Source organism: Pan paniscus, chromosome 8 (genome assembly GCF_029289425.2).
Source record: "Pan paniscus chromosome 8, NHGRI_mPanPan1-v2.0_pri, whole genome shotgun sequence".
In the NCBI taxonomy this organism is placed as follows: Eukaryota; Metazoa; Chordata; class Mammalia; order Primates; family Hominidae; genus Pan; species Pan paniscus.
Window position 1 is genome coordinate 9,531,366 of NC_073257.2, and position 144,179 is coordinate 9,675,544.

Consider the following 144,179-nt stretch of genomic DNA (forward strand, 5'->3'; position numbering starts at 1 on the left):
CTGAATAAACATTGAAATATCTACACAGACATCTGTATAAACATGGAAATATCTCCACTGCCATCTGTATAAACTTGGAAATATCTACACTGACATCTGTAGAAAAATGGAAATGTCTACAAAGCGATCTGTAAAAACATGGGAATTTCTACACCGCTACCTGTATAAACATGGAAATATCTACACCGCTATCTCTATCAACATGGAAATACCTACACCACAATCTGTATAAACACGGAAATATCTAAAATGCTATCTCTGTAAACATGGAAATATCTACACAGCTATCTGTGAAAACTTGGATATATCTACACCGCTATCTGTGTAAATTTGGCAATACCTACACTGCAATCTGTGCAAAGATGGAAATACCTACACCGCTATCTCTCTAAACATGGAAATATCTACACCGATATTTGTATAAACATGGAAATATCAACACTGATATCTGTATAAACATGGAAATATCTATAGCGCCATCTGTATAAACATGGAAATATCTACACCGCCATCTGTACACACATGGAAATATCTACACAGCCATCTGTATAAGCGTGGAAATATCTACACTGCTATCTCTATAACCATGGAAATATCTACACCGCCATCTCTATAAACATGGAAATATCTACACCGCTATCTCTGTAAACACGAAAATACTTACACCAGCATCTCTACAAACATGGAAATATTTTCACCGCTATCTCTATAAACATAGAAATAACTACACCGCCATCACTATAAACATGGAAATATCTACACCGCCATCTGCATAAACATGGAAATATATACACAGACATCTGTATAAGCTTGGAAATATCTACACTGACATCTGTAGAAAGATGGAAATATCTGCAAAGCGATCTGTATAAACATGGGAATTTCTACACCGCTACCTGTATAAACATGGAAATATCTACACTGCTATCTGTATAAATATGGAAATATCTACACCGCTATCTGTATAAGCATGGAAATTTTTACTCCGCTATCTGTATAAACATGGAAATATCTCCACCGCTATCTTTATAAACACGGAAATACCAACACCGGTGTCTTTAAAACCATGGAAATAACTACACCGCTATCTCTATAAACAATGAAATATGTACAACGCTATCTGTGTAAACATGGAAATATCTACACAGCTATCTGTGTATACTTGGAAATATCTACACCGAAATCTGTGTAAGCATGGAGATATCTACAACGCTATCTTTGTAAACTTGGAAATATTTACAACGCTATCTGTGTAAACCGGGAAATATCTACACAGCTATCTGTAAAACGTGGAAATATCTACACCTCTATCTGTATAACGCTGAAAATATCTACACCGCTATCTGTATCAACATGTAAATAACTACACCACTAACTGTATAAACATGGAAATATCTACAATGATATCTCTGTAAACATGGAAATATCGACACAGGTATCTGTGTAAACTTGGAAATATCTACACCGCTATCTGTGTAAAGTTTGCAATGCCTACACCGCAATCTGTGCAAAGATGGAAATATCTTTACCGCTATATCTGTAAACATGGAAATATCTACACTGCTATATGTATAAACATGGCAATATCTACACTGCCATCTGTATACACATGGAAATATTTACACTGCCATCTGTATAAACATGGAAATATCTACACAGTCATCTGTAGAAACATGGAAATATCTACACCGCTATCTCTATAAACATGGAAATAACTACACCGCTATCTCTATAAACATGGGAATATCCACACCGCTATCTCCATCAACATGGAAATATACACACCGCCATCTCTTTAAACATGGAGGTATCTACAACGCCATCTACATAAACAAGAAAATATCTACACTGCCATCTATATAAACATGGAAATATCTACACTGCCATTTGTAGAAAGAAGGAAATATCTACACCGCCATCTGTATTAATGTGGAAATATCTACACCGCAAACTCTGTAAACATGGAAATATCTACACCGCCATCTATGTAAACATGGAAATATCTACACTGCCATACTCAGAAACATGGCTGTATCTACACTGCCATCTGTATAAACATGGAAATATCTACACCACTCTCTTTATAAAGATGGAAATATTTAAACCGCTATCTCTATAAACATGGAAATATCTACACCGCTATCTCTATAAACATGGAAATATCTACACCGCCATCTGTATTAACATGGAAATATCTACACAGTCATCTGTATAAATCTGGAAATATCTAAACCGCTATCTCTATAAAACTGGAAACATCTACACTGCTATCTGTATAAACATGGAAATATATACACAGACATCTATTTATACATGGAAATATCTACACCGCTATCTGTATAAACATGCTAATAACTACAACGCTATCTGTATAAATGTGGAAATATTTGCACCGCTATCCCTATAAACATGGTAATATCAACACCGCGATCTGTATAAACATGGAAATATCTACACCATGATCTATATAAACATGGAAATATCCACACAGCTATCTCTATAAACATGGAAAATTCAACACCGCTATCCCTATGAACATGGAAATATTTACACCGCCATCTCTATGAACATGGAAATATCTACACCGCGATCAGTATAAACATTGAAATATCTACACCACTATCTGTATAAACATGGAAATATCTCCACTGCTATCTCTATATACATCGAAAAATCTACACAGCCATCTGTATATACGTGGAAATATCTAACCGCTATCTGTATAAACATGGAAATAACTACACCGCTATTTGTTTAAACAAGGAAATATCTACACCGCCATCTGTTTAAACATGGAAATATATACACAGACATCTGTTTATACATGGAAATATCTGCACCGCTATCTGTATAAACATGCAAATAAATACACCGCTATCTGTATAAATGTGGAAATATTTGCACCGCTATCCCTATAAACGTGGTAATACCAACACCACGATCTGTATAAACATGGAAATATCTACCCCATGATGTGTATAAACATGGAAATACCTGCACCGCGATTTGTATAAACATGGAAAGATCTACACCGTGATCTGTATAAACATGGAAATATCCACACCGCCATCTGTATAAACATGGAAATATCTACACAGCCATCTGTATAAACATGGAAATATCTACACAGCCATCTGTATATACGTGGAAATATCTACACCGCTATCTGTATAAACATGGAAATAACTACACCGCTAATTCTACAAACAAGGAAACATCTACACCGCCATCTGTTTAAACATGGAAATATATACACCGCGGTCTGTATAAACATGGAAATATCTACACCGCTATCTCTATAAACATGGAAATATCTACACCGTGATCTGTATAAACATAGAAATATTTACACCGCTATCTGTATAAACATGGAAATTTCTACACCGTTATCTGTGTAAATATGCAAATATCTTCACCGCTATCTCTATAAAGATGGAAATGTCTACACCGCCATCTGTATAAAGATGGAAATACCTATAGAGTCACTTGTGTAAACATGGAAATATCTACACCACCATCTGTATAAACATGGAAATATCTACAATGCCATCTGTATACACATGGAAATACCTACACGGCAATCTGTGTGTAGATGGAAACATCAACACCGCCATGTGTACAAACATGGAAATATCTACACTGCGGTCTGTATAAACATGGAAATATCTACACCGGGATCTGTATAAACATGGAAATATCTGCACCATGATCTGTATAAATATGGAAATATATACACCGCTATCTGTATAAACATGGAATAATCTGCACCACTATCTCTATAAACATGGAAATATCTACAAAGACATCTGTATAAACATGGAAATACCTACAGAGTCATGTGTAGGAACATTTAAATATCTACACTGCCATCTGTATAAACATAGAAATATCTACACAGCCCTCTGTATAAATATGGAAATATCTGCATAGGCATCTGTGTAAACCTGGAAATATCTGCACCGCTATCTGTATAAACATGGAAATACCTACACCGCTGTCTCTATAAACATGGAAATATGTACACCTCTATGTGTATAAACATGGAAATATCTCCACTGCTCTCTGTATAAACATGGAAATATCTCCACCGTTATCTGTATAAACATGGAAATATCTACAGCGCCATCTCTATAAACATTGACAAATCTACACTGCCATCTGTAAAAACATGGAAATATCTACACAGTCATCTGAATAAACATGGAAATATCTACACCACCATCTTTATAAACATGGAAATACCTACAATACCATCTGTATACACATGGAAATATCTACACTGCCATCTGTAGAAAGATGGAAATATCTACACCGCTATCTCTATAAATATGGAAATATCTACACCGCCATCTCTATAAACATGAAAATATCTACACTGACATCTCCATAAAGTTGGAAATATCTACTCCGCCATGTGTATAAACACAGAAATACCTACAACACCATCTGTGTAAACATGGAAATATCTACACCGCTATCTGTATAAACATGGAAATATCTACACTGCCATCTGCATGTCCATGGAAATATCTACGCCGCCATCTGTATAAACATGGAAATATCTACAAGCCCATCTGTGTATAGATGGAAATATCAACAAGGCCATCTGTACAAACATGGAAATATCTACACCGCTATCTCTATAAACATGGAAATATCTCCACTGCCATCTGTAAAAACATGGAAATACCTATACATTCATCTGTACAAACATGGAAATATCTACACCACGATCTGTATAAACATGGAAATATCTACACCGCGATCTGTATAAACATGGAAATATCTACACCGCCATCTGTATAAACATGGAAATATCTACACTGCTATCTCTATAAACATGGAAATATCTACACCGCTATCTGTAGAAAAATGGAAATATCTACATCGCTATCTGTATAAACAGGGAAATATCTTCACCGCTATCTGTATAAACATGGAAATATCTACACCGCTATCTGTATAAACATGGAAATATCTACACGGCTATCTATATAAACATGGAAATATCTACAACACTATCTGTGTAAACATGGAAATATCTACACAGCTATCTGTGTAAACTTGGAAATATCTACACAGGTATCTGTGTAAAAATGTAAATATCTACACGGCAATCTGTGCAAAGAGGGAAATATCTACACCGCTATCTCTGAAAACATGGAAATTTCTACACCGCTATCTGTATAAACATGGAAATATCTACACCGCTATCTGTATAAACAAGGAAATATCTACACCGCCTTCAACATATCCATGGAAATATCTGCGCCGCAATCTGTATAAACATGGAAATATCTACACGGTCATCAGTGTATAGATGGAAATATCAACACCGCCATCTGTACAAACTTGGAAATATCTGCACCGCTATGTGTATAAACATGGATATATCTACAACGCGGTCTGTATAAACATGGAAATAGCTATACCGCTATCTGTATAAACATGGAAATATCTACACCGCTATCTCTATAAACGTGGAAATATCTACAATGCCATGTGTAAAAACATGGAAATACCTATACAGTCATCTGTATAAACATGGAAATATCTACACCACCATCTGTATAAACATGGAAATATCTACAATGCCATCTGTATACACATGGAAATACCTACACGGCAATCTGTGTATAGATGGAAACATCAGCACCCCATCTGTACAAACATGGAAATATCTACACTGCTCTCTCTATAAACATGGAAATATCAACACTGCGCTCTGTATAAACATGGAAATACCTACACCGGTATCTGTATAAACATGGAAATATCTACACCACGATCTGTATAAACATGGAAATATATACACCGATAAATGTATAAACATGGAAATATCTGCACCGCTATCTCTATAAACATGGAAATATCTACAACGCTATCTCTATAAACATGGAAATATCTACTTTGTGATCTGTATAAACATGGATATATTTACACCGATATCTGTATAAACATGGAAATTACTGCACCGTTATCTGTATAAATATGGAAATATCTACACCGCTATCTCTATAAACATGGAAATATGTACAACGCCATCTGCATAAACATGGAAATAAATATACAGTCCTCTGTGTAAACATGGAAATATCTACACCACTATCTGTATAAACATGGAAATATCTAAAATGCCATCTGTTTACACATGGAAATACCTACACGGCAATCTGTGTATAGATGGAGACATCATCACCGCCATCTGTACAAACATGGAAATATGTATATTGCTATCTCTATAAACATGGAAATATCTTCACCGCTATCTGTATAAACATGGAAATACCTACCCCGCTATCTGTATAAACATGGAAATGTCTACAACGCTATCTGTATAAACATGGAAATATCTACAACGCCATCTGTATATACATGTTAATATCTACAACGCTATCTGTATAAACATGGAAATAACTACGCTGCTATTTGTATAAACAAGGAAATATCTACACCGCTATCTGTATAAACATGGAAATAACTACACCGCTATTTGTATAAACAAGGAAATATGTACAAGGTGATCTGTATAAACATGGAAATATCTACACCGCCATCTCTATAAACATAGAAATATCTACACCCCTATCTGTATAAACATGGAAATATCCACACCGCTATCTCTATAAACATGGAAAAAACTACACTGCAATCAGTATAAACGTGGAAATATCTACACTGTTATCTCTATAAACATGGAAATATCTCTACCACTATCTCTATAAACATCGAAATATCTACAACGCCATCTGTATAAACATGGAAATACTTACAAAGTTATCGGTATAAACATGGAAATATCTACACTGTCATCTGTATAAACATGGAAATATCTACAGAGCCTTGTGTATATTCATGGAAATATCTACACCGCTATCTATATAAACATGGAAAAAACTACACCGTTATCTGTATAAACATGGAAATATCTACACCGCCTTCTACATCTCCATGGAAATATCTGCGCCGCCATCTGTATAAACATGGAAATATCTACACGGTCATCAGTGTATAGAAGGAAATATCAACACCGCCATCTGTACAAACATGGAAATATCTGCACCGCTATGTGTATAAACATGGATATATCTACACCGCGGTATGTATAAACATGGAAATAGCTATACCGCTATCTGTATAAACATGGAAATATCTACACCGCTATCTCTATAAACATGGAAATATCTACAATGCCATGTGTAAAAACATGGAAATACCTATACAGTCATCTGTATAAACATGGAAATATCTACACCACCATCTGTATAAACATGGAAATATCTACAATGCCATCTGTATACACATGGAAATACCTACACGGCAATCTGTGTATAGATGGAAACATCAGCACCCCATCTGTACAAACATGGAAATATCTGCACCGCTATCTGTATAAAGATGGCAATATCTACACCACTATCTGTAAAACTTGGAAATATCTACACCACTCTCTGTATATACCTGGAAATATCTACACCGATATCCCTATAAACAAAGAAATATCTACACCGCCATCTGTATAACATGGAAATACCTACACCGCTATCTGTATAAATATGGAAATATCCACACCGCTATCTCCATAAACATGGAAATAGCTACACCGATTTCTCTATATACATGGAAATATCTACACTGCAATCTCTATATACATGGAAATATCTACACCGCCATCTCTATGAACATGAAAATATCTAGATCGCCATCTTCAGAAACATGGATGTATCTACACCGCCATCTGTATACACATGGAAATAACTACCCCACTATCTGTATAAACATGGAAATATCTTCACTGCCATCTGTATAAACATGGAAATATCTACACCGCCATCTGTATAAAGATGGAAATATCTACACCGCAATCTGTATAAATATGGAAACAGCTACACCACTACCTCTATAGACATGTAAATATCTAAACCGCTATCTGTATAAACATGGAAATATCTACAATGCCATCTGTATAAAGATGGAAATATCTACACCGCGAGCTGTATAAACATGGAAATATCTACACCGCTATCTGTATAAACATGGAAATACCAACACCGTTATCTGTATAAACATGGAAATATCTACACCGTTATCTCTATAAACATGAAAATACTTACACGACCATCTCTATAAGCATGGAAATACCGACACCGCCATCTCTATACACATAGAAATAACTACACCGCCAACCCTATAAACATGGAAATATCTACACCGCCATCTGCATAAACATGGAAATATCTACACAGACATCTGTATAAACATGGAAATATCTACACTGCCATCTGTATAAACTTGGAAATATCTACACTGACATCTGTAGAAAGATGGAAATGTCTACAAAGCGATCTGTATTAACATGGGAATTTCTACACCGCTTCCTGTATAAAAATGGATATATCTACACCGCTATCTGTATCAACATGGAAATAACTTCACCGCAATCTGTATAAACATGGAAACATCTACAATGCTATCTCTGTAAACATGGAAATATCTACACCGCTATCTGTGTAAATTTGGCAATAATTACACCGCAATCTGTGCAAAGATGGAAATATCTACACCGCTATCTCTGTAAACATGGAAATATCTAAACCGCTATCTGTATAAACATGGAAATATCTACACTGCCATCTGTATAAACATGGAAATATCTACAGCGCCAACTGTATAAACATGGAAATACCTACACTGCCATCAGTACACACATGGAAATATCTACACAGCCATCTGTATAAACATGGAAATATCTACACCGCTATCTCTATAAACATGGAAATATCTACACCGCTATCTGTATAAACATGGAAATATCTACACCGCTATCAGTATAAACATGGAAATATATACAATGCTATCTGTGTAAACTTGGAAATCTCTACACAGCTATCTGTGTAAACTTGGAAATATCTACCCAGCTATCTGTGTAAAAATGGAAATATCTACACAGCAATCTGTGCAAAGATGGAAATATCTACACCGCTATCTCCGTAAACATGGAAATATCTACACCGCTATCTTTAGAAACATGGAAATATCCATACCACAGTCTCTATAAACATGGAAATATCTCCACTGCTATCTGTATAAACATTAAAATATCTACACCGCTATCTGTATAATCATGGATATATCTACACCGCAATCTGTATAAACATGGAAATATCTATCATGCTATGTGTGTAAACATGGAAATATCTACTTCGCCGTCAGTATAAACATGGAAATATGTACACTGCCAACTCTATAAAGATGGAAATATCTACACTGCGAGCTGTATAAACATGTAAATACCTACAATGCTAGTTGTATAAATATGGAAATACCAACACCACTATCTGTATAAACATGGAAATACCTACACCGCCAACTGTATAATCATGGAAATATCTACATAACTATCTCTATAAACATGGAAATACCGACACCGCCATCTCTATACACATAGAAATATCTACACCGCTATCTCTATGAACATAGAAATATCTACACCGCCATCTCTATAAACATGGAAATATCTACACTGCCATCTGCATGAACATGGAAATATCTACACCGCTATCTGTATATACATGGAAATATCTACACTGTCATCTGTATAAACATGGAAATATCTAAACTGCCATCTGTGGAAAGATGGAAATATCTACACCACGATCTGTATAAATATGAAAATATCTACACCGCTATCTGTGTAAAGATGGAAATATCTACACCGCAATCTGTGCAAAGATGGAAATATCTACACCGCTATCTCTTTAAACATGGAAATATCTACCCCACTATCTGCATAAACATGGAAATAACTACATCGCCATCTTTATAAACATGGATATATCTACACCGTTATCTGTATAAACATGGAAAATCTACACCGCTATCTGTATAAATATGGAAATATCTGCACCGCCATTTGTGTAAACATACAAATATCTACAGAGTCATCTGTATACACATGGAAATATCTACACAGCCATCTGTATAAACATGGATGTGTCTACCCAACTATCTGTATAAACAAGGATATACCTACAGCGTTATCTCTATAAACATGGAAATATCAACACCACAATCTCTACAAACATGGAAATATCTACACCGCCATCTATATAAACATGAAAATATCTACACCGCCATCTCCATAAACATGGAACTATCTACATCGCCATCTGTATAAACATGGAGATATCTACACCACTATCTGTATAAAGATGGAAATATCTACACCGCTATCTCTATAAACATGGAAATATCTACACAGCCATCTGTATAAACATGGAAATATCTACACTGCCATCGGTATACACATGGAAGTACCTACACGGCAATCTGTGTATAGATGGAAACATCAACACCGCCATCTGTACAAACATGGAAATATCTACACGGCTATCTCTATAAACATGGAAATATCTACACCGCGCTCTGTATAAACATGGAAATATCTTCACCACGATCTGTATAAACATGGAAATATCTACAAAGCTATCTGTATAAACATGGTAATATCTACACCACCATCTATATAAACATGGAAATATCTACAACGCCATCTGTATAAACATGGAAATATCTACAATGCCATCTGTAGAAAGATGGAAATACCTACACCGCAATCTGTGTAAACATGGAAATATCTACAACAATATCTGTAAAAACATGGAAGTATCTACAGCGCTATCTGTATAAACATGGAAATAGCTACACCGCGATCTGCATAAACATGGAAATATCTATACCGCGATCTATATAAACATGGAAGTATCTATACCGCAATCTGTATAAACATGGAAATATCTACACAGCTATCTCTATAAACTTGGAAATAACTTCACCGCCATCTGTATAAACATGGAAATACCTACAAGTCATCAGTATAAACATGGAAATATCTACACAGCCATCTGTATAAACATGGAAATATCTACACAGCCATCTGTATATACATGGAAATATCTACACCGCTATCTGTATAAACATGGAAATAACTACACGGCTATTTGTATAAACAAGGAAATATCTACACCGTGATCAGTATAAACATGGAAATATCTACAGTGATATTTGTATAAACAAGGAAATATCTACACCCCTATCTGTATAAACATGGAAATATCCACACTGCTATCTCTATAAACATGGAAAAATCTACACCGCGATCAGTATAAACGTGCAAATATCTACACCGCCATCTCTATAAACATGGAAATATTTCCACTGCTATCTCTATGAACATCGAAATATCTACACCGCCATCTGTATAAACATGGAAATACTTACAAAGTTATCGGTATAAACATGGAAATATTTACACTGCCATCTGTATAAACATGGAAATATCTACAGGGTCATCTGCTTATAGATGGAGTTATCAACACCGCCATCTGTACAAACATGGAAATATCTGCACCGCTATCTGTATAAACCTGGAAATATCTACACCGCGGTCTGTATGAACATGGAAATATCTACACCGCTATCTGTATCAACATGGAAATATATACACCGCTATCTCTATAAACATGGAAATACCTACACCGTGATCTGTATAAACATGGAAATATTTACACCGCTATCTGTATAAACATGGAAATTTCTACACCGTTATCAGTATAAATATGGAAATATCTACACCGCTATCTCTATAAACATGGAAATAACTATACCGCCATCTGTATAAACATGGAAATACCTATACAGTCATCTGTGTAAACATGGAAATATCTACACCACTATCTGTATAAACATGGAAATATCTACAATGCCATCTGTATACACATGGAAATATCTACAACGCAATCTGTGTATAGATGGAAACATCAACACTGCCATCTGTACAAACATGGAAATATCTACACTGCTATCTCTATAAACATGGAAATATCTACACTGCGCTCAGTATAAACATGGAAATATCTACACCGGTATCTGTATAAACATGGAAATATCTACACCACGATCTGTATAAACATGGAAATATATACACCGCTATCTGTATAAACATGGAAATATCTGCACCGCTATCTCTATAAACATGGAAATATCTACAAAGCCATCTGTATAAACATGGAAATGCCTACAAAGTCATGTGTAGGAACATGGAAATATCTATACTGCCATCTGTATTAACATAGAAATATCTACACAGCCCTCTGTATAAATATGGAAATATCTGCATAGGAATCCGTATAAACATGGAAATATCTGCACCGCTATCTGTATAAACATGGAAATACCTACACCGCTGTCTCTATAAAGAGGGAAATATGTACACCGCCATCTCTTTAAACATGGAGATATCTACAACGCCATCTACATAAACAAGAAAATATCTACATTGCCATCTATATAAACATGGAAATATCTACACCACCATCTTTATAAACATGGAAATATCTACACTGCCATTTGTAGAAAGATGGTAATATCTACACCGCCATCTGTTTAAACGTGGAAATATCTACACCGCTAACTGTATAAACATGGAAATATCTACACCGCTATCTGTATAAATATGAAATATCAAAACAGCTATCTCTATAAAAATGGAAATATCTACACTGCTATCTGTACAAACATGGAAATATCCTCACTGCTATCTCTATGAACATGGATATATCTACACCGTTATCACAATGAACATGTAAATATCTACACCAACATCTCTATAAACATGGAAATATCTTCACCGCCATCTGTAAACATGGAAATATCTACACCGCTATCTGTATAAACATGGAAATATCTACACCACTATCTGTATAAACATGGAAATATCTACACCGCGATCTGTATAAACATGGAAATATCTACACCGCGATCTGTATAAACATGGAAATAGCTTCACCACGATCCGTATAAACATGGAAATATCTACAAAGATATCAGTATAAACATGGTAATATATTCACCACCATCTATATAAACATGGAAATATCTACGCCGCCATCTGTATAAACATTGAAATATCTACAATGCCATCTGTAGAAAGATGGAAATACCTACACCGCAATATGTGTAAACATGGAAATATCTACAACAATATCTGTAAAAACATGGAAATATCTACACCGCTATCTGTATAAACATGGAAATATCTACACCGCGATCTGCATAAACATGGAAATAACTACACCGCGATCTGTGTAAACATGGAAATATCTACACCGCTATCTGTATAAACATGGAAATATCTACACAGCTATCTCTATAAACATGAAAATACTTACACGACCATCTCTATAAGCATGGAAATATTTACACCGCTATCTCTATAAACATAGAAATAACTACACCGCCAACCCTATAAACATGGAAATATCTACACCGCCATCTGCATAAACATGGAAATATCTAAACAGACATCTGTATAAACATGGAAATATCTACACTGCCATCTGTATAAACTTGGAAATATCTACACTGACATCTGTAGAAAGGTGGAAATGTCTACAAAGCGATCTGTGTTAACATGTGAATTTCTACACCGCTACCTGTATAAACATGGAAATATCTACACCGCTATCTGTATCAACATGGAAATAACTACACCGCAATCTGTATAAACATGGAAACATCTACAATGCTATCTCTGTAAACATGGAAATATCTACACAGCTATCTGTGTAAACTTTTAAATATCTACACCGCTATCTGTGTAAATTTGGCAATAATTACACCGCAATCTGTGCAAAGATGGAAATATCTACACCGCTATCTCTGTAAACATGGAAATATCTAAACCGCTATCTGTATAAACATGGAAATATCTACACTGCCATCTGTATGAACTTGGAAATATCTACAGCGCCATCTCTATAAACATGGAAATATCTACACTGCCATCAGTACACACATGGAAATATCTACACAGCCCTCTGTATAAACGTGGAAATATCTACACCGCTATCTGTATAAACATGGAAATATCTACACCGCTATCTGTATAAACATGGAAATATCTACACCGCGATCTGTATAAACATGGAAATATCTACACCGCGATCTGTATAAACATGGAAGTATCTTCACCACGACCCGTATAAACATGGAAATATCTACAAAGCTATCTGTATAAACATGGTAATATCTACACCACCATCTATATAAACATGGAAATATCTACACCGCCATCTGTATAAACATGGAAATATCTACAATGCCATCTGTAGAAAGATGGAGATAGCTACACCACAATATGTGTAAACATGGAAATATCTACAACAATATCTGTGAAAACATGGAAATATCTACACCGCTATCTGTATAAACATGGAAATATCTACACCGCGATCTGCATAAACATGGAAATATCTACACCGCGATCTGTGTAAACATGGAAATATCTTCACCGCTATCTGTATAAACATGGAAATACCCACAAGTCTTCTGTATAAACATGGAAATATCTACACAGCCATCTGTATAAACATGGAAATATCTACACAGCCGTCTGTATATACATGTTAATATCTACACCGCTATCTGTATAAACATGGAAATAACTACACTGCTATTTGTATAAACAAGGAAATATCTACACCGTGATCTGTATAAATATGGACATATCTAGAGTGTTATTTGTATAAACAAGGAAATATCTACACCGCTATCTGTATAAACATGGAAATAACTACACCGCTATTTGTATAAACAAGGAAATATCTACAAGGTGATCTGTATAAACATGGAAATATCTACACCGCCATCTCTATAAACATAGAAATATCTACACCCCTATCTGTATAAACATGGAAATATCCACACCGCTATCTCTATAAACATGGAAAAATCTACACTGCAATCAGTATAAACGTGGAAATATCTACACTGTTATCTCTATAAACATGGAAATATCTCTACCACTATCTCTATAAACATCGAAATATCTACAACGCCATCTGTATAAACATGGAAATACTTACAAAGTTATCGGTATAAACATGGAAATATCTACACTGTCATCCGTATAAACATGGAAATATCTACACAGCCTTGTGTATATACATGGAAATATCTACACCGCTATCTATATAAACATGGAAAAATCTACACCGTTATCTGTATAAACATGGAAATATCTACACCGCCTTCTACATATCCATGGAAATATCTGCGCCGCAATCTGTATAAACATGGAAATATCTACACGGTCATCAGTGTATAGATGGAAATATCAACACCGCCATCTGTACAAACATGGAAATATCTGCACCGCTATGTGTATAAACATGGATATATCTACAACGCGGTCTGTATAAACATGGAAATAGCAATACCGCTATCTGTATAAACATGGAAATATCTACACCGCTATCTCTATAAACGTGGAAATATCTACAATGCCATGTGTAAAAACATGGAAATACCTATACAGTCATCTGTATAAACATGGAAATATCTACACCACCATCTGTATAAACATGGAAATATCTACAATGCCATCTGTATACACATGGAAATACCTACACGGCAATCTGTGTATAGATGGAAACATCAGCACCCCATCTGTACAAACATGGAAATATCTACACTGCTCTCTCTATAAACATGGAAATATCAACACTGCGCTCTGTATAAACATGGAAATACCTACACTGGTATCTGTATAAACATGGAAATATCTACACCACGATCTGTATAAACATGGAAATATATACACCGATAAATGTATAAACATGGAAATATCTGCACCGCTATCTCTATAAACATGGAAATATCTACAACGCTATCTCTATAAACATGGAAATATCTACTTTGTGATCTGTATAAACATGGATATATTTACACCGATATCTGTATAAACATGGAAATTACTGCACCGTTATCTGTATAAATATGGAAATATCTACACCGCTATCTCTATAAACATGGAAATATGTACAACGCCATCTGCATAAACATGGAAATAAATATACAGTCCTCTGTGTAAACATGGAAATATCTACACCACTATCTGTATAAACATGGAAATATCTACAATGCCATCTGTTTACACATGGAAATACCTACACGGCAATCTGTGTATAGATGGAGACATCATCACCGCCATCTGTACAAACATGGAAATATGTACATTGCTATCTCTATAAACATGGAAATATCTTCACCGCTATGTGTAAAAACATGGAAATACCTACACCGCTATCTGTATATACATGGAAATATCTACAACGCTATCTGTATAAACATGGAAATATCTACAACGCCATCTGTATATACATGTTAATATCTACAACGCTATCTGTATAAACATGGAAATAACTACGCTGCTATTTGTATAAACAAGGAAATATCTACACCGTGATCTGTATAAACATGGACATATCTAGAGTGTTATTTTATAAACAAGGAAATATCTACACCGCTATCTGTATAAACATGGAAATAACTACACCACTATTTGTATAAACAAGGAAATATGTACAAGGTGATCTGTATAAACATGGAAATATCTACACCGCCATCTCTATAAACATAGAAATATCTACACCCCTATCTGTATAAACATGGAAATATCCACACCGCTATCTCTATAAACATGGAAAAAACTACACTGCAATCAGTATAAACGTGGAAATATCTACACTGTTATCTCTATAAACATGGAAATATCTCTACCACTATCTCTATAAACATCGAAATATCTACAACGCCATCAGTATAAACATGGAAATACTTACAAAGTTATCGGTATAAACATGGAAATATCTACACTGTCATCTGTATAAACATGGAAATATCTACAGAGCCTTGTGTATATTCATGGAAATATCTACACCGCTATCTATATAAACATGGAAAAAACTACACCGTTATCTGTATAAACATGGAAATATCTTCACCGCCTTCTACATCTCCATGGAAATATCTGCGCCGCCATCTGTATAAACATGGAAATATCTACACGGTCATCAGTGTATAGAAGGAAATATCAACACCGCCATCTGTACAAACATGGAAATATCTGCACCGCTATGTGTATAAACATGGATATATCTACACCGCGGTCTGTATAAACATGGAAATAGCTATACCGCTATCTGTATAAACATGGAAATATCTACACCGCTATCCCTATAAACATGGAAATATCTACAATGCCATGTGTAAAAACATGGAAATACCTATACAGTCATCTGTATAAACATGGAAATATCTACACCACCATCTGTATAAACATGGAAATATCTACAATGCCATCTGTATACACATGGAAATACCTACACGGCAATCTGTGTATAGATGGAAACATCAGCACCCCATCTGTACAAACATGGAAATATCTACACTGCTCTCTCTATAAACATGGAAATATCAACACTGCGCTCTGTATAAACATGGAAATATCTACACCGGTATCTGTATAAACATGGAAATATCTACACCACGATCTGTATAAACATGGAAATATATACACCGATAAATGTATAAACATGGAAATATCTGCACCGCTATCTCTATAAACATGGAAATATCTACAACGCTATCTCTATAAACATGGAAATATCTACATTGTGATCTGTATAAACATGGATATATTTACACTGATATCTGTATAAACATGGAAATTTCTGCACCGTTATCTCTATAAATATGGAAATATCTACACCGCTATCTCTATAAACATGGAAATATGTACAACGCCATCTGTATAAACATGGAAATACCTATACAGTCATCTGTGTAAACATGGAAATATCTACACCACTATCTGTATAAACATGGAAATATCTACAATGCCATCTGTTTACACATGGAAATACCTACACGGCAATCTGTGTATAGATGGAGACATCATCACCGCCATCTGTACAAACATGGAAATATGTACATTGCTATCTCTATAAACATGGAAATATCTACACCGCTATCTGTATAAACATGGAAATACCTACACCGCTATCTGTATAAACATGGAAATATCTACAACGCTATCTGTGTATACATGGAAATATCTACAACGCCATCTGTGTAAACATGGAAATATCTACACAGCTATCTTTGTAAACTCGGAAATATCTACACCACTATCTGTGTAAAGATGGAAATACCTACACCGCAATCTGTGCAAAGATGGAAATATCTACACCGCTATCTCTGTAAACACGGAAATATCAACACCACCATCTGCATAAACATGGAAATATCTACACTGCCATCTGTATAAACATGGAAATATCTACACAACCATCTGTATAAACATGGAAATATCTACACCGCTATCTGTATTAGCATGGAAATACCTACACCGCTATCTGTATAAACATGAAAATATCAACACCGCTATCCATATAAACAAGGAAATATCTACACCGCTATCCATATAAACATGGAAATATCAACACCGCTATCACTATAAACATGGAAATTCCTACACCGCTATCACTATAAACATGGAATATCTACACCGCTATATGTATAAATATGGAAATATCTACACCGCTATCTCTATAAACATGGAAATATCTACACCACCATCTGTATAAACATGGAAATATCTACACCGCTATCTGTATAAACATGGAAATATCTACACCGCTATCTGTATAAACATGGAAATATCTACACCGCGATCTGTATAAACATGGAAATATCTGCACCGCGATCTTTATAAACATGGAAATATCTTCACCACGATCCGTATAAACATGGAAATATCTACAAAGCTATCTGTATAAACATGGTAATATTTACACCACCATCTATATAAACATGGAAATATCTACACCGCCATCTGTATAAACATGGAAATATCTACAATGCCATCTGTAGAAAGATGGAAATACCTACACCGCAATATATGTAAACATGGAAATATCTACAACAATATCTGTAAAAACATGGAAATATCTACACCTCTATCTGTATAAACATGGAAATATCTACACCGCGATCTGCATGAACATGGAAATATCTACACCGCGATCTGTGTAAACATGGAAATATCTTCACCGCTATCTGTATAAACATGGAAATACCTACAAGTCTTCTGTATAAACATGGAAATATCTACACCGCCATCTCTATAAACATAGAAATATCTACACCCCTATCTGTATAAACATGGAAATATCCACACCGCTATCTCTATAAACATGGAAAAATCTACACTGCGATCAGTATAAACGTGGAAATATCTACACTGTTATCTCTATAAACATGGAAATATCTCTACCACTATCTCTATAAACATCGAAATATCTACACCGCCATCTGTATAAACATGGAAATACTTACAAAGTTATCGGTATAAACATGGAAATATCTACACTGCCATCTGTATAAACATGGAAATAACTACACAGCCTTGTGTATATACATGGAAATATCTACACCGCTATCTATATAAACATGGAAAAAACTACACCGTTATCTGTATAAACATGGAAATATCTACACCGCCTTCTACATATCCATGGAAATATCTGCACCGCCATCTGTATAAACACGGAAATATCTACACGGTCATCAGTGTATAGATGGAAATATCAACACCGCCATCTGTACAAACATGGAAATATCTGCACCGCTGTGTGTATAAACATGGATATATCTACACCGCGGTCTGTATAAACATGGAAATAGCTAAACCGCTATCTGTATAAACATGGAAATATCTACACCGCTATCTCTATAAACATGGAAATATCTACAGTGCCATGTGTAAAAACATGGAAATACCTATACAGTCATCTGTATAAACATGGAAATATCTACACCACCATCTGTGTAAACATGGAAATATCTACAATGCCATCTGTATACACATGGAAATACCTACACGGCAATCTGTGCATAGATGGAAACATCAACACTGCATCTGTACAAACATGGAAATATCTACACTGCTATCTCTATAAACATGGAAATATCTACACCGCCATCTTTAAAAACATGGAAATATCTACACACTCATCTGTATAAACATGGAAATATCTACACCATCATCTGTATAAACAGGGAAATATCTACACTGCCAGGAGCTCAAGAGCAGCCTGGGCAATACAGCAAGACCTCATCTCTACAAAAAAAATAGAAATATTAGCTGGCCATGGTCGTGTGCACCTGTAGTCCCAGCTTCTTGGGAGTCTGAGGTGGGAGGATCTATGGAGCCCAGGGTTTTAAGGCTGCAGTGAGCTTGGATAACGACTGCACTCCAACCTGGATGACAGAACAAGAACCTGTTTCAAAAAAGAAAAAAGAAAAAAAAACCTAAAAACTAAAAACTGGATGTAGTTTGCTAGTAACTAAACAGCAAATTAATTGTAACATGCTTACATATCAATGATGTCTTTCTTCTTTGATCATAAACCTGCTCAGTAAGAAGCTGCTGAAGTCCATGGTAGTGACAGGTACATATCTGCATCCTTGTCCTGACCTGCATCTTCTTTGATTGTCCCCATCTGTGTCTCCGACTGGCTCTGCCGAACCGTCTTGCTACCTTATCAATGTTGTACTGAACCGGACTGGTAACTGATCAATGTTGTCGAGCTCACTGCACAAAGCTGTTCTTACAAGGTAGATTTCTGCCTGGAATAGCCATACTTACACTGTTTATATTCCTTACTCCTGACCCATCCAACGCAGCACAAGTTCTATTTATTGCCATAGAAACATAGGTCATTTGGAAACACCTCCTTCATTTCTATGGAATGTTCAAACATTTCTGACATTTTGGACTCTGTTCTAGCCTCTTGTTAAATATATCCAGAAAAGAGACAAAGCTTTATGGGTGGGCTATATGCACACATATGCTATAGAATAAGCTATCTAAATGCTTAAAAATACTTTCCATCTGTCACCGCACCTTAATAGGTACACAGAAATTAAGTATGTGTATATCTCTCTGTATAGATACGTATAAATATATATCCCCAAACAAAAACTCATTCTCTTACTTATACATAGGTAGAATATAGGTGAATATACATATACATTTATATTTAGAACAAAAAAACCCTCAGCCTCTTTAGGGCCATGTGTTTTCTCTGAGTAATTGTCACAATTAATTAAAATACATGCGTATGCCTTTTTAGATAAATTTCATCAGACCAGTTTCTGTCTGGTTGGAAAATAATAACTGCCTATTTGCTAAGTGCCCCTGCCCCCATACTATGTTCCAGTGAACTAAAGACCTCTGGCAATCATAGATTTACAACTCAGCAAGATTAAACAATTTATTGTTATTTATGACATCCAAGCTGTATCTTCTGTATTATATTCCACATTAGCATCTATCACCTTACATTTGGGAGATCCTGTCCAAAAAATGATTATGCCTCCTAACCAAACATTCAGCAGGGCTGCAGGAACAGGCCCCCTGAACAAACATCCTGCCAAAGTACTTTAAAGCACCGTGAGCTGCCACAGCTGTGCATTTTCAGATGACTCAGCAGATTAGCGTGGAGTCTCTTAGCCTCTGCTTGGTCTGTTCCTTTCAGTGATCTCTCACATGGCCCAGTCCATTCGGTTTGAAAATCCTCATGAAATGAGCAGATTATGATCTGGCTTCAGTAGAGGGCCATGGGGTGGGCATGGAGGGGAGAGGGTTTGCTCTTAACTCAGCCTGAGCCTCAGAAAGGTTTCAGATGGAAAAGCATGGCACTGACTCAGCTCATGCTTAACAGGAAATAATGCAAAGACCACACCAAAAAAGCCCTTTATGTTGTGTGAAAGTCTATGCCGGAGCAGCTGCTGCCACCTCATGTACTGTGATAGAGTGTGCATGTGTGTGTTTGTGTGTGCATGAGTGTGAGTATGCACACAAATGTGTGCTGGGAGGGGGAGGAGATCACACCTTCCACAGTCGCCACCTCAGCCTTAGCTAGCAGCGTGGAGAATTGCCAAAAGTCAAGAGGAAGCTGCACCAAAGCAACTGTGATCACCACATCAGCAGGCGCTTTCTGGTTAGTAAAGCTACTGGGACTGAAAAACACACACGATCTCGTCCTTCTTTTATTTTAATCAGAGCAAAATATTTTTATAATAATTGTGTTATATGAATAAATAATTCATAACGCTGTAACCCATTATCACATTCAATCCTACCAACAACCCTAGAAGATATGTAGACAAGTATTATTACTTTCCCTATTTTTATAAATGAGGAAATAAACCCCAGGATGCTAGGCGACTTCCCCACGGTCATAGAAGTTGCAAACAGTAGTATCATGATTCAAATCCAAAGCTTCTCCTTTTGTCTTTATCATTTTAATTTTGAAGGTAATGCATATGCATGTATGATCTTTTAAATCCAGAGATGTATATGGAATAGATAGGAAAAGGGACTCTCCTTCCCCATTATACACCCCCTCCACCCAAGCTATATACACTGTTGACTAGAGTATGTCCTTTCAATCCTATTTTCTATGCCTACATTATATACAGAAAAGCAGGATTACGTTACACACAATATTCCAGTCATTGCTGTTTTTTACCAACAAGCTATCATTCACATCTTTTTCATACTACATATAAATTTATATCCTTTATTTTAGTGGTGTATATTGTGCAGTTGTGTCATAAATTATGTACCTGTTCACTGTTGAACATATAAATTTTTTCTGAGTTTTTCCTTAGCAAAATGCTGCAGTGAGTACCCTTGTACACAGATGTTTGTACATTTGTTCTAGAAAAATCTACAGTAAAGATTCTTAGATTAAGAGATTCCCAGGTTATTAGAAAACTACTCTATTAATTTAGATATATACTTCCAAATTGCCTGACCAAAAAGTTATGTCAATTTAACTTCTATGAACAGTATACAAACATGACAATTTTCCATCACCTACACCAACTCTGGGTAATTTCATCTTTTTTACAAGTTGATGGATTGTTTTAATTCATATTTCTCTGGTTATTAATAAGGTTGGCCACCTGTTCATGTGTTATTATTGATGATATTTGTATTGAATTGTTTGAATTTTCTTGATTTCAAAAAACGTTTTACATGTCATAGATATTAAATATTTGTTGTAAAACTCTCCTTCCAGTATTGTGTATGTGTTTGGTCAAGTAGAATAAACTCTCGTCCTCTGATTTCAGATTCCTTTCTCTTTCCATTAGAAATCCCTAAATGTAAAACTACATATTGATAGCTAAAAACCAGGATGTTTACTAGAGAAAAAGAATACAAAGGCAATAATTAAATATTAGATTTATACAAAATACCTACTAGTACAAACTTAAAAAGAGAAAGTAAAAGTCAAATGCTTCTACGACTTCAGACTAAGAAAAAGAACTTTTGAGATTGAATGTTCCTGAAATTTTTCTTTTCATACAACTACGGACATGACTTCAAAAGTTGATGTGACTAAAAAATGTAAGATATGAAAGATATTTGAAGACTCAGAGAAGGTGGATTTTCATTTTAACAAGTCACATATATATTCTAGATATCCTCTTATTCGTAACTAAGAGAGTCAAATCAGATGAAAGACTCTAAAAATTTCCCTTTGACTGTGTTAAGTAGAAGTAGTAGAGGCATATTGGCCAAATCTTGAGTGTTTGCAAATTGACTCTTAAGGCTATAGGCTGGCACAGGTCATTGAAGCCCTAGCTTTTTATCTTTAATTTTAAAATCCCCAAACAATTTATACTAATTTTTCTTGTCCATTATTTCCAAATAATCTTGTTTAAAGGTTATTACAGTGCTTGCTCATGTTACTGTTGTCTAACAGAAGGGTATCCGGGGCCTTAAAACTGAGAGGGTTAGGATTAATGATTCCAATACCTATGCTTGGACATCTCCAAAAGTGGGTTCCAACTTCTTGTCCTCAAGTCTGTATAGAAACTAGCAAACTTCCAGAGTTCACAAAAGGCTCAAAGAGAACAGATGTTTTATAGAAAATTCTTAGAGCAAGTTTCACGCATAATGTTGCTGATGCGTGTCTGCCTTTTCAATAAACATCACTATGCTTTATCACAAGATTTAATAAAGCAGCTTAGTTAAAAATGCCATCTGGGTCTCTGGACACATTAAACAAAGCTTAAAATAACCACCCCAGCAACTGGGAGGACCCAGCTGTTCTCATAATCTGTCCCACTCCTTTTACTTCCCCATAAAAAGAGTGAATGAAGACCACAGACTAAAAGCATCCAGAAGGAACTGACACAAACAGGGAGATAGATGGAGCCAAGGGCTCCTGTAAGTTTGCTATTGCTCACATAATAGATTTGCTAATTCCACAACCTGCGGATGGTGATTAAGAACGGGAAGCAGAAAGAGGGAAGAGAGAATCATAGAAGGGCTCATTCAAGTTTTCTAATGTATCACAAACCTGTCCTCCCTAATGTCTGGATCATAGCAGCCCATTCCATTCACCTATTCTCTAGTGAACTCCAATAGAAAATACAAAGCCATCACCACCCAGTTCTTTCTCCCTTCTAGAGATGAGCTATTAGCCACCCAATCCCAGATTCTCAGATCCATTCCAGGAAAGAAGCCCTAGGTATTGAAGCACAGCTTTCCCTCCCTCCCTTCTTTCTTCCACCCCAAGATTTGTTCCCCAGATAGTTCTAGTAAATGCAAAACCAAGTATATTCTCATTCTTTAGAGCAACCAGCTTTTCATGGCCAACTGGAATCAAACACAACCTGCACAAACATCTATCTGGAGGACACTCCCAAGGCTCCTACTGAGCCAGCCTTCTGCATACCACTGCATTTCAGCTTCCTAGTTCACAAGACACTGAGACATTCTTGAATTCTGCAAGGTGCACTGTGTGTTAATATCTTGGCTGCTCATCATATGGCCAATGAAGGGCATGACTAGTCAACAAATAAATTTTCTCTTGGCTAAAACTTGCAACAAAACTGTAAGCTGTTTACCAAGGGGCCCACTACAGGTTATATTCAATATATACAGTCAAATCCTAACTATCTGAGATATATTCAGTTGACCATACACCTTTATATTTCAGTAAAAGGTCTTTACATTTCCCAGTGCTATCGATGTTACAAAGTGCTTTCATATGCAGTGCTTCATCTGATTTCCAGGATAATTAAATGATCCTGTCATACCTGATTTTTAGATGAGGAAACAAGTGGTTTCTGGGTATTTCAAGAGGCTAACGCATCTGCCCTCCAACTTGTATGTGAAAACCAAAAACAAAATTCCAAGGCCCCTCAACCATCTGAATGGACTTTGACTCTTTTGGTCAATATATGGCAGAGCTAGGAAAAGAAGGTGAGTCTTCCAGCTGCTGATACAGGGTTTTCTCTGCCATACTCCATTACCTCCAAGGCTAAACTCAAAAGAGGGTGTGGTTATCACATGAAAAAAATCTGGTTTGGATTTCCCAAATGTGTATGTAGTATTTGGGGATTTACCTTAATTTAACCTACAGTTCTTTTGGGTTGTAACAGTCTGACTCCATTTTTGAAAACAAAACAAAATCGATTTTAAATGCTGAATTATAGATCTTTGCTGTCCAGTATGGCAGCTACTAACCACTTATGGTTATTTGCATTTCTATTTTAATTAATTAAAATTCAGTAAAATGCAAAATTCAGTTCTTCAGTTGCTCTAGCCACATTTCAAGTGTTACAGTAGTCACATATGGCTAGTGGCTGGGACAATGCAGATTATAGAACAGTTCCATCATCAAAGAAACTTCTATTGAACAGTGCTATTATATAATGTCATCTCCAGAGAAAGAAGACTTTAGAAAAACTCAGAAATGGCCGGGTGCAGTGGCTCACACGTGTAATCCCAGCACTTTGGGAGGCCAAGGCAGGCAGATCCCTTGAGGTCAGGAGTTCAAGACCAGCCTGGCCGACATGGTGAAACCCCGTCTCTGGTAAAAATACAAAAAATTAGCTAGGCGTGGTGGTGCATGCCTGTAACCCCAGCTACTCAGGAGGCTGAGTTGGGAGAATCACTGGAACCCAGGAGACAGAAGTTGTAGTGAGCCAAGATTGTGCCACTGCACTCTAGCCTGGGTGACAGAGCAAGACTCCATCTCAAAAAAAAAAAAAAAAGAAAAAGAAAAAGTCAGAAACATCTTGAGGCAGGCATAGTGCTGTCATCTGTCCAATATTGAAGATGATTTAAGAATAAGAAAGAAGAAGAGAACAAAGAAGAGAAAAAGAAGTTGCCTTAGGTGTACCTATCCAGAAAAGGACAAGGGCATTCCTGTAGTCATTGTGTTGTATTTTAGCTCTTAAACTTTTTAAGAGATTAGAATAATTTGACACGTAGAAGATCTAAACCACTGAAGAGGCTCTGAAGCAGATAAAAGTAGAAAGAAAATAAAAAACTAATTAGTTACAAACTAAGCTTAACCACAATTCGTTTAAACGATACTATTTACTCTTCACATGATTGGTTTTTCTTTTGCTTTATAGTATGACATAGTTTATATCTTTAAAGGGGAATTAAAATATTTCTGGGAATTTTTAAAAGTAAGTTCACACAGCCACATAAAAACTACAGAAACAGATAAAACCTATCTTCTCATTTATTCCCTAATCCATTCAAATTAAATATAAAAATCCAAGCAGCCACAGTGATATTCAAAAAAGCAAAAGTGAGACAAAACAAAATTCATTTGTCACCTGTGGAGGTAGTTAGCTCACCTAATCTTCACTCCAAACACCAGTAATTTTTAAAAGACAGAAATAAACATGTGTTCTGCCTTCCCGGAAGGAACTATGTTTCAGGGTAGCCAAATAACCCAGTGGTGAAGAAAATGGTCTGCTTATAGAAAAATGCCAGCTAAAACATGTAGATAGAATTAGAGAATTAGAAATTCACCATTTTGAAACCCCTAATGAAATAATCAACTCAAGCAAGGATCATTAATAAATGCTAAAACAATCAAGTAACTATTGATACAGAATATAACTGAATATACACATGGTACAAAGTTCACGTCGCAGACTACTGGCTTGACCCAAGGGGGAATATAGCAGAGGAGATAGGCAGTGATCACCCTAACCTTGCGATCATCTCACCATCACTAATGATGGGATGTGAATACACATTATTGCCTATGAAATAGTCTTTAAAAAAAGAAGTTGAACCTGAATCTAACTAAACCTTGCAATGGGCTGAACGTGTATGTCTTCCCAAAATTAATATGTTGACATCCTAACCCCAAAGGTGCTGGTATTAAAAGGTGGGGCCTTTAGGGGGTCATTAGATCATAAGGACAGAGGCTTCATGATTGGAATTAGTGCCCTTATAAAAGAGGCCCCAGAGACCTAGCTAGTCTCTCCCACTATGTGAGGGCCCAGCAAGAAGGCCAATCTATGAACCAGAAAGTTGGTCCTAACCAGATATCAAAACCACATGCTCCTTGATTTTAAACTTGCTAGCCTCTAGGACTGTGAGAAATAAATTTCTGTTCTTTATAAGTCATCCAGTTTTTGGTATTTTGTTATAGCAGGCCTAAAAGCCTTTAGAACTAACTTCCAGTTAACCAGGAAAAAACAGAGTGAAAAGTTAAATGACACCATAAAAAGCAACCAGAAAATTCCAGAAGGGGAAATATTCTACAGGACAACTGACTAGTTTTTCAACAAGTCAATTTCACTAAATAAATACATAAACAAAGAGTATGGGTATTTTCCAGGTTAAAAAAGTCTTGAGCTAAATAATCAAATGCAATGTGTATCCCTTGATTAGAAGAAACTAATTTGAACAAACCAGCCACAAAAGATATTTCAGGGAGACCAAGCTGGAAGGATCACTTGAGGCCAGGAGTTTGAGACCAGCCTGGGCAACGTAGTAAGACCTCCATCTCTACAAAAACAATAAATTAGCTGGGCATGGTGGTGTGCACCTCTAGTCCTAGCTACTCAGGAAGCTGAGGCAGGAAGATCACTTGAGCCCAGGAGTTTGAGGCTGCAATGAGCTATGATTGTTTCACTGAACTTCAGGCTGTGTGAAAGAGCAAGACTTTGTCTCAAAAAATAAAAGGACATTTCATAATAATTGAGGAAATCTGAATGTGGACTGGGTAATAAATGATATAAAAAAGCCATTTTTTATTTTGTTTGAAAAGATGAGTTTGTAACTATACAGGAAAATGTTCTTTTTTTTTTAGAAATCTGTACTAAAGAATTTAGGGGTAAAATATCATTTTCTTTAATATACTTTCAAACACAAGCAAAAAATAGTCATGACACAAATATAGCAAAATGTTTACAATCTATGTTCTATGCTTGCCTGTGAGTGCCATTAATCTCATCTCTCTGCTTTTCTGAAAGTTTGAAAATTTCAAAGTTTTATAATAAATTTTTTTACATCCCATAATTTTATAATAATTTTTTTAAAGTTTGAAGCAAATCAACAACTATAGCTTCAAAAATATCCTGACCCACAATAAACATTGAACAGGGTATATTTCTCCCATTTCCTAAAAAAGTTGGCCCAGGAAGGAGTATGAGAGCTGCCATAGCTCTCCCAAGGCTCATTATTCTCCATCACTCCATGGGAAATCCCAAAATAAATTTTTAAAAAAGTTGTTTAAATTTATAATGTTTTTGATTCTATAATAATTTTATAATAAAATAATTGTAAAATGTTTTTGATTTTATAATTTATAAAAATTTTTATACATGTTTATGTTTGAAATGTCTATTTCAAACTTTATGAGATATTAAAATATAAGTAATATAGTTCATCATTTTAGAAATGCCATGCTTTTCTTCTCCAGCAATTACATAATCAAAGAGTAACTGTAGTTTTTCCTAGAACATTGCTTTGTAGGCTGGGCATGGTGGTTCATGACACTTTAGGAGGCCAAGGCAGGCAGATCTCTTGAGATCAGGAGTTTGAGACTAGACTGGGCAACAGAGAAACCCTATGAGTAGTAAAAACACAAAAATCAGCTGTGCATAGTGGCGTGCACCTATAGCCCCAGCTACTCAGGAGGCTGAGGTGGGAAGATCACCTGAATCTGGGGAGGTCAAGGCTACAGTGAGCCAAGACTGTACCATTGCACTCCAGCCTGGGCAACAAAGTGAGACCCTGTGTCAAAAAAAATGAAATTTAATTGAAAAAAAAGAAAATTGCTTTGTAAAATTAATTTTTCAATCAAAACCAAGATTTTTCAGATATAGAGAATGCAGCCCACTGGCCAGATTTGTCAGTTCAAAGAGAATAAATTCTAGTTTCCTATTTTTCTAGCCTGCTTATGATTATCCAATAGGATATCAAAAAAGACCAAAGCCTTTGGGATCCATGTTCAGTATTCCTGAGTCTAACTCAGGATGCCAAATCAGGAGACAAGCACATTCTCATCAATTTTCAATCATTCGAGACCAATTTTGCTTATAATTATCCAGTTCTTTTAGACCACCTTTCTCCTGAAGCCAGCCTTATGGCTATTCACTTCACTTTAGCATAAGCCCCCAAGAAGGTGAACAAAATGAGGAAACGATTGGTTAAAGTTGGCATTTGAAATTCTGAAACATGTCCACCATTCCCTTCACCCATGCCCGCCCCTCTTAGAAGTAGTACTTTCAGATTATTTAAGAATCGATGCTTCTATGTGGATTTTGTCATCTGTCCTTTATAACAGCTAGTAGGTTTAATTTGACTCTATTTTCAGCATATATTGACCTATGCTAATTATCTGTTAAAATAAATTCCACTCTTAGAGTTAATAAAGTGTGTGTGTCATGGAAGACCCATTGAAGTAAGAAGCTGAGGAGCCCTTATGGTAAAGTGGGACAAGAAATAATAAGACATAATAATTTTCCCATGCAAATCAACAACCGTAGCTTCAAAAATATCTTGACCCACAACAAGTATTGGACAGGCCATGTTTCTCTCACTCCCTAAAAAATTGGCTCGGGAAGGAGTATGAGAGCTCCCATAGCTCTCCCAAGGCTCATTATTCTCCATCACTCCACAGGAACAGCCTGTCAGAGAAGAGTGAAAGACCATTTGTCAACCTCTCTTCAACTCCCTGATTCTAGCCAAACTTCATCAATCTCAAGTGAGGAGCCAGAGAGAAATCAAACCCCATATATCCAGCATCATTGTCTACTGGAGTCAAAAATCACAATTCCACTACCCACCCCAACACCATTGGCCCTGTTTCTCCCAATTGCTTTTTATTGTGTTTTTTAAAAAATCCTCTTTCCCCATCCCTGCAACACCGAGAAGGAGGAATTATAGTAGATAAATATGAAGCATGGAGATCCTTTAAAAATGTTTTTAATAATACATGAGAAAATGAAAAGGAGAGGGTTGGGAAGGAAGGAGGGAATTCAAATGCCAGGGAATTGTGCAGTTTCCCTTTTAAAGATGTTAACACTCATTTATACATCTGCAAGACACTCCCCTTAAAGAAAAGTTCTATGAGTGTGGGTCTGGTTGCATGAATAAGGATAAAATTACTTTTTTAGACGATGTTTCCCACATATCATTCAGAGACCCCTGAAGTTAGGTATCCCTCTTGTAGATGTCCTTGAGATGCTGCTGGACCTGGGAAAGAGGAAACTGGGATACGGGTCTATGCCAAAAGGTGCTTCTAGTTATAGGACAGAGAGGAAAGGGGCAGAGGGAGAAAAACCCGAAGTCTGAGAATCTGGATTGCAGAAGACTACCGAGGTCGTGGGAGAAGGGAGAGAAAACAAGGATGAAAAGCGAAAGGGGAAGAGGCATGAAATGTTGTCAAATGTCAAAAGGCATTTGGAGAGAAGTTGGGAATTGCATTAAGAAAACCACTGCAAATCTCATTTCAGACCATTTAGAGATATGCCCCCTGGGAACTGCGAGCTCAGGCTGTTTAGCATCAAACAAATGGATCCACTCCATCCCTACCCTAATTAAATAAATCATTCAGTAATTCCACTGGGTTAAAAAACCAAAATATTAAAAACCTTCAGGGCCTACTCTTGCCAAATATGTCAGGGATCGTGTGTGTGTGTGTGTGTGTGTGTGTGTTCTGAGACACCACTACTGTTAAATAGGCAGAGCTAAGACTTAGGGGACTGGCAGATTATTGCAAAAAGGGCACGGGGCAGAGGGACTATGTTGTGAGCCTGGGAAAGAAGTTTGTGTGGGGACTGTGGGCAGTGAACGCATTGGGAACAATATGGAAAACTGGGAGCTGCCTTGGAATCTACAGGGCCGGGTAAGAGAATGTCCGAAAGAAAAATGAGCAGGTGCGGGATGTGTGCAGAGTCGGAGAAGAGTCCAGGGCGCCCGGAGTGGCTCCAGGAACGACGGACACCCCTCAAGGCTTTTGGGGGCGGTGGGTACTAATAGAACCCAGTGTCCGGGGTGCGCCGGGGAGGCTGCAAGCACGGTGGGAGTGGGGCGCTGGAGGGTGAGGACGCGGGAGTGAGGAAGCAAAGCCTGGGCCGGGCAGGGGCCTCCCAGCTGGGCCTGGAGGCAGCAGGTGGACAAGGGCTAGGAGAGGGCATGGCGGCAGCGCGGCGGGAAGCGAGGGGCATCTGGACACTCACCCCGTTGGCCGCGGCCATCTGCCCCACGATCTTGATGGCCGTCCTGCTTAAGTACCTGCCGTCGCTGCCCACCACCGTGGTGCAGCCCCGACGGTCGCGCTGGTCAATGGACGATAGCACGCTCTGGATGAATTTGGGCAGGTAGTTGCACTGGCCCTCGAAGAGGCCGGTAGGTCGCCGCAGAACCCCGCCGCCGGCCCGCCGCGAGTCCTCGTAGGACACGGTGGGCACTGTCAGCACCGGGATGGGGCTCCCCTCCGTGGTGCCTCCTGGCCGGTCCTGCTGTGGCTCCCGGGGCCGGAGGGAATCTGCAGCCTGCCGTGGGCCTCCACCAGCCTGGCCGCGTGCCGGGACTCCGCCTCGCGCCCGGGCCCCCTCTCCGGCAGGTTGGCACCCTGCGCCCTGCGCCCGCCCGCGTGGGGACCGCCCGCCCCTCCTCTCCACGCGGCCGCTCGCTGACTCCCTCGGCGGAGATTGCTTCTGCCTTCCTGTAAAGTTTTCTCCCGCCCACCTTCTCCGCTGCCAGACCGCCCGAGGTGTCCTCAGTTTCTCCCCAAGTTGGACTCACTTTTGGGGTGTCCCAAAAGCCTGATTCCAGGGCCTGCTAGCCCGACCCCGGTGACGCCTGCACCCGCGCCTGGCCCCAGCCTTCACGCGCGATCGCCGCCCTCCGGGGCACACCCTCCGCCAGAAAACAGCCGGCGGGCGGCGAGACTTTCGGCAGAGTCCGGGTTCCTCTCCGGCGCCAGGCCCGTCTCCCTGTCTCCCTGGGAGTGCGCAGCCTACACGCACCAGTTTCTCTTTAGAACAAGCATGGGGAGGGATTTGGGAGGGGGCTGAAACCTTTTGCCATCAGCGAACAGCCTCAGCCAAAAATAACCCTGGAAAGGCGAGCTAAGAATGGTTATCTCCTGCCAGCGCTGAAATCGGAGGCTTGGTGCTGCGTGTGGGGTGTGTGTGTGTGTGCATGTGTGTGTGTACCCTCCCACCCCGACCATTTGTTGAAGGGAATCACCACTGTCAGACTTCAATCCAACAGGACCCACTCGAGCCATCCACACTTTCCCCAGCCTCCTCCAAAACAGCACACTTTCCGGTATGGAGAATTCTTTTTTTTTTTTTTTTTCACTTGTTTGTTTGTTTTGGTGGTTGCAACAGCAGCAACACAGACGACACATATTTCCCTATTCTTCTCGCCCTTCTCACCCTCTCTACCCAGCTCCTGCCTTAGAAACAGGCTTGGCCTACACTGTATCTGTCCACACTGCCTGAACTCTTCCCTGAATTAATCGTTTTCAATAGGAGGGGGCTAAATCCCTTATTAATGCCCTACCAGGAGTGAATGAATAAAGCCAAGTTAAAGGGGAACTGGGTACCACATACTGTGCTAGGTTCCTTTGCATGTATCCTTTCATTCTGCTGGAGCTAAAGATGTTCTGCCTCCTCTCCATAAAACGCACCCAAACTCCAAAACCAGGAAATTCTCCATAGAAAATAGGAGTGAAGAGAGAAAAGACTAACAGGATAAACCCCAAAGCAGGAAGAAAGTTTTGTCTCCCATTTCGCTCAAGGAATTTTTGGACCCACCAAGGCTACTGTCCTGAAAGATCCTGCTGCTTCTCCTTCCCCAAATATTGTCCACTTCCTCAGAGTAAGGCTGACTTGCCACAGGCTCATAAAGTGTTTGGTCACAGTAAGACAACTGTGAGTAATAACACACATTGTATACTGTTTTGCAATTGATAAAAGGCTCTGCATCTGTTTTTTCTTTGGAGGCTGAAGAAAAGAAGAATGGTATTCACGCAGTTCCCATTTTACAGATGAAAACAAGAGGACTTTTTCTGTGAAGTCAGGAAAATGGTTACAGTGGTACTTTCCGCCTGTCCAAATTATGTATTGCCCCTCCCCTTTCTATTAATAACATTGAAGTGTGATGGGACAACCACTGAAGCTGTCAGTTGAAACCTGCTGGGACTTTTTAGCCATTCTCTTCAACATAAAGAATGGGTGTTTTTGGAGGGGGTGAGAGGAATGGGGAAATGTTGTCAAAGAGTACAATGTTTTAGTTGAGACAGGAAGAATACATTTTGTTGAGATCTACAGCACAGCATGGTGACTGTAGTTTACAATGAAGTATTGTGTATTTCAAAATTGCTAAGTCAATAAATTTCAAATGTTCTCACCACAAAAAAGATAGGTTTTGAGGTGATGAATCTATTAATTCTCTGGATTTAATTATTCCACAATGTATACATATATCATAACATCACATTATACCTCCGTAAATACATACAATTTTAATTTGTCAATTAACATTTTTTAAAAGAATAGTGTGGCCAGTTGGGGAGGTAGTTTTTTTTTTTTTTTCCTCTAGTCTCTACTCAGTCTCCAAGATCCCATTCCCCATAAAGTTCCTGTCACCCAGGCGGAGTGCAGTGGCACAATCATGGCTCACTGCACCCTCTCCCTCTTGGGCTCAAGCGATCCTCCCGCCTACAGGTACATGCCACCACGCCCAGCTAATTTTTGTAGTTTTTGTAGACATGGGGTTTCACCATGTTGCCTAGGCTGGTCTCGAACTCCTCAGCTCAATCAATCTGCCCACTTTAGCCTCCCACAGTGCTGGGATTACAGGTGGGAGCCACCAAGCCCAACCCATAAAGTTCCTAACTTTTTATCTCCCTGGGAGTGCACAGCCTACACACACCAGTTTCTCTTTAGAACATACTTAAGAGTCTTGGCTTAGCATCCAACAGACAGAACTTTAACACTTCTACGGATCTGTGCACCTGTCTAAGGTGTGGGGTTTTTAAGATCTCTTTCTAATGACACTTTATTTTGCAAAGCAGGACAGTTTCATTCCCAGAAGAGCAGGTATGGTAAATCCTTTGTTCCAGTAACGAAGACAATGATCCAAACCCTAAGCCTCAGAGAAGCCCAGAAACCCTCCAGGCCTCCATTTCTCTGCTCCTAGCACCTGCCTCTCTCTTGACATCAACATCATTCTCCCCTCTCACAGCCCAGCTCCTTCCACAGACCCAGGGATTAGGCACCAGCACCTCAGACTAGATTTTAGAGAATTACCATTCAAGAGGCAATCCTCTTCCCTTGGTTCCAATTTCAAGGTTCTCAAAGACTGGAACAGGGCTAGTTTGAGGCAATGTGCCCCATCGCATAGCCAGAAAGAACCTTACAGTGAAAAGGAAAACAATTCTTCCAAAGTAAGGGGGTGCTGATCCCAGAGGGAGGACAGATGGGCAACCAAACAGTAACCGGGCCACCACATGCTTCACACTCACTGATCAAGGATTTGTAAAACCACTTTTCTTTTCTCTGAATTTACATAGGACTTTGTATCACTCATAAAGGAATGTCTTATAAGCTAATAACACCTTTCTATTCATGCTTATACTTAACATTTAGGCTAGGATAATTTCCTAACCTCAGTGTCCTCACTATAAGATGGGAATTATTATAATCCCTACCTCATAAATTGTTGGGAGGATTAAAATACTTAGTAAAGTGCCTGACTAATAGAAAGGCATTCAATAAATGTTAGCTATTCATGGTGTCATCATCATTATATTTACCATTATTACTAATCTCCTGTATTGCAAGAATTACAGTTTATATTTTTGTAGACCATCACTGTAGCTAAAGTGTCTTTGGGCCATAGGTGATATTCCATAAAGGTTGGTTAAATTGATCTGTGGTTTTTGACTATGGAAACTCAGAACTCCCTCAAAATGTACAAAACAGATTTACCTGCTAAATAAATCTCTTCAAAGCTGACCCCAGGTTTAATTGAATTAATTCCAATGAATTTGTCACAATGATGGAGAAAGGAAACTTAGAGGGCCCCACAGTTGTTTGCTGGTAAAATGAGAAGTTTGGATTAGATCAATGTTGCCAAAAATATTTTCCTCAGAATGTTAGTGCCCCTCGAATCCTGCACAAAGCAAGAGTTTCATGACCAAGTAGCTTTTAAAACTCCTGTACACTCTACTCCCATTCTTCACAATGCACACTTTCATATTAAAAGTTCTGAGAGGTCCTCAACAGAAGACATCACTTAACTTTTTTTTTTTTTTTAAGACAGATTCTCACTCTGTCACCCAGGCTGGAGTACAGTGGCCACCACCCCTGGCCTAAATTTTTTTTAACCTTGTGCTTCCCAATCTAAACTCACAGGGAACAGTTTTCTTAAGGAAAGAGAATCAGACTAGCTTGTAACCATAGCTGGTGACACTCCCCTGCCCCATTCCTTGTATGTCCTCAGTGGACTAGGTCAGGAATAAATAAATTTTCCTGATTCTCAAGGGCTGGTCACTCCTTTGCACTGAGCTCAAAGCTTCTCTGTAGCATGGGTCACAATGAATGGTAGCCCTGATAGCCTAGAGTAGCCTTTCAGCCTTCTCTGAGCCTCTAAAGACTGAGGATCCTTGGCATGAAATGGAGCAACTGATATACCCTTGCTTCCCCTGGGGACTCTCTTGCTCTCAAAAAGGAATCAGCCATCATCTCCATCTAGAGAATATACTATCTGACTCAGCTTGACCAGCCTGTCCCAAAATGAGAATCTGGGTAAAATAAGCATTGAAACACTTCATTCCTTGTAGATTCACAAAACATATTAGCATATTAAAGACTATGAAGTTCTGCAGGAAAAAAAAAACCTATTTAACTTTAATCCAACATTGCCAAGTTTTATTTGACCATGGAAGATTTTTCCAAAACACTTACAAGCAGATCAAGGACATTAATCTTTCATGAAACACTAGATCCCCAGGGTCCTCTCCAGCTACATCATTCTGTGATTTTCTTTTTTATTTATGATGCATTAAAAGATTAATCTCTATCAGACTTCCATTTAGAAATTCACCAGAATGTGCAAAGGCAGCAGGTAAAATTGCTGAAGGGTATTATAAAAATACCCTCCAGTGATTTTTGAAACTTAAACTGAAATATTTATATAACTATATATTTCAGTTTGTATATTATATATATATGTATATACACACATATATATGTATGTATATACACACATATATATGTGTGTATATATGTATACACACATATATATGTGTGTATATATATTGGTGTATGTATATCTATATCTATGTATATATGGCATTATATCCATTTTACAGATGCAGAAACTGAGCTTTAGAGGGGGTGAGCAATTGGTCCGAAGCCACACAGCACACAGGTAGTCATTGATAAAGGTAAAAACAAGAGTTGAAGCCTGAGGTGTAAGGACACAGAGACAAGTACACAAATGTTTACAAGTTACACATATGACACGTGCCTTTAACATGAATTTCTTGAACATTCATTTTGAGGCCTTACAATGAAGACATCAGAGTGGCAGCAAGTTCTGTTGGAATCAGGGGAGCGTGTCCTTCTATAATCCCCTGGCTAACAGGAAAGCACACTGATTTGGCCCATGGTAGTTATACACTCACATTGAGTCAGGGGCCACTTCTATGCACACAGGAGGTGCTAAAAATATGCTGTTGACTCATTGCCTCTAAGAGCAGAAGAAATGCCAAAAGTATAGAACAAGAGGCAGAAAAGCACACGGAAAAATGTCGTAGGGCAGTCCTCTGAGGAAGTGTTAGATCCCTTTGAAATCTGTCCAAACACTTTCTTGTGCTGGGGAAAGTCAATTACATATTTCAAGCAACCCCACATGTCATACGAGTATCTTGTACGTGTTTGTGTACTCGTGTCTGTGAAGTTACATCTCAGACTTCAACTTCTCGCTCCCCACCCTTATCAATGACTGCCTGCATGGCCTTGGGCAAGTTGTTTCCCTCTTCAAAGCTCAGTTTCTGCATCTATAAAATGGACATAATGCTACCTACCTCATGGGGTTAGTGATCACATTTAAGGAGCTAATATGTGGAAATTGCTTACACACTACCTATCACATAATAAGGGTTTAATAAGTGTTTGATGTAATTGTTTTGATTATTACTACTATTACTAAAATAATAATTACTACAATAATAATGATTCTTATTCTCTATATTAGTATTATCTTTGAAAATGGGCATGGATTATGTCTATGTAACACTTTTGGCACAATATCTAGCATTATATCACACACAAATTAGAGAATTCATGTTATTAAGGATGAAAAAATATTTTAACTGACCCTTCAATTCTTCGTAAGTAACTGCAAAAGAAGCCATTATCCCAACACATGAAATAAAAAAAAAAAATTCAGTTCCTCTGGAGTTTGTTTTTGGAGGTAGCCACAGGATACCTAATTTTTTTTTCTTTTCAGAGAGACCGAGGGGCTCACTAGGTTGACCAGGCTGGTCTTGAACTCCTGGTCTCAAGCCATCCTCCCACCTCAGCCTCCCAAAGTGCTGGGATTACATGCATGAGCCATCACATCCAGCCTACCTAAAATATTGAATGCTGTTAATAAATCTCCTGAGGCCAGAATAAGAAGGTGATGGGCAAAATTAATGCAGGTATGTTTTTCTGGCTTTTTCATGTATTGGGCCAAACTTTGAAAAGCACTTATTATTAATGGCTAACTTGCAAAATTTGTGATTTATTAAAAGCAGATTTTAATTGTTTTACCTAAAAATAATAGGCCTCTGATCTGCCAAGATGAAGATTTAATTTCTAGGTGTTCCCCACAATACCTAGAAACATCAGTGGAATCGAGTATTAAACACTTTAGAACTATTCTCATCAAAATTCTTTAATATATAATACAGCAAAAGAAAAGTTTCTTTTCTAAAGGCTTCTCTATACTTTTTTTAATAGTTGAATTTCATTTCTGAAGGCTCCTAAAAAGAATAGAATTTAGATCTTTATTAAAGAGGAAATATATTTTCCATGTTTAATTTAAATTACATTCCATCAGTCATTTGCAATCTTAGCCTACACGGAATTTCTTTTTTTGGTAGTTTTTATGTTTGGGCTTTAGGAGGGGATTCCCAATAATCTCTATATAAATATTTCTAATCTCTATATAAATATTTTAACATTTCAATGTAGAGGGTAAAATAATGTGTTACCAGGACCCCTCAGTTTTGGGGGTTGTGAGTAGATCCCATCTTCATGTTCCTCCAGCCCAGCCCAAGCCTGGCTCAGGTCCTCCTCCCCCATTTGCCAGGAACCACCATCCCCAGGGATTCTATGTGCCCTGCCTGACCAGTGTTCTCCATCAGAGTTTACCAATCTTTTGTTCATTCCCTCAGAGCACAGCTAAGCAAGAGTACACTAATTTGAAAATTAACTCAAGCAAATAGAGGAACAATATCCCCAACACATTGCATTTTAACATAGGGTTTCCTGGACACACTGTTTCAACCCAAGAGTTGGGCTAATAGTAGGAGTTCCATCTGCTAAAATACGGCTGTCAGCTTCAGAGGGAAATTCATGAACGTCTTCGTAGTTTGTTTTTACGTTTCACTTGGCACTGTTTCTAAAATTTCCTCTGAAGCCAAAAATTAAGTTATTTCCCAGCACACTGGGCACTTTTCATTTATCATTGGATTGATTTTTGTAACTTGCAGTAGGAGCTGAAATCGACCAGGGGGTTCTTATCCAACAGACAGCAGCAAAACTCTTTGTGTATCTGCGTTCTTTTCAACAAGCGTGACTTCCTCAATGGCATCATTCGTGAGCGTAACACAGAGCTCAGCAATAACGTTTCTTCACTAACCCTACCAGGTATCCAACATAGGATGTTACTTCCTTTCACTGTTTTCCGACTCCTGGCAGATATTAATCATAGGGATTTGGGAACAAGGAAATAGAATTTCTGAGAATGCTTGGGAATTCCCAAATTCATATGATTTTCATAACACTTCACTTACAAGTTTTGAAAAATAATAAGTGACTATAATAACAAGCAAATAGTCGTTTTTTTCTGTAACAGGATTATATGAAAAGTTTTAGTAGTCTTCTGTTTTTAAAAGATATGAAAACAAATGATGATTTCTTATTATTAGGAGCCAACATATTGTAACAAGATTATAAAATCCAATAGCATTAATAGAGAAAACATTAAAAAGAAATGAATATTATCACAAAATAAATGCTAAAGAAAAGTCCTTTAAAGATTGAAAGGTAACACCACAAATACTTAATGCTTTAATCGTTGTTTACATGACATTGTTAAACAAGGCATCAATCATCCCCTCCAATACCATTTAAATAACATAACATTCTGATCTCCTGGCAAGATGAATAGCACTAGAAAGAAGCAACTGTCAAAATTGCCGATTTAAGGGCATATTTTGTTTCTAAAACTTGGCATTTCTTAGAAAACCTCTCATAGGATTTGTAAAACATATACTATGCCTATGAACACATTAATATTTATTTGCAGAAATGGTTCACTGTTAGCAGTGGACAAGGCCATGAACACACACTTGTAACACAGCAACAGATACAAGAAAGTCTGACTGAGGCCCCTTTACTGCTCCTGTCCTGTTCACCTTAACTTTCATCTCCACATGTCAGTGCTTCCTCATCTTGCTTGACTTGAAGTCAGTGCATTTCTTCAAGCCAGTAAGTTCTCTATACTGACTATTAAGCTGTAATTTTCACAGGAAAATTAGAATGTTCCTTCCCATTTTCCTAATTTCTCAACTGATTTTTCTCAGAATTCAGAATCCATAAATATTGTAATGCCAGGAGAGAATTTCCAAATGGAAATGCTGTTCCCTTAGTCCATTTTCAGAAGAAACCGTAGGATAGTGTTATCCTTCTCTTCTCCAATTTTTTTTTCCTGCAAACTTATGGTTATCACCTCTTTAAGTGAGTAGCTCATAATTTTGCCTCCCCTGCAAATGGTCCCAAAACAGTGAAGTGGGTCCTCTTTAGCTGTGTCTTTAGTACATAATCCTGCATTTCTGACCATATGCAGGGAGTGTGACCCAGGGAAGGATCCCTGACTCAATGGGATTTCTCTTGCTGTCTCTAGAATTTGAACACTGGAACCCAGACGTACAGAGGCTGGGAGCCATCGTGGTGTGCTATATTGATGACGGCAGCAGTGGGTGGTGTGGGGGCAGTTAATTGACAGCTACCTGTTGCTGACATCCCAGGAACTGCCTGTACCTCCTCTTTCCCAGTCATAAGATATCTAAGATTCTGCAGTATTCTTCATTAAATCCTAGCATGGTTTAAGCTAGCCAGAATTAGGTTCTGTTGCTTTCAATCAACAGAACCTTAGCTAATACGTTGTTATTTCCTGGTCTTTGTTCCTTTAATTTTCCAGGAAAAGAAGGGAAAATGGCTTATTGGTTTTAAAAAGAGACAAGGGACAACATACCATTTATGCAAAATTTAGAAGCACTCAAAGGAAACTCTGGAAAGTTCCTGAGACATACCTAGGTAGGATCAGCATAAAACTTTAACAGTGTATCTAGATCATGCTTGCCATGGTTGCCTTGACACAATGAACATCTGTATCAAGATCATATTTTCTTGGTGGGACAGAGAGAAGCACAAGGCGGGACTCACATTTACAGTAATCCTTGTTTTCCAGGGACCATACAACCCAGTTTGTCCAGAGCTGTTCATCTTAAGTTTGTTATCCCACCATAATTATAAATAGAACCTCCTTTTTCTCTCAAGAATATCCCACTTTGGATGATAATTTCTGTGACTACCCATTAAGAATATTTAATAACTATAGAAAACTGCTTCTCTATATTTTTTGTATGTTTGAAACATTTTATAACAAAAATATCTTTAAAGTTATCACCTACACAGAATATAGCTGCCAAATGTTCCTACTCTGCTATTCTAACCATGAATCCCTCTGGGGCCCCTTCCTCCTACGGCGCTTGTGAGGATGAAATGAAATAAGCTCTATGAAGTGCCCAACAGTGACCAACACTGAATAAAATACAGCCACCATAGGTGGCCTTCCCTTATGTTCACCAAACTCCTGATAAGTTATTCGGTGATGTTTTAATCTTAATATTTTATGTAGATTATACATACATCTGATTCAAAATGCAAAAGGTACAAAAGCGTATACAGTTAAAAGTTTCCCAACCCACTACCATTTATCTCCCTGGAGGCAACTGTTTCCAGATTTTTGAATATCCTTAAAGAATATCATATGTATGGAAAAGAAAGATTATATATTTATATGCATCTGTGTATGCATTTTCCTATGAGAGGCTCACAAAGTCTCCTTGAAGAGATATCATTATTACAAATACCCCTCAATTTACAATAGGGTTATATTCCAATAAACTTATGAAAATATTGTAAGCTGAAAATGCATTTAATACACTTAACCTACTAAACATCATAGCTTAGCTCGGCCTACCTTTAACACTCACATTAACCTACAGTTAGGCAAAATCATCTAACAGAAAGCCCATTTTATAATAAAGTGGGCTTTGAATATCTCATGTAATATGATGAATACTGTACTGAAAGTGGAAAACAGAATGGTTGTATGAGTACTCAAAGTACAGCTTCTGCTGAATGTGTATTGCTTTCAAACTATCTTAAAGTTGAAAAATCATAAGTCAAAATATTCTAAGTCAGGGATTGTTTGTACTTCTACTTTACATGATGAAATTGAACCTTGAAAAGATTAAGTGACTCGCCCAAGGTCACACTGGCAGTTAAATAGTGAAACTTGGATCCAAATTGTTCAGTCACTACATGTATTGTCTTGAAATTTGAAAAAGTGGAAGAGGAATTAAACTACTAAATTGAAGGACTATTTTAGGCATAGAAGAAGCAGATGCCTTCATGTCCAAGTGATTGTGAAAAGCCCACTTGCCCCAAAATATGTCTCCTGGTCAAATGAAATTCCACCATTTCAGATTTTTACCTGGGGATTTAGAGTAATCTGCTGTTTTCCTAGAGCTCCCCTAAAATAGAAATAGAAAATTTTGGAAGGCTAAATATATGCTAACATTGGAAAACTCATTTTCTCCCCTTCGTAAGGCAAGGTACTGAAGGAGGGGGCCCTACGAGCTGTGCAGGGACATCCTGGAGGCATGGGGAGAAGAAACTGAAAGGCAAGTTTGTATGGAACAAAGAATACCGATCTCAGGATTCTCCCTTGAACCTGCCCTAACTTTGTTCAAATAGACTTAGCCACTGACCTGCTGTCAAAAGACCACAGCCAATCTGACTTGTTTTCAATATAATGATGAATATTGATTTGGTCCCTTCATCCAACATTCTCAGCTGGATCTTTTTTGACCAAGGATATACATTACTAGGTGAGTACAGGCAGTTAATTCTTCCACACGGGACTTCGGAGTTTCTGAGTTAACCAGAATCACCCACCTTAACATCTGCCAGTTTATACCCCAAGTCCTGACCAGTGCCCCCTACCTGCTATGCCTCATGTTTTCAATAGAGCATAAAATCAGAAATGAAAGATGAAACATCGTAGCCAATATCACAGAAATACAAAGGATCCTAAGAAACTGCTAGGTATAATTACACACTAACTAACTGGATCATCTAGAAGAAATGGATAAATTCCCAGGCACATAAAACCTACCAAGATTGACTCACTAAAAAAAGGTTAGAACTCAACACAAAGAAGGGAACAATAGACACTGGGGGACTCCAAAGGTGGGAGGGAAGGATGGTGGGAGCAAGGGTTGAAAAACTACGTATCGATTACTATGCTCACTGCTTGGGTGGTGGGATCATTAGAAGCCCAAACCTCAGCACCATGCAATATACCTGTTTAAGAAACCTGTACATCTACGCTCCTGACTCTAAAATGAAACATGCAATATTTAAAAAACAAAAACAAATAAATAAAATTTGAAAACTGTTAGAACTGAACTGATAGGTGATATCAGTAAAGTTGTAGGATACAAAATCAACATATAGAGCCTTGAACACAGCAACATCCAGCTGTCTGACACGAAAGTCTCAGGGGCAAGAAAACCTCTATATGAACTCAGAAAAAATGAGCTAAGGTGTGTTTATGTCTGAAAGGATGTTAAGAACTTCATTCATGTTACATCAGAGCCAACAGAAAGAACCAACAGGAAACCTGTACCCAACAAACAGAAATGACAAGATGAAGGGAAAGCAGAGGTAAGGGCTTACCTTAGAAAGGGCAAGTGATTAGCTCAATATGCAATACAATGTTTGCTCCTGAGCCAAAAATTTGTACAATAATTTGGATATTACTTGCACAACCAGAAAAATCAGCCACTCATTAGGAAAATGTGTTTCTGTAGAAGTCTTAGGACTCAGCTATCTATAATAACATGAAAAGACAATATTTTCATCCAAAATGAGTATTTTTGTTTGTCTTGGCTTGTTATTCTAACGTCAACAGCCTCTAAATAAACTGTTGAAGTACATGATATAACCACCTCTTTCTCCATCTTTCCCATTGCTCCCATAGGGTTTCAGTTGTGCAATTTCACCATTAGCAAAGCTTTTTGCTGAAATCTGGCTTTTCAAAGGGAGAGTATCCAGAAACAGAAGATGCTGATCTGGGAGGCTCTTCCTAATAGAACTGCTGCTTCAGTTTAACTTGAAAAAGCCCACACCCAGTTCCTAATGACAAACATCTGAACACCGGGTTCAGATGTTTGAACACCTGAGCAAGACCATGCTATGCCTCCTGCTCGCTCTGTTCTATAAGCAACCCACAGATTGCTCCCTGTGAAGAGGAGCCTGCCAGGGGAGCAGCATTCCACCAGACCCTGATTTAGCAAGATATTTCCGTATCATTCCCCCAACCAGCTGGAAGTCCTCCACTGCTCTTGTGTAAAAATCTAACTCATCTCGCTGAATTTCCTGATTTAAAAGTCTAATTCATTTCACCAAAAGTGTGACAGAAGGAAACCAAGTACACCATCTCTCTCTTACCAAACCAAAGCTATTGCATGTGCATTCTGGGGGGAAAACATGGTCCAAATATGTTATGGAGGGGGTGCCAGCCCAGTGTCATCCTCTTACTATTGCCATAGGATCTTGGCTGATGGCATCAGAGGAAAAACAAGTTTATCGATTACTTTCAACCATTAAGCTCACTCCTCCATGAAAAATAAGTCACAAGTCCAATGTCTCTTATTAAAATAAGCACTGCAAAATATAAAGGAGTCACAGTTTTAAAATGGGACACACGTTCTCTAAGCGGTGAACCATGTTAGAGGTGCACTGTTTACATTGTATAAAGTCCCCTGGAGCCAGGGTTAGGAAGCGCATCTGTTCTTTGGTGTTCTGGGATGAAGGAGAAAGGAAAATGTGCTGCCAGAAGTGAGTGGGAAGGAGCCCATGAGATAAAGGAAGTAAATCCATTTGCTGATTGCAATAATAATGGTAATACACGAAGCTATACATACATACATACATACATACATACATACATACATGCAAATTTTCACATTTTTTTTAAAAAAAGAACTTAAGGCTTCCACTCATATAATCAGCCCTTATGAACTCTCCTGATTAGCTGCAAGGAAAATCTTCCTTTCTCCTCTTTCTTGCACCATCCTGGGCTCCCTTTTGACTTGTTTTTTTTTTTTTTTTTTTTTAACTTATAAACGATCAGCTCATATTCTGAAGTTTGTAGTGCCCTCCCGCCCCCTCTCTCTCTATACGGCTCATTTACATTGGCAGCTGTCGTGCTGCTGGGCATCCTCAAACCCACAAGTTTCCCTTTAATGTTTGAGCAGACAAACATCATCATGCACTAGGCATCACTGTGCCACTCAAAATGCTTTTTTGTTTTTTTTATTGCATCTGAGAGAAATCTCAAGGTTGCAAACCTGGAGTCAGAATTGTCTCCATGTGTCTCAGTGGGAAGAGTATCGTGTGAAGAAACAAGTTGATTCTACTAATCAAAAGGAATTTTTTTTGATATCAGGTCATCCTCCGAATGAATTTATATTACCGAGTGGAGGGTCACATGAAGAAAATGGTCAAACAGCACCACCTAGAGCAAGAGCTGAGAAGTGCAGTGGAGCCGGGCTGTGTCAGGAAAGAAAAGCAAGCTGGGGCCTGGCTCAGCGCTCTCCCCTCTGCTCCTGTCTGCACGGAAAGATTAGGATGACAGTGGCAGGAAGCCTGTGCACCTAGAATGCATCACTTGAAGGGAACACACAGATTCCAGTAAACAGTTGGAAGGAAATGTTAATACCAGGCTCTGCTAAACAATATGAAATGACTCCTAGATGAGAGAAGCAACTTTCATCAAAGTTCCCTGATAACTGAAAAGACAGCCCAGGGGATCCTGCACTACATGTGGTGTATGTAAATTAAGCGGGTTTTTTCCCCTTTGTAATCAAGGCTCATACACAAACAAAATCACACTTTAGAAACGGCCTATTTCAACTTGTAACTAGCTTGCTTTCAGGGGCTCCAGGTCAAAAAGAAATAGAGCACAAAGACGCTTTCTCCTTAGGGATCATACACAAATTCACTCTGTCCGCTTCTTTCCCACATGGAGCAACAAAGCCGTCAGACCTCTCCATCCACACATCGGGTCCTTCCTGATTAAAGTGAGATAAATCACAGCCCTCTCTCTCTAGATGGCAGGCGACAAGAGGGGGATGCTTGCCTCAAGAAGTCCTCCCCATCCCTCTGCATTCATGCAAGCCCGAGCGGAGAGATGCAAGAAATTACGGATGCATTTTAATTCCCCAGACCCTGCAATTAAAAATGGAAATTTTTTGGCCACGCGTGTTGGCTCACGCCTGTAATCCCAGCACTTTCAGAGGCCGAGGTCGGCGGATCACCTGGGGTCAGGAGTTTGAGACCAGCCTGGCCAACATGGTGAAACCCTGTCTCTACTAAAAATACAAAAATTAGCTAGGAATGGTGGTGGGCGCCTGTAGTCCCAGCTACTCGGGAGGATGAGGCAGGAGAATCACTTGAACCCGGGAGGCAAAGTTTGCAGTGAGCCAAGATCGCACCACTGCACTCCACTCTGGGTGACAAAGGAAGACTTCATCTCAAAAAATGTTTTTAAAAAATGGAAGCGTTGTTCTTTCATTTGTAAATGTGTTTTGGTAAAAGAGGGGCAGTTTAAGCAACCCTTTCTATTGTCTACATTGTTAAAATTCATCCGACATGGACTCTTGACTCCGTTTTGCCTGGGCAGACCCAATTCAAGCATTTACAACAGCTATAACCTCCTCAAATCAAAAAGAGGAATCAGCATTATTGCTAAGTTCAAATAAGGTCTTGTTTTATTTCATTTTTATTTTTGAATGCAGCCATTCCTCCATGTTCTGTCATCAGGTAAGATTGTCAGTCCTGATTAGGTAAAGGTATTATTACAAAATGCAATTCTTAAACATTCAGTGTCTAACTACACTTTTAATAAGCCTTTCCCCCTCCCCTATGTATTCTCCCTTAGACACCCCTTCTCAAATTTAAAATCACAGAAACTAAAATATGATGCCTAAAGAGAGCCTAGCGACTGCCAGTCCTCTAATTTGATGAGTGGGAGTACTGAAGCCCAGAGGAGGTCAAGTAATTTGTTCCCAATGTCTTAGATAAGAAGAAAATGACCAGCTGGGAAATCCCACTCATGTCAAGGCAGAGGCACAGGGCCACAGACTGTGGTTGAATTGTGCCACACTCCTACATCCTTCTTTAGGAATCACAGAACATTCCTGTGTTGAGTCGGAGTCACTGACTTCCTTTTCAGGCTGATTGAGTTCTGTCCTTACGGGCTGCGACAAGAAGTTTTGGTATTATGCTACACCAAGACCATTTATCTAGTTCAAGAAATGCACAGTCCTTAGAGCCCAGCAACTTTCCCCATGTCCAGTAAATGTAGCTTCTCCATTAGAAGCTGTCAGAATGGAGCCTTCTGGCTCATCTTGATTTTGATTTGTGCAAGAATGAATGGTTGTGCTAAGACAGCTTTCCTAGCTGATAGAGAGCGAAACTTTTTTCTCATAATCTATAAAAAAATTAAATTAGAACTTTTTTCTCATAATCTGTGAAAAAATATTAAATTAAATCTGGCTCGTCTTGATTTTGATTTGTGCAAGAATGAATGGTTGTGCTAAGACAGCTTTCCTAGCTGATAGTGAGCAAAACTTTTTTCTCATAATCTATAAAAAATATTAAATTAGAAGCATAGAGTTTATTTCATGACTTTTATCTTCCTGCAATTTTCTTGTGGGCATAAATGATTTGTTTTTATCCTGCCTGCCCCCCAATCCCTTTTCCAAGAGACTAAAAGAGTATCTAGTGCAAAGTGGAGACTCAAATATTTTTTAATAAACAGTGATCCCAGCCACCCAGTGCATGTTGCCAAATGCCAACCCCATAAATAATCAAACACATCATCTCATTCAGCCAATCAAAATCAAGTGCTACCTATTTTTTTAAGTTTTCATAGCCCTTGGGCATCTGCTTTCTCAGCATTTCCCAAACTTGAGTCATTCTCATCCTGCCTTCCTAATTTTGATCTGTCAATTACCTCTACTATTATTTATTTCATATATTTTTAAATAGACCCACTTTTGAAACTTAAATACACGCCTTTTAAAAGGAAGCTTTCTTACTACTATACATCAAAAGCCATTATTACTTGTTCTAAGTACTCATAACAAGATGGTCACAACTATTAAAATTTACTAATGTGCATCCACATACTCTCTAAATTCATGGAGCATCTGCACACACTTTAAGAAACAATTCTGCATTACTCACTCAATTTTGTTGACATCCTTCTGAGGCAGGACAAACCTTGGGCCCAAAGAATTGAGGTAGGAGTCCAAGCAAGTTGCCAGCCACATAAAGGCAAACCTTGGCTCAGAAGTCAGGACTACCAGCCCCTAGGTTATGGTTCATGCTCTTTCCTCTGCTCTCCAGAACCTCCTATCTCCAAGTGTAGTTAGCAGCCCAGATGCAGCAGCATCCTCTAGAGACTTGTTAAAAATGCAGAAGCTCAGGCTCCACCCCAGGCCTATGCAGACTGAATCTGCATTTTAACAAGGTCCAGGTAATTCACGTGCACATTAAGTTTGAAAAGGCCTGGTCTAGATCAGCGGTTCTCTAACTTAGCAGCACATTAGAACCATCTGTAGAGACTTTAAAAATACCAGTGCCTGGGCTTCACCTCCCAGAGAATCTGACTTAAGTGTCTGGGGTTTGCCCTGAGTCTAGGTATTTTTAAAAACTCCTCAGCTTATACAAAGCTGGCAGGGCCGGGCACAGTGGCTCATGCCTATAATCCCAGCAGTTCGTGAGGCCAAAGTGGGCAGATTGCTTGAGTCCAGGAGTTTGAGATTAGCCAGGGCTAAAACCCCATCCCTACAAAAAAAAAATACAAAAAGTAGTTGGGCATGGTGGTGGCACATACCTGTAGTCCCGGCTACTCAGGAGGCTGAGTCCTCGCTTGAACCCAGGAGGTCACGGTCTGGTCAACAGAGCAAGACCCTGTATCAAAACAAAGAAACAAACAAACAAAAAATGCTAGCAGCTTACCAGCTAGGGAGGCCTGTAGAGCCAAGTTTTCCAAATGGGGCTACATTAGTTGTTCCAGAATTTTAGCTGCATCAAAACCACCTGGATGGCTTGTTCAGCTACAGAGGGTCTGGCCATGCCCCTAGAGTTTCCAGCTGAGGGTCTGGAATGAGGCCCGATGATTTGCATTTCTAACAATCTCCAGGTGATGCTGATGCTGTGGGTCCAGGGACCACATTTTGAGAATCTATGCTAAATGAATCGGAGACCAAAGCTCAAACTTATTCCAAGAACTTTTCAAGGCCCACCTGCAAGTTGTAGTGGAAGTAAGCATCTAAGGGTGCAAAAAAGTTTCACTGTAGACTAAGGCCTTTTACCTGAGCTCTCAAATGTTCACATTTCTCTTATCAACCTAAATAACAAACAGAGAGAGGCTCTCCACAAGAAAAAGATATTCGTTTGGAAACAGAGCCTTGCAATAGAAACAGGCAAGCCAGAGTAAACTATATGCATATTCACGGAGGTAAAGGAAGACAAAAGAAAAAATGAGGAAGATTATATGATCATTTGGAAATGATTATCCTTGGCTACAAAGATCAATAACAAAGGTGATGCCAGGCACAGGTTGGACAGGCAGTTGTTGGGCAAATATCCTTCAGAAGCATTGTTGTGTGCAAAGTTGCAATGGGCTTTGTGCAAGATTGTGTTTTTTGCAGTCTTCTGTGATAAGTTTTTGTTATCAGGCATACAAGCCCAAGAATCCTTTATTGCATGGCCTTCCCGGGCTCTATTTGTCAGGGTTTTGGTTAGGGGAGGGGTATTTTTAACACTCTCAATGTAAAAAATGCCATAAGGTAGGTACCCCAATTGCTTGTTTCGTCTTCATAAAATAACTTTTCCACCCGAACAAAGTCTACACATAAATTGTAAAAATACCCTGGCATGCAGTCCCTGGAAAAGTCTGGAGTCATTCTCGGGGTTCCCACCCAGGTGGGCAAGCGTAGCCAGCACAGATAAACAAAAAGTAGGGGTCCCCGCTGGGGTTCAGCGGCAGGCAGTGGCCCTGGTTCTGATATTTGGCTGAAAACACAGCTCCTCTTTGTCACCCTCAGGACATTTCAGCTGTTTCCTAGATAATAATCTCACTTCACCCTGCACAAAACAGGCACATGATCATGTCACTCTGACCTGGTTTGAGTCCAAGGAGAATTTTGTTTTTAAAATAATTTAGGTTAGTAGTTAAAATATGAACTTTGGGCCAGGAGTGGTGGCCCATGCCTATAATCCCAGCACTTCGTGAGGCCAAAGTGGGCAGATTGCTTGAGTCCAGGAGTTTGAGACTAGCCTGGGCTAAAACCCCATCCCTACAAAAAAAAAAAAATACAAAAAGTAGTTGGGCATGGTGGTGGCACATACCTGTAGTCCCGGCTACTCAGGAGGCTGAGTCCTCGCTTGAACCCAGGAGGTCACGGTCTGGTCAACAGAGCAAGACCCTGTATCAAAACAAAGAAACAAACAAACAAAAAATGCTAGCAGCTTACCAGCTAGGGAGGCCTGTAGAGGCAAGTTTTCCAAATGGGGCTACATTAGTTGTTCCAAAACTTTAGCTGCATCAAAACCACCTGGATGGCTTGTTCAGCTACAGAGGGTCTGGCCATGCCCCTAGAGTTTCCAGCTGAGGGTCTGGAATGAGGCCCGATGATTTGCATTTCTAACAATCTCCAGGTGATGCTGATGCTGTGGGTCCAGGGACCACATTTTGAGAATCTATGCTAAATGAATCAGAGAAGACCAAAGCTCAAACTTATTCCAAGAACTTTTCAAGGCCCACCTGCAAGTTGTAGGGGAAGTAAGCATCTAAGGGTGCAAAAAAGTTTCACTGTAGACTAAGGCCTTTTACCTGAGCTCTCAAATGTTCACATTTCTCTTATCAACCTAAATAACAAACAGAGAGAGGCTCTCCACAAGAAAAAGATATTCGTTTGGAAACAGAGCCTTGCAATAGAAACAGGCAAGCCAGAGTAAACTATATGCATATTCACGGAGGTAAAGGAAGACAAAAGAAAAAATGAGGAAGATTATATGATCATTTGGAAATGATTATCCTTGGCTACAAAGATCAATAACAAAGGTGATGCCAGGCACAGGTTGGACAGGCAGTTGTTGGGCAAATATCCTTCAGAAGCATTGTTGTGTGCAAAGTTGCAATGGGCTTTGTGCAAGATTGTGTTTTTTGCAGTCTTCTGTGATAAGTTTTTGTTATCAGGCATACAAGCCCAAGAATCCTTTATTGCATGGCCTTCCCGGGCTCTATTTGTCAGGGTTTTGGTTAGGGGAGGGGTATTTTTAACACTCTCAATGTAAAAAATGCCATAAGGTAGGTACCCCAATTGCTTGTTTCGTCTTCATAAAATAACTTTTCCACCCGAACAAAGTCTACACATAAATTGTAAAAATACCCTGGCATGCAGTCCCTGGAAAAGTCTGGAGTCATTCTCGGGGTTCCCACCCAGGTGGGCAAGCGTAGCCAGCACAGATAAACACAAAGTAGGGGTCCCCGCTGGGGTTCAGCGGCAGGCAGTGGCCCTGGTTCTGATATTTGGCTGAAAACACAGCTCCTCTTTGTCACCCTCAGGACATTTCAGCTGTTTCCTAGATAATAATCTCACTTCACCCTGCACAAAACAGGCACATGATCATGTCACTCTGACCTGGTTTGAGTCCAAGGAGAATTTTGTATTTAAAATAATTTAGGTTAGTAGTTAAAATATGAACTTTGGGCCAGGAGTGGTGGCCCATGCCTATAATCCCAGCACTTCGTGAGGCCAAAGTGGGCAGATTGCTTGAGTCCAGGAGTTTGAGACTAGCCTGGGCTAAAACCCCATCCCTACAAAAAAAAAAAATACAAAAAGTAGTTGGGCATGGTGGTGGCACATACCTGTAGTCCCGGCTACTCAGGAGGCTGAGTCCTCGCTTGAACCCAGGAGGTCACGGTCTGGTCAACAGAGCAAGACCCTGTATCAAAACAAAGAAACAAACAAACAAAAAATGCTAGCAGCTTACCAGCTAGGGAGGCCTGTAGAGGCAAGTTTTCCAAATGGGGCTACATTAGTTGTTCCAAAACTTTAGCTGCATCAAAACCACCTGGATGGCTTGTTCAGCTACAGAGGGTCTGGCCATGCCCCTAGAGTTTCCAGCTGAGGGTCTGGAATGAGGCCCGATGATTTGCATTTCTAACAATCTCCAGGTGATGCTGATGCTGTGGGTCCAGGGACCACATTTTGAGAATCTATGCTAAATGAATCAGAGAAGACCAAAGCTCAAACTTATTCCAAGAACTTTTCAAGGCCCACCTGCAAGTTGTAGGGGAAGTAAGCATCTAAGGGTGCAAAAAAGTTTCACTGTAGACTAAGGCCTTTTACCTGAGCTCTCAAATGTTCACATTTCTCTTATCAACCTAAATAACAAACAGAGAGAGGCTCTCCACAAGAAAAAGATATTCGTTTGGAAACAGAGCCTTGCAATAGAAACAGGCAAGCCAGAGTAAACTATATGCATATTCACGGAGGTAAAGGAAGACAAAAGAAAAAATGAGGAAGATTATATGATCATTTGGAAATGATTATCCTTGGCTACAAAGATCAATAACAAAGGTGATGCCAGGCACAGGTTGGACAGGCAGTTGTTGGGCAAATATCCTTCAGAAGCATTGTTGTGTGCAAAGTTGCAATGGGCTTTGTGCAAGATTGTGTTTTTTGCAGTCTTCTGTGATAAGTTTTTGTTATCAGGCATACAAGCCCAAGAATCCTTTATTGCATGGCCTTCCCGGGCTCTATTTGTCAGGGTTTTGGTTAGGGGAGGGGTATTTTTAACACTCTCAATGTAAAAAATGCCATAAGGTAGGTACCCCAATTGCTTGTTTCGTCTTCATAAAATAACTTTTCCACCCGAACAAAGTCTACACATAAATTGTAAAAATACCCTGGCATGCAGTCCCTGGAAAAGTCTGGAGTCATTCTCGGGGTTCCCACCCAGGTGGGCAAGCGTAGCCAGCACAGATAAACACAAAGTAGGGGTCCCCGCTGGGGTTCAGCGGCAGGCAGTGGCCCTGGTTCTGATATTTGGCTGAAAACACAGCTCCTCTTTGTCACCCTCAGGACATTTCAGCTGTTTCCTAGATAATAATCTCACTTCACCCTGCACAAAACAGGCACATGATCATGTCACTCTGACCTGGTTTGAGTCCAAGGAGAATTTTGTTTTTAAAATAATTTAGGTTAGTAGTTAAAATATGAACTTTGGGCCAGGAGTGGTGGCCCATGCCTATAATCCCAGCACTTCGTGAGGCCAAAGTGGGCAGATTGCTTGAGTCCAGGAGTTTGAGACTAGCCTGGGCTAAAACCCCATCCCTACAAAAAAAAAAATACAAAAAGTAGTTGGGCATGGTGGTGGCACATACCTGTAGTCCCGGCTACTCAGGAGGCTGAGTCCTCGCTTGAACCCAGGAGGTCACGGTCTGGTCAACAGAGCAAGACCCTGTATCAAAACAAAGAAACAAACAAACAAAAAATGCTAGCAGCTTACCAGCTAGGGAGGCCTGTAGAGGCAAGTTTTCCAAATGGGGCTACATTAGTTGTTCCAAAACTTTAGCTGCATCAAAACCACCTGGATGGCTTGTTCAGCTACAGAGGGGCTGGCCATGCCCCTAGAGTTTCCAGCTGAGGGTCTGGAATGAGGCCCGATGATTTGCATTTCTAACAATCTCCAGGTGATGCTGATGCTGTGGGTCCAGGGACCACATTTTGAGAATCTATGCTAAATGAATCAGAGAAGACCAAAGCTCAAACTTATTCCAAGAACTTTTCAAGGCCCACCTGCAAGTTGTAGTGGAAGTAAGCATCTAAGGGTGCAAAAAAGTTTCACTGTAGACTAAGGCCTTTTACCTGAGCTCTCAAATGTTCACATTTCTCTTATCAACCTAAATAACAAACAGAGAGAGGCTCTCCAAAAGAAAATGATATTCGTTTGGAAACAGAGCCTTGCAATAGAAACAGGCAAGCCAGAGTAAACTATATGCATATTCACGGAGGTAAAGGAAGACAAAAGAAAAAATGAGGAAGATTATATGATCATTTGGAAATGACTGTCCTTGGCTACAAAGATCAATAACAAAGGTGATGCCAGGCACAGGTTGGACAGGCAGTTGTTGGGCAAATATCCTTCAAAAGCATGGTTGTGTGCAAAGTTGCAATGGGCTTTGTGCAAGATTGTGTTTTTTGCAGTCTTCTGTGATAAGTTTTTGTTATCAGGCATACAAGCCCAAGAATCCTTTATTGCATGGCCTTCCCTGGTTCTATTTGTCAGGGTTTTGGTTAGGGTAGGGGTATTTTTCACACTCTCAATGTAAAAAATGACATAAGGTAGGTACCCCAATGACTTGTTTGGTCTTCATAAAATAACTTTTCATAAAATCTCTGTAAACGTGGAAATATCTACACCGCTATCTCTGTAAATGTGTAAACATTTACAACGCTATCTGTATAAACATGGAACTATTTACAATGCCGTCTCTATAAACATGAAAATATCTACACCACTATCTCTATAAACATGGAAATATCTACACCGCTATCTCTATAAACATGGAAATACCTACACCGCTATCTGTATAAACATGGAAATATCTACACTGCTGTCTCTGTAAACATGGAAATATCTACACCTCTATCTGTATAAACATGGAAATATCTACACCACTGTCTCTATAAACATGGAAATATCTACAATGCTATCTCTATAAACACGCAAATATCTACATCACTGTCTCTATAAACATGGAAATATCTACACCGCTATCACTATGAACATGGCAATATCTACACCGCTGTCTCTAGAATCATGGAAATATCTACACCGCTATCTCTATAAACATGGAAATATATACACCACTATCTCTAAAAACATGGAAATATCTACACCGCTATCTCTATAAACGTGGGAACATCTACACCGCTAACTCTATAAACCTGGAAATATCTACACCGCTATAAGTATAAATGTGGAAATATCTACACCGCTATCTGTATAAACATGGAAATATCTACACCGCTATCTCTATAAACATGGAAATACTTACACCGCTATCTGTATAAACATGGAAATATTTACAAAGCTATCTCTATAAACATGGAAATATCTACACCGCTATCTCTATAAACATGGAAATATCTACACCACTATCTGTAAAACATGGAAATATCTACACCGCTGTCTGTACAAACATGGAAATATATACACGGCTATCTGTTTAAACATGGAAATATCTACACCACTGACTGTATAAACATGGAAATATCTACACCGCTATCTGTATAAACATGGAAATAACTACACAGCTGTCTCTATAAACATGGAAATATCTACACCGCTATCTGTAGAAACATGGAAATATCAACACCGCTGTCTCTATTAACCTGGAAATATCTACACCGTTATCTGTATTAATGTGGAAATACCTACACCGCTATCTGTATAGACGTGGAAATATCTACACCGGTATGTGTATAAACGTGGAAATATCTGCACTGCTATGTGTATAAACTTGGAAATTTCTACACCGCAATCGGTATAAAACTGGAAATATCTTCACCGCTATCTCTATAAACTTGGAAATACCTACACCGCTTTCTCTATAAACATGGAAATATCTACACTGCAGTCTCTATATACAGGGAAATATCTACACCGCTATCTTTATAAACATGAAAATATCTAAACCGCCATCTTCAGAAACATGGATGAATCTGCACCGCCATCTGTATAAACATGGAAATATCTTCACTGCCATGTGTATAAACATGGAAATATCTACCCGGCCATCTGTATAAAGATGGAAATATGTATACCGCCATCTGTATAAATATGGAAATACCTACACCGCTACCTCTATAGACATGTAAATATCAACACCGTTATCTGTATAAACATGGAAATATCTACACTGCCATCTGTATAAAGATGGAAATATCTACACCGCGAGCTCTATAAACATGGAAATATCTACACCGCTATCTCTATAAACATGGAAATACCAAGACCGTTATCTGTATAAGCATGGAAATATCTAAACCGCTATCTCTATAAACATGAAAATACTTACACCACGATATCTATAAACATGGAAATATTTACACTGCTATCTCTATAAACTTAGAAATAACTATACCGACATCTCTATGAACATGGAAATATCTACACCGCTATCTGCATAAACATGGAAATATCTACACAGATATCTGTATAAACATGGAAATATCTACATCGCAATCTCTATAAACATGGAAATATCTACACCGCCATCTCTACAAACATGAAAATATCTACACCGCCATGTTCAGAAACATGGATGTATCTACACCGCCATCTGTATAAACATGGAAATATCTACACCAATATCTGTATAAACATGGAAATACCTTCACTGCCATCTGTATAAACATGGAAATATCTACACCGCCATCTGTATAAACTTGGAAATATCTACACCACTGTCTCTATAAACATGGAAATATCTACAATGCTATCTGTATAAACATGCAAATATCTACATCACTGTCTCTATAAACATGGAAATATCTACACGGCTATCTCTATGAACATGGAAATATCTACACCGCTGTCTCTAGAAACATGGAAATATCTACACCGCTATCTCTATAAACGTGGAAATATATACACCGCTATCTCTAAAAACATGGAAATATCTACACCGCTATCTCTATAAACGTGGGAACATCTACACCGCTAACCCTATGAACCTGGAAATATCTACACCGCTATCTGTATAAACATGGAAATATTTACAAAGCTATCTCTATAAACATGGAAATATCTACACCGCTATCTCTATAAACATGGAAATATCTACACCACTATCTGTAAAACATGGAAATATCTACACCGCTGTCTGTATAAACATGGAAATATATACAGGGCTATCTGTTTAAACATGGAAATATCTACACCTCTGACTGTATAAACATGGAAATATCTACACCGCTATCTGTATAAACATGGAAATAACTACACAGCTGTCTGTATAAACATGGAAATATCTACACCGCTATCTGCAGAAACATGGAAATATCTACACCGCTGTCTCTATAAACCTGGAAATATCTACACCGTTATCTGTATTAATGTGGAAATACCTACACCGCTATCTGTATAGACGTGGAAATATCTACATCGCTATGTCTACAAACGTGGAAATATCTACACCGCAATCTGTATAAACATGGAAATATCTACACCGCTATCTGTGTAAATATGAAATATCTAAACCGCTATCTCTATAAAAGTGGAAATATCTACACTGCTATCTGTATAAAAATGGAAATATCCTAACTGCTATCTCTATGAACATGGATATATCTACACCGCTATCTCTATAAACGTGGAAATATCTACACCGCCATCTCTATAAACATGGAAATATCTACACCGCCATCTGTATAAACATGGAAATATCAACACAGCTATCTGTATAAACATGGAAATATCTACACCGCGATCTGTATAGACATGGAAATAACTACACTGCGATCTGTATAAACATGGAAATATCTAGACCGCTATCTGTGTAAACATGGAAATATCTACACAGCTATCTCTATAAACATGGAAACATCTACACCGCCACCTGCATAAACACGGAAATACCTACAAAGTCATCTGTATAAACATGGAAATATCTACACAGCCATCTGTATAAACATGGAAATATCTACACAGCCATCTGTATATACATGGAAATATCTACACCGCTATGTGTATAAACATGGAAATATCTACACCGCTACTTGTATAAACAAGGAAATATCTACACCGCCATCTGTTTAAACATGGAAATATATACACAGACATCTGTTTATACATGGAAAAATCTACACCGCTATCTGTATAAACATGCTAATAACTACACCGCTATCTGTATAAATGTGGAAATATTTGCACCGCTATTGTAATAAACATGGTAATATCAACACCGCGATCTCTATAAACCTGGAAATATCTACACCACGATCTGTATAAACATGGAAGTATCTACACCACGATCTGTATAAACATGGAAATATCTACACCGTGATCTGTATAAACATGGAAATATCTACACCCCTAACTGTATAAACCTGGAAATATCCACACAGCAATCTCTATAAACATGGAAAAACCAACACCGCTATCTCTATGAACACGGAAATATCTACACCGCCATGTCTATAAACATGGAAATATCTACACCGGGATCAGTATAAACATGGAAATATCTACACCACTATCTGTATAAACTTGGAAATATCTCCACTGCTATCTCTATAAACATCGAAATATCTACACCGCCATCTGTATAAACATGGAAATACTTACAAAGTTATCTGTATAAAAATGGAAATATCTACACCGCCATGTGTATAAACATGGAAATAACTACACAGCCATGTGTATATTCATGGAAATACCTACACCGCTATCTATATAAACATGGAAATAACTACACCACTGTCTGTATAAACACTGAAATATCTACACCTCCATCTACATATCCATAGAAATATCTGTGCGGCCATCTGTATAAACATGGAAATATCTACACGGTCATCTGTGTATAGATCGAATTGTCAACACCGCCATCTGTACAAACATGGAAATAACTGCACCGCTATCTGTGTAAACATGGAAATATCTACACCGCGGTCTGTATAAACATGGAAATATCTACACCGCTATCTGTATAAACATGGAAATCTCTACACCGCTATCTCTATAAACATGGAAATATCTAGAAAGCCATCTGTATAAACCTGGAAATACCTACACAGTCATGTGTAGGAACATGGAAATATCTACACTGCCATCTGTATAAACATGGAAATATCTACACAGCCCTCTGTATAAATATGGAAATATCTGCATAGGCATCTGTATAAACATGCAAATATCTGCACCGCTATCTGTATAAACATGGAAATACCTACACCGCTGTCTCTATAAACATGGAAATATGTACACCGCTATGTGTATAAACATGGAAATATCTCCAATGCTGTCTGTATAAACATGGAAATATCTACACAGCTATCTCTATAAACATGGAAATACCTACACCGCCATCTGTATAAACATGGAAATACCTACAAAGTCATCTGTATAAACATGGAAATATCTACACAGCCGTCTGTATAAACGTGGAAATATCTACACAGCCATCTTTATATACATGGAAATATCTACACCGCTATCTGTATAAAAATGAAAATAACTACACCGCTATTTGTATAAACAAGGAAATATCTACACCGCCATCTGTTTAAACATGGAAATATATACACAGACATCTGTTTATACATGGAAATATCTACACCGCTATCTGTATAAACATGCTACTAACTACACCGCTATCTGTATAAATGTGGAAATATTTTCACCGCTATCCCTACAAACATGGTTATATCAACACCTCAATCTGTATAAACATGGAAATATCTACACCATGATCTGTATAAACATGGAAATATCTACACCGCGATCTGTATAAACATGGAAATATCTACACCGTGATCTGTATAAACATGGAAATATCTCCACTGCTCTCTGTATAAACATGGAAATATCTCCACCGTTATCTGTATAAACATGGAAATATCTACAGCGCCATCTCTATAAACATAGAAATATCTGCACTGCCATCTGTAAAAACATGGAAATAACTATACAGTCATCTGTATAAACATGGAAATATCTACAATGCCATCTGTATACACATGGAAATATCTACACAGCCATCTGTATAAACATGTAAATATCTACAGTGCTATCTCTGTAAACATGGAAATATCTACACCGCCATCTCTATAAACATGAAAATATCTACACTGCCATCTCCAAAAACATGGAACTAACTACTCCGCCATCTGTATAAACATGGAAACATCTACACCGCCATCTGTGTGAATAAGGAAATATCTACAATGCCATTTGTATAAAGATATAATTATCTGCACCGCGAGCTGTATAAACTTGGAAATATCTACATCGCTATCTGTATAAACGTGGAAATACCAACACCGCTCTCGGTATAAACATGGAAATATCTACAACGCCATCTATATAAACATGGAAATATCTACACCGCTATGGCTATAAACATGGAAATACCTACACAGCTATCTCTATTAACATGGAAATATCTACACCGCTATCTGTGTAAACAAGGAAATATCTACACCGCTATCTGTATAAACATGGAAATATCTGCACCGCAATCTCTATAAACATGGAAATATCTACACCGCGATCTGTATAAACATGGAAATATCTTCACCGCGATCTGTATAAACATGGAAATATCTTCACCACGATCTGTGTAAACATGGAAATACCAACACCGCGATCTGCATAAACATGGTAATATCTACACCACCATCTATACAGACATGGAAATATCTACACAGCCATCTGTATAAACATGGAAATATCTATACCGTTATCTCTATAAACACGGAAATATCTACACCGCTATCTGTATAAACATGGAAATGTCTACATCGCTATCTGCATAAAGATGGAAATATCTCCACCGCTATCTGTATAAACAATGAAATATCTACACCGCTATCTGTATAAACATGGAAATATCTACACCGCTATCAGTATAAACATGGAAATATCTGCAACGCTCTCTGTGTAAACACGTAAATATCTACACAGCTATCTGTGTAAACTTGGAAGTAAATACACCGCTATCTGTGTAAAGATGGAAATATCTACACTGCAATCTGTGCAAAGATGGAAATATCTACATCGCTTTCTCTGTTAACATTGAAATATCTACACCGCAATCTGTATAAACACGGAAATATCTACACCGCTATCTCTATAAACATTTAAATAACTAAACCGCCATGTGTATAAACATGGAAATACCTACAACGGGTTTTGTATAAACTTGGAAATATCTAAAACAATATCTGTATTAACATGGAAATATCTACACCACTATCTCTATAAACATGGAAATATCTACACCACCAACTCTATAAACATGGAAATATCTACACTGACGTCTGTATACACATGCAAATATCTACACAGCCATCTTTATAAACATGGAAATATCTACACTGCTATCTCTATAAACATGGAAGTACCTACAAAGCTATCTCTAGAAACATGGAAATATCTACAACGCAAACTCTATAAACATGGAAATATCTACACCGCCATCTCTATAAACATGAAAATATCTACAACGCCATCTACATAATCATGGATCTAACTACACCGCCATCTGTATAAACTTGGAAATATCTTAACCGCTTTCTATATAAACATGGAAACATCTACACTGCCATCTGTATAAAGTTGGAAATATCTATACCGCGAGCTGTATAAACATGGAAATATCTAAACTGCTATCTGTATAAACATGGAAATACCAACACCGGTATCTGTATAAACATGGAAATATCTACACCGGTGTCTGCATAATCATGGAAATATCTACACCACTATCTCTATAAACATGGAAATACCTACGTCGCCATCTCTATAAACATGGAAATATCTACACCGATATCTGCATAAGCATGGAAATATCTACACCGCTATCTGTGTAAACATGCAATATCTACATCGCTATCTGTATAAATATGGAAATATCTACACCGCTATCTCTATAAAGATGGAAATGTCTACACCGCTATCTGTATAAACATGGAAATGTCTACACCGATATCTCTATAAACATGAAAATATCTACACCAACATCTGTATAAACAATGAAATATCTTCACTGCCATCTGTATAAACATGGAAGTATCTACACTGCCATCTGCATAAACATGGAAATATCTACACAGCCATCTCTGTGAACATGGAAATATCTACACCGCTAACTGTATAAAAATGGAAATACCTACACCGCTATCTGTATAAACATGGAAGCATCTACACCACTATCCCTATAAACATGGAAATAACAACACCGCTATCTGTATAAACATGGAAATATCTACACAGCTATCAGTATAAACATGGAAATACCAACATCGCTATGTGTATAAACATGGAAATATTTATACCACTATCTGTCTAAACAAGGAAATACCTCAACCGCTATCTGTATAAACATGGAAATATCTACATCGCTATCAGTATAAACATGGAAATATCTACACTGCTATCTGTATAAACATGGAAATATCTACAAAGCTATCAATGTAAACTTGGAAATATCTACACCGCTATCTGTGTAAAGATGGAAATATCTACACCACAATCTGTGCAAAGATGGAAATAACGACACCGCTATATCTGTAAACATGGAAATATCTACACCGCTATTGTGTAAACATGGAAATATCCACACAGATATCTGTATAAACATGGAAATATCTACAGCGCCATCTATATAAACATGGAAATACCTACACTGCCATATGTATAAACATGGAAATATCTACACAGTCATTTGTATAAGCATGGAAATATCTACACCACCATCTCTATAAACATGGAAATATCTACACTGCCATCTGTATACACATAGAAATATCTACACAGCCATCTGTATAAACATGGAAGTATCTACCACGCTATCTCTTTAAACTTGGAAATACCTACACCGCTATTTCTATAAACACGGAAATATCTACACCGCAATCTCTATAAACATGGAAATATCTAAAACACCATCTCCATAAACATGAACATATTTACACCGCCACCTCCATAAACATGGAACTATCTACACCGCCATCTGTATAAACATGGAAATATCTACACCGCTAACTGTATAAACATGGAAATATCTACACAGCTATCTGTATAAACGTGGAAATACCAACATCGCTATGTGTATAAACATGGAAATATTTATACCACTATCTATATAAACAAGGAAATACCTCAACCGCTATCTGTATAAACATGGAAATATCTACACAGCTATCTGTATAAACATGGAAATATCTACAACGCTATGTGTGTAAACATGGAAATATCTACACAGCTATCAATGTAAACTTGGAAATATCTACACTGCTATCTGTGTAAAGATGGAAATATCTACACCGCTATCTCTGTAAACATGGAAATATCTACACCACTATCTGTATAAACATGGAAATATTTATACCACTATCTGTATAAACAAGGAAATACCTCAACCGCTATCTGTATAAACATGGAAATATCTATACCGCCATCTGTATAAGCATGGAAATATGTAGACAGTCATCTGTATATACAGGGAAGTAACTACACCGGTGTCTGTATAAACTTGGAAATATCTACACCGCTCTCTGTATAAGCATGGAAATGTCTACACCGCTATCTGTATAAATATGGAAATATCTACACCGCTGTCTCTAAATCATGGAAATTTCTACACCGCTATCTGTATAAACATGGAAATATCTACATGGCTACCTCTATAAACATGGAAATATCTACACCACCATCTGTATAAACATGGAAATACCTATGCAGTCATCTGTATAAACATGGAAATAACTACACCACCATCGGTATAAACGTGGAAATATCTACACTGAGATCGGTATAAACATGGAAATATCTGCACAGCCATCTCTATAAACATGGAAATATCTACATCGCTATCTGTATAAACTTGGAAATATCTACACCGCTATGTGTATAACATGGAAATATTTACACCGCCATCTGTAAAAAACATGGAAATATCTACACAGTCATCTGTATAAACATGGAAATATCTACACCTCCATCTGTATAAACATGCAAATATCTACACAGCCATCTCTATATACATGGAAATATCTACACCGCTATCTGTATAAATATGGAAATATCTACACCGCTATCTCTATAAACATGGAAATACATACACCGCTTTCTGTTTAAACATGGAAATAACTACACCACTATCTGTATAAACATGGAAATATCTACACCGCTATCTGTATAAACATGGACATAACCACACGACTATCTCTGTAAACATGGAAATATCTACACCGCTATCTCTATAAACTAGAAATATCTACACCGCCATCGCTATAAACATGGAAATATCTACACCATCATCTGCATAAACATGGAAATATCTACACCGCCATCTGTATAAACTTGGAAATATCTACACTGCCATCTGTATAAACATGGAAATACCTACACAGTCGTGTGTAAAAACATGGAAATATCTACACCACTATCTGTGTAAACATGGAAATATCTACACCGCTATCTGTGTAAACATGGAAATATCTACACCGCTGTCTGAGTAAAGATGGAAATAACTTCACCGCAATCTGTGCAAATATGGAAATATCTACACCGCTATCTCTGTAAACATGGAAATATCTACACCGCTATCTATATAAACATGGAAATATCTACACCACGATCTGTATAAACATAAATATATCTAAACCGCTATCTGTATAAACATGGAAATATCTACACCGCTATCAGTATAAACTTGTAAATATCTACACCGCTCTCTGTATAAACATGGAAATATCTACTCTGCTATCTGTATAAACATGGAAATACCTACACCGCAATCCATATAAACATGTAAATATCTACACCGCTATCTGTATTAATATGGAAATATCTACACTGCCATCTGTATAAACATGGAAATAGCCACACCGCTATCTGCATATACATGGAAATATCTACACCACCATCTGAATAAACATGGAAGTAACTACACGACTAACTCTATAAATATGGAAATATCTACACCGCTATCTCTATAAACTAGGAAATATCTACACTGCTATCTCTATAAACATGGAAATGACTACACCGTTATCTGTATAAACATGGAAATATCTACATGGCTATCTCTATAAACATGGAAATATCTACACCGCCATCTGTAAATACATGGAAATACCTACACAGACATCTGTATAAACATGGAAATATCTACACCACTATCTGTATAAACGTGGAAATATCTACACTGCCATCTGTATAAACATGGAATTATCCTCACAGCCATCTCTATAAACATGGAAATACCTACATTGCCATCTGTATACAGCTGCAAATATCTACACAGCCATCTGTATCAGCATGGAAATAACTACACTGCTATCTCTACAAACCTGGAAATACCTACACCGCTCTCTCTATAAAGGTGGAAATATCTACACCACTAACTCTATAAACATGGAAATATCTACAACGCCATCTCTATAAACATGAAAATATCTACACGGCTATCTCCATAAACATGGAAATACCTACAATGACAAGTGTAAATATGTAAATATCTACACTGCCATCTGAATAAAGATGTAAATATCTACACAGCGAGCTGTATAAACATGGAAATAACTCCACCACCATCTGTATAAACATAGAAATATCTACATCGCCATCTGTATAAACATGGAGATATCTACAGCGCCATCTGTATAAACATGGAAATATCTACACCGCCATCTGTATAAACCTGGAAATATCTACATCGCCATGTGTATAAACATTGAAATATCTACACCGCTATCCGTATAAATGTGGAAATATCTACACTACTATCTCCATAAACATGGAAATATCTACACCGCTATCTGTGTAAAGTTGGAAATTTCTACACCGCAATCTGTGCAAAGATGGAAATATCTACACCGCTATCTGTTTAAATATGGAAGTATCTACACCACTATCTATATAAACATGGAAATATCTACACCGCCATCTGTATAAACTTGGAAATATCTACACGGCTATATGTGTAAATATGGAAATACCTACACTGTTATCTCTATAAACATGGAAATATCTACGCAGATCTCTGTATAAACATGGAAATATCTACACCGCTATCTCTATAAACATGGAAATATCTACACGGCCATCTGTATAAACATGGAAATATATACACAGTCATCTGTATAAACATGGAAATAACTTCACCGCTATCTGTATAAACATGGAAATATCTACACCGCTATCTGTATAAACATGGAAATACCTACACCGCTATCTGTATAAACATGGAAATATCTACACCGCTATCTGTATAAAGTTGGAAATATCTCCACCGCCGTCTCTATAAACATGGAAATATATCCACCGCTATCTGTATAAACATGGAAATATCTCCACCGCTGTCTGTATAAACATGGAAATGTCTACACCGCTATCTGTATAAACATGGAAATATCTACACTGCTATCTGTATAAGCTCGTAAATATCTACACCGCTATCTGTATACATTTGGAAATATCTACACCGTCATCTCTATAAACATGGAAATGTCTTCACCGCTATCTGTATAAACATGGAAATATCTACATCGCTATCTGTAGAAACATGGAAATATCTACACTACCATCTCTGTAAACATGGAAATAGCCACACCGCTATCTGTAAACATGGAAATTACTACACTGCCATCTCAATAAACATGGAAATATCTACACAGCCATCTGTATAAACATGGAAACATCTACACAGCTATTTCTATAAACATGGAAATATCTACATCGCCATCTGTATAAACATGGAAATATATACACAGTCATCTGAATAAACATGGAAATATCTTCATCGTTATCTGTATAAACTTGGAAATATCCACAACGCTAACTGTATAAACATGGAAAAATCTCCACAGACATCTGTAAAAACCTGAAAATATCTACACAGTCATCTGTAGAAACATGGAAATAACTACACCGCAATCTGAATAAACATGGAAATATCTGCACGGCTATCTGTATAAATATGGAAATATCTACACTGCTATCTCTATACACATGGAGATATCTACGCAGATCTCTGTATAAACAGGGAAATATCTACACCGCTATCCCTATAAACATGGAAATATCTACACCGCAATCAGAATAAACATGGAAATATCTACACGGCTATATGTATAAATATGGAAATATCTACACTTCTATCTCTATAAACATGGAAATATCTACACTGCTATCTGCATAAACTTGGAAATATCTACATCGCCATCTGTATAAACATGGAAATATCTCCACCGCTATCTATATAAACATGGAAATATCTTCATAGCTATCTGTATAAACATGGAAATAGCAACACCGCTATCTGTATAAACATGGAAATATCTTCACCGCCATCTGTAAAAACATGAAAATATCTACAGAGTCATCTGTAGAAACATGGAAATATCTACACCTCCATCTGTACAAACATGGAAATGTCTACACTGCCATCTCTATACACATGGAAATACCTACACCACAATCTGTATAAACATGGAAATCTACACCGCTATCTGTATAAACTTGGAAATATCTACACCACCATCTGTATAAACATAGAAATACCTACAGAGTCATCTGCATAAACATCTAAATATCTACACCACTATCTCTATAAACATGGATATATCTACACCGCGATCTGTATAAACATGTTAATATCTACACAGCCATCTCTATAAACCTGGAAATATCTACACCGCTATCTGTATAAACATGTAAATATCTACATCGCTATCTTTATAAACATGGAAATACCTACACTGCCATCTGTATAAACATGGAAGTAGCCACACCGCTATCTGTATAAACATGGAAATATCTACACCACCATCTGAATAAACATCAAAATATCTACACCGCTATCTGTATAAATAAGGAAATATCTTCAACGCTATCTGTATAAACATGGAAATATCTACACCGCTATCTCCATGAACATGGAAATATCTACATCGCTATCTGTACAAACATGGAAATATCTCCAACGCAATTTGTATAAACATGGAAATACATACACCGCTATCTGTATAAACATGGAAATATCTACACTACTGTCTGTATAAACATGGAAATATCTATACCAATATCTGTATAAACATGGAAATATCTACATCTTTATCTGTATAAACATGGAAAAATCTCCACCGCTATCTCTATAAACATGGAAATATCTCCACCGCCAACTGTATAAACATGGAAATATCTACACCGCTATCTTTATTAACATGGAAATATCTACACCGCTATCTGTATAAATTTGGAAATATCTACACAGCTATCTCTCTAAACATGGAAATAACTACACTGCTACCTGTATAAACATGGAAATATCTCCTCTGCTATCTGTGTAAACATGGAAATGTCTTCATCGCTATCTGTATAAACATGGAAATAGCCACTCCGGTATCTGTATAAACATGGAAATATCTTCAACGCCATCTGTAAAACACGGAAATATCTACACAGTCATCTCTAGAAACATGGAAATATCAACAGAGCCATCTGTATTAACATCGAAATATGTACACCGCTATCTCTATAAACATGGAAAAACCTACACCGCTATCTGTATACACATGGAAATATCTACAAAGCTATCTGTATAAACATGGAAATATCTACACCGCTATCTGTATAAACTTGGAAATATCTACACAGCCATCTCTATAAACATGGAAATATCTACACCGCTATCTGTATAAACATGGAAATAGCCGCAACGCTATCTGCATAAACATGGAAATATTTACACCGCCATCTGAAAAACATGGAAATATCTACACAGTCATTTGTGTAAATGTGGAAATATCTACTCCTCCATTTGTATAAACATGGAAATATCTACACTGCCATCTGTATACACATGGAAATATCTACACAGCCATCTGTATCAACATGGAAATATCTACACCGCTATCTGTATAAACATGGAAATATGTACATCGCTATCTGTATAAACATGGAAATATCTACACTGCCATCTGTATACACATGGAAATATCTACACAGCCAGCTGTATAAACATGGAAATATCTACAACGCTATCTGTATAAACATGGAAATATCTACATCGCTATCTGTATAAACATGGAAATATCTACACTGACATCTGTATAAACATGGAAGTAGCCTCACCGCTATCTGTATAAACATGGAAATATATACACCAACATCTGAATAAATATAAAAATATCTACATGGACATCTGTACAAATATGGAAATATCTACACCGCTATCTCTATAGTCATGGAAATATCTACACAGCCCTATGTATAAACATGGAAATATCTACACTGCAATCTCTATAAACATGGAAATATCTCCACCGTCATCTGTATAAACATGGAAATATATACACAGTCATCTGTATAAACATGGAAATAACTACACCGCTATCTGTATAAACATGGAAATATCTACACCGCTATCTTTATAAACTTGGAAATATCTTCACCGCTATCAGTATAAATATGGAAATATCTAACCAGCTATCTCTATAAATATGGAAATGTCTACACCGCTATCTGTATAAACATGGAAATATCTACACAGCCATCTCTATAAAAATGGAAATATCTACATCGCTATCTGTACAAACATGGAAATAGCCTCACCACTATCTGTATAAACATGGAAATACCTACACCGCCATCTGTAAAAACAAGGAAATACCTACACAGTCATCTATAGAAACATGGAACTATCTACACCTACATCTGTATAAACATGGAAATACGTACACTGCCATCAGTATACACATGGAAATATCTACACCGCCATCTCTATAAACATGGAAATGTCTCCAATGCTACCTGTATAAACCTGGAAATATCTCCACCGCTATCTGTATAAACATGGAAATATCTCTACTGCAATCTGTATAAACATGGAAAAATCTACACCGCTATCTGTATAAACATGGAAATATCTACATTGTTATCTGTATAAACATGGAAATATCTCCACCGCTATCTCTATAAACATGGACATAACTACACCGCTATCTTTATAAACATGGAAATATCTACACCGCTACCTTCATAAATGTGGAAATATCTGCACCGCTATCTGTATAAACATGGAAATATCTTCACCGCTATCTGTATAAACATGGAAATATCTGCAACGCTATCAGTATAAACATGGAAATATCTGCACCGCTATCTGTATAAACATGGCAATTTCTACACTGCCATCTGTATAAACATGGAAATACCTAGGCAGCCATCTCTATAAACATGGAAATATTTACATCGCTATCTGTATAAACATGGAAATAGCCCCACCGCTATCTGTATAAACATGGAAATATCTTCACCGCCATCTGTAAAAACATGGAAATATCTACACAGTCATCTGTATAAACATGGAAATACCTACACTTCCATCTGTGTAAACATGGAAATATCTACAATGCCATCTGTATACACATGGAAATATTCACACAGTCATCTGTATAAACATTGGAATATCTACACCGCTATCTCTATAAATATGGAAATATCTACATCGCTATCTTTATAAACATCGAAATATCTACACTGCCATCTGTATAAACATGGAAGTAGCCACTCCGCTATCTGTATAAACATGGAAATAGCTACACCACCATCTGAATAAACATCGAAATGTCTACAGAGCTATCTGTATAAATATGGAAATATCTACACCGCCATCTCTATAAACATGGAAATATCTCCACCGCTATCTGTATAAACATAGATATATCTCCACCGCTATCTGTAAAAACATGGAAATATCTCCATTGCTATCTGTATGAACATGGAAATATCTACATCGCTATCTGTAGAAACATGGAAATATCTCAACCACTGTCTCTAAAAACCTGGAATTATCTTCACCGCTATCAGTATAAACATGGAAATATCCCCACCGCAATCAGTATAAACATGGAAATTCCGGCACCGCTTTCTGTATAAACATGTAAATATCTCCACCGCTATCTGTATAAACATGGAAATATCTCCTCCGCTATCTGTATAAACATGGAAATATCTAAACCGCTCTGTGCATAAACATGGAAATGTCTACATCCATATCTGTATAAACATGGAAATATCTCGACCGCTATCTCCATAAAGATGGAAATATCTACACCTGTATCTTTATAAACATGGAAACAACTACACAGTCATCTGTACAAACATGGAAATATCTACATCACTATCTGTAAAAACATGGAAATATGTACACCGCCATCTGTATAAACATGGAAATATCTACACAGCCGTCTGTATAAACCTGGAAATATCTACAACGCTATCTGTATGAGCATGGAAATACCTACACCGCTATCTGTATAAAGATGGAAATATCTACACCGCTATATGTATAAACATGGAAATATCTACACCACTATCTGTATAAACGTAGAAATATCTGCACCGCCATCTCTATAAACATGGAAATATATCCACCGCTATCTGTATAAACATGGAAATATCTCCACCGTTATCTGTATAAACATGGAAATATCTACACCGCTATCTGTGTAAACATGGAAATATCTACATAGCTATCTGTGTAAACTTGGAAATATCTACACCGCTATCTGTATACATATGGAAATGTCTACACCGCCATCTCTATAAACATGGAAATGTCTACACCGCTATCTGTATAAACATGGAAATATCAACATGGCTATCTCGATATACATGGAAATATCTACAACGCCATTAGTATAAACATGGAAATACCTACACAGTCGTTGTATAAACATGTAAATATCTACACCTCTTTCTGTATAAACATGGAAATAACTACAATGCCATCTGTGTATTCATGGAAATATCTACACAGCCATGTCTATAAACCTGGAAATATCTACACCGCTATCTGTAAGTACATGGAAATATCCACACCGCTATCTGTATAAACATGGAATTATCTACACATCCATCTGTACAAACATGAAAATATCTACACTGCCATCTGTATACACATGGAAATAACTACACAGCCATCTATATAAACCTGGACATATCTACACCGCTATCTCTATAAACATGGAAATAACTACACGCTATCTGTATAAACATGGAAATATCTACACCGCTATCTGTGTAAAGTTGGAAATATCTACACCATCATCTCTATAAACATGGAAATATCTCCAACGCTATCAGTGTAAACATGGAAATATCTCCACCGCTATCTGTAAAAGCATGGAAAAAACTCCAACGCTATCAGTATTAACATGGAAATATCTACACCGCTATCTATATAATTATGGAAATATCTACACCACTATCTGTATAAACATGGAAATATCTACATCTTTATCTCTATAAACATGGAAATATCTCCACCGCTATCTCTATAAACATAGAAATATCTCCACCGCTGTCTCTATAAACATGGAAATATCTACACCACTATCTGTATAAACATGGAAATATCTAAATCGCTATCTGTATAAATATGGAATTACCTACAACGCTATCTCTATAAACATGGAAATGTCTACACCGCTATCTGTATAAACAAGGAAATATCTACATGGCTATCTGTATAAACATGGAAATATCTACACAGCCATCTGTACATATATGGAAATACCTACACTGTTATCTCTATAAACATAGAAACGTCTACACCGCTATCTGTATAAACGTGGAAAATCTACACGGCTATCTATATAAACATGGAAATATCTACACCGCCATCTCTATAAACACGGAAATACCTACACACTCATTTGTATAAACATAGAAATACCTACACCACTATCTGTATAAACATGGAAATATCTACACTGCCACCTGCATAAACATGGGAATATGTACACAGTCATCTCTATAAACATGGAAACATCTACATCGCTATCTGTATAATCATGGAAATAGCCACATCGCTATCTGTATAAACATGGAAATATCTACACCGCCATCTGTAAAAACGTGGAAAAAACTACACAGTCATTTGTGTAAACATGGTAATATCTACATATCCATCTGTATAAACATGGAAATAACTACACTGCCATCTGTAAAAACGTGGAAAAAACTACACAGTCTTTTGTGTAAACATGGAAATATCTACACCTCCGTCTGTATAAACATGGAAATATCTATACTGCCATCTGTATACACATGGAAATATCTACACAGCCATCTGTATAAACATGGAAATATCTACACCGCTATCTGTATAAAGACGGAAATATCTACATCGCTATCTGTATTAACATGGAAATATCTACACTGCCATCTGTATAAACATGGAAGTAGCCACACCGCTATGTGTATAAACATGGAAATATATACATCACCATCTGAATAAATATGGAAATATCTACACGGCTATGTGTATAAATATGGAAATATCTACACCGCTATCTCTATAAACATGGAAATATCTACACAGCTATCTGTATAAACATGGAAATATCCACACCGCTGTCTGTACAAACATGGAAATATCTACACCGCCATGTGTAAAAACATGGAAATATCTACACAGTCATCTGTAGAAACATGGAAGTATCCACACCTCCATCTGTATAAACATGGAAATATCTACACTGCCATCTGTATACACATGGAAATATCTACAGAGCAATCTGATTAAAGATGGAAATATCTACACCTCTTTCTCTATAAACATGGAAATACCTACACCGCTATCTGTATAAACATGGAAATACCTACATCGCCATCTGTATAAACATGGAAATATCTACACCACTATCTCTATAAACTTGGAAATATATACAACGGTATCTGTATAAACATGGAAATATCTACAACGATATCTGTATTAACATGGAAATAACTACACTGCCATCTGTATAAACATGGAAATAGCCCAAACGCTTTCTGTATATACATGGAAATATCTAAAACACCATCTGTAAAAACATGGAAATATCTACACAGTCATCTGTATAAACATGGAAATACCTACACCTCCATCTGTGTAAACATGGAAATATCTACACTGCCATCTGTATACACATGGAAATATCCACACAGCCTTCTGTATAAACATGGAAATACCTACACCGCTATCTCGACATACGTGGAAATATCTACATCGCTATCTGTATAAACATGGAAATATCTACACCGCTATCTCGACATACATGGAAATATCTACATCGCTATCTGTATAAACATGGAAATACCTACACCACCATCTGAATAAACATCGAAATATGTACACGGCTATCAGTATAAATATGGAAATATGTAAAAAGCCGACTCTATTAACATGGAAATATCTCCAACGCTATCTGCATAAACATGGAAATATCTCCACCACTATCTGTATAAACATGGAAATATCTCCACCGCTATCTTTATGAACATGGAAATATATACATCGCTATATATACCACATGGAAATATCTCCACCGCTATCTCTATAAACATGGAAATATCTACACCGCCATCTGTAAAAACATGGAAATAGCCACACCGCTATCTCTACAAACATGGAAATATTTACACCGCCATCTGAATAAACATGGAAATATCTACACGACTATATGTATAAATATGGAAATATCTACACCACTTTCTCTTTAAACATGTAAATATCTACGCTGCTCTCTGTATAATCATGGAAATATCTACATCGCTATCTCTATAAACATGGAAATATATACACAGTCATCTGTATAAACATGGAAATAACTTCACCACTATCTGTATAAACATGGAAATATCTACACCGCTATATGTATAAACATGGAAATATCTACACTACTATCTGTAAAAATATGGAAATACCTAAACCGCTAACTCTATAAACATGGAGATATCTACACTGCCATCAATATAAACATGGAAATATCAACATGGATATCTCTATAAACATGGAAATACCTACACCACCATCTGTATGAACATGGAAATACCTACAAAGTCATCGGTAAAAACATGGAAATATCTACACCAGTATCTGTATAAACATGGAAATATCTACACTGCCATCTTTATAAATATGGAAATATCTACACAGCCATATCTATAAACATGGAAATATCTACATCGCTATCTCTATAAACATGGAAATGTCTTCAACGCTATCTGTATGAACCTGGAAATATCTACATGGCTATCTCTATAAACATGGAAATATCTACACTGCGATCTGTATAAACATGGAAACACCTACAAAGTCATCTGTATAAACATGGAAATATCTACACCACTATCTATATAAACATGGAAATATCCACACTGCCATCTGTATAAACATGGAATTATCTAAACAGCTATATCTATAAACATGGAAATTTCTACACTGCCATCTGTATAAACATGGAAATATCTACACCGCCATCTGTAAAAACATGGAAATAGCCACACTGCTCTCTGTACAAACATGGAAATATCTTTACCGCCATCTGAATAAACATGGAAATATCTACACTGCTATCTGTATAAATATGGAAATACCTTCACAGCTATCTCTGTAAACATGGAAATATCTACACAGCTCTCTGCATAAACATGGAAATATCTACACCGCTATCTCTATAAACATGGAAATATCTACACCGCCATCTGTATAAACATGCAAATATATACACAGTCATCTGTATAAACATGGAAATAACTACACCGCTATCTGTATAAACATGGAAATATCTACACCGCTATCTGTATAAAAACGGAAATATCTACACTGCCATCTGTATAAACATGGAAATATCTACACAGCCATCTCTATAAAGATGGAAATTTCTACAATGCCATCTGTATAAACATGGAATTATCTACACAGCCATCTCTATAAACATGGAAATATCTACATCGCTATCTGTATAAATATGGAATTATCCACACCGCTATCAGTATAAACATGGAAATATCTACACCGCCATCTGTAAAAACATGGAAATATCTACACTGTCATCTGTATAAACATGGTAGTAACTTCACCTCCATCTGTATAAACATGGAAATATCTACAGTGCCATCTGTATACACATGGAAATATCTACGCATCCATCTGTATAAACCTGGGAATATCTACACCACTATCTCTATAAAAATGGAAGTATCTACACAGCCAACTCTATAAACCTAGAAGTAACTACATCGCTATCTGTATAAACATGGAAATAGCCACAACGCTGTCTGTATAAACATGGAAATTCTTACACCGTCATCTGTGAAAACATGGAAATATCTACAAAGTCATCTGTATAAACATGGAAATATCTACACCTCCATCTGTATAAACATGGAAACTTCTACACTGCCATGTGTATACACATGGAAATACCTACACAGCCATCTGTATAAACCTGGAAATATCTACACCGCTATCTCAATATATATGGAAATACTTACACCGCTATCTGTATAAACATGGAAATATCTACACTGCCATCTGTATAAACATAGAAATATCTACACCGCCATCTGTGTGAACTTGGAAATCCCTACACCGCCATAGGTATAAACATGGAAATATATCAACCGCTATCTGTATAAACATGGAAATAGCTTCACCGCTATGTGTATAAACATGGAAATATCTACACAGCGATCTCTATAAACATGGAAATATCTACAACGCTATCTGTATAAACATGAATATAAGTACACCGCTATCTGTATAAACATGGAAATATCTACATCGCTATCTGTGTAAACATGGAAATATCTACAATGCCATCTGTATAAACATTGAAATAGCCACACCGCTATCTGTATAAACATGGAAATATCTACATCCCCATCTGAATAAACATGGAAATACGTACACGGCTATCTGTATAAATATGGAAATATCTACACCGCTTTCTCTATAAACATGGAAATATCTACACCGCTATCTCTATAAACATGGAAATATCTACACCACTATCTGTATAAACATGGAAATATCCACACTGGCATCAGTATAAACATGGAATTATCTACACAGCCATCTCTCTAATCCTGGAAATATCTACACCGCTATCTGTATAAAAATGGAAATAGCCACACCGCTATCTGTAAAACATGGAAATATCTACCCCGCTTCTGTAAAAACATGGAAATATCTACATAGTCATCTGTAGAAACATGGAAGTATCTACACCTCCAACTGTATAAACATGGAAATATCTGCACTACCATCTGTATACACATGGAAATATCTACACAGACAACTGTATAAACCCAGAAATATCTACACCGCTGTCTCTATGACAGTGGAAATCCTTACACCGCTATCTGTATAAACATGGAAATATCTACAATGCTATCTGTATAAACATGCAAATATCTACAACGCTTTCTGTGTAAACATGGAAATATCTACACCGCTATCTGTATAAACTTGGAAATACCTCCACCACAATCTGTATAAACATGGAAATGTCTACACCGCTATCTGTATAAACATGGAAATATCTACACTGCTTTCTGTATAAGCTCGTAAATATCTACAACGCTATCTGTATACATATGGAAGTGTCTACACCGCCATTTCTATAAACATGGAAATGTCTACACCGCTATCTGTATAAACATGGAAATATCTACATCGCTATCTGTAGAAACATGGAAATATCTACACTGCCATCTGTATAAACATGGAAATAGCCACACCTCTGTCTGTATAAACTTGGAAATAAATACACCGCCATCTCAATAAACATGGAAATATCTACACAGCCATCTGTATAAACATGGAAACATCTACACCGCTATCTCTATAAACATGGAAATATCTACATCACCTTCTGTATAAACATGGAAATATATACACAGTCATCTGAATAAACATGGAAGTAACTACACCGCTCTCTGTATAAACATGGAAATATCTACACCTCTATGTGTATAAACATTTAAATATCAATGCCGCCATCTGTATAATCATGGAAATACCTACACAGTCATCTGTATAAACATGGAAATATCTACACCACTATCTATATAAACATGGAAATATCTACACTGCCATCTGTATAAACATGGAAATATCTACACAGCCATCTCAATAAACATGGAAATTTCTACAATGCCATCTGTATAAACATGGAAATATCTACACAGCCATCTCTATAAACATGGAAATATCTACATCGCTATCTGAATAAATATGGAAATAGCCACACCACTATCTATATAAACATGGAAATATCTACACTGCCATCTGTAAAAACATGGAAATATCTACACAGTCATCTGTACAAACATGGAAATATCTACACCACTATCTCTATAAACATGGAAATATCTACAGAGCCATCTCTATAAACCTAGAAATAAATACATCGCTATCTGTATAAACATGGAAATAGCCACACCGCTATCTGTATAAACATGGAAATACCTACACCGTCATCTGTGAAAACATGGAAATATCTGCATAGTCATCTGTAGAAACATGGAAATATATACACCTCCATCTGTATAAACATGGGAACATCTACACTGCCATGTGTATACACATGGAATTACCTACACAGCCATCTGTATAAACCAGGAAATATCTACACCGCTATCTCTATATATATGGAAATACTTACACCGCTCTCTGTATAAACATGGAAATATCTACACCGATATCTGTATAAACATGGAAATACCTACACCGCTATCTCTGTAAACATGGAAATATCTACACCGCCATCTGTATAAACATGGAAATACCTACAAAGTCATCGGTAAAAACATGGAAATATCTTCACCACTATCTGTATAAACATGGAAATATCTACACTGCCATCTGTATAAACATGGAAATATCTACACAGCCATCTCTATAAACATGGAAATATCTACATCGCTATCTCCATAAACATGGGAATGGCTACACCGCTATCTGTATAAACATGGACATAACTACATGTCTATCTCTATAAACATGGAAATATCTACACCGCAATCTGTATAAACATGGAAATACCTACACAGTCATCTGTATAAACATGGAAATATCTACATCACTATCTATATAAACATGGAAATATCTACAATGCCATCTGTATAAACATGGAAATATCTACACAGCCATCTCTATAAACATGGAAATTTCTACACTGCCATCTGTATAAACGTGGAAATATCTACACAGCCATCTCTAGAAAAATGGAAATATCTACATCGCTATCTGTATAAACATGGAAATAGCCACACCGCTATCTGTATAACATGGAATACCTATACCGCCATCTGTAAAAACATGGAAATATCAGCAGAGTCATCTGTATAAACATGGAAGTATCTATACCTCCATCTGCACAAACATGGAAATATCTACACTGCCATCTGTAAAAACATGGAAATAGCCTCACCGCTATCTGCATAAACATGGAAATATCTACACCGCCATCTCAATAAACATGGAAATATCTTCATGGCTATCTGTGTACATATGGAAATATCTACACCGCTATCTGTATAAACATGGAAATATCTACACAGCTATCTCTACAAGCATGGAAATATCTACACCGCCATCTGTATAAACATGTAAATATATACACCACCATCTGTATAAACATGGAAATAACTACACCGCTATCTGCATAAACCTGGAAATATATACACCGCTATCTGTATAAACACGGAAATATGTACACCGTTATCAGTATAAACCTGGAAATATCTAAACCGCTATCTGTATAAACATGGAAATATCTACACCGTTATCTGTGGAAATATGGAAAAATCTACACCAGTATCTCTATAAACATGGAAATGTCTAGACCGCTATCTGTATAAACATGGAAATAACTACATGGGTATCTCTATAAACATGGAAATATCGACACTGCAATCTGAATAAACTTGGAAATATCTACACGGCTATCTGTAAATATGGAAATATCTAAACCGCTCTCTCTATAAACCTGGAAATAACAACAACGCTATCTATATAAACATGGGAATATCTACACCGCCATCTTTCTAAACATGGAAATATCACCACCGCTATCTGTGTAAACATGGAAATATCACCACCGCTATCTGTATAAACATGGAAATATATTCACCGCTATGTGTATAAACTTGCAAATATCTACACCGCTATCTGTATTAACATGGAAATATCTACACCGCTATATGTATAAACATGGAAATATCTCCACCGCTATCTGTATAAACATGGAAACATCTACAAGGCTATCTCTATAAACATGGAAATATCCAGAACGCTATCTGTGTAAACATGGAAATATCTACACAGCTTTCTGTGTAAAGATGGAAATATCTACACCACTATCTGTGTAAAGATGGAAATATCAACACCGCAATCTGTGCAAAGATGGAAATATCTACAACGCTATCTGTATAAACATGGAAATAACTGAATTGCAAGCTGTATTAACATGGAAATATGTACACCGCTATCTCTATAAACACGGAAATATCTACACCGCCATCTGTATAAACATGGAAATATCTACACATTCATTTGTATGTACATGGAAATATCTATACCAACATCTCAATAAACATGGATATATCTACACTGAAATCTGTATACACATGGAAATATCTAGACAGCCATCGGTATAAACATGAAAACATCTGCACCGCTATCTCTATACACATGGAAATATCTACACCGCAATCTCTATAAACTTGGAACTATCTACAGCGCCGTCTGTGTAAACATGGAAATATCTACACCGCTATCTGTATAAACATGAAAATATCTACACTGCCATCTGTATAAAATTGGAAATGACTACACCGCAAGGTGTATAAACGTGGAAATATCTACACTGCTATCTGTATTAACATGGAAATAGCTATACCACGATCTGTATAAACATGGAAATGTCAACAACGCTATCTGTATATACATGGAAATATCTACACCGCTCTCTGTATAAACTTGGAAATATCTACTCTACTATCTCTATAAATATTGAAATACCTAAAACGCTTTCTCTAAAACATGGAAATGCCTACACCGCTATCTTTATAAACATGGAAATATCTACATGGCTATCTCTATAAACATGGAAATATCTACTCCGCCATCTGTGTAAACATGGAAATACCTACACAGTTATCTGTATAAACATCGAAACATCTACACCACTATCTGTATAAACATGCAAATATCTACATCGCTATCTGTAGAAACATGGAAATATCTACACTGCCATCTGTATAAACATGGAAATAGCCACACCTCTATCTGTATAAACATGGAAATAACTACACCGCCATCTCAGTAAACATGGAAATATCTACACAGCCATCTGTATAAACATGGAAACATCTACACCGCTATCTCTATAAACATGGAAATATCTACATCACCTTCTGCATAATCATGGAAATATATACACAGTCATCTGAATAAACATAGAAGTAACTACACCGCTCTCTGTATAAACATGGAAATATCTACACCGCTATGTGTATAAACATGGAAATATCAACACCGCCATCTGTATAATCATGGAAATTCCTACACAGTCATCTGTATAAACATGGAAATATCTACACCACTATCTATATAAACATGGAAATATCTACACTGCCATCTGTATAAACATGGAAATATCTACACAGCCATCTCTATAAACATGGAAATATCTACATCGCTATCTGTATAAATATGGAAATAGCCACACCACTATCTATATAAACATGGAAATATCTACACTGCCATCTGTAAAAACATGGAAATATCTACACAGTCAGCTGTATAAACATGGAAGTACCAACACCTCCATCTCTATAAACATGGAAATATTTACACTGCCATCTGTATACACATGGAAATATCTACACAGTCATCTGTATAAACCTGGAAATATCTACACCACTATCTCTATAAACATGGAAATATCTACAGAGCCATCTCTATAAACCTAGAAATAAATACATCGCTATCTGTATAAACATGGAAATAGCCACACCGCTATCTGTATAAACATGGAAATACCTACACCGCTATCTCTGTAAACATGGAAATATATACACCGCCATCTGTATAAACATGGAAATACCTACAAAGTCATCTGTAAAAACATGGAAATATCTTCACCACTATCTCTATAAACATGGAAATATCTACACTGCCATCTCTATAAACATGGAAATATCTACATCGCTATCTCCATAAACATGGGAATGGCTACAGCGCTATCTGTATAAACATGGACATAACTACATGTCTATCTCTATAAACATGGAAATATCTACACCGCAATCTGTATAAACATGGAAATACCTATAGAGTCATCTGTATAAACATGGAAATATCTACACCACTATCTATATAAACATGGATATATCTACAATGCTATCTGTATAAACATGGAAATATCTACACAGCCATCTCTATAAACATGGAAATTTCTACACTGCCATCTGTATAAACGTGGAAATATCTACACAGCCATCTCTAGAAAAATGGAAATATCTACATCGCTATCTGTATAAACATGGAAATAGCCACACCGCTATCTGTATAACATGGAATATCTATACCGCCATCTGTAAAAACATGGAAATATCAGCACAGTCATCTGTATAAACATGGAAATATCTACACAGCCATCTGTATAAACATGGAAATACCTACCCAGTCATCTGTATAAACATGGAAATATCTACAACTCTATCTGTACAAACTTGGAAATATCTACACAGCTATCTCTATAAACATGGAAATATCTACACTGCTGTCTGTATAAACATAGAAATAGCGACACCGCTATCTGTATAAACATGGAAATATCTACACCGCCATGTGTAAAAACTTGAAAATATCTACACAGTCATCTGTATAAACATCGAAATATCTACACTGCCATTTGTATACACATGGAAATATATACAGAGCCATCTGTATAAACATTAAAATGTCTACAACGCTATCTCTATAAACATGGAAATACCTGCACCGCAATCTGTATAAACATGGAAATATCTACACCGCTATGTGTATAAACATGGAAATATCTACACCGCTAACTTTATAAACTTGGAAATATCTACACCGCCATCTGTATAAACATGGAAATATCCCCACTGTTATCTGTATAAACGTGGAAATATCTCCACCACGATCTGTATAAACATTGAAATATCTTCACCGCTATCTGTGTAAACTTGGAATTATCTCCACGGCTATCTGTGTAAACATGGAAATACCTATACCGCTATCTGTATAAACATGGAAATATCTACATCGCTATCTGTATAAACATGGAAATATCCTCAGCGCTATCTCTATAAACATGGAAATATCTACACCGCTATCTTTGTAAACATGGAAATATCTACACCGCTACCTGTATAAACGTGGAAATATCTACAACACTATCTGTGTAAACATGGGAATATCTTCACAGCTACCAGTGTAAACATGGAAATATGTCCACCACTATCTGTGTAAAGATGGAAATATCTACACCGCAATATGCGCAAATATGGAAATATCTACACTGATATCTCTGTAAACATAGAAATATCTACACCGCTATCTGTATAAACATGGAAATACCTGCACTGCTATCTGTATAAACATGGAAATATCTACGTGGCTATCTCTATAAACATGGAAATATCTACACCGCCATCTGTATAAACATGGAAATACCTACACAGACATCTGTATGAACATGGAAAAATCCACACCACTATCTGTATAAACATGGAAATGTCTACACAGCTATCTGTATAAACATGGAAATAGCCACACTGCTATCTGTATAAACATGGAAATATCTACACCGCAATCTGTACAAACATGGAAATATCTACACCGCTATCTGTATAAACATGGAAATATCTACACCGCTAGCTGTATAAACATGGAAATACCTACACCGCTTTGTGTATAAACATGGAATTATCTACACCGCTATCTCTATAAACATAGAAATATCTAAAACGCCATCTCTATAAACATGGAAATATCTACAATGCCATCAGCATAAACAAGGAAATAACTGCACCGCCATCTGTATAAACAGGGAAATATCTTCACCGCCAACTCTATAAACATAGAAACATCAACACTGTGATCCGTAGAAAGATGGAAATATCACACCGAGATCTGCATAAACATGGAAATATCTACACCTCTACCTGTATGAACATGGAAATATCTACACTCCCGTCTATATACACATGGAAATATCTACACCGCAATCTCTATAAGCATGGAAATATCTACACCGCTATCTCTATAAACATGGAAATACCTACACCGAAATCCGTATAAACATGGAAATATCTACACCGCTATCTGTATAAACATGGAAATATCTGCACTGCTATCTGTATAAACATGGAAATATCTACATGGCTATCTCTATACACATGGAAATATCTACACCGCCATCTGTATAAACATGGAAATAGCTACACAGTCATCTGTATGAACATGGAAAAATCAACACCACTATCTGTGTAAACATGGAAATATCTACATAGCCATCTGTATAAACATGGAAATATCAACACAGCCATCTCTATAAACATGGAAATACCTACACAGCTATCTGTATAAACATGGAAATATCCACACCGCTATCTGTATAAACATGGAAATATCTACACAGCCATCTCAATAAACATGGAAATTTCTACAATGCCATCTGTATAAACATGGAAATATCTACACAGCCATCTCTATAAACATGGAAATATCTACATCGCTATCTGAATAAATATGGAAATAGCCACACCACTATCTATATAAACATGGAAATATCTACACTGCCATCTGTAAAAACATGGAAATATCTACACAGTCATCTGTACAAACATGGAAATATCTACACCACTATCTCTATAAACATGGAAATATCTACAGAGCCATCTCTATAAACCTAGAAATAAATACATCGCTATCTGTATAAACATGGAAATAGCCACACCGCTATCTGTATAAACATGGAAATACCTACACCGTCATCTGTGAAAACATGGAAATATCTGCATAGTCATCTGTAGAAACATGGAAATATATACACCTCCATCTGTATAAACATGGGAACATCTACACTGCCATGTGTATACACATGGAATTACCTACACAGCCATCTGTATAAACCAGGAAATATCTACACCGCTATCTCTATATATATGGAAATACTTACACCGCTCTCTGTATAAACATGGAAATATCTACACCGATATCTGTATAAACATGGAAATACCTACACCGCTATCTCTGTAAACATGGAAATATCTACACCGCCATCTGTATAAACATGGAAATACCTACAAAGTCATCGGTAAAAACATGGAAATATCTTCACCACTATCTGTATAAACATGGAAATATCTACACTGCCATCTGTATAAACATGGAAATATCTACACAGCCATCTCTATAAACATGGAAATATCTACATCGCTATCTCCATAAACATGGGAATGGCTACACCGCTATCTGTATAAACATGGACATAACTACATGTCTATCTCTATAAACATGGAAATATCTACACCGCAATCTGTATAAACATGGAAATACCTACACAGTCATCTGTATAAACATGGAAATATCTACATCACTATCTATATAAACATGGAAATATCTACAATGCCATCTGTATAAACATGGAAATATCTACACAGCCATCTCTATAAACATGGAAATTTCTACACTGCCATCTGTATAAACGTGGAAATATCTACACAGCCATCTCTAGAAAAATGGAAATATCTACATCGCTATCTGTATAAACATGGAAATAGCCACACCGCTATCTGTATAACATGGAATACCTATACCGCCATCTGTAAAAACATGGAAATATCAGCAGAGTCATCTGTATAAACATGGAAGTATCTATACCTCCATCTGCACAAACATGGAAATATCTACACTGCCATCTGTAAAAACATGGAAATAGCCTCACCGCTATCTGCATAAACATGGAAATATCTACACCGCCATCTCAATAAACATGGAAATATCTTCATGGCTATCTGTGTACATATGGAAATATCTACACCGCTATCTGTATAAACATGGAAATATCTACACAGCTATCTCTACAAGCATGGAAATATCTACACCGCCATCTGTATAAACATGTAAATATATACACCACCATCTGTATAAACATGGAAATAACTACACCGCTATCTGCATAAACCTGGAAATATATACACCGCTATCTGTATAAACACGGAAATATGTACACCGTTATCAGTATAAACCTGGAAATATCTAAACCGCTATCTGTATAAACATGGAAATATCTACACCGTTATCTGTGGAAATATGGAAAAATCTACACCAGTATCTCTATAAACATGGAAATGTCTAGACCGCTATCTGTATAAACATGGAAATAACTACATGGGTATCTCTATAAACATGGAAATATCGACACTGCAATCTGAATAAACTTGGAAATATCTACACGGCTATCTGTAAATATGGAAATATCTAAACCGCTCTCTCTATAAACCTGGAAATAACAACAACGCTATCTATATAAACATGGGAATATCTACACCGCCATCTTTCTAAACATGGAAATATCACCACCGCTATCTGTGTAAACATGGAAATATCACCACCGCTATCTGTATAAACATGGAAATATATTCACCGCTATGTGTATAAACTTGCAAATATCTACACCGCTATCTGTATTAACATGGAAATATCTACACCGCTATATGTATAAACATGGAAATATCTCCACCGCTATCTGTATAAACATGGAAACATCTACAAGGCTATCTCTATAAACATGGAAATATCCAGAACGCTATCTGTGTAAACATGGAAATATCTACACAGCTTTCTGTGTAAAGATGGAAATATCTACACCACTATCTGTGTAAAGATGGAAATATCAACACCGCAATCTGTGCAAAGATGGAAATATCTACAACGCTATCTGTATAAACATGGAAATAACTGAATTGCAAGCTGTATTAACATGGAAATATGTACACCGCTATCTCTATAAACACGGAAATATCTACACCGCCATCTGTATAAACATGGAAATATCTACACATTCATTTGTATGTACATGGAAATATCTATACCAACATCTCAATAAACATGGATATATCTACACTGAAATCTGTATACACATGGAAATATCTAGACAGCCATCGGTATAAACATGAAAACATCTGCACCGCTATCTCTATACACATGGAAATATCTACACCGCAATCTCTATAAACTTGGAACTATCTACAGCGCCGTCTGTGTAAACATGGAAATATCTACACCGCTATCTGTATAAACATGAAAATATCTACACTGCCATCTGTATAAAATTGGAAATGACTACACCGCAAGGTGTATAAACGTGGAAATATCTACACTGCTATCTGTATTAACATGGAAATAGCTATACCACGATCTGTATAAACATGGAAATGTCAACAACGCTATCTGTATATACATGGAAATATCTACACCGCTCTCTGTATAAACTTGGAAATATCTACTCTACTATCTCTATAAATATTGAAATACCTAAAACGCTTTCTCTAAAACATGGAAATGCCTACACCGCTATCTTTATAAACATGGAAATATCTACATGGCTATCTCTATAAACATGGAAATATCTACTCCGCCATCTGTGTAAACATGGAAATACCTACACAGTTATCTGTATAAACATCGAAACATCTACACCACTATCTGTATAAACATGCAAATATCTACATCGCTATCTGTAGAAACATGGAAATATCTACACTGCCATCTGTATAAACATGGAAATAGCCACACCTCTATCTGTATAAACATGGAAATAACTACACCGCCATCTCAGTAAACATGGAAATATCTACACAGCCATCTGTATAAACATGGAAACATCTACACCGCTATCTCTATAAACATGGAAATATCTACATCACCTTCTGCATAATCATGGAAATATATACACAGTCATCTGAATAAACATAGAAGTAACTACACCGCTCTCTGTATAAACATGGAAATATCTACACCGCTATGTGTATAAACATGGAAATATCAACACCGCCATCTGTATAATCATGGAAATTCCTACACAGTCATCTGTATAAACATGGAAATATCTACACCACTATCTATATAAACATGGAAATATCTACACTGCCATCTGTATAAACATGGAAATATCTACACAGCCATCTCTATAAACATGGAAATATCTACATCGCTATCTGTATAAATATGGAAATAGCCACACCACTATCTATATAAACATGGAAATATCTACACTGCCATCTGTAAAAACATGGAAATATCTACACAGTCAGCTGTATAAACATGGAAGTACCAACACCTCCATCTCTATAAACATGGAAATATTTACACTGCCATCTGTATACACATGGAAATATCTACACAGTCATCTGTATAAACCTGGAAATATCTACACCACTATCTCTATAAACATGGAAATATCTACAGAGCCATCTCTATAAACCTAGAAATAAATACATCGCTATCTGTATAAACATGGAAATAGCCACACCGCTATCTGTATAAACATGGAAATACCTACACCGCTATCTCTGTAAACATGGAAATATATACACCGCCATCTGTATAAACATGGAAATACCTACAAAGTCATCTGTAAAAACATGGAAATATCTTCACCACTATCTGTATAAACATGGAAATATCTACACTGCCATCTCTATAAACATGGAAATATCTACATCGCTATCTCCATAAACATGGGAATGGCTACAGCGCTATCTGTATAAACATGGACATAACTACATGTCTATCTCTATAAACATGGAAATATCTACACCGCAATCTGTATAAACATGGAAATACCTATAGAGTCATCTGTATAAACATGGAAATATCTACACCACTATCTATATAAACATGGATATATCTACAATGCTATCTGTATAAACATGGAAATATCTACACAGCCATCTCTATAAACATGGAAATTTCTACACTGCCATCTGTATAAACGTGGAAATATCTACACAGCCATCTCTAGAAAAATGGAAATATCTACATCGCTATCTGTATAAACATGGAAATAGCCACACCGCTATCTGTATAACATGGAATATCTATACCGCCATCTGTAAAAACATGGAAATATCAGCACAGTCATCTGTATAAACATGGAAATATCTACACAGCCATCTGTATAAACATGGAAATACCTACCCAGTCATCTGTATAAACATGGAAATATCTACAACTCTATCTGTACAAACTTGGAAATATCTACACAGCTATCTCTATAAACATGGAAATATCTACACTGCTGTCTGTATAAACATAGAAATAGCGACACCGCTATCTGTATAAACATGGAAATATCTACACCGCCATGTGTAAAAACTTGAAAATATCTACACAGTCATCTGTATAAACATCGAAATATCTACACTGCCATTTGTATACACATGGAAATATATACAGAGCCATCTGTATAAACATTAAAATGTCTACAACGCTATCTCTATAAACATGGAAATACCTGCACCGCAATCTGTATAAACATGGAAATATCTACACCGCTATGTGTATAAACATGGAAATATCTACACCGCTAACTTTATAAACTTGGAAATATCTACACCGCCATCTGTATAAACATGGAAATATCCCCACTGTTATCTGTATAAACGTGGAAATATCTCCACCACGATCTGTATAAACATTGAAATATCTTCACCGCTATCTGTGTAAACTTGGAATTATCTCCACGGCTATCTGTGTAAACATGGAAATACCTATACCGCTATCTGTATAAACATGGAAATATCTACATCGCTATCTGTATAAACATGGAAATATCCTCAGCGCTATCTCTATAAACATGGAAATATCTACACCGCTATCTTTGTAAACATGGAAATATCTACACCGCTACCTGTATAAACGTGGAAATATCTACAACACTATCTGTGTAAACATGGGAATATCTTCACAGCTACCAGTGTAAACATGGAAATATGTCCACCACTATCTGTGTAAAGATGGAAATATCTACACCGCAATATGCGCAAATATGGAAATATCTACACTGATATCTCTGTAAACATAGAAATATCTACACCGCTATCTGTATAAACATGGAAATACCTGCACTGCTATCTGTATAAACATGGAAATATCTACGTGGCTATCTCTATAAACATGGAAATATCTACACCGCCATCTGTATAAACATGGAAATACCTACACAGACATCTGTATGAACATGGAAAAATCCACACCACTATCTGTATAAACATGGAAATGTCTACACAGCTATCTGTATAAACATGGAAATAGCCACACTGCTATCTGTATAAACATGGAAATATCTACACCGCAATCTGTACAAACATGGAAATATCTACACCGCTATCTGTATAAACATGGAAATATCTACACCGCTAGCTGTATAAACATGGAAATACCTACACCGCTTTGTGTATAAACATGGAATTATCTACACCGCTATCTCTATAAACATAGAAATATCTAAAACGCCATCTCTATAAACATGGAAATATCTACAATGCCATCAGCATAAACAAGGAAATAACTGCACCGCCATCTGTATAAACAGGGAAATATCTTCACCGCCAACTCTATAAACATAGAAACATCAACACTGTGATCCGTAGAAAGATGGAAATATCACACCGAGATCTGCATAAACATGGAAATATCTACACCTCTACCTGTATGAACATGGAAATATCTACACTCCCGTCTATATACACATGGAAATATCTACACCGCAATCTCTATAAGCATGGAAATATCTACACCGCTATCTCTATAAACATGGAAATACCTACACCGAAATCCGTATAAACATGGAAATATCTACACCGCTATCTGTATAAACATGGAAATATCTGCACTGCTATCTGTATAAACATGGAAATATCTACATGGCTATCTCTATACACATGGAAATATCTACACCGCCATCTGTATAAACATGGAAATAGCTACACAGTCATCTGTATGAACATGGAAAAATCAACACCACTATCTGTGTAAACATGGAAATATCTACATAGCCATCTGTATAAACATGGAAATATCAACACAGCCATCTCTATAAACATGGAAATACCTACACAGCTATCTGTATAAACATGGAAATATCCACACCGCTATCTGTATAAACATGGAAATATCTACACCGCCATCTGTAAAAACATGGAAATATCTACACAGTCATCTGTATAAACATGGAAACATCTTCATCTCCATGTGTATATACATGGAAATATCTACACCGCCATCTGTATACACATGGAAATATCTACCCAGCCGTCTGTATAAACATGGAAATAACTACACCGCTATCTCCATAAACATGGATATACCTACACCTCAATCTGTACAAACATGGAAATATCTACACCGCTATCTGTATAAACATGGAAATATCTACACCGCTAGCTGTATAAACATGGAAATATCTACTTGGCTATCTCTATAAACATGGAAATATCTACACTGCCATCTGTATAAACATGGAAATACCTACACAGTCAATTGCATAAACATGGAAATATCTACACCAGTATTTGTATAAACATGGAAATATCTACAGTGTTATCTCTATAAACATGGAAATATCTACACAGCCATCTGTATAAACATGCAAATATCTACACAGTTATCTGTATAAACATGGAAATATCTACACCACCATATTTAAAAACATGGAAATATCTACACTGCCATCAATATACACATGGAAATATCTACAAAGCCATCTGTAGAAACGTGGAAGTATCTTCACCGCTATCTCTATAAACATGGATATACCTACACCGCCATCTCTATAAACATGGAAATATCTTCACCGCAATGTGTATAAACATGGAAATATGTACAAAACCATCTCTATAAACATGAAAATATCTACACCACTATCAGTATAAACATCGAAATATCTACACTGCCATCTGTATAAAGATGGAAATGTCTACACCGGGAGCTGAATAAACATGGAAATATCCTCACCGCTATCTCTGTAAACATGGAAATATCTACCCCGTTATCTGTATTAACATGGAAATATCTACACCGCTCTCTGTATAAACATGGAAATATCTACACCACGATCTGTATAAACATGGAAATGTCTACACCGCTATCTGTATAAACATGGAAATATCTACACAACTATCTGCATGAACATGGAAATATCTACATCGCTATCTCTATAAATATTGAGATAACTACAACGCTATCTCTATAAATATTGAGATAACTACAACGCTATCTCTATAAACATGAAAATGCCTACACCGCTATCTTTATAAACATGGAAATATCTACATGGCTATCTCTTTAAACATGGAAATATCTACGCCGCCATCTGTATAAACATGGAAATACCTACCCAGTCATCTGTATAAACATGGAAATATCTACACCTCTATCTGTACAAACTTGGAAATATCTACACAGCTGTCTCTATAAACATTGAAATATCTACACTGCTGTCTGTATAAACATAGAAATAGCGACACCGCTATCTGTATAAACATGGAAATATCTACACCGCCATATGTAAAAACTTGAAAATATCTACACAGTCATCTGTACAAACATGGAAATATCTACACTGCCATTTGTATACACATGGAAATATATACACAGCCATCTGTATAAACATTAAAATGTCTACACCGCTATCTCTATAAACATGGAAATACCTGCACCGCAATCTGTATAAACATGGAAATATCTACACCGCTATGTGTATAAACATGGAAATATCTACACCGCTAACTTTATAAACTTGGAAATATCTACACCGCCATCTGTATAAACATGGAAATATCCCCACTGTTATCTGTATAAACGTGGAAATATCTCCACCACGATCTGTATAAACATTGAAATATCTTCACCGCTATCTGTGTAAACATGGAATTATCTCCACGGCAATCTGTGTAAACATGGAAATATCTATACCGCTATCTATATAAACATGGAAATATCTACGTCGCTATCTGTATAAACATGGAAATATCCCCAGCGCTATCTCTATAAACATGGAAATATCTACACCGCTATCTTTGTAAACATGTAAATATCTACACCGCTACCTGTATAAACGTGGAAATATCTACAACACTATCTGTGTAAACATGGGAATATCTTCACAGCTACCAGTGTAAACATGGAAATATGTCCACCACTATCTGTGTAAAGATGGAAATATCTACACCGCAATATGCGCAAATATGGATATATCTACACTGCTATCTCTGTAAACATAGAAATATCTACACCGCTATCTGTATAAACATGGAAATATCTGCACTGCTATCTATATAAACATGGAAATATCTACATGGCTATCTCTGTAAACATGGAAATATCTACACCGCCATCTGTATAAACATGGAAATACCTACACAGTCAACTGTATGAACATGGAAAAATCCACACCACTATCTGTATAAACATGGAAATATCTACACTGCCATCTGTATAAACATGGAAATATCTACACAGCCATCTGTATATACATGGAAATATCTACACAGCCATCTCTATAAACATGGAAATATCTACACAGCTATCTGTATAAACATGGAAATAGCCACACTGCTATCTGTATAAACATGGAAATATCTACACTGCCATCTGTAAAAACATGGAAATATCTACACAGTCATCTGTATAAACATGGAAATATCTCCATCTCCATATGTATATACAAGGAAATATCTACACCGCCATCTGTATACACATGGAAATATCTACACAGCCATCTGTCTAAACATGGAAATATCTACACCGCTATCTCCATAAACATGGAAATACCTACACCGCAATCTGTACAAACATGGAAATATCTACACCGCTATCTGTATAAATATGGAAATATCTACACCTCTAGCTGTATAAACATGGAAATACCTACACCGCTATGTGTATAAACATGGAATTATCTACACCGCTATCTCTATAAACATAGAAATATCTAAAACGCCATCTCTATAAACATGGAAATATCTACAATGCCATCAGCATAAACAAGGAAATAACTACACCGCCATCTGTATAAACAGGGAAATATCTTCACCGCCAACTCTATAAACATAGAAACATCAACACTGTGATCAGTAGAAAGATGGAAATATCACACCGAGATCTGCATAAACATGGAAATATCTACACCTCTACCTGTATGAACATGGAAATATCTACACTCCCGTCTATATACACATGGAAATAGCTACACCGCAATCTGTATAAGCATGGAAATATCTACACCGCTATCTCTATAAACATGGAAATACCTACACCGCAATCCATGTAAACATGGAAATATCTACACCGCTATCTGTATAAACATGGAAATATCTGCACTGCTATCTGTATAAACATGGAAATATCTACATGGCTATCTCTATAAACATGGAAATATCTACACCGCCATCTGTATAAACATGGAAATAGCTACACAGTCATCTGTATGAACATGGAAAATCAACACCACTATCTGTATAAACATGGAAATATCTACATAGCCATCTGTATAAAGATGGAAATATCAACACAGCCATCTCTATAAACATGGAAATATCTACACAGCTATCTGTATAAACATGGAAATAGCCACACCGCTATCTGTATAAACATGAAATATCTACACCGCCATCTGTAAAAACATGGAAATATCTACACAGTCATCTGTATAAACATGGAAATATCTTCATCTCCATGTGTATATACATGGAAATATCTACACCGCCATCTGAATACACATGGAAATATCTACCCAGCCGTCTATATAAACATGGAAATAACTACACCGCTAACTCCATAAACATGGAAATACCTACACCTCAATCTGTACAAACATGGAAATATCTAAACCGCTATCTGTATAAACATGGAAATATCTACACCGCTAGCTGTATAAACATGGAAATATCTACTTGGCTATCTCTATAAACATGGAAATATCTACACTGCCATCTGTATAAACATGGAAATACCTACAGAGTCAATTGCATAAACATGGAAATATCTACACCAATATTTGTATAAACATGGAAATATCTACACCGCTATCTGTATAAACATGGAAATATCCACACCGCTATCTATATAAACATGGAAATACCTACACAGCCATCTGTAGAAACATGGAAATATCTACGCTGCCTTCTGTATAAACATGGAAATATCTACAGCGATATCTGTAAATATGCAATTAGTTACACCGCAATCTCTATAAACATGGAAATATCTTCACCGCTATCTGCATAAACATGGAAATATCTACAGTGTTATCTCTATAAACATGGAAATATCTACACCGCCATCTGTATAAAGATGGAAATGTCCACACCGGGAGCTGAATAAACATGGAAATATCCTCACCGCTATATCTGTAAACATGGAAATATCTACCCCGTTATCTGTATTAACATGGAAATATCTACACCGCTATCTGTATAAACATGGAAATATATACACCGCCATCTGTATAAACATGGAAATACCTACAAAGTCATCTGTAAAAACATGGAAATATCTTCACCACTATCTGTATAAACATGGAAATATCTACACTGCCATCTCTATAAACATGGAAATATCTACACAGCCATCTCTATAAACATGGAAATATCTACATCGCTATCTCCATAAACATGGGAATGGCTACAGCGCTATCTGTATAAACATGGACATAACTACATGTCTATCTCTATAAACATGGAAATATCTACACCGCAATCTCTATAAACATGGAAATACCTATAGAGTCATCTGTATAAACATGGAAATATCTACACCACTATCTATATAAACATGGATATATCTACAATGCCATCTGTATAAACATGGAAATATCTACACAGCCATCTCTATAAACATGGAAATTTCTACACTGCCATCTGTATAAACGTGGAAATATCTACACAGCCATCTCTAGAAAAATGGAAATATCTACTTCGCTATCTGTATAAACATGGAAATAGCCACACCGCTATCTGTATAACATGGAATATCTATACCGCCATCTGTAAAAACATGGAAATATCAGCACAGTCATCTGTATAAACATGGAAATATCTACACAGCCATCTGTATAAACATGGAAATACCTACCCAGTCATCTGTATAAACATGGAAATATCTACAACTCTATCTGTACAAACTTGGAAATATCTACACAGCTATCTCTATAAACATGGAAATATCTACACTGCTGTCTGTATAAACATAGAAATAGCGACACCGCTATCTGTATAAACATGGAAATATCTACACCGCCATGTGTAAAAACTTGAAAATATCTACACAGTCATCTGTATAAACATCGAAATATCTACACTGCCATTTGTATACACATGGAAATATATACAGAGCCATCTGTATAAACATTAAAATGTCTACAACGCTATCTCTATAAACATGGAAATACCTGCACCGCAATCTGTATAAACATGGAAATATCTACACCGCTATGTGTATAAACATGGAAATATCTACACTGCTAACTTTATAAACTTGGAAATATCTACACCGCCATCTGTATAAACATGGAAATATCCCCACTGTTATCTGTATAAACGTGGAAATATCTCCACCACGATCTGTATAAACATTGAAATATCTTCACCGCTATCTGTGTAAACTTGGAATTATCTCCACGGCTATCTGTGTAAACATGGAAATACCTATACCGCTATCTGTATAAACATGGAAATATCTACATCGCTATCTGTATAAACATGGAAATATCCTCAGCGCTATCTCTATAAACATGGAAATATCTACACCGCTATCTTTGTAAACATGGAAATATCTACACCGCTACCTGTATAAACGTGGAAATATCTACAACACTATCTGTGTAAACATGGGAATATCTTCACAGCTACCAGTGTAAACATGGAAATATGTCCACCACTATCTGTGTAAAGATGGAAATATCTACACCGCAATATGCGCAAATATGGAAATATCTACACTGATATCTCTGTAAACATAGAAATATCTACACCGCTATCTGTATAAACATGGAAATACCTGCACTGCTATCTGTATAAACATGGAAATATCTACGTGGCTATCTCTATAAACATGGAAATATCTACACCGCCATCTGTATAAACATGGAAATACCTACACAGACATCTGTATGAACATGGAAAAATCCACACCACTATCTGTATAAACATGGAAATGTCTACACAGCTATCTGTATAAACATGGAAATAGCCACACTGCTATCTGTATAAACATGGAAATATCTACACCGCAATCTGTACAAACATGGAAATATCTACACCGCTATCTGTATAAACATGGAAATATCTACACCGCTAGCTGTATAAACATGGAAATACCTACACCGCTTTGTGTATAAACATGGAATTATCTACACCGCTATCTCTATAAACATGGAAATATCTAAAACGCCATCTCTATAAACATGGAAATATCTACAATGCCATCAGCATAAACAAGGAAATAACTGCACCGCCATCTGTATAAACAGGGAAATATCTTCACCGCCAACTCTATAAACATAGAAACATCAACACTGTGATCCGTAGAAAGATGGAAATATCACACCGAGATCTGCATAAACATGGAAATATCTACACCTCTACCTGTATGAACATGGAAATATCTACACTCCCGTCTATATACACATGGAAATATCTACACCGCAATCTCTATAAGCATGGAAATATCTACACCGCTATCTCTATAAACATGGAAATACCTACACCGAAATCCGTATAAACATGGAAATATCTACACCGCTATCTGTATAAACATGGAAATATCTGCACTGCTATCTGTATAAACATGGAAATATCTACATGGCTATCTCTATACACATGGAAATATCTACACCGCCATCTGTATAAACATGGAAATAGCTACACAGTCATCTGTATGAACATGGAAAAATCAACACCACTATCTGTGTAAACATGGAAATATCTACATAGCCATCTGTATAAACATGGAAATATCAACACAGCCATCTCTATAAACATGGAAATACCTACACAGCTATCTGTATAAACATGGAAATATCCACACCGCTATCTGTATAAACATGGAAATATCTACACCGCCATCTGTAAAAACATGGAAATATCTACACAGTCATCTGTATAAACATGGAAACATCTTCATCTCCATGTGTATATACATGGAAATATCTACACCGCCATCTGTATACACATGGAAATATCTACCCAGCCGTCTGTATAAACATGGAAATAACTACACCGCTATCTCCATAAACATGGATATACCTACACCTCAATCTGTACAAACATGGAAATATCTACACCGCTATCTGTATAAACATGGAAATATCTACACCGCTAGCTGTATAAACATGGAAATATCTACTTGGCTATCTCTATAAACATGGAAATATCTACACTGCCATCTGTATAAACATGGAAATACCTACACAGTCAATTGCATAAACATGGAAATATCTACACCAGTATTTGTATAAACATGGAAATATCTACAGTGTTATCTCTATAAACATGGAAATATCTACACAGCCATCTGTATAAACATGCAAAAATCTACACAGTTATCTGTATAAACATGGAAATATCTACACCACCATATTTAAAAACATGGAAATATCTACACTGCCATCAATATACACATGGAAATATCTACAAAGCCATCTGTAGAAACGTGGAAGTATCTTCACCGCTATCTCTATAAACATGGATATACCTACACCGCCATCTCTATAAACATGGAAATATCTTCACCGCAATGTGTATAAACATGGAAATATGTACAAAACCATCTCTATAAACATGAAAATATCTACACCACTATCAGTATAAACATCGAAATATCTACACTGCCATCTGTATAAAGATGGAAATGTCTACACCGGGAGCTGAATAAACATGGAAATATCCTCACCGCTATCTCTGTAAACATGGAAATATCTACCCCGTTATCTGTATTAACATGGAAATATCTACACCGCTATCTGTATAAACATGGAAATATCTACACCACGATCTGTATAAACATGGAAATGTCTACACCGCTATCTGTATAAACATGGAAATATCTACACAACTATCTGCATGAACATGGAAATATCTACATCGCTATCTCTATAAATATTGAGATAACTACAACGCTATCTCTATAAATATTGAGATAACTACAACGCTATCTCTATAAACATGAAAATGCCTACACCGCTATCTTTATAAACATGGAAATATCTACATGGCTATCTCTTTAAACATGGAAATATCTACGCCGCCATCTGTATAAACATGGAAATACCTACCCAGTCATCTGTATAAACATGGAAATATCTACACCTCTATCTGTACAAACTTGGAAATATCTACACAGCTGTCTCTATAAACATTGAAATATCTACACTGCTGTCTGTATAAACATAGAAATAGCGACACCGCTATCTGTATAAACATGGAAATATCTACACCGCCATATGTAAAAACTTGAAAATATCTACACAGTCATCTGTACAAACATGGAAATATCTACACTGCCATTTGTATACACATGGAAATATATACACAGCCATCTGTATAAACATTAAAATGTCTACACCGCTATCTCTATAAACATGGAAATACCTGCACCGCAATCTGTATAAACATGGAAATATCTACACCGCTATGTGTATAAACATGGAAATATCTACACCGCTAACTTTATAAACTTGGAAATATCTACACCGCCATCTGTATAAACATGGAAATATCCCCACTGTTATCTGTATAAACGTGGAAATATCTCCACCACGATCTGTATAAACATTGAAATATCTTCACCGCTATCTGTGTAAACATGGAATTATCTCCACGGCAATCTGTGTAAACATGGAAATATCTATACCGCTATCTATATAAACATGGAAATATCTACGTCGCTATCTGTATAAACATGGAAATATCCCCAGCGCTATCTCTATAAACATGGAAATATCTACACCGCTATCTTTGTAAACATGTAAATATCTACACCGCTACCTGTATAAACGTGGAAATATCTACAACACTATCTGTGTAAACATGGGAATATCTTCACAGCTACCAGTGTAAACATGGAAATATGTCCACCACTATCTGTGTAAAGATGGAAATATCTACACCGCAATATGCGCAAATATGGATATATCTACACTGCTATCTCTGTAAACATAGAAATATCTACACCGCTATCTGTATAAACATGGAAATATCTGCACTGCTATCTATATAAACATGGAAATATCTACATGGCTATCTCTGTAAACATGGAAATATCTACACCGCCATCTGTATAAACATGGAAATACCTACACAGTCAACTGTATGAACATGGAAAAATCCACACCACTATCTGTATAAACATGGAAATATCTACACTGCCATCTGTATAAACATGGAAATATCTACACAGCCATCTGTATATACATGGAAATATCTACACAGCCATCTCTATAAACATGGAAATATCTACACAGCTATCTGTATAAACATGGAAATAGCCACACTGCTATCTGTATAAACATGGAAATATCTACACTGCCATCTGTAAAAACATGGAAATATCTACACAGTCATCTGTATAAACATGGAAATATCTCCATCTCCATATGTATATACAAGGAAATATCTACACCGCCATCTGTATACACATGGAAATATCTACACAGCCATCTGTCTAAACATGGAAATATCTACACCGCTATCTCCATAAACATGGAAATACCTACACCGCAATCTGTACAAACATGGAAATATCTACACCGCTATCTGTATAAATATGGAAATATCTACACCTCTAGCTGTATAAACATGGAAATACCTACACCGCTATGTGTATAAACATGGAATTATCTACACCGCTATCTCTATAAACATAGAAATATCTAAAACGCCATCTCTATAAACATGGAAATATCTACAATGCCATCAGCATAAACAAGGAAATAACTACACCGCCATCTGTATAAACAGGGAAATATCTTCACCGCCAACTCTATAAACATAGAAACATCAACACTGTGATCAGTAGAAAGATGGAAATATCACACCGAGATCTGCATAAACATGGAAATATCTACACCTCTACCTGTATGAACATGGAAATATCTACACTCCCGTCTATATACACATGGAAATAGCTACACCGCAATCTGTATAAGCATGGAAATATCTACACCGCTATCTCTATAAACATGGAAATACCTACACCGCAATCCATGTAAACATGGAAATATCTACACCGCTATCTGTATAAACATGGAAATATCTGCACTGCTATCTGTATAAACATGGAAATATCTACATGGCTATCTCTATAAACATGGAAATATCTACACCGCCATCTGTATAAACATGGAAATAGCTACACAGTCATCTGTATGAACATGGAAAATCAACACCACTATCTGTATAAACATGGAAATATCTACATAGCCATCTGTATAAAGATGGAAATATCAACACAGCCATCTCTATAAACATGGAAATATCTACACAGCTATCTGTATAAACATGGAAATAGCCACACCGCTATCTGTATAAACATGAAATATCTACACCGCCATCTGTAAAAACATGGAAATATCTACACAGTCATCTGTATAAACATGGAAATATCTTCATCTCCATGTGTATATACATGGAAATATCTACACCGCCATCTGAATACACATGGAAATATCTACCCAGCCGTCTATATAAACATGGAAATAACTACACCGCTAACTCCATAAACATGGAAATACCTACACCTCAATCTGTACAAACATGGAAATATCTAAACCGCTATCTGTATAAACATGGAAATATCTACACCGCTAGCTGTATAAACATGGAAATATCTACTTGGCTATCTCTATAAACATGGAAATATCTACACTGCCATCTGTATAAACATGGAAATACCTACAGAGTCAATTGCATAAACATGGAAATATCTACACCAATATTTGTATAAACATGGAAATATCTACACCGCTATCTGTATAAACATGGAAATATCCACACCGCTATCTATATAAACATGGAAATACCTACACAGCCATCTGTAGAAACATGGAAATATCTACGCTGCCTTCTGTATAAACATGGAAATATCTACAGCGATATCTGTAAATATGCAATTAGTTACACCGCAATCTCTATAAACATGGAAATATCTTCACCGCTATCTGCATAAACATGGAAATATCTACAGTGTTATCTCTATAAACATGGAAATATCTACACCGCCATCTGTATAAAGATGGAAATGTCCACACCGGGAGCTGAATAAACATGGAAATATCCTCACCGCTATATCTGTAAACATGGAAATATCTACCCCGTTATCTGTATTAACATGGAAATATCTACACCGCTATCTGTATAAACATGGAAATATCTACACCACGATCTGTATAAACATGGAAATGTCTACACCGCTATCTCTATAAACATGGAAATATCTACACCGCCATCTGTAAAAATATGTAAATATCTACACAGTCATCTGTATAAACATGGAAATATCTACACTACCATCTGTATACACATGGAAATATCTCAAACGCTATCTCTATAAACATGGAAATATCTACACTGCCATTTGTAGAAAAATTTAAATATCTACACCGCGATATGTAGAAAGATCGAAATATCTACACCGCTACCTGCATAAACATAGAATTATCTACACCGCTATCTGAATAAACATGGAAAAATATACCCTTCCATCTCTATAAACATGGAAATATCTACACCACCATCTGTATAAACATGGAAACATCTACACTGCCGTCTCTATGAAGATGGAAATATCTACACCGCGAGCTGTATAAACATGGAAATATCTACACCGCTGTCTGTGTAAACATGGAAATATCTACACCGCATTGTCTATCAACTTGCAATTATCTACACCGCCATCTGCATAAACTTGAAAATATCTAAACTGCCATCTGAATAAACATAGAAATATCCACACCGCCATCTGTATAAACATGGAAATATCTACACCGCCATCTGCAAAAACATGGAAGTATCTACACCACCATCTGTATAAACATGGGAATATCTACAGTGGCATCTGTATAAAGATGGATATATCTACACTGCGTGCTGTATAAACATGAAAATATCTACACCGCTATCTGTATAAACATGGAAATATGTACACCGTTATATCTATAAACATGGAAATATCTACACCGCCATCTGTAAAAACATAGAACTATCTACACAGTCTTATGTATAAACACGGAAATATCTACACCACAATCTGTATAAACATGGAAATATCTACACAGCGGTCTGTATACACATGGAAATATCTACAAAGCCATCTATATAAACATGGAAATTCCAACACCGCCTTCTGTATAAACATGGAAATATCCCCACTGCCATCTGTAGACAGATGGAAATATCTACAACACGATATGTATAAACATGGAAATATCTACACCGCTATCTGTATAAACATGGAATTATCTACAACGCTATGTTTGTAAACATGGAAATATCTACACAATAATCTGTATAAACATGGAAATACCTACACCGCTATCTCTATAAAGATGGAAAGTCTCAACCGCTATCTCTATGTATTCGTAAATATCTACACTGCCATCTGTAGAAAGATGGAAATATATACACTGCGATCTGTATAAACATGGAAATGTATACACCGCTAACTGTATAAACATGGAAATATCTACGCCGTGAACTGTATATACATGTAAATATCTACATCGCTATCTCTATAAACATGAAAATACCGACACCGTTATCTGTATAAACATGGAAATATCTACACCGCTATCTGTATAAACATGGAAATATCTACAACGCTATCTCTATAAACATGGAAATATATACTCCGGCATCTATATAAACATGGAAATATCTACACTGCCATCTGTAGAAAGGTGGAAATATCTACACCGTGATCTGTATAAATTTGGAAATATCTACACCGCTATCTGTATAAACATGTAATTATCTACGATGCTATCTGTATAAACATGGAAATATTTACACCATGAGCTGCATAAACATGGAAATATCTACTCCGCTATCTCTATAAACATGGAAATATCTACACCGCCATCTGCATAAACATGGAAAAATCTACACCACCATCGGTATGAACATGGAAATATCTACATGGCCGTCTGTATAAACATGGAAATATCAACTCCGTCATCTATATAAACATGGAAATATCTACACCGCTGTCTGTATAAACATGGAAATATCTGCACCGCGATCTGTATAAACTGAGAAATAATTACACCACTATCTCTATAAACATGGAAATATCTCAACCGCTATCTCTATATATATGGAAGTATATACACTGCCATCTGTAGAAAGATGTAAACATCTACACCGCGATCTCTATAAACATGGAAATATCTACACCGATACCTGTATAAACAGGGAAATATCTTCACCGCTAACTGTATAAACATGGAAATATCTTCACCGCAAACTGTATCAACATGGAAATATCTACATTGCTATCTGTATAAACATGGAAATAACTCAACCGCTATCTCTATAAACATGGAAATACCTACACCGACATCTGTAGAAAGATGGAAATATCTACACCGCGATCTGTCGAAATATGGAAATATCTACACCGCTATCAATATAAACATGGAAATATATACACCGCCATCTCCGTAAACATGGAAATATCTACACCGCCATCTGTATAAACATAGAAATATCTACACTGCCGTCTTTTTAAAGATCGCAATATCTACACAGCGAGCTGTATAAACAAGGAAATATCTACATCACTATCAGTATAAAGATGGAAATACCAACACCGCTATCCGTATAAACATGGAAATGTCTACATAGCCATCTGTACAAACATGGAAACATGTACAACGCTATGTGTATAAACATGGAAAAAACTAAAACGCTATCACAATAAACATGGAAATACCTACACCACTATCACTGTAAACATGGAAATATCATCACCGGTATCTGTATAAACATGGAAATATCTACCCCACTGTCTGTATAAACATGGAAATATCTACACCGCTGTGACTATAAACATGGAAATACCTACACTGCCATCTCTATAAACATGGAAATATCTACACCGCTATCTCTATAAACATGGAAATATCTACACCGCATTCTCTATAAACTTGCAAATACCTACACCGCCATCTGCATAAACATGGAAACATCTACACTGCCATCTGTATAAACGTCGAAATATCTACACCGCCATCTGTATAAACATGGGAATATCTACATTGCCATCTGTTTAAAGATGGAAATATCTACACCACGATTTTTTAAACATGGAAATAACTACACCGCTATCTGTACAAACATGGAAATAACTACACTGCTATTTCTATAAACTTGGAAATATCTACACCGGTATCTGTATAAAGATGGAAATTTCTACACGGCTATCTCTATAAACATGGAAATATATACACCACCATCTCTATAAACATTGAAATACCTACACCGCCATCTAAATGAACATGGAAATATCTACACCGCCATATATATAAACATGGAAATATCTACAATGCCATCTGTAGAAAGATGGAAATATTTACATCGCGATCTGTATAAACATGGAAATATCAACACCGCTATCTTTATAAACATGGAAATATCTACAACGCCATCTCTTTAAACATTTTAATATCTACAGCGCCATCTGCATAAACATGGAAATATCTACTCCGCCATCTGTATAAACATGGAAATATCTACACGGCCACCTGTATAAAATGGAAATATCAACACCTCCATCTGTGTAAACATGGAAACATCTACACCGCTAACGGTATAAACATGGAAATACCTACACCGCTATTTCAATAAACATGGAAATATATACATCGCGATCTCTATAAACATGGAAATATCTACACTGCCATCTACATAAACAAGGAAATATCTACACCGCCATCTATATAAACATTGAAATATCTACACCGCCATCTGTATATACATGGAAATATCTACACTGCCATTTGTGGAAAGATGGAAATATCTACGCCGTGATCTGTATAAACATGGAAATATGTACACCGCTATCTGAATAAACATGGAATTACCTACAATGCTATCAGTATAAATATGGAAATATCTACACCATGATCTGTATAAACATGATAATGTCTACACCGCTATCTCTATAAACACGGAAATATCTGCACCGCCATTTCTATAAGCATGGAAATATCTACACCATCATCTGCATAAACATGGAAATATCTACACCACCATCTGTATGAACATGGCAATATCTACATGGCCATCTGTATAAACATGGAAATATCAACACCGCCATCTATATAAACATGGAAATATCTACACCGCTATCTGTGTAAACATGGAAATATCTGCACTGCAATCTGTATGAACATGGAAATACCTACACAGTCATCTGTATAAACATGGAAATATCTACACCTCTATGTGTATGAAGATGGAAATATCTACACTGCCATCAGTATAAACATGGAAATATCGACACAGCCATCTGTATAAACATGGAAATATCTACATCGCTATCTCTATAAACATGGAAATAGCCACATCGCTATCTGTATAAACATGGAAATATCTACAGCGCCATCTGAATAAACATGGAAATATCTACACGGCTATCTGTAAATATGGAAATATCTACACCGCTATCTCTATAAACATGGATATAACTACCAAGCTATATGTAGAAACATGGAAATATCTTCTCCGCTATCTCTGTAAACATGGAAATATCTACACCGCCATCTGTATAAACATGGAAATAAATACACAGTGGTCTCCATAAACATTGAAACAACTACACCGCAACGTGTATGAACATGGAAATATCTACACCGCTATCTCTATAAACATGGAAATGTCTACACCGCTATCTTTTTAAACCTGGAAATATCTTCATGGCTATCTCTATAAACATGGAAATATCTACACCGCCATCTCTATAAACATGGAAATAGCTACACAATCATCAGTATAAACATGGAAATACCAACACCACTATCTGTATAAACATGGAAATATCTACAGTGCCATCTGCATAAACATGGAAATATCTACACAGCCATCTCAGTAAAGAGGGAAATATCTACACCGCTATCTGTATAAACATGGAAATATGTACATCGTTATCTTTATAAACATGGAAATATCTAGACGGCTATCTCTATAAACATGGCAATATCTCCACCGCTATCTGTATAAACATGGAAATATCTACACCGCCATCTGTAAAAACATGGAAATATCTACACCTTCATCAGTATAAACATGGAAGTATCAACACCTCCATCTATATAAACATGGAAATATCAACACCTCCATCTGTATAAACATTGAAATATCTACACTGCCACCTGTATAAACGTGGAAATATCTACACCGCCATCTCAATAAACATGGAATTATATCCACCGCTATCTCTACATACATGGAAATATGTCCAACGCTATCTGTATAAACATGGAAATATCTACACTGCTATCTGTATAAACATGGAAATATCTACACCGCTATCAGTATAAACTTGGAAATATCCACACCGCTATCTGTATAAAGATGGAAATATCTACACCACTATCTGTATAAACGTGGAAATATCTCCACCGCTATCTGTATCAACATGGAAATATCTACACCGCTATCTGTATAAACATGGAAATATCTACACAGCCATCTGAGTAAACCTGGAAATATCTACACCGCTATCTCTATAAACATGGAAATAACGACACCGATATCTGTATGAACATGGACATATCTCCACCGCTTTCTTTTTAAACATGGAAATTTCAACACTGCTATCTGTATAAACATGGAAATATCTACACAGCCGTCTGTAAAATCATGGAAATACCTACACAGTAATCTGTATGACATGGAAGTATCTACAACTCCATCTGTATAAACATGGAAATGTCTACACTGCCATGTATATACACATGGAAATATCAACCCAGCCATCTGTATAAATCTGGAAATATCAACAACGCTATCTCTATGAACATGGAAATACCTGCACTGCTATCTGTATAAACATGGAAATATAGACACCGCTATCTGTATAAACATGGAAATACCTACATCGCTTTCTGTATAAACTTGGAAATATATACACCGCTATCTGTATACATATGGAAATATCTACACCGCCATCTGTACAAACATGGAAATGTCTACAGCGCTATCTGTATAAACATGGAATTATTTACACGGCTATCTCGATATACATGGAGATATCTTCACCGCCATCTGTATAAACATGGAAATACCTACACAGTCATCTGTATAAACATGGAAAGATCTACACCACTATCTGTATAAACATGGAAATATCTACACTGCCATCTGTGTATACACGGAAATACCTACACAGCCATCTCTGTAAATCTGGAAATATCTACATCACTATCTGTAAAAACATGGAAATAGCCACACCGCTATCTTTATAAATATGGAAATATCTACACCGCCATTTATAAAAACATGGAAATATCTACAAAGTCATCTGTATAAACATGGAAGTATCTACACCTCCATCTCTATAAAAATGGAAATATCTACACTGCCATCTCTATAAACATGGATATATCTACACAGCCATCTGTATAAACCTGGAAGTATCTACAATGCTATCTCTATAAACATGGAAATAACTACACCGCTATCTGTATAAACATGGAAATATCTACACCGCTATCTGTATAAACATGGAAATATCTTCACAGCTATGTGTATAAACTTGGAAATATCTACACTGCCATCTCTAGTAACATAGAAATATATCCACCGCTATCTGTATAACCATGGAAATATCTCCTCCGCTATCTGTATGAACTTGGAAATATCTCCACCGCTATCTGTATCAACATGGAAATATCTACACCGCTATCTGTATAAACATGGAAATAACTACATTGCTATCTGCATGAACGTCGAAATATCTACACTGCCATCTGAATAAACATGGAAATAACTACACGGCTATCTGTATAAATATGGAAATATCTACACCGCTAACTCCATAAACATGGAAATAACTACACAGCTATCTCTAAAAACATGGAAATATCTACACCGCCAACTGTATAAACATGGAAATATCTCAACTGCTATCTGTATAAACATGGAAATATATACACCACCATCTGCATAAACATGGAAATAACTAAACCGCTATCTGTATAAACAAGGAAATATCAACACCGCTGTCTGTATAAACATGGAAATATCTACAACACTATCTGTATAAATATGGAAATATCTACCCCGCTATCTCTATAAACATGGAAATGTCTACACCGCTATATGTATAAACATGGAAATATCTACAAGGGTATCTCTATAAACATGGAAATATCTACAACGCCATCTGTATAAACATGGGAATACCTTCACAGTCTTCTGTATAAACATGGAAATATCTACACCACTATCTGTATAAACATGGAAATATCTACACTGCCAACTGTATAAACATGGAAATATCTACACAGCCATCTCTATTAACATGGAAATATCTACATCGCTATCTGTATAAACATGGAAATAACCACACCACTATCTATATAAACATGGAAATATCTACACCGCCAACTGTAAAAACATGGAAATATCTACACATTCATCTGTATAAACATGGAAGTATCAACACCTCCATCTGTATAAACATGGAATTATAAACACCTCCATCTGTATAAACATGGAAATAGCTACACTGCCATTTGTATACACATGGAAATATCTACACAGCCATCTATATAATCCTGGAAATATCTACAACGCTATCTCTATGATCCTGGAAATACCTACACTGCTATCTGTATAAACATGGAAATATCTACACCACTATCTGTATAAACATGGAAATATCTACACCGCTATGTGTATAAAGGTGGAAATATTTACACTGCCATCTCTATAAACATGGAAATATATCCACCGCTATCTCTATATACATGGAAATATTTCCACCGCTATCTATATAAACATGGAAATATCTACATCGCTATCTGTATAAACATGGAAATATCTACACCGCTATCTGTCTAATCTTGGAAATATCTACACCGCTATCTGTATACATATGGAAATATCTATACCGCCATTTCTATAAACATGGAAATGTCTACACCGCTATCTGTATAAACATGGAAATAACTACTTGGCTGTCTCTACATACTTGGAAATATCCACACCGCCATCTGTTTAAACATGAAAATACCTACACATTCGTCTCTATAAACTTGGAAATATCTACACCACTAACTGTATAAACATGGAAATATCTACACTGCCATCTGTATAAACATGGAAATACCAACACAGCCATCTCTATAAGCCTGGAGAAAACTACATCGCTATCTTTATGAACATGGAAATAGCTACACCGCTATCTGTATAAACATGGAAATATCTACACCGCCATCTGTAAAACATGGAAATATCTACACAGTTTTCTGTATAAACATGGAAGTATCTACACCTCCTTCTGTATAAACATGGAAATATCTACACTGCCATCTGTATAAACATGGAAATATCTACACAGCCATCTCTATTAACATGGAAATATCTACATCGCTATCTGTATAAACATGGAAATAACCACACCGCTATCTATATAAACATGGAAATATCTACACCGCCATCTATAAAAACATGGAAATATCTACACATTCATCTGTATAAACATAGAAGTATCAACACCTCCATCTGTATAAACATGGAATTATAAACACCTCCATCTGTATAAACATGGAAATAGCTACACTGCCATCTGTATACACATGGAAATATCTACACAGCCATCTGTATAATCCTGGAAATATCTACAACGCTATTTCTATGAACCTGGAAATACCTACACCGCTATCTGTATAAACATGGAAATATCTAAACCACTATCTGTATAAACATGGAAATATCTACACCCCTCTCTGTATAAACGTGGAAATATTTACACTGCCATCTCTATAAACATGGAAATATATCCACCGCTATCTCTATATACATGGAAATATTTCCACCGCTATCTATATAAACATGGAAATATCTACATCGCTCTCTGTATAAACATGGAAATATCTACACCGCTATCTGTATAATCTTGGAAATATCTACACCGCTATCTGTATACATATGGAAATATCTACACCGCCCTTTCTATAAGCATGGAAATGTCTACACCGCTATCTGTATAAAGATGGAAATAACTACTTGGCTATCTCTACATACTTGGAAATATCCACACCGCCATCTGTTTAAACATGAAAATACCTACACATTCGTCTCTATAAACATGGAAATTTCTACACCACTAACTGTATAAACATGGAAATAACTACACTGCCATCTGTATAAACATGGAAATACCTACACAGCCATCTCTATAAGCCTGGAAAAAAATACATCGCTATCTTTATAAATATGGAAATAGCCACACCGCTATCTGTATAAACATGGAAATATCTACACCGCCATCTGTAAAACATGGAAATATCTACACAGTCATCTGTATAAACATGGAAGTATCTACACCTCCTTCTGTATAAACATGGAAATAACTACACTGCCATCTGTATACACATGGAAATATCTACAGAGCCATCTGTATAAACCTGGAAATATCCACACCGCTATCTCTATAAACATGGAAATAACTACACCGCTATCTGTATAAACATGGAAATATCTACACTGCTATCTGTATAAACGTGGAAATATCTACACCGCTGTCAGTATAAACTTGGAAATATCCACACCGCTATCTGTATAAAGATGGAAATATCTACACTGCTATCTGTATAAACTTGGAAATATCTACACCGCTTTCTCTATAAACAAGGAAATATCTACACCACTATCTGTATAAACGTGGAAATATCTCTACCGCTATCAGTATAAACATGGAAATATCTACACCGCTATCTGTATAAACATGGAAATATCTACATCGCTATCTGTATAAACTTTTAAATATCTACACCGCTATCTGTATACATATGGAAATATCTACACCGCCATCTCTATAAACAAGGAAATGTCTACAGTGCTATCTGTATAAACATGGAATTATCTACATGGCTATCTCGATATTCATGGAAATATCTACACCGCCAGCTGTATAAACATGGAAATACCTACAAAGTCATCTGTATAAAGATGGAAATATCTACACCACTATCTGTATAAACATGGAAATATCTACACTGCCATCTGTGTATACATGGAAATATCTACACAGCCATCTCTATAAACCTGGAAATATCTACATCGCTATCTGTAAAAACATGGAAATAGCCACACCGCTATCTTTATAAATATGGAAATATCTACACCGCCATTTATAAAAACATGGAAATATCTACACACTCATCTGTATAAACATGGAAGTATCTACACCTCCGTCTCTATAAACATGGAAATATCTACACTGCCATCTGTATAAACCTGGAAATATCTACACCGCTACCTCTATAAACATGGAAATATCTACACCGCTATCTGTAGAAACATGGAAATATCTACACCGCTATCTGCATAAACATGGAAATATCTACAATACTATGTGTATAAACTTGGAAATATCTACACCGCCATCTCTATAAACATAGAAATATATCCACCGCTATCTGTATAAACATGGAAATATCTCCTCCGCTATCTGTATAAACTTGGAAATATCTCCACCGCTATCTGTATAAACATGGAAATATCTGCACCGCCATCTGTAAAAACATGGAAATACCTGCACAGTCATCTGTATAAACATGGAAGTATCTACACCTCCATCTGTATAAAAATGGAAATATCTACACTGCCATCTACATACACATGGAAATATCTACACATCCATCTGTATAAACCTTGAAATATCTACAACGCTATCTCTATGAACATGGAAATAACTTCACCGCTATGTGTATAAAAATGGAAATAACTAAACCGCTATCTGTATAAACATGGAAATATCTCCACCGCTTTCTTTATAAACACGGAAATAACTACACCACTATCTGTATAAACATGGAAATATCTACAACGCTATCTGCATAAACATGGAAATATCTACACTGCTATCTGTATAAAGAAGGAAATAGCCACACCGCTATCTGTATAAACATGGAAGTATATACACCGCCATCTGAATAAACATGGAAATATCTACACGTCTACCTGTATAAATATGGAAATATCTACACCTCCATCTGTATGAACTTGGAAATATCTCCACCGCCATCTGTATAAACATGGAAATGTACACACCAACATCTGTACAAACATGGAAATAACTACAGCGCTATCTGAATAAACATGGAATTATCTACACCGCCATCTGTATAAACATGAAAATACCTTCAACGCTATCTGTATAAATTTGGAAATATCTACTCCGCTATCTCTATGAACTTGGAAATGTCTACACTGCTATCTGTATAAACATGGAAATATCTACATGGGTATCTCTATTAACATGGAAATATCTACACAGCCATCTGTAAAAACATGGAAATATACACACAGCCATCTCAATAAACATGGCAATATCTACATTGCTATCTGTATAAACATGGAAATAGCCACACCGCTATCGGTATAAACATGGAAATATCTACACCGCCATCTGTAAAAACATGGAAATAACTACATCGTCTTCTATGTAAACATGGAAGTATCTACACCTCCATCTGTATAAACATGGAAATATCTACATAACTATCTCTATATACATGGAAATATCTACACAGCCATCTCAATAAACAAGGAAATATCTACACAGCTATCAGTAAAAACATGGAAACTTGTACAACACTATCTGTATAAAAATGAAATATCTACACCGCTATCTCTATAAACATGTAAATGTCTACCCCGCTATCTGTATAAACATGGAAATATCTACACCGCCATCTGTAAAAACATGGAAGTATCTACACAGTCATTTGTATAAACATGGAAGTATCTACACCTCCATCTGTGTAAACATGGAAATATCTACCCTGCCATCTGTATACACATGGAGATATCTACACAGCCATTTGTATAAACCTGGAAATATCTACACCGCTATCTCTATAAACATGGAAATAAGTACACCACTATGTATATAAACATGGAAATATCTACACCGCTATCAGTATAAACATGGAAAAATCTACACCGCTATCCCTATAAACATGGAAATATCAACTCCGCTATCTGTATAAACATAAAAATAACTACACCGCTATCTGTATAAACATGGAAATATCTACAACGCTACCTGTATAAACATGGAAATATCTACACCGCTATCTGTGTAATCATGGAAATCTCTACACCGCAATCTGTATAAACATGGAAATATCAACACCGCCATCTCTATAGACATGGAAATACCTACACTGCCATCTGTAGAAACATGGAAATATCTACAACGCCACCTGTATAAACATTGAAATATCTACACCGAAATCTTTATAAAAATGGAAATATATACACCGTCATCTGTATGAACGTGGAAATATCTATATCACTATCTGTATAAACATTTAAATATCTACACCTCCCGCTGTATAAACATAGAAATAACTACACTTCCATCTCTATAAACATGGAAATATCTACACCGCCCTCTTTATAAACATGGAAATATCTACACCGCCATCTGTATAAACATGGAATTATCTACACCGCTATCTGAATGAAGATGGAATTATCTACACCGCCATTTGTATAAACATGCAAATTCCTATATCGCTATCGGTATAAACATGGAAATATCTACAATGCCATCTGTATAAAGATGGAATTATCAACACGGCCATGTGTATAAACATGGAAATAATTACAGCGCTACCAGTGCAAAAATGGAAATACCTACACCGCTATCTGTATAAACATAGAAATATCTTCAAGGCCGTCTGTATAAACATGGAAATATCTTCAACGCTATCTGGGTAAATATGCAAATATCTACACCGCCATCTGAATAAACATGGAAATACATACAACGCCATCTGTATAAACATGGAAAAATCTACACCGCCATCTGTATTACCTTGGAAATACCAACACTGCAATGAGTATAAACACGGAAATATCTCCAAAGTCATCTCTATAAACATGGAAATACCTACACCACCATCTGCATAAATATGGAAATATCTACACTGACATCTGTATAAACATGGAAATACGTACACCTTTATCCGCATAAACATGGAAATTTCTACACCATGACCAGTATAAACATGTAAATATGTACACCGCTATCTGAATAAACATAAAAATATCTTCACCGCTATCTATATGAACTTGGAAATATCTACACCACTATCTGTGTAAAGCTGGAAATATCTACACTGCTAACTATGTAAACATGGAAATATCTACACCACTATCTGTGTAAACATGGACGTATCTACAACGCTATCTGTGTAAACATGTAAATATCTACGCTGCTATCTCTAAAAACATGGAAATATCTACACATAATATCTACACCGCTATCCCTATAAACATGGAAATATCAACACCGCTATCTTTATAAACATGGAAATAACTACACCGCTATCAGTATAAACACGGAAATATCTACACCGCCATTTCAATAAACATGGAAAAATCTACAACGCGATCTGTGTTATCATGGAAATATCTACATCGCTATCTGTATAAACATGGAAATGTCTACATTGCCATCTCTATAAACCTGAAAATATCTACGCCGCCATCTGTATAAACATGGAAATATCTACACCGCCATCTGTTTTAAAGATGGAAATATCTACACTGCCATCTGTATAAACATGGAAATACCTACACCGCTATCTGAATAAACATGGAAATATTTACAACGCAATCTGTGAAAAGATGGAAATATCTACACCGCTATCTGTGTAAACATGGAAATATATACACCGCTATCTGTATAAACATGGAAATATCTACACCGCCATCTGTATAAACATGGAAATATCTACACTGCAGTCTGTGTAAAGATGGAATTATCTACACCACAATCAGTATAAACATGCAAATATCTACACTGCTATCTGTATAATCATGGAAATATCTGCACCGCTATCTCTAAAAACATAGAAATATCTATATCGCTATCTGTGTAAACATGGAATATCTACAATGCCGGCTGTATAAAGACGAAATAATCTGCACCGCCATCTGTATAAACATGGAAATATCTACACCGATATTAGTGTAAACATAGAAATATCTACACCGCTATCTACATAAACATGGAAATACATAAACCACCATCTGTATAAACATGGAAATATCCACAGCGCCATCTGTATAAACATGGAAATAACTACAACGCCATCTGTATTAAGATGGAAATATCAACACTGCCATCAGTATACACACGGAAATATCTACACAGTCATCTGTATAAACATGGAAATATCAACACCACCATCTGTATAAATACGGAAATATCTACACTGCCATCTGTATAAACATGGAAATACGTACACCACTATTCGTACACACATGGAAATATCAACACCATGACCTGTATAAACATGGAAATAACTACACCGCTATCTGTGTAAACATGGAAATATGTACACTGCTATATGTATAAACATGGAAATACCTACACCGCTTTCTCTATAAACATGGAAATATCTACAGCGCCATATGTATAAACAAGGAAATATCCACACCGCCATCTGTATAAACATGGAAATATCTACACCGCAGTCTGTGTACATGGAAATATCTACACTGCCATCTGTACAGACATGGAAATATCTACACAGTCATCTGTATAAACATAGAAATCTCTACACAAACATCTATATAAACATGGAAATAACTACACTGCCATCTATATAAACCTGGATATATACACACAGCCATCTGTATAATCATGAATGTATCTACACCGCTATCTGTATAAACATGCAAATATCTACACCGCTATCCCTATAAACATGGAAAAATGATCACCGCTATCTGTGTAATCATGGAAATATCCACACCGCTATCTGTATAAATATGGAACTATCAACACCGCCATCTATATAAACATGGAAATGTCTACAACGCCATCTGTATAAACATAGAAATATCTATACCGTCATCAGTATAAACATGGAAATATCCACACTGCCTTCTGTAAAAACAGGGAAATATGTTCACCGCCATCTGTATAAAGATGGAAATAACTACAGTGCCATCTGTATAAACATGGAAATATCGACATCGATATCTGTATAAACATGGAAATATCTACACCGCAATCTCCATAAAAATGGAAATATCTACTCTGACATTTGTATAAACATGGAAATAACTACACCGCTATCTTTATAAACATGGAAATATCGACACCGCAATCTTTATAAACATGGAAATATCTACATCGCTATCCGTGTAAACATGGAAATATCTAACCCGCTATCAGTATAAACATAGAAATATCTACACTACCATCTCCATAAACATGGAAATATCTACACCGACATCTCATTAAATATGGAAATATCTTCACCGCCATCTCTAAAAACATGTAAATATCTACACCGCCATCTGTATATACAAGGCAATAACTGCACCGCCATTTGTATAAACATGGAAGTATCTACACAGCCATCTGTATAAACATGGAAATATCTACACCACCATCTCTCTAAACATGGAAATATCTACACCGCTATCTTTATAAACATGGAAATAACTACACCGCTATCTGTATAAACATGGAAATATCTACACCGCTATCTGTATAAACATGGAAATATCTACACCGCTATCTGTGTAAAGATGGAAATATCTACACCGGTATCTATATAAACATGGAAATATCTATACCGCTATCTGTATAAACATGGAAATATCTACAACACTATCTGTGTAAACATGGAAATATCTACACCGGTATATGTATAAACTTGGAAATATCTACACTGCTATATGTGTAAAGCTGGAAATATCTACACCGCTAACTATGTAAACATGGAAATATCTACACCAGTATCTGGGTAAACATGGACATATCTCCAACCCTATCTGTTTAAACATGGAAATCACTACACCGCTATATGTATAATGATGGATATATCTACACGGCTTTCTCTATAAACATGGAAATATGTACAGCGTCATAAGCATTAACAAGGAAATATCTTCACCGCAATCTCTACAAACATGTAAATACCTACACCGCCATCTGTATAAACATGGAAATATCTACAGCATTGTCTCCATACACATGGAACTATCTGCACCACCATCTGTTTAAAAATGGAAATATCTACACCGCTATCTGTATAAATATGGAAATATCTACACCGCTATCTGTATAAAGATGGAAATATCTACAATGCTATCTGTGTAAACTTGCAAATATCTACAGAGCTATCTGTGTAAACATGGAAATAGCTACACCTCCATCTGTATAAACATGGGGATATCTACAATGCCATCGGTATACACATGGAAGTATCTACACCGCAATCTCTATAAACAAGGAAATATCTACACCGCTATCTGTATAAACTTGGAAATATCTGCATCGCCATCTGTATAAACGTGGAAATATCTCCACCGCTGTCTGTATAAACATGGAAATTTCTTCACCACCATCTGTATAAACATGCAAATATCTACACAGTCATCTGAATAAACATGGAAATATCTACACCACCATCTCTATGAACATAGAAATATCTATATTGCCATCTGTATACACATAGAGATATCTACACAGACATCTGTATAAACATGGAAATATCTACATCGCTATCTGTATAAACATGGAAATATCTCCTCTGCTATCTGTGTAAATATGGAAAGACCTACACCACCATCTGCATAAACATGGAAATATCTACACCGCTATATCTACAAATCTGGAAATATCTACACAGCTATCTGTAGAAACATGGAAATATCTACACCTCTATCTGTATAAACATGGAAATATCTACGCTGCCTTCTGTTTAAACATGGAAATAACCACACCGCTCTCTGTATAAATATGGAAATATCGACACCGCTATCTCTATAAACATGGAATTATCTACACCGCTATCTGTATAAACATGGATACATCTCCACCGCAATCTGTATAAACATGGAAACATCTACACCGTTATCTGTATAAACATGGAAATATCTTCACCGCTATCTGTATAAAGATGGAAATATCTACAACGCTATTAGTATAAACATGCAAATATCTACACAGCTCTCTGGGTAAACATGGAAATATCTACACCGCTATCTGTGTGAATATGGAAATATCTACACCGCAAACTATAAACATGGAAATAACTGCACCGCCATCTCTATAAACACGGAGATATCTACACCACCATCTGTACAAAATGGAAATACCTACAAGATCATCTGTATAAACGTGAAAATATCTACACCACAATCCCTATAAACATGGAAATATCTACACTGTCATCTGCATACACATGGAAATATCTACACAGCCATCAGTATAAATATGGAAACAACTGCACCGCTATCTCTATTCAGATGGAAATACGTAGACTTCTACCTGTGTAGACATGGAAATGTCTACAACGCTATCTCTATAAATATGGAAATAACTACACCGCCATCTCTATAAACTTGAAAACATATACACCGCTGCCTCCCCAAACATGGAACTATCTGCACAACCATTTGTGTAAAAATGGAAATATCTACACCGCTATCTGTATAAAGATGGAAATATCTACAACGCTATCTGTGCAAACTTGGAAATAACTACAGAGCTATCTGTGTAAACATGGAAATATCTACACAGCTATATGTGTAAAGATGGAAATATCTACACCACAATCTGTGACAAGATGGAAATATATACACCACTATCTGTGTAAACATGGAAATATCTAAACCGATATCTGTATACACATGGAAATATCTACACCGTTATCGGCATAAACAGGGAATCATATACACCGCCATCTCTATAAACATGGAAATATCTACACCGCCATCTGTATAAACATGGAAATACCTACACTGCCATCTGTATAAACATGGAAATATCTACACCGCTATCTGTATAAACTTGGAAATAACTACACCGTTATCTGTATAAACATGGAATTACCTACACCACTATCCCTATAAACATGGAAATATCAACACAGCTATCTGTATAAACATGGAAATAACTACACCGCTATTTGTATAAACACGGAAATATCTACACAGCTATCTGTATAAATATGGAAATATCTACACCGCTATCAGTGTAAAGATGAAAATATCTACTCCGGTATCTATATAAACATGGAAATATCTGTACCGCTATCTGTATAAACATGGAAATATCTTCTATGCTATCAGTGTAAACATGGAAATATCTACACCGCTATATGTATAAACATGGAAATACCTAAACCGCTATCTCTGTAAACATGGAAATATCTACACCGCCATCTGCATAAACATGGAAATATCTACACCGCCATCTCTATAAACATGGAAATATCTACACCGCCATCTGTATAAACATGGAAATATTTAAACCGCTATATGTGTAATCATGGAAATGTCTACATCGCTATCTGTATCAACATGGAAATATCTACACTACCATCTCTATAATCCTGGAAATATCTACCCCACCATCTGTATAAATATGGAAATATCTACACCGCCATCTGTATAAAGATGAAAATATCTACACTGCCATCTGTATAAACACGGAAATATCTACACCGATATCTGTATAAACATGGAAATAACTACACCGTCATCTGTATAGACATGGAAATATCTACACGGCTATCTCTATAAACATGGAAATATCTACACCGCCATCTGTATAAACATGGAAATATCTACACAGCCAACTGTATAAACATGTAAATAACTACACAGTCATCTGTATAAACATGGAAACCTCTACACGAACATCAATATAAACTTGGAAATAACTACACTGCCATCTGTATAAACATGGATATATCTACACAGCCATCTGTATAAACATGAAAGTATGAACACCGCTATCTGTGTAAACATGGAAATAACTACACCGACATTTGTATTAACATAGAAATGTCTACACCGCTATATGTGTAAAAATGGAAATACCTACGCCGCTATCTGTATATACATGGAAATACCTACAGTGCCATCTGTATAAAGATGGAAATATCTACATAGCCGTATGTATAAACGTGGAAATATCTACACCACTATCTGTATAAACATGGAAATTTATAAACAGCCATCTGTATGAACATGGATATAACTACACAGCCGCCTGTATAAATATGAAAATATCTACACCGCTATCTGTACAAACATGGATATACCTACACTGCTATCTGTGTAAACATGGAAAAATCTACACCGCTATCCCTATAAACATGGAAATATCAACACCGCTATCTGTATAAATATGGAAATAACTACACCGCTATCTGTATAAACATGGAAATATCTACACCGCTATCTGTACAAACATGGAAATATCTACAACGCTATATTTATAAGCATGGAAATATCTACACCGATATCTGTATAAACATGGAAATATCTACACCACTATCTGTGTAAACTTGGAAACATCTACACTACTATCTGTGTAAACGTGGAAATATGTACGCTGCCATCTGTGGAAAGATGGAAATATCTTCAACACGATCTGTATAAACATGGAAATATCTGCACCGCTACCTGTATAAACATGGAAATATCTACACCGCTATCAGTATAAACATGAAAATATCTATACCGCTATCTGTATAAACATGGAAATATCTACATCGCCATCTGTATAAACATGGAAGTATCTACACCACGAGCTATATAAACATGGAAATATTTACACCACTATCTGTATAAGCATGGAAATATCTACTCCGCTATCTGTATAAACATGGAAATATCTACACAGCCATCTGTATAAACAGGGAAATATCTACACAGTCATCTGTATGCACATGGAAGTATCTACACAGCCATCTGTATAAACATGGAAACATCTACACCGCTATCTCTATAAACAGGTAAATATCTACACCGCCATCTATATAAACATCAAAATATCTACACTGCAATCTCCATAAACATGGAACTATCAACACCGTCATCTGTATAAACATGGAAATATCTACACCGCTATCTGTACAAACATGGAAATATCTGCGCTGCCCTCTGAAAAAAGATGGAAACATCTACATTGCGAGCTGTATAAACATGGAACTATCTACACCGCTGTCTCTATAAACATGGAAATATCTACAACACTATCTCTATAAACATAGAAACATCTACAACGCTATCTCTATAAACATGGAAATATCTACACCGCCATCTGCGTAAACATGGAAATATCTACACTGCCATCTGTATAAACATGCAAATGCCTACACCTCCATCTGTATAAACATGGAATTAGCTACACCGCCATCTCTATAAACATGAAAATATCTACACCGCCATCTCCATAAACATGGAACTAACTACACCGCCTTCTGTATAAACATGGAAATATCTACACAGCTATCTGTATTAACATGGAAATATCTACACTGCCATCTGTATAAAGATGGATACATCTACACCGCGAGCAGTATAAACATGGAAATACCAACACCGATATCTGTATAAACATGGAAATATCTACACCGCGATCTGTTTAAACATGGAAATATCTACAACACTATCTCTGTAAACATGGAAATAACTACACCGCCATCTCTATACACATGGAAATATCTACACCGCTATCACTATAAACATAGAAATATCTACACCGCCATCTCTATAAACATGGAAATATCTTCACCACCATCTGTATGAATAAGGAAATATCTACTACGCTATCTGTATAAACATGGAAATATCTACAGCACCATCTGCATAAACATGGACATATCTACACTGCCATCTGTGGAAAGATGGAAATATCTACACCACGATCTGTATATACATGGAAACATCTACACCGCTACCAGTTTAAACGTGGAAATATCTACACTGCTATCTGTATAAACATGGAAATATCTACACCGATATCTGTATAAACAAGGAAGTATCTACAACGCTATCTTTATAAACATGGAAATATCTACAGCGCTATCTCTATAAACATGGAAATATCTACACCGCTATCTGTATAAACGAGGACATATCTTCACCCCTATCTCTATAAACATGGAAATATCTACAGCGCTATCTCTATATACATGGAAATAACTTCTTTGCTATCTCTATAAAAATGGAAATATCTACACCCACATCTGTAGCAACATGAAAATATCTACACCGCTATCTCTACAAAGATGGAAATATCTCCACCGCTATCTCTATGATCATGGAAATATCTACACCGCTATCTGTATAAACAGGGAAATATCTACACCGCAATCTGTATAAACATGGAAATATCTACACCACGGTCTGTATATACATGGAAATACCTCCACAGCTATGTGTATAAACATGGAAATATCTACACCGCAATCTGTATAAACATGGAAATATATACTTCGCTATCTCTATAAATATTGTAAACATCTACACTGACATCTGTATAAACATGGAAATGCATACACAGTCATCTGTATAAACATGAAAATATCTACCCCACCTTCTGTATAAACATGAAAATATCTACAATGCCATCTGTATAAATTTGAAATATCTACACAGCCATCTCCATAAACATGGAAATATCAACACCACTATCCATATAAACATGGGAATACCTACAGCACTATCTGTATAAACATTGAAATAGCAACACCGCAAACCGTATAAATATGGAAATATCTCCACCGCTATCTCTATGAACCTGGAAATATCTACAACGCTACCTGTACCATCATGGACATATCTACTCCGCCATCTGTATAATCATGGAAATACCTACAACGCTATCTGTGAAAACATGGAAATATCTACACCGCTATCTTTGTAAACTTGGAAATATCTACACCGCTATCTGTGTAAAGATGGCAATACCTACACCGCAATCTGTGGAAGGATGGAAATATCTACACCGTTATTTCTGTAAACATGGAAATATGTACTCCGGTATCAGTATAAACATGGAAATATCTACACCTCCATCTGTATAAACATGGAAAAATCTACACCGCCATCTGTATAAACATGGAAATATCTACACCGCCATCTGTATAAACATGGAAATATGCACACCGCTATCTGTATAAACATGGAAATATCTATAAAACTATTTCTAATAATCATGGAAATATCTACAGCGCTATCTCTATTAACATGGAAAAATCTACACCGCCATCTGCATAAACATGCAAATATCTACACCACTATCTTTATAAACATGGAAATATTTACACTGCCATCCGTATACACATGGAAATATCTACACAGCCATCTTTATAAGCATGGAAATATCTACAACGCTATCTCCATAAACATGGAAATATCTACACCGCTGTCTGTATAAACATGGAAATATCTACATCGCTATCTGCATAAACATGGAGCTATCTCCACCGCTATCTGAATAAAGATGGAAATATCTACACCACTGTCTTTATGAACATGGAAATATCTACACCGTTATCTGTATATACATGGAAATTTCTGCAACTCTATCTGTGTAAACATGGAAATAACTACACAGCTATATTTGTAAACTTGGAAATATGTACACAGCTCTCAGTGAATAGATGGAAATATCTACACCGCAATCTGTGCAAAGATGGAAATATCTTCACCGCTATCTCTGTAAACATGGAATTATCTGCAGCGCTATCCCTACAAACATGGAAATATCTACACCGCTATCTGTAGAAACAAGGAAATACCTACACCGCCATCTGTATAAACATGGAAATATCTACACCACTATCTCTATAAACATGGAAATACCTACAGCGCCATATCTATAATCATGGAAATATCTACACTGCTATCTGTATAAACATGGATATACCTACACCACTATCTCTATAAACATGGAAATATCTACAACACCATATGTATAAACACGGAAATACCTACACAGTCATCTGTATAAACATGGAAATATCCACACTGCCATCTGCATAAACTTGGAAATATCTACACAGCCATCCTTATAAACATAGAAATATCTGCACCGCTATTTGTATAAACATGGAAATACCTACAACGCTATCCATATAAACATGGAAATATCTACACTGCTCTCCCTATAAACATGGAAATGTCAACACCTCTATCAGTATAAACATGGAAATACCTACTCCGCGATCTCTATGAACATGGAAATATCTACAATGCTATCTCTATAAACATGGAAATATCTACACCGCTATTCTATAAACTCAAATACCTACACCGCCATCTGCATAAACATGGAAGTATCTACACCGCCATCTGCATAAACATGGAAATATCTACACCGCTATCGGTATAAAGAAGGAAATATCTACACCACAATCTGTATAAACATGGAAATATCTACACCGCTATCTGTATAAATATTGAAATATCTACACCGTTATCTCTATAAACACGGAAATAAATTCACTGCCATCTGAATAAACATGCAAATACGTGCACAGTCATCTGTATATACATGGAAATAACTACACCACCATATCTATAAACATGGAAATATCTACACTGCCATCTGCATACATATGGATATATCTACATAGCCATCTGTATAAACAAGGAAATAGCTACACCGCCATTTCTACAAACATGGAAAAATCTACCCCACTATCTGTATAAACATGAAAATATCTACACCGACATCTGTATAAACATGGAAATAACTACACAGTCATCTTCATAAACATGGAAATGTCTACAACTCCATCTGTATAAACATGGAAATATCTACACTGCCATCTTTATAAACATGGAAATATCTACACAGCCATCTCTATAAACAATGAAATATCAACACCGCTCTCTGCATGAACATGGAAATACCTACAACGCTATCTGTATAAACATGGAAATAACTACAGCGTTATCCCTATAAACATGGAAATATCAACACCGAAATCCATATGAACATGGAAATATCTACACCGCTATCTGAATAAATTTGGAAATATCTACACCGCTATCACAATAAATATGGAAATACCTACACCGCTATCTCTATAAACATGGAAATATCTACACCGCTATCTCTATAAAAATTTAAATATCTACACCGCCATCTCCAGAAACAGAAAATACACCGCCATCTCCATAAACATGGAACGACCTACATTGCCATTTGTGCAAACATGGAAATATCTACACCGCTATCTGTATAAACAAGGAAATCTCTACATCGCTATATGTATAAACATGCAAATATCTACACCTCTATCTGTATAAACATGGAAAAATTTACTCCAATGTGTGTATAAACATGGAAATATCTACACCACTATCAGTATAAACATGGAAATATCTACACCGCTATCTCTATAAACATGGAAATATCTACAACGCTATCCATGTAAACATGGAATTATATAAAGCACTATCTCTATAAACATGGAAATATCTACAACTTTAGTTGTGTACACATGGAAATATCCACACCGCTATCTCTAAAAACTTGGAAATATCTACACCGCCATCTCTATAAACATGAAAATATATACACTGCCATCTCCATAAACATTTAACTATCTACACCGCCATTTGTATAAACCTGGAAATATCTTCACCACCATCTGCAGGACCATGGAAATATCTACACTGCTATCTGTATAAACATGGAAATATCTACACAGCTATCTGTATAAACATGGAAATAGCTACACCGCTATCTGTATATACTTGGAGATATCTACACCGCTCTCTGTATAAACATGGAAATATCTACACCGCCATTTGTATAAACAAGGAAATAACTTCACCGCTATCTCTATAGACATGGAAATATCTACAAGCAATCTCTATAAACATGAAATTATCTACACCGCCACCTGCATAAACATGGAAATATCTGCACCACCATGTGTATAAACATGGAAAATCTACACCACCAACTCTATAAACATGGATATATCTTCACCGCCATCTGCATGAACATGGAAATATCTACAACGCTATCTCTATAAACATGGAAATATCTACGGCGCCATCTGTATAAACATGGAAACATCTACACTGCTTCTGTGGAAAGATGGAAATACCTACAACACGATCTGTATTAACATGGAAATATCTACACCGCTAACTTTATAAACGTGGAAATAACTACACCGCTATCTGTATAAACATGGATATACCTACACCACGATCTCTATAAACATGGAGATATTTCCAAAGCTATCTGTATAAACATGGAAATATCTAAACCGATATCTGTATAAACATGGAAATATCTACACCGATCTCTGTATAAACATGGAAATATCTACACCGCCATCTATATAAACATGAAAATACCTACACCGCTATCTGTATATACTTGCAAATATCTGCACTGCTATGTGTATAAACATGGAAATATCTACACCGCAATCTGTATAAACCTGGAAATATCTACAACGCTATCTGTGTAAACATGGAAATATCTACAGAGATATCTGTGTAAACATGGAAATATCTACACCGCTATCTGAATACACATGGAAATGTCGACACCACAATCTGTGCAAAGATGCTAATATCTACACCGCTATCTGTATAAATATGGAAATGTCTACACCCCCATCTCTATAAACATGGAAATATCTACACAGCTATCCGTATAAACATGGAAATTTCTACAGCGCTATCTGTATAAATATGGAAATATCTACACGGCTATCTGTATGAACATGGAAATATCTACACCGCTATCTGTATAAACATGGAAATATCTAAATGGCAATCTCTATAAACATGGAAATACCTACACCGCCATCTGTATAAACATGGAAATAACTACACAGTCATCTGTATAAACATGGAAATACCTATACCACTATCTGTAGAAACATGGAAAGAGCTACACTGCCAAGTGTATAAACATGGAAATATCTACACAGCCATCACTATAAACATGGAAATATCTACACCGATATCTGTATAAACGTGGATATAGCCAGACTGCTATCTGTATAAACATGGAAATATCTACACCGCCATCTGAATAAACGTGGAAATACCTACAGCCGCATCTGAATAAACATGGAAATATCAACACCGCCGTCTGTATATATATGGAAATATCTACACCACTGTGTGTAGAAACATGGAAATAGCTACTCTGCCAAGTGTATAAACATGGAAATATCTACACAGCCTTCTCTATAAACATGATAATATGTACACCGCTATCTGTATAAACATGGATATATCCGCAACGCTATCAGTATAAACATGGATATATCTATACCGCCATCTGAATAAACGTGGAAATATCTACACTGCCATCTGAATAGACATGGAAATAACTACACCGCCATCTCTATAAACATGGAAATAACGACACAGTCATCTGTATAAACATGGAAATATCTACATCGCTATATCTATAAACATGGAAATATCTACACTGCCATCTCTATAAACATGGAAATACCTACACAGTCATCTGTATAAACATGGAAATATCTACACCAGCGTCCCTATAAACATGGAAATATCTACACTGCCATCTGTACAAACATGGAAATATCTACACAGCAATCTGTATAAAAATGGATATATGTACACCGCCATCTCTATACACATGGAAATACTTACACTGCTATCTCTATAAACATGGAAATATCTACACCGCCATCTCTGTAAACGTGGAAATATCTACACCACCATCTATATAAGCATGAAAATATCTGCACAGCCATCTCCATAAACATGAAAGTATCAACACCACCATCTGTGTAAAAATGGAAATATCTACACCACTATCTATGTAAGCATGGAAATATCTACACGGCCATCTGTTTAAAGATGGAAATATCTCCACCGCGATCTGTATCAACATGGAAATATCTACAGCGCCATCTGTATAAACATGGAAATATCAACAATGCCATCTGTGGAAAGATGGAAATAGCTACACCAGGATCTGTAAAAACATGGAAATATCTACACCGCTACCTGTATAAACATGGAAATATCTACACAGCTGTCAGTATGATCATGGAAATACCTACACCACGATCTGTATAAACAAGGAAATATATCCACCCCTATCTGTATAAACATGGAAATATCTACAAAACTATCTGTATAAACATGGAAATATCTACACCGCTATTTATATAAACATGGGAATATCTCCACCGCTCTCAGTATAAACATGGAAATATCTACACAGTTATCTGTATAAATGTAGAAACATCTACCCCACCATCTGTATAAACAAGGAAATATCTACACCGCTATCTCTACAAACATGGAAATATCTACAACGTTATTTGTATAAAAATGGAAATATCTACAACGCTATCTGCAAAACCATGGAAGTATCTACACCGGCATCTGTATAAACATGGAAATATCTACACCGCCATCAGTAAACTTTGAAATATCTACACCGCTCTCTGCATAAATATGGAAATATCTACACCGGTGTCTCTATAAACATGGAAATAACTTCACCGCTATCTGTATAAACATGGAAATATGTACACCGCTCTCTGTAAAAACATGGAAATATCTACAGCGCCATCTGTATAAACATGGAAATATCTACAAAGACATCTGTATACACATGGAAATATCTACACAGCAATCTGTATAAACATGAAAATATTTACGCAACTATCTCTAAAAACATGGCAATATCTACACCGCCATCTATATAAACATGAAAATATATAAACTGCCATCTCCATAGACATGGAATTATCTACACTGTCATCTGTATGAACATGGAAATATCTACACCGCTATGTCTATAAACATGTAAATACATACAGCGCCATCTCTATAAACTTCTAAAAATCTACACCGCTATCTCTACAAACATAGAAATATCTACAATGTTATCTCTATAAACATGGAAATATCTACACCGCCATCTGTATAAACATGGAAATATCTACACCGCTATGAGTATAAACATGGAAATATCTATACCGCGAGCTGTATAAAAATGGAAATATCTACACCGCTATCTGTATAAACATGGAAATACCAACACCGGTATCTGTATAAACATGGAAATATATACACCGCTATCTCTATAAACATGGAAATATCTACATCGCTATCTGTATAAACATGGAAATATCTACACCGCCATCTCTATAAACATGGAAATATCAACACTGCTATCTGCATAAACATGGAAATATCTTCACCGCTATCTGTATAAACCTGGAAATGTCTCCACTGCTATCTGTATAAACATGGAAATATCTGCACCGCTATATGTATATACATGGAAATATATACAACACTATCTGTGTAAACGTGGAAATATCTACACAGATATATGTGTAAACTTGGAAATATCTACACCGCTATCTGTGTAAAGACGGAAATATCTACACCGCAATGTGTGCAAAGATGGAAATATCTACACCACTCTCAGTGTAAATATGGAAATATCTACACCACTATCTGTATAAACATGGAAATTTCTACACCGCTATCTCTATAAACATGAAAATATCCACACCGCTATCTGTAAAAACATGGAAATATCTACAGTGTTTTCTCTATAAACTTGGAAATATCTACACCGCCATCTGTATAAACATGCAAATATAGACACAGTCATCTGTATAAACATGGAAATATCTCCACCACTATCTGTATAAAGATGGAAATATTTCCACCTCTGTATGTATAAACATGGAAATATCTACACCGCTATCTGTATAAACATGGAAATATCTACACCACGATCTGGGTAAACATGGAAATATCAACACCGCCAACTGAATAAACAAGGACATATCTCCACCGCTATCTGTATAAACATGGAAATATCTCCACCGCTATATGTATAAACATGGAAATACCTTCACCGCTATCTGTATTAACATGAAAATATCTACAACGTTATATGTATAAACATGGAAATATCTGCTCGGCTATCTGTATAAACATGGAAATATCTACAACTTTATATGTATAAACATGGAAATATCTGCTCGGCTATCTGTATAAACATGGAAATATCTACATCGCTATCTGTATTAACATGGAAATACCTACACTGCCATCTGTATAAACATGGAAATAGCCACAACGTTATCTGTATAAACATGGAAATATCTACACCGGCATCTTAATGAATATGGAAATATCTACAGGGCTATCTGTATAAATATGGAAATACATACACCGCTATCTCTACAAACATGGAAAAGTCTTCACCGCAATCTGTATAAACATGGAAATATCTACATGGCTATCTATATAAACATGGAAATATCTACACCGCCATCTGTATAAATATGGAAATACATACACTGCTATCTCTATAAACATAGAAATGTCTACACCGCTGTCTGTTTAAACTTGGAAATATCTACATGGCTATCTCTATAAACATGGATATATCTACACCGCCATCTCTATAAACATGAAAATATATACACAGTCATCTGTATAAACATGGAAATAGCCACACCAATATCTGTATAAAAATGGAAATATCTACACTGCCATCTGCATAAACATGGAAATATCTACACCGCCATCTCTGTAAACATGGAAATATCTACACCGATATCTCATAAACATGGAAATATCTACATCGTTACCTGTATAAACATGGAAACATCTCGACCGCTATCTCTATAATCATGGAAATACCTCCACCGCAATCTCTATAAACATGGAAATATCTACACCGCTATCTTCATGAACAAGGAATTATCTACACCACTATCTGAATAAACATGGAAATATATACACTGCCATCTGTATACACATGGAAACAGCCACACTGCTATGTGTATAAACCTGGAAATATCTACACCACCATCTGAATAAACATGGAATTATCTACACCGCTATCTGTATAAATCTGGAAATATCTACACTGCTATCTCTATAAACTTGGAAATAACTACACCGCTATCAGTATAAACATGGAAATATCTACACAGCCATCTCTATAAACATGGAAATAAGTACATTGCTATCTGCATAAACATGGAAATAGCCACACCGCTATCTGTATAAACATGGAAATATCTACAACGCCACGTGTAAAAACATGGAAATATCTACACAGTCATCTGTAGAAACAATGAAGTATCTACACCTCAATCTGTATAAACATGGAAATATCTACGCTGCCATCTGTATACACATGGAAATATCTACACAGCAGTCTGTATAAACATGTAAATAACTACACTGCTATCTCTATAAACATGGAAATATCTACACCACTATCTGTATAAACCTGGAAATATCTACACTGCCGACTGTATAAACATGGAAACAGCCACAACGATATCTGTATAAACATGGAAATATCTTCACCGCCATCTGTATAAATATGGAAATATCTCCTCCGCAATCTTTATAAACATGGAAATATCTCCACCGCTATCTGTATAAACATGGAAATATCTACACCGCTATCTGTATAAACATGGAAATATCTACATCGATATCTGTATAAATATTGAAATAGCCTCACCGCTATCTGTATAAACATGGAAATACCTACACCGCTGTCTCCATAAACATGGAAATACCTACACCGCGACCTCTATAAACATGGAATCATCTACACCGCTATCTCTATAAATATAGAAATATCTACACCAGCATGTCTATAAACATGGAAATACCTACACCGCCATCTGCATAAACATGGAAATGTCTACACCACCATCTGTATAAACATGGAAATATCTACACCGCCATCTGTATAAACATAGAAATATCTACACCGCCATCTGTAAAAAGTTGGATATATCCACACCGCGATCTGTATAAATCTGGAAATATCTACACCGCTACCTGTATAAACATGGAAATATAACACTGCTATCGATATAAACATGGAAATATCTACACCGCCATCTCTATAAACATGGAAATATCTACACTGACATCTGCATAAATATGGAAATAACTACACCACCATCAGTATAAACATGGAAATATCTACACCGCCACCTGTATAAACATAGAAATATTTTCACCGCCATCTGTAAAAACATTCAAAATTCTACACCGATATCTCTATAAACATGGAAATATGTACACCGCTACCTGTATAAACATGGAAATATATACAGCGGTATCTGTATAAATATGGAAATATCTACACCACGATCTGTATCAACATGGAAATATCTACACGGCTATCTGTATAAACATGGAAATATCTACATCACTATCTGTATAAACATGAAAATATCTACACCGCTATCTGTATAAACGTGGAAATAACTACACCGCCATCTCTATGAAAATGGAAATATATCCACCGCTATCTGTGTAAACATGGAAATATCTTCATCGCTATCTATATAAACATGGAAATAACTACACCACTATATGTATAAACATGGAAATATCTACATGTCTCTCTCTATATAAATGGAAATATCTACACTGCCATCTGTTTAAACATGGAAATACCTACACAGTCGTCTGTATTCACATGGAAATATCTACACAGCCATCTGTATAAACATGGAAATATCTACAAAGCTATTGGCATAAACATGGAAATAGCTACACTGCCATCTGTATAAAGCTGGCAATATCTACACCGCGAGCTGTATAAACATGGAAGTATCTGCACCGCTATCTGTATAAACATGGACATAACCACAACAGTATCTCTATAAACATGGAAATATCTACACCGCTATCAGTATAAACATGGAAATATCTACACCGCTATCTCTGTAAACATAGAAATATGTACACCGCCATCTCTATAAACATGGAAATACCTAACCGCCATCTGCATAAACATGGAAATATCCACCCCGCCATCTGTATAAACATGGAAATATCTGCACCGTCATCTGTATAAACATAGAAATATCTACACTGCCATCTGTATAAACATGGAAATACCTACACAGTCATTTGTAAAAACATGGAAATAACTACACCAATATCTTTGTAAACATGGAAACATCTACACCGCTATCTATGTAAACCTGGAAATATCTACACCGCTATCTGTGTAAAGATGGAAATATCTACAACACAATCTGTGCAAAAATGCAAATATCTACACTGATATCTGTGTAAAGTTGGAATTATCTACACCACTATCAGTATAAACATGGAAATATCTACAATGCTAACTGCATAAACATGGAAATATCTACACCGCTATCTCTATAAACATGGAATTACCTTCACCGCTATCTGTATAAAGATGGAAATATCTAGATGGCTATTTCTATAAACAGGGAAATATCTACAAGGCCATCTGTATAAACATGGAAATATCTATACAGTCATCTGTATAAACCTGGAAATATCTACACTACTATTTGAATAAACATGGAAATATCTACACCGCTATCTGTATAAACATGGAAATAGCCACACCGCTATCAGTATACACCTGGACATAGCTAAACCGCCATCTGTGTAAACATGGAAATGTCTACACAGCCATCTCTATAAACATGGAAATATCTACACCACCGTCTGTAAAAATATGGAAATATCTAAACAGTCATGTGCATAAACATGGAAATATCTACACCTCCGTCTGTATAATCATGGAAATATCTACACTACCATCTCTATACACATGGAAATAACTACACAGCCATCTGAATACACTTGGAAATATCTACACTGCTATCTCTATAAACATGGAAATACCTACACCGCTATCTGTATAAACATGGAAATATCTGCACCGCCATCTGTATAAACATAGAAGTATCTACACTGCCATCTGTATAATCATGGAAGTACCTACACAGTCATCTGTAAAAACATGGAAATATCTACACCACTATCTGTGTAAACATGGAAATATCTACACCGCTATCTGTGTAAAAATGGAAATATCTACACCGCAATCTGTGCAAAGATGGAAATATCTACACCGCTATCTATGTAAAGTTGGAAATGTCTTCACCGCTATCTATATAAACATGGAAATATCTACACCGCTATCTGTATAAACATGGAAATATCTACACCGCCATCTGAATAAACATGGAATATCTACACCGCTAACACTATAAACATGGAAATATCTACACCGCTATCTCTATAAACATGGAAATACCTACACCGCTATCTGTATAAACATGGAAATATCTACACCGCTATCTGTATATACATGGAAATACCAACACAGTCATCTGCATAAACATGGAAATAACTACACCACTATCTGTATAAACGTGGAAATATCTACACTGCCATCTGTATAAACATGGAAATATCCTCACAGCCATCTCTATAAACATGGGAATATCTACACCGCTATCTCTATAAAGTTGGAAATAGCCACACCGCTATCTGTATAAACATGGAAATATCTACACTGCCATCTGTATACAGATGGAAATATCTACACAGCCATCTGTAAAAACATGGAAATATCTACACTGCTATCTCTATAAACATGGAAATACCTACACCGCTATCTGTATAAACATTGAAATATCTACAATGCTATCTGTATAAACATGGAAATACCTACACTGCCCTCTGTATAAACTTGGAATTATCTCCAACGCCATCTGTATAAACATGGAGATATCTATACTGCTATCTCTATAAACATGGAAATACCTACACCACTATCTGTATAAACATGGAAATATCTACACCACTATCTGTATATACATGGAAATACCTACACAGTCATCTGTATAAACATGGAAATACCTAAACCTCTATCTGTATAAACGTGGAAATATCTACACTGCCATCTGTATAAACATGGAAATATCCTCACAGCCATCTCTATAAACATGGAAATATTTACACCGCTATCTCTATAAACTTGGAAATAACTACATCGCTATCTGTGTAAACATGCAAATATCTACCTCACTACCTGTATAAACATGCAAATATATACACCACTATCTACATAAACTTGGAAATACCTACCCCGCCATCTCTATAAACATGGTAATATCTCCACCACTATCTGTATAATCATTGAAATATCTACACAGCTATCTGTGCAAATATGGAAATAGCTACACCTCTATCTCTGTAAACATGGAAATATCTACGACGCTATCTGTATAAACAAGGAAATATCTACACCACGATCTGTATAAACATGGATATGTCTACACCGCTATCTGGATAAACATGGAAACATCTACACCACTTTCTGTATAAAAATGGAAATATCTACACCGCTATGTGTATAAATATGGAAATATATACACCGCTATCTCAATTAACATGGAAATGTCTTCACCGCTATCTTAATAAACATGGAAATATCTACATGGATATTTCTATAAATATGGAAATATCTACACCGACATCTGTATAAACATGAAAATACCTTCACAGTCATCTGTATAAACATGTGTATAAATATCCACACCACTATCTGAATATACATGGAAATACGTACACAGTCATCTGTATAAACATGGAAATACCTAAACCACTATCTGTATAAACGTGGAAATATCTACACTGCCATCTGTATAAACATGGAAATATACTCACAGCCATCTCTATAAACATGGAAATATCTACACCGCCATCTCTATAACCATGGAAATAGCTACACCACAATCTGTATAACATGGAAATATTTACACAGCCATCTGTAAAAAACATGGAAATATCTACAGAGTCATCTGTATAAAGATGGAAATATCTACACCTCCATCTGTTTAAACATGGAAATTTCTACACTGCCATCTTTATAAACAAGGAAATATCTATTCAGCCATCTGTATAAACATGGAAACATCTACACCGCTATCTCTATAAACATGGAAATACCTACACCGCTATGTGTAAAAACATGGAAATATCTACACCGCTATCTGTATAAACATGGAAATATCTACACCGCTATCTCTATAAACATGGAAATAACTACATCACTATCTGTGTAAACATGCAAATATCTACAACGCTATCTCTATAAACATGGAAATATCTCCAACGCTATCTGTATAATCATGGAAATATCTACACACCTATCTGTGCAAATACGGAAATATCTACAACTCTATCTCTGTAAACATGGAAATATCTACACCGCTATCTCTATAAACATGGAAATATCTACACCACGAACTGTATAAACATGGATATTACTACACCGCTATCTGTGTAAACATGGAAACATCTACTCCGCTATCTGTATAAACATGGAAATATCTGCACCGCTATCTGTATAAATATGGAAATATATATACCACTATCTCTGTAAACATGGAGATGTCTTCACCGCTATCTGTATAAACATGGAAATAACTACACAGTCATCTGTATAAACATGGAAATATCCAAAACACTATCTGTATAAATATGGAAATATCTACACCGCCATCTGTGTAAACATGGAAATATCTACACAGCCATCTCTATAAACATGGAAATATCTACACCACCGTCTGTAAAAATATGGAAATATCTAAACAGTCATGTGCATAAACATGAAAATATCTACACCTCCGTCTGTATAATCATGGAAATATCTACACTGCCATCTCTATAGACATGGAAATAACTACACAGCCATCTGTATACACATGGAAATATCTACACTGCTATCTCTATAAACATGGAAATACCTACACCGCTATCTGTGTAAACATGGAAATATCTACACCGTAATCTGTATTATCTGGGAAATATCTACACCGCCATCTGTGTAAACATGGAAATATCTCCACCGCCATCTGTATAAATATGGAAATATCTAAACCGCTATCTGTATAAACTTGGAAATATCTACAAAGCTATCTGTATAAACAAGGAAATATCTACACCGCTATGTGTGTAAACATGGAGATATCTATACCGCCATCTCTATAAACATGGAAATATCTACACAGCTATCTGTATAAGCATGGAAATATCTACACCGATATCTCTATAAACATGGAAATATCTACACAGCCATCTGTATAAACATGGAAATATGTACACAGTCATCTGTATAAACATGGAAATAACTACACTGCTATATATATAAACATGGAAATATCTACATAGCTATCTGTATAAATATGGATATATCTACACCAGTATATCCATAAACATGGAAATGTCAGCACTGCTATCAGTATAAACATGGAAATATCTACATGGCTACCTCTATAAACATGAAATGTCTACACCGCCATCTGTATAAACATGAAAACACCTACACAGCCATCTTTATAAACATGGGAATATCTACACCACTATCTGTATAAACATGGAAATATATACACTGCAATCTGTATAAACATGGAAATATCTTCACAGCCATCTCTATATACATGGAAATATATACATCGCTATCTGTATAACCATGAAAATAGCCACACCACTATCTGTATAACAAGGAAATATTTACACCGCCATCTGTTAAAAACATGGAAATATCTACACAGTCATCTGTATAAACACGGAAATAACTATAACTCCATCTGTTTAAACATGGAAATATCTACACTGCCATCTGTGTACGTAAGGGAATATATACGCAGCCTTCCATATAAACATGGAAAAATCTACACCGCTATCTCTTTAAACATGGAAATACCTACACCGCTATCTGTATAAACATGGAAATATCTACACCGCTATCTGTATAAACATGGAAATATGTACACCGCTATCTGTATAAACTTGGAAATATCTACATCGCCATCTCTATATACATGAAAGTATGTCCAACGCTATCTGTATAAACTGGGAAATACCTCCACCGCTATCTGTATCAACATGGAAATATCTACACCGCTATCTGCATTATCATGGAAATATCTACACCGCTATCTGTATAAACATGGAAATATCTACACCGCTATCTGTATAAACATGGAAATATCTACATCGCTATATGTATAAACATGGCAATATCTCCACCGCAATCTCTATAAACTTGGAAATATCTATGCCGCTATCTGTATAAACATGGAAATATCTACACCGCTATCTGTATAAACATGTACATAACCACACCACTAACTCTATAAACATAGAAATATCTACACTGCCATCTTTATAAACATGGAAATATCTACACCGCCATGTGCATAAACATGGAAATATCTACACCGCCATCTGTATAAACATGGCAATATCTGCACCACCATCTCTATAAACATAGAAATATCTAAACTGCCATCTGCATAAACATGGAAATAACTACACAGCCATCTGTAAAAACGTGGAAATATCTACAACACTATCTGTGTAAATATGGAAATATCTACACCGCTATCTGTGTAAACATGGAAAAATCTACACAACTATCTGTGTAAATATGGAAATATCTACACAGCAATCTGTTCAAAGATGGAACTATCTACACCGCTATCTGTGTAAACTTGGAAAAATCTACAACGCGAGCTGTATAAACATGGAAATATGTACACCGCTATCTGTATAAACATGGACATAACCACACCACTATCTCTATAAACATGGAAATATCTACACCGCTATCTGTATAAACATGGAAATATCTACACCGCTATCTCTATAAACATGGAAACACCTACACCGCCATCTTTATAAACGTGGAAATATCAACACCGCTATCTCTATAAACAGAAATATCTACACTGCCTTCTGTATAAACATTTAAATATCTAAACCACCATCTGCATGAAAATGGAAATATCTACACTGCCATCTGTATAAACATGGAAATATCTACACTGCTATCTCTATAAACATGGAAATACCTACAGCGCTATCTGCTTAAACTTGGAAATATCTACACCGCTATCTGTATAAACATGGAAATATCTACACCGCAATCTGTATAAACTTGGAAATATCTACACCGCCATCTGTATAAACATGGAAATATCTCCACCGTCACATGTATAAACATGGAAATATCTAAACCGCTATCTGTAAAAACATGGAAATATGTACACCGCTATCTGTATAAACATGGAAATATTTACACTGCTACCTGTATAAAGATGGAAATATCTACACCACTATCTGTATAAACATGGAAATATCTACACCGCTATATGTATAAACATGGAGATATCTACACCGCTATCTCAATAAAAATGGAAATATCTACACATCAATCTGTATAAGCATGGAAATATCTACACCGCTATCTCTATAAATATGGAAATATCTACACCGCCATCTGTATAAACACGGAAATATGTACAAAGACATTTGTATAAACATGGAAAAAACTACACCGCTATCTGTATAAATATGGAAATATCTACATTGCTATATGTATAAATATGGAAATATCTACACCGCAATCTCTATAAACATGGAAATGTCTACACTGCTATCAGTATAAACATGGAAATATCTACATGGCTATCTCTATAAACATGAAATATCTACACCGCCATCTGTATAAACATGGAAATAACTACACAGCCATCTTTATAAACATGGGAATATCTACACCACTATCTCTATAAACATGGAAATATCTACACTGTGATCTGTATAAACATGGAAATATCTGCACAGCCATCTCTATCAACATGGAAATATCAACATAGCTATCTGTATAAACATGGAAATTGCCACACCACTATCTGTATAACATGGAAATATTTACACCGCCATCTGTAAAAAAATGGAAATATCTACACAGTCATCTGTATAAACATGGAAATATCTACACCTCCATCTGTATAAACATGGAAATATCTACACTGCCATCTGTATGCACAAGGAAATATCTACGCAGCCATCTGTGTAAACATGGAAACATCTACACAGCTATCTCTATAAACATTGAAATACCTACACCACTATCTGTATAAACATGAAATATCTACACCGCTATATGTATAAACATGGAAATATCTACACCGCTATCTGTATGAAGTTGGAAATATCTACAACGCCATGTCTATAAACATGAAAGTATGTCCACCGCTATCGGTATAAACTTGGAAATATCTCCACCGCTATCTGTATCAACACGGAAATATCTACACCGCTGTCTGTATAAACATGGAAATATCTACACCGCTATCTGAATAAACATGGAAATATCTACACCGCTATCTGTATAAACATGGAAATATTTACACCGCTATCTGTATAAACATGGACATAACCACACCACTAACGCTATAAACATGGAAATATCTACATCGTTATCTGTATAAACATGGAAATATCTCCACCGATATCTCTATAAACATGGAAATATCTACACCGCTATCTCTATTAACATGGTAATATCTACACCACTATCTGTATAAACATGGAAATATCTACAATGCTATCTGTATAAACATGGAAATGTCCACACCGCTATCTGTATAAACATTGAAATATCAACACCGCTATCTGTATAAACAAGGAAATATCTGCATCGTTATCTGTATAAACATGGAAATATCTACATCGTTATCTGTATAAACATGGAAATAGCCACCCCGCTATCTGTATAAACATGGAAATATCTACACTGCCGTCTGAATAAATACACAAATATCTACACCTCTATCTGTATAAATATGGAAATATCTACACCGCAATCTCTATAAACATGGAAATACCTACACCGCTATCTTTATAAACATGCACATATCTAAACCGCCATCTGTATAAACATGGAAATATCTACACTGCTATCTGCTTAAACTTGGAAATATCTACACCGCCATGTGTATACACATGGAAATATCTCCACCGCTATCCGTATTAACATGGAAATATCTCCACCGCTATCTGTATAAACATGGAAATATCTATACCGCTATCTGTATAAACATGGAAATATCTAAACCGCTGTCTGTGTAAACTTGGAAATATTTCCACCGCTATCTGTATAAACCTGGAAATATCTACACCGCTATCTTTATAAACATGGAAATTACTACACCACAATCTGTATAAACATGGAAAAATCTACAACACTATCTGTGTTAACATGGAAATACCTACACAGCTCTCTGTGTAAACATGCAAATATGTACACCGCTATCTGTGTGAAGATGGAAATATTTACACCGCAATCTGTCCAAATATGGAAAATCTACACCTCTATCTCTATAAACATAGAAATATCTACACCGCCATCTTTATAAACATGGAAATATCTGCACCGCCATCTGCATAAACATGCAAATATGTACACCGACATCTATATAAACATGAAAATATCTGCACTGCCATCAGTATAAACATAGAAATATCTTCACTGCCATCTGTAGAAACATGGAAGTTCCTACACAGTCATCTGTATAAACATGGAAATATCTACAACATTATCTGTATAAACATGGAAATATCTACACCGCTATCTCTCTAAACATGGAAATACCTACACCGCTATCATTATAAACATGCAAATATCTAAAGCGCCATATGTATAAACATGGAAATATCTACACTGCTATCTGTATAAACTTGGAAATATCTACGCCATGTTTATAAACATGGAAATAACACCGCTATCTGTATAAACATGGAAATGCAAACACCGCTATCTGAATAAACATGGAAATATCTACACCGCTATCTGTATAAATATGGAAATATCTACACTGCTATCTCTATAAACATGGAAATACTTACACCGCCATCTCTATAAACATGGAAATATCTATACCACTATCTCTATAAACATAGAAATATGTACACCGCCACCTCTATAAACATGGAAATATCTACACCGCCATCTGCATAAACATGGAAATATCTGCACCGTCATCTGTATATATATGGAAATATCTACAACGCCATCTGTATAAACATGGAAATATCCCCACCGCTACCTGTATAAACATGGAAATATCTCCATTGCTATCTCTATGAACATGGAAATATCTACACCGCCATCTGTATAAACATGGAAATATCTACACCGTTGACTGTGTAAACATGGAAATATCTACACCGCTATCTGTATCAACATGGAAATACCTTCACCGCAATCTGTATGAACATGGAAAAATCTACAACACTATCTGTGTTAACATGGAAATATCTACACAGCTGTCTGTGTAAACATGCAAATATGTACACCGCTATCTGTGTGAAGATGGAAATATCTGCAACGCAATCTGTCCAAATATGGAAATATCTACACCTCAATCTCTGTAAGCACGGAAATATCTACACCGCTCTCTGTATAAACATGGAAATACCTACACCACTATCTCTATAAACACGGAAATGTCTACACAGCTATCTGTATAAACATGGAAATAACTTCACCGCCATCTGTATATACATGGAAATACCTACACAGACATCTGTATAAACATGGAAATATCTACATCACCATCTGTATAAACATGGGAATATCTAAACGGCCATCTGTATACACATGGAAATATCTACACAGCGTTCTGTAAAACATGGAAATATCTACACCGCTATCTCAATAGACATGGAAATATCTATACCGCCATCTCTAAAAACCTGAAAATATCTACACTTCCATCTCCATAAACATGGAACTATCTACACCGCCATCTCTATGAACATGGAAATATGTCCACCGTTATGTGTATAAACATGGAAATATCTACACTGCCATCTGTATAAACATGGAAATATCTGCACCGCCAACTGTATAAACATAGAAATATCTACACTGCCATCTGTATAAACATGGAAATACCTACACAGTCATCTGTAAAAACATGGAAATATCTTCACCACTATCTGTGTAAACATGGAAATATCTACACCACTATCTGTGTAAACATGGAAATAACTACACCGCTATCTGTGTGAAGATGGAAATATCTACACCGCAATCTGTGCAAAGATGGAAATGTCTACATCGCCATAGGTGTAAAGTTGGAAATATCTACACAGCTCTCTGTATAAACATGGAAATACCTACACTGGCATCTGAATGAACATGGAAATATCTACATGGATATCTGTAGAAATATGGAAACACCTACACCGCTATCTCTATAAACATGGAAATGTCTACAGCGCTATCTGTATAAACATGGAAATATGTACATTGCTATCTCTATAAACATGGAAATACCTACACCGCCATCTGTATAAATATGGAAATACCTACACTGCTATCTCTATAAACATAGAAATGTCTACACCGCTGTCTGTTTAAACATGGAAATAACTACATGGCTATCTCTATAAACATGGAAATATCTACACCGCCATCTCTATAAACTTGGAAATACCTACACAGTCATCTGTATAAACATGGAAATACCTACACCACTATCTGTATAAACATGGAAATATCTACACTGCCATCTCCATAAACATGGAGATATCCACACAGCCATCTCTATAAACATGCAAATATCTACACCGCTATCTGTATAAACATGGAAATATCTACATCGTTATCTGTATAAACATGGAAATATCTCGACCGCTATCTCTATAAACATGGAAACATCTCCACCGCTATCTCTGTAAACATGGAAATATCTACACTGCTATCTTTATAAACATGGAAATCTCTCCACCGCTATCTCAATGAACATGGAAATATCTACACCACTATCTTTATAAACATGGAAATATCTACAACTCTATCTGTATAAACATGGAAATATCTACACTGCCGTCAGTAAAAACGTGGAAACAGC